The following is a 130,740-nucleotide window of genomic DNA, read 5'->3' as shown; positions in this document are numbered from 1 at the left end:
GCAGATCAAATTCCATTGCAGCACATCCAGCAGGTGACAAATCCGCTTTGTTGGCACATTTTTCCACGGCCGACTGTTCAGCAGCCATGTTTCATATTGTCCCGCAGATCAGCGAGGCCATCTTGGCATCAGGCCAAGACCTCAGTCGGAAGTTTCACATCCAGAATCAAAGCCCCCTCTTGTATGAGTGGTACGGTGAACAATACGTCGGCGCTGCCCACGGACTGGCTGGCATCTATTACTTCCTCATGCAGGTAAAGGCACCTTCGGTCTGCTGTCGGCATAGCACATCCCGTTTGAGCCGTGCCTTCTCTGACCCGGGCAGTCTGGGTTTGTCGCGGCCGAGGAGAACGTTCGCCGGGTGGTCAAACCCAGCGTTGACTACGTCCGTCACCTCAAGTTCTCCTCTGGGAACTACCCTCCTTGCGTGGGAGATGATCGTGACCTGCTGGTGCACTGGTGCCACGGATCCCCGGGCGTCATCTACATGCTCCTGCAGGCACACAAGGTGAACGCTGAGTTGGCTATATCATCAAGTACACAATGCCGCTTGGCTCGCGATCACGGGTGAATGCCGGAGGGCTGTGGAAGGAATTGCAGAGTTGAGATGTGCAATGTCGCGCTTGAAGTTGGAATGGTTTGAATGGATCAAGAAATGAGGAAGGACAAGTTGAATTCTTTGTGGCAATTTGATTCATAATTCAATACCTCAACTGAAGCGTTTCATGTTGGAATGGTATGTCAATTGTTTGAGAAATGTGCAAGAAGAAGGGAAATATTTAAATATCCCTTATTTTGGAATATTGTGAGTGTGGGAATTTTGAGAACGCTATAAATAGCTCGGTAGATGTCCTGAAGGAGTTAAAGAGTTCAACGTTGGAATTGGTTGAAAGCGTTGTGAAATATGGAAGGATGAGTTAAATTTGGAAAACGTATTCCATTCATCTCACTGGAAATTATTTTCTTCTTTTTCTGACAAATATAAGTATAAATAAAATCATTTGGGAAGTGGGAATGGTTTCATTTGAGGAATGTGGAAGGAGTTGGAGAACATAAAAGTGTCGGAATTAAAAAATAAATAAATATATATATATGGTGCATAAATATTACACGGTATGAATTTTCTTCAGCAAAATATCAAATATATGAAAATGTAATATCTTCCATGCTCTATCGCCATCTTGTGGTCAAGCTTAATGAGTTCATTTTGGACATTGTAGGTGTTTGGTGATTGTCAATATTTGGAGGATGCTCTGCAATGTGGCGAGGTCGTGTGGCGCTGGGGATTGCTGAAGAAAGGCTACGGCCTGTGTCACGGCGCGGCGGGCAACGCTTACTCCTTCCTGGCGCTGTACCGTCAAACGCAAGACCCCAAGCACCTTTACAGAGCCTGCATGGTTCGTATACGCAAATGATGGACGACGGAGCTGCTTCCACGCCGCATTTATGCTACACTGGGATCTTCTCTTTTCCTGTCCAGTTTGCAGACTGGTGCATGAACTACGGCTCGCATGGCTGCAGAACACCAGATAGACCCTTCTCACTTTTTGAAGGTACGAATGCTAAAATAATGTTCTATGGAAACGGTGGCGCCTCATTCCGCAACAACAAGTGGAGGGAGGAGAAAAAAAAGAGGCTTCGGGCTGTTTAAAGCTTCTCCGTGTTATTATTAAGCAACATAACTTTGTCTTTAGGTTTTTAAGCAATGGATGTTAGAATACAATCAATGGAACTACACACGTAGACTAACAATATACAGTAACAAGCATATATTCTTTATCTTTATATCATCTTTATCCTCTGCCAAAAACAATTTTGGAGCAGCTGACTAAGGTCACTTGAAGTCATTTTTAGGAATGAAATTCATTTCTTTTTTTCTCTTCTTTTCTTCGAGAGAGCTCAAGTTCATTCGGCAATCTTACCGATTTGACGTCATCGTCATCGCTCTCTTTTTTGTGTGTGCGTGTGTGTGTGTGCGTGTGTGTGTGTGCGTGCGTGCGTGCGTGCGTGCGTGCGTAACCCTAACCAAGTGAACTTCATTTCTGACTACATATCCTAGTTAATCACACCAAAAGGTGTCACTAATGTATAATTGATTTAATCATGTCATGACTGTATAATTGAATAAATAGGTGTAAAGTAGGGGGCTGGAATATGTTAATGACACTTGCATTCATTTTATTGGGGAAAGGTGATTTGAAATAGGAGTCGTGATTAAAGAGCGTGGTCGCAGAATGAATGGAACAGGTTCCTCGAGGCGCCACTGCGGTCAAGTAAAAGAGTCTGACTTTCCTTTACCTGCTTGCGTCTCTTCCTCTAGGCATGGCGGGTACCATCTACTTTTTGGCCGACCTCCTGCAGCCAACGCAAGCACGCTTCCCAGCCTTCGAGGTGTGATTTTCTTTTTCCCCGACCGCAAGCCAACAGGTAGATGTCCTGCTGTGACACAACCAGATCCAATGTGTCATTTCTGCATTTTCCAGCTAACTTTCCTTCCACCTCATAATAGCTTTAAAAAACATAGATTGTTCTTCATTATTTATTTTGATGTTATCCGTTTGCTATTCATGCTGTCATAAATGGATGCTTTGCACTGTCGTGAGTAATAAATAAGTGATTTCTCACAGCAACTCTTGTTGTTCTTGTGGAGTGGTACAACCCACCACCGGGTGGCAGCATTGGAAGAATTCATTTGCAGAATTCAAGTACGGAAGCATATCGCATTCACTTGGGGGGTGGGGGAACTCCTGTTTTTCTAAACTAAGTTTTCGGGGGTGTGGGGGGTCATTTTTTCTGAATATTTTTTTCAGTCATCAAAAAAAATTCCGAAAAAAGGGGGGGGGGGGGATTATTCAGAAAAACAGGAGGAAAAAAGGAAAAAGAATATTTTTAGTTTATTTATTTATTTACTTATTTATTTTACCTCTTAACTTCAAGTGACTGACTTGTTGCAGACTCGCCAATGACGGACACTTTCCCGCATGCAATTCGCTCCCGTAGAAACTTAACTGTTAGCTTACTAAAATCAAGCCGATCGATTGTCATGTTGGTATACTGAGCCAGTAAGTGATATGGTTTCAGGTATGCGGGAAAGTGTCTGCCAAGTCACTTGGAGTTCGTTTTTTAAAATTCAAAAATAATATTTATTTTTAAAAAACAGAGTACCAGCTTCTGTTTTTTAGAGTAAATGTTCCCTATTTAAAAAAAAAAAAAAATCAAATTTTTCGAAATGTTTTTTTTCTGTGACAGAATTTTTTTATGACAGAAAAAAACATTCAGTAAAACAGAAAAAATATTCCAAAAAACAGAAAATTAAAAAATAAATACAGAAAAAAAAAGAAGCTCTCCCCAACAAATGAGTAAACGAAAACAGGATTTCAACCCCCCCCCCCCCCCTAAGTGAGTGCATTACACTTCCGTATTCAAGTCATGTTAATTTGATCATTAAATGTATTGTTGATCACCCTTGACTCAAATGGGATGGTTAAATGTTCGATAATCCTGACTTTGTGTCAGAGAATGAAAGCACTTCATCCGCGACACTTCTCGGCGAGTGGCTCAGATCTTGTCTTGTATGTGTCGTTTGTCCAGCGCAACATACAGCTCTCGTTTCCAAATAAGGCTGACACTTTGGCCGCACCGCGACACAATGCCACCGCTCTTTTTTTAATCCTTGGGCCTTCTCCGTGACACATGAGGGAGGGGGGCCGTGCCGGAGAAGCAAGAAGAGAGTTTGCCCCCACCCCAATCTAAGAAACCAAACACCTCAGGCAGGAATGGTTAAAAATAGAGATCATCTGTGCATGGGGGCGTGTCCTAACTGGGTTGGCCGTTTCCTACAAACACACTTATCTTTGGTTACGCATGTATGTTAGGCGTCCGATGTCGAGGTATCGTCCACGTTACCAGTCTTACGACTATACATCACTCTGTCCGTGTCATTTGTTCTCTGGCTCAACTGTATAGCAGCTTTCAGGGCTTTTTTGAAATGCGATTTTCCCATCGGGTTTGTGCAATTACAAACCATTGCAGACATCACCCGCGGTAGCGGACGGACGCTTGCAACTGTCACGGGCTGCGACTCAGCACCATGGAGAGCGCTTGGCGGTGGTGACGGAAACGGCTGCAAGCCCTTCAACTCGCTTATTGTCGCTCCATTTTCTCTTCATGAACATGTCTCTCAAAACAAAATGGTGGCGTTTCCTGCGTAGGATCCGACTGCTAATTGTCCATAAGAAGAAGATCCATCTCCCTCAAGTTAATAAAAGGTGTAAATGATCTCTCTGGCTTTGGAGGCCTTGTGAAGAGGGTCACTAGGTTGCACACACTGAGCTTTAATCCATTTCCACCATGAAAATCTGTTTGCGTCTTTTAGATAAGGCAAAAGCCATGAAAGATTTTTGGTGGACTTTTAAAGTGTGGTTGAAAATGCTTTGAAATATTAAGGCTCAATGTCTTGATCCTAAAAATAGCCCTGCCCCCTCCTAAAGGCTGCCGCTAGCACGGCCTGGCCGCGCCGCTCGCTTCTCTGTTTGCCCTAAGAAAGTTAAAGATGTCCCAGTGTGTCATCCGAGTCGCCTCATTAGCATGTGTGACATCACGGGCCCGGAATAAATAAGAGGGCGCTCCGGCCAAGGCTCAGGACCACTCTGTCTCGGGACTTTGGCCTCTTTTTTTTCCTCTCCTCTCCTGCGTCTCCAACTCTCCAACATGGTGTGTACTCACTTGTGTGCCGAATGTTTTTGGGTGTGGCCGCGATATAATGCAGTCATGGCATATTCTGTACAAGAAAGCAGAATGCTTAATTATCATGTCAACATTGTAAATTAAGATGCGACGAATATGAGTTAATGCAATTTGTAATCGTTTCTAGTGATTGGTGATCACGTGAGCATCTGCTGTTTGGGTTCTCATGGTTACATTCTTTTGATACACGTCTGTGTCTTTTTTGTTTGTGAATTTCCGTCACAGACCGAGTTCACAGCCGATCAAATTGAGGGTAAGTGAGAAAGATTCTTCACTCTCCGTTCAATAATTAGATCTTGTCCTTCATTGTTGATGAGTTTGCGGATGGACGGCATGGTCCAAATGAACTAATCTGCCCCAGTTGCCATGGGAATGTTAGTTATGTCTATTCTGAGCGGACCCGGCCTTTCCCCGTGAGCCGCACTGTTAACACCCGGCCGGGGTCAAGGGTTAGCATCCTGACTTGATGAGCAAGGTCACCTTACAGCCAGGAATCCAAATTGTGATCCTCGCCGCCATTGAAACCTCGCCTTATGTTTCGCTTCATAACGCGATAATCATGTAGTGGAAACAAGATGGCTGCCTTTTGCGGCCTTCGATTGGGTACCAGCACCCTGAACTCCCTGGTCAGCATTTTAAGTTTACCACAGGTGTCGCCATGCCTCTATATGGCAACTGTGGAGGGGAGGGGTATCGGTTTGCACCCACCCAAGGGGGGTGGGGGTGCGCTACAGCTGTTGCGACCCCCGCTAGTTGCAAAATAACATAAAAGGGTCATCCATCTCGACGGACAAAAATAGACCACCTCCGCTTCCTCTTAGCTTGTGAGCCAGCGTGGCGCCACATAGTGCCACATGGTGGCTAACTTTGATGCCAAGGGTACAACATTTTTTTTTTTTTAACTTTTATTGGAGCTAGCGTTTATTTTATCAGTCATTTTAAAATTTTTGATCAATTTCAATCACACTTGTTAGTTGTTATCGTAGTTACTTAACCTCATCCCATTTTTATTTTGAGTCGACTATAAGTCGAGCATTTTAGTCCAAGAAAACAATTTTATTGGACTAATTGTAATCAACAGAAACTGTCGACATTTTAGTCTCGTTTTAGTCAAAACAATCATTTTACCCTTGTATATTTTATGTTAGCAGATAATATTGAACATTTCCGTCTCATCTAAAACGGCTTCACTTTAAATTTCCTTTGATCTTTCTGATTTAAAACAACTTCACACACAAATCCAGTATATCAACAAGTCCATGCTACAAGCTAGTGAGTTAGCTAGCATTAGTTAGCGTTGAGATGAACATTGTTTGAACGTAAGCCTATAGCTGTTGTATGAATGTTACGACGTTGCACTCGCTACCTGCAGATTTGAAAGGGGTCGGGGGGGGTCACTGTGTGTTAGTGACAGATTAGCAGAGACAGGATTTGACCAAATCTTCATTTTCATCTCGCCTTTGTTGGTGAACGAAAATGTCCATAGATTTTTAGTCCAGTCTTCATTAAGTTAGCCAAATGTTGGTCTTGTCTTTATTAGTCGAGGAAAATGCATACGAATTTAGTCCCAATTATTGTTTATTAATGGGGGTTTTAGTCTGGTGAAAAATGTGTGTTGAGGCGAAAGAAATGTCATTAACAAAATGACCACTCATTGGCGAGTGTAAACCCCAAAATTGCCACGTTCTCTCCTGCTCAGACTTCAAGGAGGCCTTCGGTCTCTTCGACAGAATTGGTGACAGCCAGGTGGCCTACAACCAGGTGGCCGACATTATGCGCGCTCTGGGCCAGAACCCCACCAACAAGGACGTGGTCCACATCCTGGGCAACCCCAGCGCAGAAGGTAAGACCCCCGCCGCTCAGACAAACGGCTGCGCGTACTCAATGTCCCTTGGCCTTGGCTTTGCCCGCAGAGATGGCCAACAAGAGGATCAACTTCGACGCCTTCCTGCCCATGCTGAAGCAGGTGGACGCTATGCCCAAGGGTACCTACGACGACTACGTTGAGGGTCTGCGCGTCTTCGACAAGGAGGGCAACGGCACCGTCATGGGTGCTGAGCTGCGCATCGTGCTGTCCACCCTGGGTGAGTTCCACCTCCGAGCAACACAAAAACACCGAAATAGCCGGCGGCAGCGTTTGTGACGTGGACGGCGTCGGCCAACAGGAGAGAAGATGAACGAGACCGAGATCGATGCCCTCATGGCCGGCCAGGAGGATGAGAACGGCAGTGTGCACTATGAGGGTACGTCCCCCGGGACAATGCGCCGTATTACCTGCTCCTTCTTTTTCTCGGACTCAAGCTGGCCTCCGTGTTGTTTTTGCAGCGTTCGTCAAGCACATCATGTCCGTGTAAGCAGCAAGCGCAAGCAGGAGCGTGTTCAGGACATCGGACACTGTTAGGAAGACCAACAAGAAAAGACAAGGACTTTGTTTAAGGGATGTTGAAGCGAACCCAACTTGTTTATTTTGTTTTCCTTTCCGTTTCAACCCTCCTCTCTCGGGACATCCCCTTTCCATTGTAGACCACATCGCTCACCTCCCACCGGGGGCGTGTCTCCACTCGCCGCATGAGGTGAGGAAACGGGGGATCAGGGGTGACCGCTCATCAAGTGAGGGCCGATCCCTCCCTTCCCACCGCCACCTCATTCAGTCAAGCCATCACTGGCCCAGCAGCGCCAAAGGTCCTGGAGAACGGCAGTGGACTGACCGCCAAAGTCTCCCACCTCCCTCAAAACCGTTATTTATTTTCACTCTGTTCACTGCAGAATAAACGTTTCCAAAGTACATCCCAGCTCGGTCTGTTTTTCATCTTTCATTGGCGCTTTCAGAGCAAGAAATAAGTTGCAACGCATGCATCAGCAGCATGTTATCAATCAATCGTCCTCGAGTGACGTCGTTTGGACTTGACGGCACCCGTGACTCGTCCGTCGCACCGTCTGTTTCGTCGATTCCTCATAGTTATCACGCCCTTTTCAAGTTATTTTAAGTTGTGTTGTTGTTGTCGTTAGCTCCAGCAACGGACGCTCATCGAGCAGGTGGGCTCGCCATCAGCCGCGTCACATTTTCCTCTTTAACTTTGAATTAGCTCCACTCTGCCATCCGTCAGCAATCAATATGCATGCGCAAACACCAAATATGGGTTTCGGGTTGCGCAAATCGTTTTCTATAAATGACTGTACAAAGTATTTTGATGTAAATGTACGGGGAAATCCAACTTATGTCGAAATTCGGCTTGCGTCGCCAGCGTAGGAACGGAACTCTGCAGTAACTTGAGGACTCCCTACTCTGCACAGCATGTGTGGCTTCATTATGTCGAATATTGTGGAAAAAGTTCACAAAATGTTATTATATGGAGAGAAATATTTCACTCCGTGTGTACTGAATGTATAGAATACTGCCTAGGAGTTTCACTTTTTGATATGAACTAAAATAGTTTGAGCTTCCCCTAGTATTCCGTGATCTGCACCTGTACCTTAAATGTGGTTGACTTCAAGCGACTGAAATGTCAATCAACGTGAATTTGGGCCACTCTGGTGCTTTTGAAGTTATGAAAAAATACATATCGTACCTGTGTGTTCCAAATGCCTCGGATGACGTGAAGACTAAATACAGAAGAAAAAGTTACAATGTTCCCATGTGTCACTAAAAGACAAACAGATGTAAAAGACAGACGGTGAAGAAAGTGTGGTACACGTAACACTGGCTCTTATAAGTGCTATGTGAAAAAAAATGGCTGCATTAAATACGTACATCCATTTAAAATACAAATAGAGTACTCTACAAATATGAAAATGAAAGGAAATATCTTATAAACTAAAGGAAAGAAAATGAAGGGAAATATAAATTAGGACTTAACAAGTTTACAAGTTCTTCTAAGTAAAAGTGCATGGCATTATAATAACTAAAATGATTTTTTAAAAAAAATACAAATATTTAATACATTTTGTCATTCTTTATGCAAACAACATTTTCCCAAATCCTCTCCGAGATTTGTGTCTTTCCTTCAGGAATCAAAATTAATATTCAACTCAATCAAATTAATCAACCGTAAGAAAAGCAGTACGCTTCTCTTAACTTGTTGTTTTTTCCCCCTATGAAGCTTCCGTTGTATAATATGCAGAAATGGTTGACCTGTTTTACTATCAATGTTTATTTTCTTATTTGACTTTTTGTACTGATTGTATTTTAAACAATCAGATATGTTCTGCAAAGAAATAAAGTTTTTTTTTTGTTTCTTTTTTATTTCCGTCCGTCCGTCTTCAATTCCGCTTATCCGGGGTCGGTTCGCGGGGGCAGCAGCTTTAGCAGGGAAGCCCAGACTTCCCTCTCCCCAGCCACTTCAGCCAGCTCCTCCGACGGGATCCCGAGGCGTTCCCAGGACAGCCGAGAGACGTAGTCTCTCCAGCGTGTCCTGGGTCGTCCCCGGGGCCTCCCGCCAGTAGGACATGCCCGGATCACCTCCCCGGGGAGACGTCCAGGAGGCATCCGAACCAGATGCCCGAGCCACCTCAACTGGTTCTTCTCAATTTTTATTTCTTTTTAATGAAATGGCCTAGCAAAACGTATTATTTGGCATTTTTGAACAGGTTAAGACTGCCTACACACAATTTAATTTGATGAACCTTCTTATTATTTGACCATTTTTTTACATTCCTTGATCCAAATACTGTATCTTGTTTGTGTTTTTGATCTGGTTTCAGTTAGTTTAGCTTCTATATCCATTGTAACCTCCCTGCCTGGTGTGTTTTGTGATGAATGGCCGAGCAGTGATGTAATACCGTTTTAGACCACTAGACAGGAGAGTTTAGTTTAGAACCCAAGATCTGTCCTCTTTCATCAGAAGAAGAAAATTCTCATTTTCTGTCTCAGAAATAGCATGACAGCAGTCCCACTCTGTGGTGTAAAAGACAGAACTTCCTCATTTATTTATTTTTTAATGATTTTACAAATGAGATCATAATAAATCAATTAAGCAAAAAAAATTAAGCAAAAAAAAAAAAAAAACAGATATCATTGTCTTGTCATGGCGAACACTCGGGGGTTGTAATAAAACAGAGTGATCTCCCTTACCATTATACACGATCAGATGACGAGCCAATTGCAGATGCAGACGGCAGCCCTGTCTTGACTTGTTTTAAACGTTTTCTTGTCCCGCAGCTTCTTTTTTTGAAGATGTTTGTCAAAAATGCAATCAAACTCTTTCGTACTTGTGACGTGAAGCAAATCTCCCGGACAGCGTAGATTCTGCCTTCCGGAGCAGCAAGGTAAATGTTGAATTTCTTTCGACACTTAAATGATGTAATGCGTGAGAAATGTATCCTTTGTCAACTTGTCAAGTCAAAATCCGTTACCGGGTGCAGTTGCAGTGTTTAAGAGTACATATACTTGAATATAATGTTAGTCAAACGCAAGTAGCTGAGTACTGTCCACTTTTGGTTATAGGTTTAGGTTATCTTGTAAAACATTCAATAGGGTTCTGTAGCGCTATAGTAATTTTCACATCTAAGCACTAAGCGGCAGTTTATGAGGTATTTTTTGATTATTATTTTTTTTTTTTACAGGTACAAGCTATTGATGTATGTTTACACTGGTAGGCTTCAAATCTTGAAATAAAAATCGTGACGTCAATGTGTTCAGTTTTCGTGACAATTAACAACACGAGATGAGCTAGCTAGCTAGCACATGTCAATGTGTTCAGTTTTCGTGACAATTAACAACACGAGATGAGCTAGCTAGCTAGCACCGGATTACGAGCTATGTTCGTACAATAAATCTTACCTTCATACTAAAACTTCTTTCTTTCTGCCCACTTGGAGTGCTCTGCATGTCAACCAACGTTTAAGCTGTTCCACGCGGTGTTCGTCTATTGAACCATGTTGACATTTTCACGCCTGGGACGTCCTCTTCTTCCAAAATGACGCGTTAACTGGTGTGGCTACTCTGTTTGTTTGGAATTTCGGATTTGTGCATATTAATGATAAAAAGGTGGCGTCTTTTGAGTTCAACCCACTGTCGTTCTCTCAACCAATGAGGATCCTCCAGATCCCCGCCCTCTTCTTCTACGAGTACAAATCACGGTGCTCTACAAGTACAAATCAGTGTTGCACCATTTGTAGCGAGAGGTTTGGTGCAAAAGTCACGTGACTGGACAGCAACCGAAAAAACCCTTGTGACTCCTAGTGGCGACTTCTTTGACTACAGGTTGTAATTTCTACAGATACAAATCACAACTTTTTCAGAAACAAATTTTTTTTTGTACAGGTACAAATCATGACTTTTACAGATACGAATTTAGACTTTTTTTCTACAGGTACAAAAAAATATTTTTACCGGTACAAATCCTTTTTTTTTACAGATACAATTTTTTTTTTACAAGTTACTTTTGCACCATATTTACCTCCATACCAATGTTCTTGATCTTATCTTCTATTGTGTCTGTTTTGTGGAAAACACTACTTCACCTTTATATTTTTATGCAGGATCGTGAGTGGTCGGCGGCAACAATGAATACACAGAGGCTTGATATGCTTTGCTAGAATAACTGTGCCTTTTATTCCCCGCAAACAGCAATCAACATTTTTATACTGTGCTAGAATGATTATACGTTTTATTCCCCGCAAACAGTAATCGACACCTGTGCTTTGCTAGAATGATTGTACCTTTTATTCCCCGCAAACAGCAATCAATACACTACAACGTTAAGCAGCATAATATGATCATCATCAGCCCTTACCTTGACACTAGACCGGAGAGCCCACGGTCCGGGTAGAACGAGCTGCAAAACGGCTGGGCAATCGTACGTGTTCCACAGCTGACTGTCCGGACCGTGTGCCGCTCCGTCTTTCATTCGTTAGCGTGGGAAACCGGGCTAGCCAAGCCCTTTCTCAGACACTTTCCGAAAACATGTTTTGCAAAGCAGGGAAAACTAGTAAAAACAAGGAGGAGTTCCCGGGCTGATCCCGCCCTTTATTTACAAATTGTTGGGCACCTGGATTTGTACAACAGTTCAGGACAACAACATATCCTTATATAAGAGGTTACGTGAGGACATATCAAACCATGTTTTTCTTCCCTTCAGTGTCTTTCTGATTTCATGTAGTTCACGGCGACCATTGACACACTTTCACACAAGACTTTTTATTACTACTATCATTATTATTATCATAAACAAAAACATCTATCAATATTTCATTTAGTTAATAATGATGATATGCGAACGAAAATATTCCGTCCTTATTTTATGCAGTATTTAAAAATGTGATTTGTTTGCAAGTCTATATATATAATATGTGAATCTAAGCTCCTGTACGGAGTTTGCATAAGTAGCCCAAAGTGACGTAGAAAGACATTCTTAAGGTTACTTGAAGACTCAAAATTGCCCATAGGTGTGAATACGAGTGTAACTGGTTCTTACTTACCCCGTTAGTGCTGTATGATCGCAGTCCAACTTAAGATGCGACTTACAATTAGGACAGAGTAAACACAGAGTATTGATGATGGAAAATGTACTATGGGGCACTAGTTGATTTTCTTAAAGGATGTGGCCCTGCTGTAATAATGGCCTGATTTGGCCACTAGAGGGAGCCATCCTACAACATATTCAGGTAAGTATGTGTCAAAATGAGGTATTTGTTCTTTTAAAACGATTAAACTGATGCTAGAATTCTTAATAAACTAAAAATAATATTAAAAAATGGCTAATAAACTACTAATAATATCAAAAATGACGACTCATGATCAAAATTACTCAGAATAAATTCTGATAAATTGCTCACAGCTGGCGTTTTACAACAATATCTTGAATTGGACATAAAATAAAGGAACACACCCCAGAGAATGATCGACTCTGGCGGGACCACCCTTGGGTGAGGGTGTCTAGTGATAATGACCGAAACACCCAATGATCTCAAGGTCCACTCCTGATGATGTGCTCCTACCCGAAATTACAGCAGGGATTGTTACTATAAATTTGAACTAAATTAGGAACTTGTACCCTGCTGTACTCAATATGATCATTTCCACTTTATTTTGGACCTTCATACCCTAACCCTGGTCCAAAAATCCTAACCTCAACCAATGTTGTATTTAGTACAAACTCACCCAACGCTAACCGGTAAAAACCCTACTCTAAACCTAACCATAACCGGCTTGGAGTCTTGTTTAAGTCTTATCTGGCGCAACAGAAAACAGATAATGGTTTTGTAAGTTCTTTTTTCAGATCGGAGTGAGAGACATAGCTGAAGAGTTGCAGAATGACGAGCGCCGGCCAGTGCCAGTGCACTCTTGAGCAACTGAAACTTGTACATCAAGCATAAACATTCTCAAAATGCTCACTGAGTGTTATTTGTTAAAAGCAAATGATGATGTAACACTGGCAAAGGTGCCCCTGTCCTAGCAAAATTCAAAATAAATATGAATGAAGCTACCCAGGTAGTGAGTCTGAAGCAATATGGAATCCCAGGGGGACACGATGAAATTACAGCCACAATAAAAGATTATGTGGATGCAGGGGTGTTAAAGACATGCACTACTAAATGGAACAATCCAATATGGCCGGTGCATAAATCCGATGGAAGTTGGAGAATGACAGTTGACTACAGACAACTCAACACACGCACACCTCCTCTCGCTGCAGCTGTACCTGACACGGTATCTATAGTGGAAAGAATCCAACATCATATCCAGGGACCTGGTATGGTGTTATTGACCTGGCAAATGCATTCTTCACCATTCCGATACCAGAGGATCGGATGGAGCAGTTTGCGTTTACCTGGGAAGGAAGGCAATATGCATTCACTCGTCTTCCACAGGGCTATCTACATAGTCCAACCATCTGTCACCGGACGGTGGCAGAAAATTTGGATTCATTACCATTGCCCCCAGGGGTGATGATATCACATTACATCGATGATATCATGGTACAGGCAAAAACGCAACCCGAGAATATATCTTGTACCGAGCTCGTTGATTTCCATCGATTCGAACCACTGGTGGTTCGGACCAATCACAGACGATCAACTGTGACGAAAGCAGAAAGCCAGCGCCGGCACCGGGGAAAATAAACAAGCCTAACAAGGACAAGACAAATGGACGCTGCAATTAATTCTGTTCTCGCAGAATTACTCATCGTTTCTTTGTTGAATATTGAACAGCAAGAGGAGCATATTTAGCTGGAAAGGTAAATGTGTTTGCAAACGTGAATGGGGTGGAACATTGGTCATTCTTATAGTTCCACTCGGATGTATTTTCGTGTGACACGCTTCCAAAATGGCCACCCGGCAGCAACCAGTATGCCAAATGTTCTCATGTCGACTGTAAAAGTTTGCCCGATCAGATTTTAGAACCGTTGGCGGCCTCGTGTGGGATGCCGATCGTGATCGACAACGGCTCCTTCCAGACTAGGGCCGACTGGGCGTCGGTGGACTCTCCGCGGCTGCTCTTTCTCAGCAGAGGAGCCGCCCGTGGCGAGACCCAGGTCGGGAACGACATCCCCAACCTGGAGCCTCTGCGGTGGCTGCTCAAAAGTCAGTTCGAGCGGAACGTCGTGGTCAACTTGGAGATCCAGGAGCTGATTTTCGACTATGTGTTTACTCACCTCGGAGGTTAGTGCCATGAGCACTTCGGCTGTACGTACTAGTAGTGGGTGAGTTGTTGAAATTGCTATTTGGAAAATGATGGACTTGAGCGGAAATTTGAAATACGTGATCACATTCCACACATTATGCTCCGTATCTATGCAATGCTTTAATACATTACTGTACACATACTGTACAGTGCTCGCATTGAAGGAAAAAGTGGAGTTAGAATGAAACAAACGCTCCCAATTTATTATTTGTTTCAAGCAATAGTAATCATGTCATTTTTCTCACACACACGCACATTCCAACATTGTTTTGTTGTGTAAGTGGAGTACTGTATGTCTTGGTAAATAAAGGCAAATTGCATTTCACTACTTGCATTAAGTCTTGTCTGTTGGACTTTTTAATTCTATTTAAAAGTTTAGCTTTATGCTCTAATGCTTTTCTGCTTCTTGTACTTTTGTCAATGGCAGGAAAAGCTTCACAGGGTGCAAGCCAGGAATTTGCAGCCCCATGGGGGAAATAGCAATTTGGTGGCACCAACTTGATGCCAGTAATTGAAAATACTATTTTCTATCATCCTGCAAGTCATGGGCCCGAGACTTGCTAGCAAATGCCATTGAAATGTAAATGTCATGCCATGTAAAATTTTACATTTAGAAGTAATATAGTAACCTCGTTTGTATAAAAAAAAAATGGTGAGGTAGGCTCAGGATAGTCCCAAAATCGTCACACTTAAAGTGTCATACTTATTGTTTTTCATACCCCAGAATATCTTGACTGTGCAGTATCAACTTTAGACCAATAGAGGCCGCTATTAGTCTGTGCAAAGGCCATGAGCGGCTTGATTACAGTACTTGTACAATGGCGTTTTATGGAGACTGAAAATGTCCGTCTGATGACGTCAAAGGGTGCTGGCGAAGCTTCGGGGCAAAAAATTTCTGTTGACTTATTTTTGTGCTCCAGTTATCCGACTTGGTTGACTTTTTGCCCCAGCCTTATTTGATTGTTTTATTACCCAGAAGTTGTACATACAGATTATTAGTGATTGACTACTGTGTGTTCTGACCTGGTTACAAATTTGGGTTAAGTCGCCGTCATAGGTATGGAACGCCGTAATAAAGGGAGGGAGGACCCTATGCGTGATTTTTTTATTCCATGTCCTGTCTTCCCTACTCCTTCGTGTATTTTAGGGCCGTGTGGAGCATCCCATCGTGCTGACTGAGGCCCCCTGCCAAGCCTCTGCACTGCTGCCAAATGATGTCCGAGTTGCTGTTTGAGTGCTACGATGTCCCTCACGTCTCTTACGGAGTTGACGCCTTGTACAGTTTCCATCACAGCAACAATCCGAGAACTCTGCGGCCACCACAGACCGGCATTGTTTTGTCCTCAGGGTAGCACTGCTCGCACATGCTGCCTGTTATCAACGGCAGGTGAGGCTCCGCTATCGTTATCTTCTTCTGTTTGTTGTTGAATTACCTTTAAAAAGAAAGGGTATTTTAAAAATTTGGCCTCCCCCTTAGGTTAGATGCGACGAATTGTAAGCGAGTGAACGTGGCGGGAGGCCAGGCAGCAGCCTACCTGCAGAGGCTCCTCCAGCTCAAATATCCGGGTCACTTGGCTGCCATCGCACTCAGCCGTATGGAGGAACTGCTGCATGAACATAGCTACACTGCTGTGGACTATCAAGAAGGTGCAGTGGGAGGCAACAAATTCATGAACAGAGATTGAATCTCAAGTGCAGTTAAAGCTTAATGATGCATGTTTGTTTGCATGGCTTGTATTTTCTTGTGCTTGTCTGCAGAATTGGAAAAATGGCGCAGCCCGGAGTTTTACGAGCGCGAGGTTCACCGAATGCAACTTCCCTTCTCGGGGAAGTTGCCCGGCGGCTGTGCCAAAGTGGGGGAGAGGCAAGACAGGAGAGCGCAGCAACTCAGGCGGCTCCAGGAGATCAATGCTCGACGTCGTGGCGAGAAACTGCATCAGGACCAAGAGAGGCTGGACAGACTGATGGCCGTACAGGTAAGGAACGTCTTGTCTGTCTCACTCATCCAAGTGTCCATTTTCTCTCTTGTCTTCATTAGGATCACAGCTGACTTTACAAAACATATTAAGAATGACAGCCAATATTTGTGATAAGCCTATTTATATGCCTACTGCAATTAAAGATCGCCCTCTGTTGGTAGAAGTACAAAGTACAAGAAGCAAATGTCCAATTTTTATAGCACCTTTCTAAACAGTAGCTCATCTGAAACAAATCCTCCATTTCATTAAGACGGCTATTTATGTGTGTGCAGGAGCTGCTGGAGGAAGGCTTACTGGATCAGTTCCACAAGAGTCTAGTCGCGCTCAACATGGACTCTGCCGAGGAGCTGCAGTCGTATATCAGCAAACTGCAGCTGGCCGTGGAGAAGGGCCGTCAGAAACTGCTGCACAGCGACGGCGCCGAGGGAAAGACGGAGGTGAGGCGGACGGAGATTTTCCTGCACTGTGGAGCTGACGCCAATTTGACACTTTTCTTTTCCCACCAGGTGTCCCGAGTTGGAGCCGCACATGGCCATGATGTATCCTGACTTCTCTGAGGACACGCTGCCGGAAAAACCTATTGTGAATGTGGTCCAGGTAAGATGGAACTTCCTCAATTAAGAATAAAAGCAAAAGTCATTATTCACAGAGGTCAATATTCAATTCATTGGTGAATGTAGCTTCATTGGAATTAATGAAAAATTATGGACAATTTAGACCACCAATTGATTATTTGGGTTTGTGAAAATGTATGCCAACTAATGTACATGGAAAAAAACTAATTAGATTGTGTTTTACTACAACATTAATTAATTTGTTTTATTAAGCAAAAGTAGAACTAAAAGAAATAGAAAAATAATGAATGATTATGTACATTTTTCTCTTTATTAAAATTGTATTTTCCTTCCTACTTTGAAGTAAGTAATTTTAAGTAGTGCCCAACTGATATGTATTTTTTTTAGGTCAATTATTTAAAAATATATATATAATGCATAAAATCCCCCCCCACACCCTTTTCAATGGGTGTTACTTACGCACAAACTTTTGCTATTACGATTCTCTGCTTTGAATGACAAGTCCATAGTATGACCTTCTCAAAAAAATTCATGAAATATACAAGGTTATTGTATAGATTTTTGTGTCAATAATGAAACCATTCTTACTTGTTTACAACTGGTGTGAAGCGTTAACCTTTTATTTTATATATTATATATTTTTATCTTGTGTTATTTTCACAAGTCTTGTGTATTACTGTGCTAACCTTGGAGCTCGAGGATTGCATTTTGTGCCATCGCATGTGGAAATGTGTGTTAAGACAAAAAAAATCCTTTGGACGTTTGCATCCTTGAATTTTAAGAAAGGAAAGTCTTTGAATCCTTGAAATATCAACTTTAATTATATATTGAAAGGACAATGACAAATTAAAACAATAAGAAAGTGAAATAAGAAGAGACAAAAATAAAATAATAGCAACTGAAAAAACTGTATGAACAAATACTGACTGTTGCTGATCTCCAGAAGCACGCAACAAAGTATTTTTATTTATGCAAAACATCAGTACGTGATTTCGTTTTTCGTCCAAAGACACAGTCTTGGTCTGGAAAAATTGTGCCGCTAGTTTTATGAATGTAAATGTAGTTTCAGTTGGTTAACATTATTTTATTTGATCTTTTTTTTATTTCTTTTTATTTTTTTCAATCAACCAGCGGCACACGCAGGCAGGTGAGTGGATCTGTGTGTGATGTGGGGTGAGGGTGGGGGGGCTGCGTGCGCATGTTTGTGTGTCGCATAGATGTCGAGTGTGCGCCCACAATATGGTCCAGTAAACCAAGAAACAGTTTATGAGTGTGTAGGACTGCTAGACGTTTGTACAGGTCTGCGGGGAAACCGTTTAAACTGAGCTTGGCTTTGCGGCGTAAAATAAGCACATGGCATACTCATGTCAGCTGCACACTTCAGCAAAAGTAGTGCTGTCATGGAGTGATAGACATTCCAATGCATCACACAAAAGATTATTACAAATGCAACCGGAACACACAGCGAACGGATGTGTGACCATTAACTAATATAAAGTTAAAATAAAGTTTAAAATTAGCAACGGTATTACTGTACACCCCGGTGAAATCTGGAGACGGTAAAACGGTGTCAAAATTTGAATAACGCCCAACCCTTGTCACTAGTGACCCAGGACGTGCATATAAAAGGCCATGGCACGGAAGACAGTCCCTCAGCACCAACTGGCGCCAACATGAGGGCTCCGAGTGACAAGACACTCTGGCGGTGTTGTTGCGTTATTGTTCTGTGCTTGTCATGAATTATCCATAACGCACACCATGTTCAAAGGGGTCCATATGTGCACTTGGCACCAGGACACCCTAGGCCACATGTGTTGGACACTCGGGGGGGGGGGGGGAGAGAAGGGGGAGCTGTCAACTTATCACCATCTGCTGGTGTTTCGGCTCCGATGGCGGGGGAGGATGCCGGTCCGACTTGGTAGAACCAAACGTATTGTAGGGTCTGCTGGGAACGTATGGCAAAATCCCATGTCGGTAAAAGTTTCAACGCCCTCCTGCGGCAGAACTTCTCCCTTGTCCCGGGGGAGGCGGGGGACATTGGGAGGGACTCAGTCCAGCCGCTGCTCCTCCACGTTAAGAGGAATCAGTTGAGGTGGCTCGGGCATCTGGTTCGGATGCCTCCTGCACGCCTCCCTGGAGAGGTGTTCCGGGCATGTCCCATCGGCGGGAGGCCCTTGGGACGACCCAGGACACTCCTGGCCTGGGAACGCTTGGGATCCCACCGGAGGAGCTGGTTGAAGTGGCTGGGGAGAGGGAAAGTCTGGGCTTCTCTGCTCAAGCTGCTGCCCCTGCCACCTAACCCCTGATAAGCGCTAGATAAAGGATGGATGAATATGCTTGTTCAGCTTTTTCTTGACCACCATATTGTTATTGTGCAGTGCGATGATGACACTGTCTTGGACACCACAGCACTGGTGCTGTGCTGTATGCAGAGTCCAGTAGGCTTACTCAGGGACCAGCAAGGCCGTGGCTGCCGCAGCACTCAAAGACTTGACACACTTCTGATGCTTCTCAGTGACGGTGAACAAGTAACAGGTAGGAGTTTAACTATCTTGCTTTCTGGTTGTTTCCTTATTCTTGGCAGGTGACTTCCTGCAAACTCTGAAGAGGCGTCTTTACTTAATGCTAGCGAGTGAAAGCAACTTTTCATCTGCCACAAGAGATTGGGTCATAAAGGTGGCTTCTAACATGGACGCCTTACAGGACGGTGGTACATTTTGGTGAGTGGCGTCCCTTCACAGTAAAACCTTTTTGTTTGCCTTTTAAACATTGTAACCAATATTTTGGGGCGGCACAGCCATTCTTTATACACACTTCCGCAAACGGGGAGGCTCGTTATCGGCAAAACACGCAAATATCACCCGAATGTCACAACACAACACCTGCTTTTTAAAACATTTGTATTTGCTGGCTCATTCTCCTTAATGTCTCTCTCAGATGACATTGTTGTACTAATCAGGGTTAGATTAGGGCAAGATTGACCTTTAGCCTTGAGTCAAAGACAGATACGAGCAACTCTCCCATCATGAGCTGGATACAAAATCTCAATCTGTGTGGAACAAATGATGGCTGCCAGCAATGCTGGGAAGTCGACAAGGACAAATACTTACTTGCTAATACTTTTTTTGCTATCTGTACTTGACTTAAGGCTTGCGCTAAAAGCACTTGGAGGGAGAAAAGTGTCATACAAATGAAAACCCAGTTATTATTTGCTTGACTTTATTTTTCCTGAAGACTGTTTACATTCACTCCCTACATATTTTGGGGCGGCGCAGCCATTCTTTATGGAAACGCATACAGGCTGTGGTGACCCCTGTCGTGGCTCAACTGGTTTCAGTCATTGACACTGGCAAAAACCTGCACATCTTATTGAGAGACTGCAGTCCCTCTGTGGTTACACATCTTTGCCGATGACAAGTTGCTGGGAATTCCACAGCCATTGCTTGAGTAGCTTGGAAGCACTAATGGACACAACAACCTCCAAAATGGAACACATCAGAGGTCAATCTCTGATTGAACCAATAAATCAATCAAGTATTTTGAATGATTTGAACAATAAGCAGAAGTTTTCACCATTTCATAATCCATTCGTACTCTAAATTGTGTACAAACGTTAAAGCAGACATACTACCAGTATGTGGTTTTCCCATTTCGAAACAGTCCCAAGGTGTTTTAATAACATGTTTTAGACTTGCAAAAAACTTGTAAAAATTCTGTAATGGACCCTGTTTATTGCGGGGGAACATTCCAGAACCAATTGGCAAAGCAAAGAGAACAAAATCAACATCGAGTGATCAAAATCCGACTGTTATTGGGATCTACAAATGTTTGACAGCTTTGGAGAATTAATGTTGTTTAAGTGCAGTATTTGATTTTGAACATGTCAGCAATTTTGGAACGTTCAAATCTGGCATTTCTTTTTGCACACTGCGCAAATTTCTCAGCGACTTTCTCCCTCAAACAGCTCAGAGACGAGAACAATTCTTGTACGAAAGTACTTCGCCGAAGGCAGGGACTTTACCTTCAGCATTCCTTTCAGTGGGAGCATCAAGGACTACTTAGAGGATCTCTGGGTTCATGCGCTTCGAAATGAAGGTAATGGCCTACTGCAGAAAAAATTGCTTTTCTTGGTCTTTTTACTTTAATTAACCATAGATTTGACTTGTTAGGTCATACTCAACAAAGATTCCTTGAATTCTTTTCCAAAACACCATTGGGACAGTACATGGCGAAAGACACACCAGATATGCAGTATGAGTTCTTTCATCTCTACCTGCGGGATTTTCTCTTCTTGACTATGAAGGTCAGCCGTCAAGAGGATCTGAAGGTTGATGTATTTGCAATACTGATGACATCTCCATCCATCCATCCATTTTCTTGACCGCTTTTCCTCACAAGGGTCGCGGGGGTGCTGGAGCCTATCCCAGCTGGACTGATGACATCTGTTTAGTACAAAGAGGCATCCACATGCATTCATCCTTGCTCTTTGCATGCTTGAGCTACTGCATAAAGCTTTGAGCAGCTGCGTCAATGAACTGCGCTTGCAATCCGGTGCATTGGACACGGTTCCGGCACTTCCATGGGTCTATGTGTAAACAAAGTCAAGTTTCCGATTGAGCTGATCTGCTCGGAGGACAGTGTGAGAGGTTTCCAAGACAGGAGCAAGACGATGGCCTGCGTTGTCCGCTAAGTCAACATTTAACGAAAGGAGCTTTTGAACAAAAACACCTTTTTTTTTTTACTCCTACTTCTCAGAGCTAGGTGGAATCGGATATTTTCACTGTCCTTGTTTATGGAGCACTTGCCAGAGGGAAATAACATCTTTAGTTCTGAAACACGGGCGACTTCGGAACCAGGTTGGTGAGGGTTTTGTGCCTGTTTAACAGATGACATCAGGCACCATAAAAAAAGAAATGAACTTTTCTTTCTCAGGCTCTAGAAAACAATTCTGATCTGAAAAGTCAGCAGCCGTTGTTGTGACAACACTGCCATGTTTGAATGCACACTCACAGCTAACAACAAGGCACTCTAAAGTGGCTACACCAGCAGACTAGCCAAAGAGAAGATGCATTTTCAGGATGTAGGCATAGCTAACTAGCTAAAGGTGTGCCACATTTGCGCTGGATAACTGTTCATATGAACAATGGTGCCCAAGTTCTTATAAAGTGGGGGAGGGGCATGCCAGGGCCCAAGTGTGTCACTGGCCCTGTTTTACCAATGACAACACACACACAACAAATAAAATAAATAAGGAAAGCTACAATAGTAAATAGTGACAGTTTAACACTATAGCTCAGTGACTGAGTATTCGATCATTCCAGAAAGCAGTTATTTCCAAAATGTATAGAAACCAATCTCAGGGTTTTTAAAAATTCATTTTTTTTTTTCATTGTCCCTCTTGTACATTCTGTGCAGGTATCGGCTTGAACAACACGCTTTGTTCAGGAGTCTTTCTTCATGGACTTGGCGTCCCGTGTGTGCCTCAAGGACAACTCTCCCCCCATGCCCAGCTGTCATCCATCACTTGCTTTCCTTTCTTATGGTGGAAGCCAGTGCTGCTCCTATTCTTAATGGTACCGACTTGCTTGTGCACTCTAATGCATTCAGGTTAGGGCTTTCCAAGATCCACAATCATATTTCCTCAAATAGTACAACATACTCTGTTAAATGCTGTAACCACGCTATACTGTACACGTGCATGAAAATGAACTAAATCTTATCTTATACATCTACTGATCCTCTGTAACACTTTTTCACATCCTCCGTGGACGAATCGTCGATCACGTGCAGCCTGAAACACACACACGCGCACGCGGGCGCACACACGACATGCAGATAAATGCAAATGAGGTCGTTGAGCCCAAAACAAATCAGCATGCAAAGAAACCATTTGTGACTGTTTGTGCTCAAGCAAAGAAAGGAGAGCTTTGTGCACACGCGCACGCGCGCACGCAAGCCGAGGGGCGGCCAAATCCAGCCTGGCAGGGAAAAAGCGAGCGGCACAATTGACGTCCGAGATTGATTGCTCGCAGATGACCTTTCACCCCAATGGACCCACAAAAGGAAGGATTGCTCTACAAGTGACTGAAATTGAAAAAAACGTAATAAAAAAAACAAGAATATAAAAGCTAGATGTAGTGAATAAATAAAATAGATTGAATAAATGATAAATACACAAATTAATTGCCTGAGATGAGAGAAATATTGTCAGTTTAGATTGCTAATGTGTTCCTATTATCATTAAGACAATTTTTGTGATGTATTGTGATTTGTGAACTGCAAAAAAAAGAAAGAAAAAGAAACCAAACCGAAGTGAACATGTCTGAATCGCACATTTCGTTAGCGCCGCTGTAGTGACGTTATTGGCAAACTGGAAGGCGCTTCAATCTATTTTTTTATTTCTTCAATCTTAAAGTTACCTGCTTTTATATCCTTCGGTTTATTTACGTTTTGGCAATTTCAGTCCATATATTTTGTTATTTAAAAGACATTTTTTAATATTTTCTTTTCAACGTTTTGACGTCAACCGGATTCTTTTTTCAAATAACTTTATTGAACATTTGTAAACTGATCATCTCCAGATAATCCTGTAGCGTGACGTCATCGGTAGGCGACCCCGATACAATCTGGCGGCCCGATTACATCTGGTACTGACACCGGCATCATTTCCGAGGACACGACGACCAGACTGACTCTGAAAATGAGACGGCGTGCTCGATGGAGAACTTGCCTAGTTGTTTGTTTCTGATACAGAAGATCATGAGGACTATGACAGATTTGTGGATTAGGATTGATCAAAAGCAACGTGAATACATTGTTATATACAAGTACATACATACATATATATATATATATATATATATATATATATATATATATATATATATATATATATATATATATATATATATATATATATATATATATATATACATATATATGTATATATATATATAGGGGTGTGTAGACTTTTTATAGCCACTGTAGTTACAATATGTGTTGAGCCTACAGCCACATCCTCAAAGATCACTTCACCAAAAACCCACTTTGAATGAGAAATTGCAATGTGAGGCATTCCTACTTGTTTTGCTTGCATTATCTGGTGGAATTGTCTTATTGTTTGCTTTGCAAAGCTCTAACAAATGATTCCTAATGTGGCTGTAATCCAACAACACTGATCCTGTTCTGTTAATAGATGTTTTCCCACTTGATACCGTCCTGCTTATTAAAAAGGAGAGAGAGAGAAAAAAAATAGTCATCTGCTGGGCTGAGCGATGATTCTTTACGCACTGGGGAAGTTCATTCCAATGCAGAGACTGGAAGGATTTTCCAAGATTTGGTACAGTTAAGGTTCTTTTCCATTGGCCTGTCCTGAATACACATCCTGTTTTGATTGTTCAGGTAAATGTGAAGAGAACGTTTCAGACAAAAGAGCAGTGAGGTGACGTCATGACTGTGAAACACTAGCTGATGATTTCCTCACTGACCTTGTCGCTAAATTCCTCCATGTTTTCTTTTAGAGTTAATCATCTGAAATTTCTCTGATGTCATCATTTCCCTTTCTTCCCCGATTGAACGGCCAGAAAAATGAATCCTTTCATTTTTCCTATAAGGGGAAATTCATTCCTTTTCAAGGAGAGACGTCAACGTGAGGGTTTTGTGCCTTGCTCAAGGGTTTGAGGGCTGGTCTGCAGCAATCAGTCCCAATTTTGCCCTTACAAGGTCGCAATGTAGTTTGTCATGTGCAGTACAGTATTACGCCCTCTTGTGGATGCTGCTGTTCACTGCAAAAGAGAGGGCAGCATCTTTTCTGTTTGGTTTGAAATACTGCTATTAGGTTTCATGGGTCATAACACCTAAAAGCTGATTTTGAATGTATGTGAGGTACACTGAGGAAATATTAGATGTTGTTCTGAGGTGTCTTTCTGTTATAGTGGCCATTTTAGAAGCATAAGGCAGAGCGGAACCATTAAGAGCTTTCAAAACAAAATCTTCAAATGGATTCCGTACTTAACCGGAAACCCAAAGGAGAGACTTTATAACAGTTGTGATGTGCTTGTGCTGGTTCGTTTTGGATACAAATCTAGCTGCAGTGTTTTTGAATAAATGGGAGTTTGTTCAGAGCTGGATTTGTTATGATGGGGGGGCATTCCAGAAATGAAATGACTAAAGATGAATGCATCAGCCATTTTTTCAGTCATCTATCTTTAGATATGCTCCTTATTTTCTTCTGAAACGAGACGGGGTAGCGCACACACAAAAAAAGATGACTTAAATGTGAAGCAGCTGTTCCGAGTGGGAATAGACACTTTGAAATAAGCAGAAGTTGAGCAAAAGTTCAAACCCTCGTAACAATTGCACAAGGATGCAAAAGTGAGTCATGAGAATACATCTGGCGTTTGATGTCCTGTTTCATTACCGTTTGTTAGTTTTCACTGCTGTTCCATTCAAATGCATCAAAGCCAATTCACGAGGCAGGCCTTTATTGTGTCTAGGCAGAGATTTGCATCTGCAGCGGCCGGAGATTGTGCAAGAATCAACAACTCGATGGCAAGTTGATCGAAATTGAGGCGGAGCAAAGTATGATTGCCTTTCTTTCCGCAGTTGGCCGCCGTCTGTGCTTTCTTCCTTGAGCAAATCCTGTGGTTCTTTTGGTACAGAACGTAGGCTCCGCCCTCCGCTTGTGTGGCTCCTCCCTCTCTCGCATAAAAGCTTGGCCACTGTCAAAGTTGTGTGCTACATCCGCCCTGCGGGATAGCAGCAACACATCAAGGTAAGAGGTGCCTTCAGATTGCTTTTGTTTGCTGCCCGTTGCTTGGCATGTCTGGCCGCAGCATCCCATTTTGGGCATTTCTGTCTGCTGGCAGCAAAATGGGAATTTCCAAACGGCAAGAAAAGAGACCGACTGGCGCACTCAAAAGTGTCTTGTCAAGAATTGTTTGATGGCTTCCTGGTGCATGAGAAGAATTCTTTCTGAATCCAGAATGTGAAGTGATCATCTGAGCTGCCAAAGTCAGCAGCGCTTGCGTCCGTCTGCCTGTCTGCCTGTCTGCCTGTCTGCCTGTCTGCCTGTCTGCCTGTCTGCCTGTCTGCCTGCCTGCCTGTCTGTCTGTCTGTGCACCTGCCAGCTTATTGTCCAAACTTGACATGAGCGTATGCATGAATTGTTTGTGATGAATTGTTAGGATCGGTGACGTACTTGCATGCAAGAATATGCAAAGAAAGCTGATGATCATCCTGGAGGTTGGCTGCCGCCATGTTTTTGTTGGAGCATGCCGGGCCTGTTGTCGCGGACGGGTGCGAGCAAGCGGGACCAGACGCTTCCCCGAGCAGGCCCAGACTTTGCTGACTTGTTAATGTCTTTGCGCTCGGTGCCCCACACCGGCTCCGGCCTGCTGGACAGGAAGTGTTGATGTAGCATGGAGAGAATGTGCTTCTTGATCCCGGCTCATGCGCGCCTCTGCTGCTGCCTACTTTCACAAATTGTCCTCTCCTCTTGAAAATATGTTTTCGTCATCATCTCAGGCTTGGATGTTGCAGATATCACTCTCTAATTGAAGTATTGTATTGTAGGAACATCCGGCCTTTAAAAGCACACAGCATTGGCGTGTCTCGTGCTCAAGCAAAGCTCAAAGAAATCTGAGCTCCCCCACAATATGAAAATGTGCTTCCTTTTTTAATAAGCTAGACAAGGCTTAAAAACGTACAGTACTTGGTCCAAATGTAACATTTTTTTTGCCTGAAAAATAGTTTGATCCGTACGACTCCACCCACCTCTTCTCACTGAGGCGAGCCCAGCACAAGTGAGTAGCTTTATCTTACTTTCAACAAGAATATGTGGCATATTTCTTCACTTGTACCACAATTCGTTTTTTTTTAATCCAGTGGCTGATCCTGCATTACATATCTGAGCATCACAACAATCGTGTCGCAATTGTAGAAAGCATTGATAGTATACAAATTGCAACGTATTATTAACATGCAAAAAAACATGCCAAAAAAAAAACCAGCAGCAAGTTAATCATTTAAATAAAATATATCATTACTCACTATGCTGATATTTAAATGCATTCATGTCTGCAGACACATTTTGACAGTCGAAGCTAAATCTTACAAGTTGCGCTCTGACCAAGCAAGAAAACTGTTGTCATCGCAGGCCATCTTGCTTGAAGTTGGATAAAAAAACATTCTCATTTCGAATAAAGTACAAGTTACATGGGGAAGCACTCGAGATTCTAAAGGCCCTGGGCAGATTACATTGATTGACATGGCAACACATACAGACTGAAATCTGATTGGACAAAAAAAAAAAAATCCAACATTCACATCCACATATTGGAAACAGAGCCGCTAAGACAAATGGAGAGAATAAAGTCATTCATACATTTTCATGAAACAAACATTAGAGTTTAGTTTGTAAATGTGGATGATTGCTTCTGGTGGTGTTGAGGTCAGCAGAGAAGGCCTTGCTGGCCCTCTACTGGTTGATTGTGATCATTGAATTGCCGTCTCTTCTTTTGGCAACCGCTAAGATGTCGCTAATTGGACGTCTCAGGAAATGTTCTCTTTTTTAAAAAGCACTTGCAGCGTTCACATCTGGAGTCACTCGACACGCAGTAGAAAAACAAATAAACACAAAACGGTGGGTGGTGTCTGGTCGGTGCTGGGCTTCGCTTTTCTTTCTTTTCTTTGGTCCCCTTTCGGGTCTCCTGGCGGCCCCACGACTCTGGCTGGATTTTGAAGTGTTCGGTTTAGGTGAACGTTAAGGGAATTCTTTTTTTTTTTTTTTTTCTTTCTCACGCACGCACGCACAAACACACATTAAAAAAAAAAAGGGAGAACAATGATGATGACATTTCAAATGATCAATACTGAGATCTCCCAGAAAAAAACAAACACACTTTCTCCAAATATTCTTAGTTGATGGATAAAATGAAAAGATTGAAATTAGCGTCAAAACTCGGCACTCCTGTGCTAGTCAATTTGTCTTTCTCCATTTTTGCATTTCTTTTTTGCATGACAAGTACGGTGACCAGTTGTGTGTGGGAAAGGATCAGTGACTTCTGGACAATGGCTCCTTTGTACAGTAGATTGGAATCACCTTTGACGATCTTGAATGAAATGATTGCAGCTGTAAACCTGCGAATTTCCCATCGTCTCACTGATCGCATGTTATTCTTGGCCCATCAAATCCATAAAAGACGGCGGCGGAGTGCCTTTGGGAGCCAACGTCAACATGAGACAAAGCAACCACATGAGGTTCTGGCAATAAATTAGGGGTGCCAAACCTGCAGTGAAATGAATCCGCTTGTTGACATTTGTCTGAAATCAAAACTGTGGCGAGACGTGAGGTGACCTGCGTTTCCTGGCACTTCCAGCACATTCTCTTCACGTGTGTCTATTGGAGTGCAATTATCTGCATGTGCGTATATTTACACACCGAAGGTTGAAGGAGCTGGCGTAAGACGCATGCTATAGAGGAGACCGCGCGGCTACTTGTATCACTTTTGATACTTTTATCCATTTCTTGGAATCAATACATCATATATCAACAAAATGCATACCAGATGAAAGACCAACGTGTTAGGTCTATTTTTCATACTTTGCGTCATTGCAGAGTTATAAGCCATCAAATACAATGAGTGAACATGTGACATGTTGCCCCACCAATGGATAAGTTGTCACACTATATGGGGTAGGATGTCACACTGTTTTTTTAATAAAAAAAAAAAAAAGGGACCAAATTATCCCTTGTGTTTTTTTACAGCCAGAGAAAATTGTTTGTCATTGATCTTGAAAATGTACTTTAATCATTGAGCAAACTTTAACATAAAAATTAAATCGATTAAAGTCCTTAGGAATGCTGTCATGTAGGTCATAGCTCTTAGACTCAAATGCCCGTTTTGCTTCCCTTAAACTGGAAATGAGGTGATTCAATTGAATAAAAATAAATAAATAAAGCATTTCGGTGAATGGATTGAAGGTTTATCATGAAACTTAAACCACTCCTGACATGTGAGCATACTGTAGTTTCAACAACTGCAAAATCCATTTTTAAACAATGAAACTAATTTCCTCACTCTTCAAACTCATCATCTGAAGAACAATTCTGGCATACGTAAAGCAAGTTGCCAGAGGTGCAATTTTTCATTGGCCCATTCTTTGCATATGTGACAACAAAACCCAAAATGACTGAGACAAGTTGCCCCAAACTAGCATGTTGGCTAATACTTGCTCTAGTTTAACGTTAGCTTAAAACAGAGCAGTGACTGAGACATGACAAGATGCCTGAATCTCTCTACTAACGACGCCACATGATTTGCTGCTAGAATTTGTTTATCTACGACACCTGTTTCAAAATATATGAATTTGAATTTTTTTTACGTTGCGTTGTGCAAAAACAAATAACTGGCACTCATCTCAGCTCACAATGTGTTCAAATCTTCTCAGATCAGTACACAACCTCTGACCATTTATACAAAGAAAATTACTATTGCACTTTTTTGTTGTGCCCTGCAATGTGACAACTTGCCCGTGATGCAAGTAGCCCCGGTCTCTCCTACTTGGATCGTCAATTTGGAAAACCATCACTATTGAAGTGAGCCATTTAGCATAATATTACAGGCTGTGACTGCTTTCAGTATGCTACGGTTTTGAATGCAATTCGTGAGAGTCACATTAAGTACTGCTCCAATACAAGATCTATCAGTGGTTTCCACATGGAATGCTCTTGTATCATAAAAGATGTGTATTATTAGGTGAAATGCTGATTGGAATTTCCTTAGGTTTTTTCACTCAAATGTACCACACTCGTGCAAGCACGCACAGGTGCACATCCCAGATGTCTTGGCCTGGCTTCTTGTTGGCATCAGCCGAGTGCCGCATGTCAAACATCGTCCGAGCGCTTCAAAGAATGTGCCGTGAAAGTCGGCCCATGTGGAAGCGCTCAGGAGCGTCGTATCAAGTGCGGCGGCTTACAAAAGGCATCTGCAAGTTCTTTGTCAAATGTGACAGCACGTCAACATCATGCAAGCAAATGCAAGGCGCTGGCACATTCATGTTGGACTCTGGCACGACAAATGAGCAAATGTCTTGATGTACTGTCGTCACGCATCGAAACACTTTTCCTGAAGCCTAAAACGATGTTGTGACAAGATTACGGTTCTGGACTTGTGTCCATGGCGCTCGATCTTTACGTTCCAAATCAGAGATTCCTCAAATGCTCGTGACAATGTTAGACATTCCACACATGTCAAATGGTTAAGCCAACATCCACATCCAAAACATTGACAGGCTGCAACATAAAACATTTGCACAACCCACAAATGGGAGCCAATATGAGAAATTGCAAGAAAATTGTGCAAAGACGCTCATTACATGGCTCATCATTTGACGTGAAGTGTTTATCGTTGAGGTATTATTATATCGCAGTGTTGTGCACTCACTAGAAAGGACTTTTTTTTCTTTTTTTTAACAGGTGTTGGTATTTCTGCCTTTCTTTCTGCTATGTAAGGTAAAGAAGGTACGAGTTGATCCTGAACTTGCCTTTCATTTTCTGGCTGACTGACTGGAGTCCATACATGGCCCTTTTTTCACTCAAAGCTTGGAAACAAAGCCGAGAAGCAACCTGATGTAAGGCGAGGCAGTGGACGAAGACGTTTACTTGGCAAGAGCGACTCTGAAAGTAAGCAAAGGTGGCACTCGTAGCTGCTCATTGATCAATGTTAGGTTTATTTTTGGATCAATGTTCACCTATTGTATCATCAAAAAAAAGGAGGGGGGGATACAGTTAGTATTCACAGCACTTAATTTCTTCACGTTATGTTTCAGCCTTCTTTCTAAATGGAATCAATGATTTTCCACCTGAAAATTTGACACACCGCATCCCTCATTTCCTTCAATGTCAACTTGTCTCCCATTTCCTGTCGCTGGAAAACAAACCCACAGCATGATGATGTTTTGGCCAGTCAAACTAAACAAAGTTTCATCTCTGACTCCTCAGACTAGAGATTTTTGTCTGGCGGGTGCCATGTTCCTTTTACTAAGGAGTTGTCTTCGGTCTGGCAACTCTACCGGAGTGGCTTGACTGTTGGCTGATGCAGAGATGGCTGTCCTTCTAGAACAGAGGTGGGCATCGAGGGCCGCAGTCCTGCAGGTTTTGCGTGTTGCCCTTCTCCAACACAGCTGATATATGATCAGCTCATCAGCAAGCTCTGCATAAGCCTGATAACGATCTTGTTGATTGGAATCAGCTTGTGTTGGAAGTGAGAAACCTCCAAAACCTGCAGGACTCCGGCCCTCGAGGACCGAGATTGCCCACCTCTGTTCTAGAAGGTTGTCCTCCTTCCACAGAGGAATGCCGAAGCTGTAAAATGTTAAGGAAAAAATACATTTCAGCCATTTTGGAAGAAGGCTATGACAAAATGTGTCAAATGAGATGCACTTTCCGGTTGCACGTTGCTTGTTTTGTTTTCCTCCCACAGTAGAAAATGCTTCCTACAATCCTCCATCACATCCACATGCTCGCGGCTGTGTTCCATCTGGCCTGCGCTGGCTCATTCTCTCAAAGTAAAACAACGTCGCAGCGATACAACGATGGCCCTCCGCAACAGCCCTTCTTAGGGAATGAGATGCCGTTGCAGGCTCAGTACGGTATGGACTTCCCTCAGCTCCCATTTGAGTTGGGCAAAGAGCGGCTGTTGACAGAAAGCAAAGGTCTCCGTTTTTTTGGGGTATTTTAAAAGGAAATAAATAACTGGGGACTCTTTATTCATCTGTATTGAATCTTCACCTCTCACAACCAAATGTTCATTTGTTTATAGGACCAACATTCAGAGGAGCCAAAGGTCCACCTCCCCCTGGTTCTAGTGGAGAAGGTTTCCGCATTGGACCTCCTGGAGTTCAGGGCCCACCGGGACCTCAAGGACCACCAGGGCTGCCAGGACAGGGATTGCAAGGAATTCCAGGAAAATCAGGTGCTCCTGGTCCTCAAGGGTACCCGGGAATAGGTAAACCAGGACTGCCAGGTTTGCCTGGAAAACCAGGAGGACCTGGATTGCCTGGGCCACAAGGTGAGCCAGGACTTAGTGGCCGTGAGGGACCAAATGGACTTCCTGGTCCTCAAGGACTTCCAGGTCCACCTGGCCTCCCTGGAATTTCAAAGGTAGGAGGTCAAGGTCTGCCTGGACAAGTGGGTCTTCAAGGAGAGCCAGGCCAAAGAGGTTATCCAGGCCTTCCTGGCCAACCAGGCACCAGAGGGGTAAAAGGACTTGGTATACCTGGTTTGCCCGGGTTGAAAGGACCTAGTGGACCACCGGGTACACCTGGACATAGTGGGATGCCTGGGATTGGTAAACCCGGTGTGAATGGTCTTCCTGGGCAGCCAGGAATGCCAGGAAAAGCTGGCCCCCGTGGTGAACCAGGACAATCAGGATCACCTGGTGATAGAGGCCAACCAGGACCACCAGGTACATCTGGAATGGGAAAACCAGGGAAAAATGGCCTTACAGGCCAACCAGGTCTTCCTGGAGGCAAGGGTGAACCAGGCTCTCCAGGATTACTAGGAGGTCCAGGTTTGCCTGGTTATGGCAAACAAGGCTTTCCAGGACCCAAGGGTCACAAAGGACACAACGGTTTTCCTGGATCACCGGGTCCAAAAGGAGAAAAGGGTCATGAAGGCCTTCCAGGTGTTATTGGGGGTACGGGTCATGGTGGTATACCTGGTCCACCAGGACCAATGGGGCCCTCGGGTAGCATTGGCTTCCCAGGGCAAAAGGGCGAATATGGTGATAGTGGGCCAAAAGGAAATCCAGGACTAAAAGGGGATATAGGGTTACCAGGCCTTCCGGGACAGCCAGGATTCATAGGCGGGGTAGGGCAACCTGGACTGAGAGGATTTCAAGGACCTACAGGCCCCAAAGGGGAACCAGGTAACAAGGGTTTAACTGGTTTCCCCGGTACAGCGGGATTACCTGGGCTGAGAGGAGAGGTAGGCCAAGCTGGTGATAAAGGCCATCAGGGACCACAGGGGATCCCGGGACTTTCTGGACCAGGTGGGCCAATTGGACCGCCTGGAATGCCTGGTCAAAAAGGACAAACAGGCCCTCCTGGGCTACCTGGCTATCCTGGTGAGGGAATAACTGGACCGGGTGGTCTGATTGGTCCTAAGGGTAACTCTGGCCCTAGTGGACCTCAAGGACTTCCTGGTCAACCGGGGAAACCTGGACCCCCCGGTCTTCCAGGACTCCCTGCGACAAATCCTGATCTTGGACAAACCCTCCCAGCGTCAGGTCCATACAGTGGTCAAAAACATGCTTACAAAAAGCCAAGGAATGGTGGCTACATTGGTGGAAATGCCTTGGAGCTGCCAGCGTTCACGGCAAAGCTCACCGATCCGTTTCCTCCTGTCGGTTCTCCCGTGATTTTCGACAAAGTTCTCCAGAACAGCAATCAGGACTACGGGCCTCAAAATGGTGTTTTTACATGCAGTGTACCGGGGGTTTACTATTTTGCTTACCATGTCCACTGCAAAGGGGGCAACGTGTGGGTGGCGCTGATGAAGAACAACCGGGCGGTGCTGTACACGTACGACGAGTGCACCAAGGGCTTGCTGGATCAGGCATCGGGTAGCGCTGTGCTCCCTTTGCAGCAGGCCGACACTGTGCATGTGCAGCTGCCATCTGAGCAGGCCGCGGGACTTTATGCGAGTCAGTACGTCCACGCCACCTTTTCCGGATACTTATTGTACCCAATCTAAGGGAAAACTTTTGTATTTAGAAATGCAATGATTGAAGCAGGAAATGTCCAAATGAAGTCAAGTTTGGATGTCCTCGGGCAACATAGTCACAAATTGTCTGATATTTCATTCAAATCATTATGTCTGTATTTGCACATGAGCGAAACGTGTCATTTACGTAAATGTGCTGATTGGTCTTATGTCGAAACATTTCCCTTTTTCGGAATATTATACTTGATGGCTTCGAGGCAGCATATGTATCTCTGTCACATAACAGAGAGGACGGATGAAATGCCAATCGCTTAGCTTTTTTTTCCCTTTTTCTGCCAATCACTTAGCTTTTTTTTCCCTTTTTCTGCCAATCACTTAGCTTTTTTTTCCCTTTTTCTTGCAGCTGCTCATAATGACATAATACGCAGAAACATTTGAATTCATGCTGCAGACTCAATTACTTTTTTTTTGTATACAAATATATCGTTTATAGGACATATACTATAAATGCATACACAACGTACAGTATATGCCAAGTGTTAAATTGCTGCAATTTTGTTACATAGCACTGTTTGAGTCTTCACCTTCCACACACCAGTGTGAGTAGCAACACATTGGTGTGTCAAGTGCCTTGCCCAAGGACACAACGACACGGGAAGAGTGGGGATCGAACAGCCGACCTTCTGGTTGCTGGACGGCCGTCTCTACACCCTGAGCCACGGCCTTGTATGTACAAATGATTGAACTGAATCATTATTTGGACCCACTTTTCCTATATTTGAGCAGAGTTCAAGCTGTGTATGATGTTACAGTGGCATGCAATAATATATACGTTCTTTGGGGGGAGCTTCTGCCTGTTCTTTCTTTCTTTCTTTTTTTTGGGTTGGGGGTCCTGGTTCATTATTATTATTATTACTATTATTATTATTATTGCTCAATTGTGGTGGTTGCACAAATGAGTTTTCGTTTGTTTTTGTAGCAGTTGGTGTCTGTAATGCAGTAAACCTTCCAGATCACTAGATGTCAGTAATTCGCTATTATAGTTAGAAACCGCCATTAAAAACTACGAAGAAGTCTGTTTGGCCAATCATCGTTGGAAATGTCAACCGACTTCCGCAGTCCGCACACCGACGACGTTGGTGTGTTCAGTCCTTCACACACCGACCAACTACTGAGCAACTGAGCAACATCTGCAGATAACATGTAAGTCGTATATCATCTTATCGAAACGTTGGGATCATTTTCACAGCACATTCTACTCCAGGCTAAGCTAGATGTTAGCTAGTCAGCTCCGTTGCAGGTGATGCATGTGCCTGCTGTGGCTAGGTCAGATGCACAAGATCATAAATGAACCCGTTTATTAAAAGTCACGCTTGTTTAACAGCACGCGCGATGACACGATGACCTTCAAAACACGATCTCTGTGGACTCATTTGATGACGTTGCGGATTGCTGAGATTTTCTCTAAGAATACCAGGTATTCTACCGAAGTACAGTAATTGTAGTTTCGCGTGCTTTACTACGGAAGCAATTGATCGGACACTTTTGTAAACAATTTTTCACATTTGTAGTATGAGTATGAGGTTACAGCAAGGCATTGTATTAAAATGATAACGAAAAATGATCTCATTGTATCCCAAATAAAAAAGGGCAAAGTGACACGATTCCGTCAAAACGATACCACATGCTTGCGTCCTCTAAAAGGAATTTTGAAAGGCTTTAAGGTTCACCCCAAAAGGATCGATCAACTTGAAAGGCACGTAATGTGGCAAGATATGTATCATGTCAACGTGAAGTTCATATCATATGAAAAGATAGTTATAATAATAAACTTTTCAATCATGTCATTGGCCAAATTAATGCTGAGCCTGTTTGTGTGTGGCAGCAATATGCTTCCATTCCTGTCATTTGGTTAATTATGCACTATGTGTTCATTTTATAAACCATTTTGAAATTTTGTCTCAGTTTTTAGTCTAGTTACACTCACATTTGTTAGTTTTTATCATAGTTGGTCAACCACATGCCCTTTTTATTTAGTCGACTAGCATTTTAGTCTAAGAAAACATTTTTATTCTAGTTTTAATTAACAAACGTGTCAACATTTTAGTCTACGAAGCCAATTCCCAAAAAGTTGGGACACTCTACAAATTGTGAATATAAACTGAATGCAATCACATGGAAGTGACACATTTTCATATTTTATTTAGAATAGAACATAACAGGTCAAAAGTTTAAACTGAGAAAATGTATCATTTGAAGGGCAAACGATGTTGATTTTAAATTCCGAGGTGTCGTCATTTTCAGCATTGTGAGGCATCCCCTCTTCTTCTTACACCCGTCTGCAAACGTCTGGGGATGGAGGAGACGCGTTTGGAAATAGGAATGCTGTCCCATTCTTGTCTAACACGGGGCTTTCTTTGTTGCACCTTCCTTCCCCTTGATGATGCGCCAGATGTGCTCTGGAAGTGAAAGAAGTGGACTTTAGGCCGGCCATTTCCGTACCCGGACGCAGCCGTGATGTTGTCATTGGTGCTGCACGTGGTCGTGTTGAGAAATGCAAGATCTTGTCTGAAAGTGCTGATGCCCGGATGGGAGCAGATGTTGTTCTCCAATCGGAATATACCTTTGTGCATTGACCATGCCTTTCCAGATGTGGTTGCTGCCCGTGCCACACCCACTCATGCAACCCTCTACGGAGTCTACGCTCACAGAGGCAGGCTTAGAAAGTGTTGAGTGCTGATAACAACTTGGCTTGTCCTTGTCCTCTTTAGTCAGTATGATTTCGCGCCCCAGTTTTCCACACAAATGGTTTTCCCAATCGTGACGCAAAACAGGTTTCCACTTTGCCTCACTCCATTTGAAATGAGCCCTGGCCCAGAAAAAATGGCTTCTTCTTTGTCCTGTGGCGTCTCACGTGGCCTTTCTGATATGTCTCCATGATCTTTCTGTGCAACATTGGAGATCAATTGCTGATTCTCTCCCCATCTTGGCTTCTGAGAGACACTGCCACTCCGAGAAGCTTTTCGTATGCGCCAATCAAGTTGCCAATGGACCTCATTCGTGGGAACTGGTCTTCCAGATGTGCAATTGACTTTTCCAGCCTCTTATTGTTGCTACCTGTCCCAACTTTTTTGTTGGCACCATGACAGTTACAATCAACGCATTTTTCCCTTTAAATGATCAATTTTCTCAGTTAAATCTTTTGACCTGTTCTCTATGTTCTATTCTGAACAAAATATTGAAATTTGGCACTTCCACATCATTGCATTCAATTTTTATTCACAATTTGTAGAGTGTCCCGACTATTTTGGAATTGGGTTGGTAGTTTTAGTCAGGACAATCTTTTTTTTTGTATTTTTTTTTTACCCTTTTACGTTTATTTGTCAACACATAATATTAAACATTTCCATCTAATCTAAAACTACTTTACATAAAATGTTCTCTCATCTTTTGATGACACGCAATTGCAGTAAGACACAAGTCGCTATGTCGCTACAAGATACATTTGTAAATTAGCCAGCATTAGTTAGCGGCTGGATCAACGTTATTGTCGGAACATTGTAGTTGTTGGATTAAAAACTTCAATCTTATAGTTAATTTATCGCGATGCATTTGTGGTGAATTGTGACGTGTCTAATTAGGTTTGTCATGTTCTTTTGTCCACATTTCTTCCCTTCGACTAAAATCGGAGTGGGGGGGGGGGGGCAGTTTCATTTTGGACTGGTGAAAATTGTGTGTTGACGAAAATGTTTTTATTTTGTTTTCATTGACAAAATAAACACATTTTGATATTTTAGAGAATGTGTGTATATTTTCCTGTACTTGATCAAGCATGTGCAAGCAGAAAATGTCCCATTTTTTCCCCTCTTCTTTTTATTAAATATCTGTTGTTTCTCAACACTTGAGCCTATTTATCATTGGAGTGAAAGAATGAAATGAAGAACTGAACTGTGGTCTGCTTTGTTTTGTGGCGGAGAAGCAAGCGAGCCGCGTGAGCCACGTGAGCCATGGCTTCCCGAGCAGGACCGCGTGCGACGGGTACGGACGGCAGCGACTTTGAACACAGGGAGCGAGTGGCCTCACACTACCAAATGAGGTAGGAAGCGCTATCGGTCGTTCTCAATGCCAGCGGGAATTCACTGTCAAGAATTGATAGAAATGAAAGTCATCTACTGTCAAACACTTAAACAGCAAATGAAAAGTATACTAGTGTCATGTTGACCTGATGACAAATTGTGTCAACTTCTTGTTTTGGGGAGAGTGGGCTAATTTGTGCCAAAGAGAAAGTAGTTCCAACCCCTGTTATTTAGAAAACCATAGAAGAAGTTGGTCATGTGACCACATATTTTTCAAGAGACGTCCATTTGGCTCATCCGGTAAAAAAAAAAATGTAGACACATGGCTTGAGAGGTAAGCACATATACAATCAAAAAACATGTTTTTGCCCTCCAAAGTACGTAAAATGTCTTATAATTAAGCTTCTTTGATGGCTGCGTTTGAACAATTATTGGCAACTTTGAAAACAGTTCACACGTGTTTTAGTGCTTTAGTAAGCTACATCATGAGTTTGTATGGTTAGCATGATGCTGGCTCAAAACAGCCTCATGGGGGACGCATTTTTATTTTCCAAAATGGTGGGCTCGGGGTCATTTGTGCCAAAGGACCTGGGTTCCCCTAAATTATGATTATTATGGGACTGCTGAGCGGAGCAAGAAGGCACATATTACTATCCTAGAAAAAGGGAAAAAGGGTTTATTATTTTCCGCAAAAATGCGGCCCGTACCGTAGAGCTCACCGACACAAATGAGGTATCAAACGATGCGGCTCGATCGGACTCGCTGCGGCATTTTTTTCCTAAGAATTCCGAGTTACCATGGCGACGCTATTCCCAAAAAAGTTCCATTGAAATGAATGGGAAGAGGAAAGACAAAATCACACATCAAGCACCTTTCTTTATCCAAGACACGCTGCGCGCGCATACGTTACCTCTTTGACTGCCAGACGGTTTCAGAAAAGGGATGCCGTTGGCGCCAGCCGATTTAAGCATTTTGACAGATCTTTCAAGGTCCACAGACAATTATGTGTTTGGACTATGGAAACACACATACTACCAAATGAAAGATTGGACTCTCATCTTTCATCAGAAAAAAAAGTTTGTTTCTACCTTATTCCATTTTTCAGTAATCAACAATAGAAAATGGTTAGTTTCACCTCTGTTTTGAAACAAACGTCTTTTAACGTCTTTGGCACTCCTCCATAGGATTTTACTAAACGTTATTTAACGTTTTTGACAGTCAAAGAGTTAACCGACCGATATGAATTTTAGCTCATTTTGTAGCAATTTTTCCCATCTTTATTTCAGTGTCAAAAAAAATTAAGGAATGAAACCCCTGTGCGGGTTCAAAGACAGTGAGTGAAAGGGAAACAAATAGCCTTTAAACATTGGTGTGTATTGCGTGTGCCAGGGTGGAGCAATTAGCCCCAGAGTGGCGGGAACCAAACAATCTATTTCCAAAAGTTTCACTTCAACTCGTCACCATGGCCACAATCTTTGCTCACTAGACATGAAATTCTCACATTTTGTAGTGACGAGGGTCTTCTTTCAGACCAACCCACTTTTATTTGACTAAGGTGTCATTTAGTACCTTTATTTTCACTTTAAGCGAGGAGAAGTCGGACTTTCTCGCCTATCTTTTCCATGTTCATTTCGGCGCCTTTTTCTCTTAATTTTTAATAAATCACAAGTTTTCAACCTGCTTTCATTTGGTCATTTTTCATCCAATTCAAAAAAATGAGAGCATGCTCGTGTTCCCCAAACCCTTGCCGTTCTAACGAACCATTTCTGGAATCTGCATCTTGAAGCGTTAAGTCATAAGAGGCTTTTGTTCGAGGTGTGCGTAGCTCAGTTGAATGTGTGTGCGTGACGTCTCCAAGTCAAACGTGTCCAACACGTTAAAATCAAATGCGTGTGCGTGAATGTGAATGTTTCTTAAAGGGACAGTAAGATACTTTTAGTTTATGTTGATTATGTTCCACATTTCTTGACCGATTTCAATCGTTTAAATTTTGAACTGTTCAGCTCATTTACATTTTTTTTAATACATAAAAATACAAAAATAACACATTATTATTATTATTATTATTATTATTTTAATGCAATGGAATCCACTGCTATTTAAATTGTGCTTTTTTAGCTATACTGCCTGGTCTCTCACTTCTGCACAGCAACTGCCTCAGCCAATCATCTCTCTTACTGTGGAGCTCAACTCACCCCCCTTTTGTCTTGGTGTACTCAAGGCTTGGCCTATGTATGGGCGGCCATCTTGGCCAATTGATTAGGTACGCACAGAGCTGAACAGGAAAAGAAAAAGCCTCTGAAACCTGCAACTCAAAGTTTTGTATTTAATTTGTCTTGCTTTTATCTAACATTATAGTTTGTGAGATGAAAATGATCTTTTTGATTTCAATTATCAAGTCAAGTTGATTTCTATCGCCCTTAATCACACAAGAGCCTCAAAGGGCGTGACATGCCCGCAGTTGACAAATCTCGACGACATCCCCTCATGGAACCACAAGAGGGCAAGAAAAAACTCCAAAAACCTCGACAGGCAAAACATGAGAAACCTTAAGAAAGGAGCGCAAATCCAGGACGATCAGGCTGCAAAAATGTTCATAGTTTGTGATCCTAAACATTATGAACTAAAAAAGTGCATTGAAGAAATTGAAGCACAGCAAGAAGACGTGAGGGAGGGAAGTAGGTCCTCGTCAAGGGCACAATTTGGCCCCCTCAATTCTGACTAATGGCACAACCTAACCCGCGCTGGGGGCAAGTTGTGCCACAAAAACACTTTTTCGTTCCTTCTCTAAAGCTATCGTTCTCCGCCAGTTGATTGAAAATCCAAAGTGATTGCGCAACATCCTAATCGATATGCACATGTTTTAGTTGGAGGCATTCCTGTCATCTAAACCTTGCGTAAAAGACACTTGAGGTGAAAATTGGCGCTAATTAGCCCACTCTCGCCAACACGTCGGTATCTAAACTCCTGATTGTGTCATATGATTTCTTGTTGTGTCCAGCGTGGCCCTTAAGTCTGAAATCCGTAAACTCAACATGGTCCACTTGCTGGTGTGGATGCTGATGGCGGCTCAGGTCAAGCTTGATCGGCTTGTTATTTTCTCCATGTCACAACGCCAACGGTGCTCTTCTTCACGTGTCTGCTTGTGCTTCTGCAGGTGACGGTGAGCCAGCTGAGTCTGGTGTCCCACAAAACGGTGGCGTCGCCGTACCAGTGGGAGTACCCGTACCTCCTGAGTGTTCTCCCCACGCTTTTTAGCTTCCTGGCTCTGCCGCGTAACAACATCAGCTACCTGGTCATCTCCATGATCAGCGCCGGCCTTTTCTCGGTGGCGCCGCTCATCTACGGCAGCATGGAGATGTTCCCCCTCGCTCAGCAGCTCTATCGCCACGGCAAAGCGTACCGTTTCCTTTTTGGCTTCTCGGCCGTCACCGTCATGTACCTGGTGATCGTGATTTGCGTGCAGGTGCACGGCTGGCAGATCTACTACAGCAAGAAGCTGCTGGACCAGTGGTTCACCAGCACGCAGGACAAGAAGAAGAAATGAGCCCAGCCCAGCCAAAAATAAACTGCGGCCGGGCCAAAGATGGGGTCGACTGACGCAGCCCAAATCCGCGGGCCGGACGCCGCAAAACATTTTTCTGCCTTCCTATTTGAGTATTTTGCACCGTTTTCATTCCCTCAAGTCTGCGTCCGTCGCTGCGTACTTTACACGAAAGGCATTTCTCTTTTAAACTGCAAACATTTGGGTCAATAAAAACTGCTTTTTTCCCCCATTCAATGCAATACAGTATATTATTTTCAAACAAAATATACCATTTTCAGTACAAGTATCATCCGAAGTTTGCCTATCTGGACATTCTTCCGTTTTCGTGTCCCATCAACTGGTCAGCTGGAACCGTTGCATCCTGCTCACGTGTACGAAAACTCACCAAATCTTGCGCACTCTTCAGGCCCGGCAAAAAATGTCATATTAAGTTGCCATAAACAACATAGCGCCCCCTAGCATGGACAAATGTCAAGCAATCACAGCACGTTGTTTGACCGGGCTGCGGTTTTTCAAAAATAAAATGGAATTGATGAGCAGTTTAAAAGATGCTTCAGTATAATACTGCACCAATTCACCTTTCACTCCAAAATAAAATAAAATAAATCATTAAAAGAAACTAATATTAAAAGGAAAAAATACAAAAAATTTGTTGAGGCGTGTGTCATCCAGCCAACATGCCACTACGAGCCAGCCTTGATTTGGGGTCACATGACCTGGAAACTATTAGGCAAAAAGTGCTCATATTTACTGGATTTTTAAAAATGAATAAGTGGAGTGGTAAAATGAAAAGATAAAAGGTGTGCGTCAGTTAATTGATTAGCCGAGGCTTAAAAATATTTTCTTTTGAAAAGTAACCAAGCTAAAATGGAAAAAGAGGTGTGTCATCGAGCTCACATCGGGGGTCAATAGGTCACATGACCTGGAAGCTAAAAAAATGCTAATATGAAAAAAGTAAGGTGTGCACCATTGATTTGAATTTTTTTCCCTGTAAATATTATCATTTTTGCTCAATAGCTTCCAGGTCATGTGACCTATTGACCCCAAAACAGTGCTGGCTCTAAAATGGCCTTATCGTTAAGCTTTGGGTGAATAAAAACATTTTTACATTGAATACAATATATTATTTTTAAACAAAATCTAGAATATTTAAATACAGGAGAAACAAGTATCATGCGAAGTTGAACATTCTTAATAAGTAGCAGTCATGTCAGCATCACTGCTGGGCTATTTTTGTGTCCACGGGCTTCTCATGCTGTTCTTAGGGCTAATTGTTGCAACGATTTCAATTCAAAAATGTGTGGGCTCTAAAAAATAAAAAAGTTCTGTCTTCCAATTAGGCTATGATATGACATCATTTTGTAGGTCAGCATCCAGCAAATACACAAAAAGTGAAGGCGTGTATGCGGGATTTCTGCTGTCCAAACACATCCTAATGGCGAAAAGCCACGTCCACCATCAAGCACATTCAAACCCGAGCGTATTCTGATTCCACCGTGGAGTGCTGATTGTCCGCCCGTCTTTTTGTGGCCCCCGTCGGCACCGCCCGCGCTTTGTAGTTGAGGCCAATGACGCAATCGCAGAAGTGGGCGACGTCAACAAAGTCGCCGCAGATGATGTTGACGCCGGCCACCTGCGGTCCCGGCCGTTGCTCTCGCACCCAGCCGAGCAGCACGGCCAGCGCTTTGGTGGTGATGCTCCTCATGTTTTGGAAGGGATGGAGGAGGACAAAGGCAACGTTTTCCGTCAGGTTCAGGCCACTGACGTAAAAAGCAGCTGCAAAATACACAATAATGAAAAGTCGTGATTTGTGATTGGCGACGCATTTTTTGTTGTGCTCGTCAATAGATCCAAATTACCTGGTCTTCCTTTTTTCTTCTGAGCCTCCAAGTAGGAAAGGACCTTGTTTGGATCGGGGCTGTCGGCGTACCTACGGGAAAAACATCAACACGTGATGCGACACACTTGTGCTTGAGTGTCAACTTGTGAGCAAACGGTTTCAAACTACTGTGGCAAGTCTTTTGATATTTTCAGAGGTTGAAGTTGACACCAGTCGAGATTGCCATGTGAATTTTGGTGTCGATTCATCCCATTTTTGAGTCATTAAGTGACCTTGATCTTTAGTAAGCGTTCATGTTGGTGGCGGCTTGACATGCGCCGTCCATAGAAGTCTGCATTTTTATACCAGTAAGGAATTCCCGTCCACAGTTCCGGATGATGCCGGCTAACCTCCCGGTCGTCATAGGAAACAATCACCTGCTGACGCTTGGCCCAACACGATCGCAAAGTGGGACAATCCTGCGGGAGAAGACCACAAGCACTCAGCATTTTGGTCGTCGCCCTTCTAGTTTGTTCAGACAAATGACATTTTAAGATGTGATGTTGATTTGGCTTCTTTAATTGACATCAATTCTTGGCATTAGTATAAAATATGCATTTGTTTGTATTTTTTAAGCGCCAATGCGTAGGTTGAACCCGTAGCCAAATCAATTCTGATTTTTCCTCTTATGATTGCTAAAAGTGCCGTTTATCTTCAGCCAACAGAGGAAGCTTGCAGCTCAAATGTAGATGTTAAGGAGCGCGTATCCCCACTTCATTCAAAAGGACGTCCTTCACTTGCGTTGGTGGAACAATCAAAGTAAAACCTTGATGTCAAATTGCTCCTTCGTGGATGATGCACTCTGGCAGGAAATATGAAAGCAACAAACAAACAAACGTTCAAGCATTGAGTCTAGAATGAAATGATTGATTTCGCTCAAATTGTTGGATTCAATGCAGTAAATGACAAGAAAAGTATTTCATTTACTGTTTGTTTTTGTTTTTTGGGGGGGGATGCGGCAATGTTTTTTGAAGAATTCTGTGGGTTTAAAGAATGCATTCATTATTTATTTGCTGCTAATCACAGGCCGTCGGAGTCCCTATCACCTCCAGATAGCAGAGGTCAACGGTATTTAAAGGGCTTCACATTCCTAAGGTCATTAGAATGTCATTTGTAATTTAGAAATGACATTCTCAGACCAAAGTCCACAGAAATCTTGTGAAGTTGGATTAACCACAGATGAAATGTTGTTTTTTTGGACACAAATGACCAGCATAGAGGTGTAAATGAGCATCTTACCTGTGCGGAGCAGAGTTTTGGTCCAAAGCGTGATATGATGTCGTCCACCAGCTGCCTGTGGTCACTCCGGGTCAGACCAGTGAAATGTGAGCAGCAAACGATAAGAACCTCTTTAGGATGTTGATCCAGCCAGGTGGCCACTTCATCCAGCGCCTCCTGCAGACACGCACGCACGCACGCACGCACACAGGACCGGTTTGATTGACATCCACTGCATCCTGAATATTAAAAGCACATCATCGATGACAAATGTGACACGTGTGACCACAAAACAGAACCATGACACATGTTGCACATGTTGCACATGCTCTGGAGATTTTGTTGTGGTACGACGACGACAAGATTGAACGTTTTGGCCGTAATTCCAAAAGCTAGCACCGCTCATCACCAGAACGGCACCATAGCCCAAGTGAAGTAAGATGACGGCCGCATCCTGCTTTGTGGCTTCAGTTGGCCTCACACAAATTGGATGGCATAATGAACCCAATCGACAAACTTCATTTGAGGTTCATCAGAGGTAGACGTGTGCTGACTTCTCGTTGACAATTTTACTGACAAAAACCTGCCCTTTGAACAGGGGTGTGTAGACTTTTTACACCGGAAGCATTTCAGCAAATTTGCACAGTTCAATGAGAAGTCGTGAAAACGTACAGTTCGAACCTGCAACTTGATGTTTTCCGATGTGTTTCATTTGCCTATGAACGCACAGTACCTTGACAGAAATCCAAGTGTAGATACCATGAGCAAAGAATAATTTGCTGCCCTCTTTTGGCTTCCTGGCAATCCGCAGGTCCAAAAAGCGAATGCCAAGGTCACACTGATGACTCAGGACAGCTTGCTGTGCGACAAGAGGAAGAAGCCACGAAACATTAAGTACCATATGCACAGTCCATGTCATCCATTCGAGAGTCGTCACATCGCTTTTTCAGGACCAAATATTTACCACTGATATTCGACAGCAGTATTGATCGTTGTGTACCTGCGTGGTGGCCCAACGGAACACGCAGGGCCGTATCAAAGAAGGCGCAAGTCTGTCCATCGCTTTGAGGAACCACGACTCGGATTCCACGACAGGAGAGGACAAGTCCAAACAGAAAGACATGCTGTCATGGCTCCCTGGAAGACAAATGCACACAAATTGATGGATGACGACGACGACGAAGTGAAGATAATCATTTGCATTCATCCGATCCCATCCTCAGCAATAGAACATACTTAGTGCCCGAATGGTTTATGTTTACCAGGGATGGCCAAATTCCACAGCGACACATCAAGCAGCTCATCGGGTAAATGTGACATCCAATCCCGGTTTCCGTGTAGTTTGTAAGCCATGCTATTTTCAACACGTTATTCAGTTTGAGTGGAACTACATCGTTGGGTTTTGTAATGTTTACATATGCAACTACGGTCACATGAAACTACTTCACCCGTTCTTCTTCTATGATGTTTGCAGTGTAGAGTGAGCGCATTCTTTACTTTTACTGCCCTCTGTCGGTCAAAATTAACGTTGTTTGGGTTTTGCTCTTTGTGCAACGAGGACGACCGAGCTTTTTTTATTTTTATTTTTTTTTATTAATTTTCCGTTTTATTCCATTTTCGACACATAGAAACTTACTGGTCAACTTGAGCCTTGCCAAGAATATCCTCATAATTCTCCATCAAATTATGAATTTCATATACCCGTCCCTTTCATTATGTTTCAGTCGTGACATAAAAAAATAAAATAAAATAAAAATAAAGCTAATCAGAGAAATGGGAGAAGTGTATTTTTTTTACACCACTTTTTTGGGGTGTAAAAACATAAATAAAAAAAGTGACGTCAAATTTATGTACTATAACGCACTTCCGTTTCACTGTTATGAAATTCCTGTCGAAGGGAAACCTGACCACGTCCATTAAAATATAGAGTTGAGTTCCAGCATGAGCCCTGATTTAACAAACACTGCCAAATCGAACATCTATTTCAGTAGACATTGGTTTAATTTGACCCAGAATAGCCTCAGCATACACAGAAATAAAAGAAAGACAAAACATTTCATTCATTTTTTTGGTGTATTTTGGACCATTTGGAAAAAGGAAAAACATTTCAGGCTGACATTTAGAGATTATCATTATTATTATTATTATTTGGCTGCAGGGTTAAAACCAAATCAAGAAGTTTGACATTCACGTTGAAATTTCACCATTAAAAATATGAAGTCATGAATTGTGATCAGTGTATTTTATTAAAAGTATTTGCTCATTTAGTACAGTATCAAATTAAACATTCCACCACAACAACACACATGAAAAACAAAGGGTGCTACTTTGTGCATTAAATATGACATTTGGGGTGAAAAACAAATCACAACAATATCTGAATTCTTCCTTCGTGTGAACAAATAAAGTTTGCATTTGTGTGCGTCTTTTGTCTCTAATAATACCACACTGAGACAAATATATTAAAAGACCGGTTAAATAAACTAACACCACTAATCGTTGCAATTAAGTGAACAATAATACATCTTAAATATATAAAAAGTGCATGAATGGCATATGTTGCCCAATTGATTAATGATCACACTTTTAAATAGCTTAAGTAATGTAAGAGGGTGTTTTTTTGCGCAGAAGCCGCAGTGGCAGAAATTTGATTCAAATAGATACAACATACAATTTTAAAAAAGACGGCTTAGCCTTAGCTAACCTGAAGCGAACCCTTTGGAAGCGTCATCAAACTGAAAGCAGGACAACAACTGCGGTGACAAGGAACACAAGAACTGCACCTCCAACGTCGCATGGAAAACAACCGCACAGTATTTCGGAACCTGTGCCCTGGCTGGGCTACCTGACCACAGCTTGTGGTATCATTGAGGCGGGCCATGGCAGGCTTGGACTCCGCACAGCGCGACCGGGGGACGAGCATTTACTGAGCATTGGGATCCGACCGCCGCCGTCGCTGCCCGGGGACCGTGAGGAAAGCGCGCGGACCGAGTCGCCGATGGCAGGGCTGACATTGGCGGTGGCCTTTAGTGGTTGCCATGACGGCGAAGAGATGCTCCCATTATTCTGGACTTGGCCGTGACGCAGGCTGGGGGAGGCCACTGCGGTAGATTTATTTGTCACATCAGCAATAGTCACACACGCTGATGTATAATATGGTGGGGAAAAGAAGTAAAAAGTCATATTTAATCATTCAGAAAGCTTAAAGAAGTGTTCTTTAGTGTTGCCGACTAGAATTGCTCAACTTGACATTGCAAATCAGACATTCGAATCAACTCTATTTTTACAGTGCACTTTCAAGCAAGCACTGCTGTTTTCTTAAGATGGAAGCCCCTGGGTTAGACAGATAGAATGAAAACAGCAGAGGCCCCAGAATTGAACCCTGTGGAACACCATACCTTCCATTATACATGTGTGCTCATATTGCACGTGTCCCACCACTTTGCTTTTATTTTTTGCTCGACATCATATGAAATTGATCAATAATAATCATTATTAACGACAACAATAAAGACAGTGACTCGCCATCGAACCCAGGTTAAGAACCACTGATATCGAGTGTATGACACATACAAGCACGAAGGAAATGCACCGAGTTGAGAATTGGATGAAAAGCTCAGATAAGATAACTCACTGGAGGAGTGCAGGCGAGTCGTCAAGCAGTCTGGAGAGTCAAAGGTGCGACAGTTGGGAAGTAAAGAAGTCATGGGAACGCCGGGAGCTCGCAGAAGGTTGGCCAAACTCCTCTGCATCTTATCTGAAAGAAATAAAAAGAGAACGCCGCATCCAGAACTTTTGAATAGGACTTCTCCCAACATTCTCTTTCATGCCGTTACATCTGAAGGTCACAGAAAACACGCCTTCATTTGGCAAGAACGGCCCAAAGCTCCTTTAACAGTTGCCGGCACTTCCCGTGGGATGAATCCAATCCCATCAGACTGGAATCGGAAGCGCGCGGCTTCAAGAGGCTTACAATGTTACTATTAAGCGATCGGGCCGACGAAAGAAGAGCGGCTGACTCGGGTGCGGCCACAGTTGCTCACCTGCTCCTGCTTTGAAAGGCGCTTGCAACGGGCGAGCCGGGGCGGACGGACGCACGGACAGGAAGCTGCTGCTTGGCCAGTCTCGGGCGCTGGAGAAGGTGCGAGCGCGGGGCAGCGGGCAGAGGCTGCGCTGCGGCCGCGCAGGGACGTAGTCTTCGCCGCCCCCCTCGTCTCCCCGCTCCGGGTCGGGGCGGGCGCTGAGCGGGAAGGTGACGCTCTGGCTGCGTCGCTTGGCCGGGCCGGATGAAGTTCTGGCGTAATCCTGCCTGAGTTCTAAGCAAGCCGGTCATGAGGAATGACGTGCCAACCACAAGCGCACGCACCAGAGGCGGCAGAAATGCTCACTGTCACAAATTTTGACTTGTTTGTGAACAATATTTGAGAGAAATGCTGATATTGCGTATGTGGAACAAGTTTTACATCTTTGACTTCAACTCATAAAAAATGGGAGTGTTGCGTTCATAGTCATAAGTCAGTCTCAAAGTTACAGAGAGACTGGAGGTGTCACAGAAAGGCAAGTATTTTTGGAAGAAAAAAAACGTGTTTAACTCTTTGCTTGACAACAGTAATGTAGGCAAATGGTGCTAACATAATCGAAATCTGAATTCAAAAGCTGTAGACATCAAATGAGATTCACCTGAAAAAGTCAAAAGTGCATTTTAGACTTCTGCTGCAGACAAATTCCCTTTGCGAGAATGTCAGAAGTCTAAAAGGCACAAGTTACTGCGGCAAAAATTAAGTCCAAGTCCGGTCCCAAAAAATGCAGACTTAAGTAGAACTCAAGTCACGTGACACGAGTTCCCACCTCTGACACACACACACACACACACACACACACACACACACACACACACACACACACACACACACACACACGCACACACACGCACACACACACACACACACACACACACACACACGCACACACACACACACACACACACACACACACACACACACACACACACACACACACCTGGCGGGGTTAATGAAGCTAAAGTAGCGATGAGCTCTGAGGTCTACAGTTAGTGGAGACGAGGCATGAAGGCGATTAGACATCAACCCCGAGTGGGAAAAAAAAAGAGAGGCAATTGTTGACTTTGCTTTTGAACTTACGCTCCTCCTGCAGCCGCGCCATCACTTGCACATCCGTCAAATCCTGCAGTTTGTAGCTATGAGGGATCAAATCATCCTCGTCCCACACAGCAGAGAAGACGACACGGTCCACCAGCGGCCCAAGGTTACACCGCCGCTCTCGGCTGCCTGGAAAACCGTCCGTGGCAGCCAGTTCCAAAAAGAAAAAAGAAAAAAGTACAATACTTCATTATTGTCTTCAAGTAGTTTCCCTTTTTTGACTTTTTAATTTATTCATTTATTTGACCTTGGGTCAGATGGGGAATGAAGGTGGGAGTCCTTGCCCTCTTACTGGGACTCTCAGAGTGAGGTCGGGAGGACACTAAAGGAAGATAAAAAAAAATAGGTAATCATATAAAAAAAAAAGACAATAAACAAGCTAGCAAATTCAAGTTCTTCACCGTATTTTGGTGGCGTGTGAGCACCGTGCGTCTCAGGTGAGCAAGTTGTACCTGATGTGCCGATGGGGGACACGACAGCAACTTGGCTTGGAGGTGATGGGCTGGAGGCGGGCCGGGGGCTGGAGGCGGGCCGGGGGCTGGAGGCGGGCCGGGGGCTGGAGGCGGGCCGGGGGCTGGACAGTAGTCGACGCCAGCAGGAGGCTGAAAATGTTAAAAGCAAATCTTCAGAGTGATGACAAAACATCTCAAAGAAGACAAAGAAGCTGAGAAAAAAAAGACGTCTCCATGATAGTCTTTAAAGTGTGATAGCGCCCTCTAGGGGTACACAAATATAATCATTGCTAATGTAATGTTCAGTTATGTTTAACTTATGTTCAATACATTTGCATTTCATCCTAACAAACACGTTCCATTTAACTTCTGTGCAATACCTTTTAAGCAAGTAGTTTTATAAGATAGTTTTTAAATGAATTTTAATGCAACACAAGCTTACAATAATATTACATTTACTTGACTCTTGGTTTTGACCAACCGCTGCATTAGTGTATTTTCATATTGGCGCTAGTTGGAGAAAGAAGTATTTTTTGATGTCAAAAGTTGAACAACAACTTGAATAGACTATGATGTGACAAAAGCAGCCGTTGGCTCATCTGCGCTGCCTGTCACTGAATCAACAAAATGCCATTGTCTGGAAATGAGCCGGGAAACAAAGAGATTCATTCTCATCAATTCCTTTTAAACTCACAACCGTTTTGCAATCATTGTGGGAACACGTCGCATTGGTGATGTATATACATTTTTAATTCCAAAAAAAAATGAAAACAAGCAATCTCCCACTTGATTGAAGTTGGAGGAACATGGAGCGCCTCGCTGGCTTCCACTCGGGATCCTCCAGAACGTGCCGGCACCATTGCAAGGGCGTTACAGACTTCTCCCAATTCTTCTTTTTGAGTGGCATGTACAACCTGTCAAAGAAACACACACACAGCCTGTCAACACAAAAGTGTGTGATCACAGAATGTGCAGCTTTAGCCAATCTGGCCAATCTTTTGGCACACGGCCTTTTGTACGGAACCAACACTCATATTTGACATGTTTTGCTTGTCACCATGTGGTGAAAAGTGTAAAGCCCACGATAAAACATTTTTTTAAAAAAACATGGCGACATTTAGCATTGTTTTTTTTTCCACCTGGATGTTGTATCCAATTGTTAAAAACAGCATCCTATATTTAGCTGGAACAGACAAACGAAGATGCGTTCAATTGGATAATGGCGTTATGTCAGATCCCAGCAGGACGAATTAACAAAGCACGTGACATTTGCTTGTACACCATTTCAAGAAAACAACATGACACGCACCACGTTTCATCATCAGAGAATCCAATCCCGTCCAGGTCCAAAAGTTGCACCTCGTCCATACCTAGCGGTTCGTGCGTCTGGAAATACAGGAGCGGGTCGTCAGGTGGTCCCCGCTGACACGAAGGGTCGCGAGTGCGACCCCGACCCGGGGTTCGAGGCGGCTGCTTGTTTTGGAGCTCCAGCTTGCCTACGAGCTCCTGCGGCCTCCTCAACTGCAGCTCTGCGCTCGCAAGGGTTCTCGTGCGCTCTCCGACGTCGACGGGCTTCTCAACTGCAACCTCCATCTGAGCTTCACGTGGGACCACACAAGCGCCCGTGACCCGGTCCTACTTACTTGTTGCCTCTTCTCGGTCCTCCTCCCACTTTAAGCTCCACCCGGCCGCCTCATCAGCGCACCTGCCACTGTCTGTAATCATATTTGATAACTGTTTCGACTGCATCTCTCTCTTTGATCACAAATGAGCGCATCATTTGACTTTTGCTGGCAGAGGATGAAAATTGGGCTTGTTCTTTTGTCACCATCTAGTGGTTGCAGTGCACTATTGCAAATACTATTTCAATCAGGCCGCGATGAATGAAAAAGGTTCACTAAGTGACTTGGAGCTCAAGCTGAATCTTTTTCATGTGGCACAAGAGCTGGAATTAAGTGAAAAGCCCAATATTGCTTTTCAAAAATGATTAACAGTTATGGAGGTTTATTCATATTATGTTAATGAATAGAATACAACTTGTTCAATGGCAGCCGAGTGCCAAATGTCTCATGTTGAGGCGTGGGGTTTTTCATCCACCCATTGTTGGAATTTTCAAGAAATGCGAAAATAAAACTAAATGGAAAATGCTAGAAATTCGAAAAAGGGTTCAAAATTTGCACTCCCCAAAGAGTTTATACGCTTCGAGGGGGTAGATTTTGAAGCGTATCCAAAAAAGGAAAAGCAAATTTTGGCTATGAAAAAGATTTTACGAATAAACACCGACAAGACCGGATACATGACACACATTTACGACGTACGTTTGTAGTCACAAAGCAATGGCAGACGATAACGTTTTTTTTTTTTAATGGCGGACGATAAAGTAAGGTATGTTTGGTGTGGGGCGAGGAAAGAGAAATCTGGTTGGAGTTAATTAAAGAAGCGAATAACAGCAAAGAAACGCTTCGCACGGCGCAGTCGCTTCCTGGTCTTCTTCTTCTTCTTTTCAATTACTGTTGGATCACATCTCTATGGTGTATAGCGCCACCTACAGCAGCGGAGTGCCCTCTCAAAATTCAAAAAAGAACAACAGATGGAAACAGGCAGACGTCGCATGCCCGTTTTGCGCATTTTCAGTCAATTGAAACCATTGAATGCAAAAGCATGATCATTAACTGCCAAATGTGCATCTGAGACAATCTCCGTTCCATATGAAAAGAGGTTATCGTTTCATGAGTTCTGATGTTCATCCTCAACGTTTCTTCCAGGTGAACTTCTTCCTGGCACCTTCCTGACCTGGCTTCTTTCTCTCCCTCACCCTTGGATCAGGAGTGAGAAGGCCGGCTGGAAAACAGAAAGAAAAAAAAAATTCCCAGCATTTGAGGGCAATTTGAGGTCAATTGGTAATTGCGAAAAAGCATCTGCCTGACCTTGCCTCATGACCTCCACGTCTCTCTCGGAGAGAAAGCTGCACAAGGCGCATGAGATGGCGAGTCGCAGCGCCCCCGCCTGGCTGGAGCGCCCACCGCCGCTCACGCTGCTCTCCACGTCAAAGCGTCCCAGCATGCCCATGAACTGCAGCGGGAACATGAGCTGCTCTCTGCTCACGCAACAAGCACAGGTGACCGACGGGAGGAGGCAGAATACAAGTTCGGGTCAAGCAGGGTTAGTATCGTTTGGGAATTTTCATTTCAGTTTGAGATTTCTTTTTTAATTTTTCTGTTTAAAAAAAAAGAAGTCTTTTTTTTTTTAAGGCTTGGTTTTAGTTGGTTTCAGTATTCGTTAAAAAAAAAAGTGTATTACTTGTGCGCAATATTTAGTAAACACCATAATAAAATTTCCTCCGAGTTAAATGAAAAAGCAGGCGAGATTTGTCGCCTGGGATCTGAAGGTCCTTTTCTATTGGCTGCTGCTAGAAATGACATCATTTTTGTGTGACACACTTTCATCCGTCTGTATTCTCGTTAAGATGGAAATAAATATACTTAAAATCACATTTAAAATCCTCCCAAAAGGCTCATGTATTAAATGAATTAGTAAAACGGAGGACATTTTTGCTATAATTATAGTTTTGTAATCATAAAATGTAGTTTCAGTTAAAAAGCATTTTTGTTATTTTATTTAGTTAATGAAATCGTTTTTAGAATTTTTGTTTTTTCCTTTGTTTGCATGAACTAAAAAAACCTTGATGTGAATACATGAAGTTTCCCAAAAGGAGTGTCAAATTTCCTGGTTTGGGGGAATTTCTAAACCAATAAATTGACATTGATCCATTTGGACAGTTTCCAAGTTTGAAAATGGACAAAATGTTGCATCGCTAGCGAAGTGCTTGGCTGATTCCGCTTGCCACGACATATTGACTCAAACGTCCGACTCAGCGAGCGCGTGAGAATGCGAGCGTGCGCGGCTGCTGACGCGCTCGCTCTCTCAACTGTGTCATTAATTCACAAGCGGGAGATAAAGACGCAGCAACGTGTGCTGAGAGCAGAAAAGGCTTGAAGAAGAAAAACAAATAAGGCACTCGCCAACCTGTCTTGTAGCACAGAGAAGTACTGGAGGTAGTTGTGTCCGTTGATGTCCACACTTCCAGAGCCGCCGTCTCTCAGAACCACGGAGGCGTTTGAAGACTTCCTTCGTCCTGTGCGTCAACACGCAGGACACATTTTTCTTGGTAAAAGCAACAAGAGAAAACAAATCCCCATCAAAAGGCACATCTACCTTGAGAGGTGCTGAAAGGCCGGCCCTTCTCATCCTTCTCCAGGGACACGAATGTCTGCTTCATGGACTGAGCCTGAAGTTGCTGGCGGTAGCCGAGGACAAACGTCTCCTCCATTGCGCAATACGGAAGCGACAGCAGCCGCTCCATTAGCTGGAGAAAGCGAGTGTACTGAAACGACACACACGGCACACATGAGCTTTGGGATCTCCGACAACATTCGGAACATCCGTTGCCCATCACAAGTTTTGAAAGGAAAAAAGTTGCATTTGCTGAAAAACGTTCCCATCCGCCGTTATTGTGCGGAGGCCAAAGCGAGAAAAAGTACAGCTTTTTTTCCCCCCGTAAACGTTTGTGAGGTCCTGTTTTGTTAAAACAATCAAACTTGAAAGTGAAAGCTCGGGTTTGCTTCTCTGCCGCTACTAATAGACCCTACTTTGCCATCACAATTCTCGTCCAGCCCCAAACATCAAATTGTTTGCCTGTTTGACAAATCGGCGTTTGCGTGCAATGGCTTACATCGTGATGGGAAACGGGCTCGACCAGCACCTCCTCCAGTTGCTCCTTCGGGAGCCACCTGCTCGTGCTGAGGGCGCTGAGGACAGGCAGAGGTGGAGGTCAGTGCTGTGAGATTCATGACAGACCTCCAAAACATCTGGAGCACGCACATGCCCTTGACGTCCTGGGAAAAGAGTCCTTTGGCTCGCAGGCCATCCTGATGCTTGCCGATGTTGACAATCTTGCTCTGCGTGTCCTGAAAGCAGACAGAAACGGAAACAAGAGTTTCCATCAACATGACTCCAGTCTTGTTTGCCACGATGATGTGCAAAGTAGAGAGAAGAAAAAAAGAAGGCAATTCAATCCATTTTGCTTCTTTTTGCTGTGATGATGTCACACGACAGTTAAATCGTCATCCAGTCACAAGAAAGCCTCATTTTATCAAACGATAGAATTAGCAGCGTCCTCATGAAATGCGCCAACTTAACAAGGCATCGCACAACCAATAGAAAGTCACGACAAAGTCATCGTGACGCTAAATCAAGAGCCGCTGGCAGCAGAGCAGGACTCGTACGTGAGAATCAGTTGGCACCGTAAATCCGTATTTTGAGCTGGTCTGTGAATGCACCTTCCTTTTTTCTTTTTTTTCTTCTTGGTCACAGGCTCTCGTGTTGTCTCATCATTGGGCCTTTTCTCGTTGCTAAGAAACTTTCCATATATTTTACTCATTTTGCTAGCTTGTGGAATTAGCATCTGTGCTGCGCAAACAAGATAATTGGCATCCTGATATGTATCAAGATTGTGTCATAGACAAGTTGTGACACACAATAAAATAACATCTTTTTTTAGTCTCGGATAATACATCAACTGGAAGTAGAGTACGTTTTTTATTCTTTCAACTGTGCAGTGGCCTGCGGACCGCTACCCGGTGGTTGAGTACCAGGCTGTAGAGCATTTGACCTCCATTTGTAAAAAAATCTTAACCATATTGTTGACTAGCCAATAATCAATCATTGTGCAGCAAAGCAGGCCCGATCAGGATTTCTGAATGGTACCAAACGCTGGAAGGAAACGCAACTTGTTCCGATCACTGTAAAGCACTTTGTGTTCAGCTGCTGTTGTTTTTAAAGTGCTTTATAAATAAAGTTGAGTTGAGTTACGATAAACTCACGTGCATCAAGTTGTAGTAAGCCTGTTTTCCCGTGTAAAACAGGAAGTGGAATGGCCGTCCGTCCTCGCCCCATTGGACAGCTGCCGAGAGAGAAATGACAACGTTAATTCCAGAGAGCAATCGGCAAAAAAAATGTAAATGTTCACGTCAACGTTACGTACCTCGCTGCTTTGGGAAGATTTCCTCGGGATGCTGACCGCAAAAGGACAATGTAACCAGCCCAAAATGTATTTTCAATATGCACACTACATATGTTCAGTCACGGTCTTTACCTTCATGAGGGGTCGTGCCTTCTTCACAAACAAGCCGGAGGGGAAGAGGTAGGCGATGCTTTTCTACAGCGTGGCAGGAGGGCGGGGAAAAAAAAGAAGCAATTTAGAAGAAAATAAAAATGACAGCAAATGACAATGATGACACCTGAGAATAGCAGAGGTCATGCCAACAGATGGCGTTTCGTGTTCAAGGAACACGCTTCGGTTCAAGGAAAGGTGAGCTTCTACTTGGCAACGCTGACGGCGAGCAGAGGCCGGCCGACCTGTCCGACAATTTACCCAAAGTTCAGCATGAGTGCATGCTTGGCCACGAAACACATGGCGTCGCAAAAAATCTGCTTTTCTGGCTGCAGGGATGAGCGAACAGGTGGTGCGCGGGCGGGCGGGCGGGCGGGCGGCCGGTTGGCACGTTTGACATTTCAGCCTGTCAACGCCGGTAGTCAAACAACCGCTCGCAAAGCAAAGGGAGGTCGAGCTGGGCGGGAGGGATGAAGTCACACCTGCGTCCCCTCGGCAAAACGGCAGCGACGCCCAAGAGAGCAACCTCAACAATTGAGGGCCATCACGTGGCTTTCAAATGACACAAGTTACAGAAGGCCACAAAAATGAGCGCCCGCTGCGGCACACCTGAAGAGCTTGGACACTTTGCCGCTTTCTACCGTGAAAAGGTGGGCTACAGTCACCGTCTCACTTTTTACAGCGTAGCTCTTCTTTATGAATGGATGGCGACATTGATTGAGGAAACGTTGGAATCAAATGCGCAAACTCAAGTCTTCTGCTGCAAGACATCAGCTGGCGACATTCATTACTCAAAATACGCTCATGATTGCCAAACAAATGATTTATTTCAGGCTAGGGATCCTCCATTATGAAGAAAATATTAATCACAATTAACTTGTTAATAATTGAAATCATGATTAGGGCGATCATTGTTTTTTTTTGGGTACAAAACAAGAACATTTTTAAACGTAAAAACTAATAAGACAAATAAACGTCTGTAATTATGCAAGTTTCTTTTGCAACAAACAAGACTTATTAAATTAGTTATTTTACAATTAAAGAAAAGGTGTACATATATGCATTTTAACAAGTGCCAATTTTGTAATTGTGGAGTGTAATAATTGAAATGGTAATTGAATTTCAACTGATTGCACAGGCCCTATTCCAGGCTGTGTTGGACAGTTGTCAATAGTGTAACCGCTAAGTAGACAATTTATCATCTAAAACAGAGAAAGTGCTTTTTGATGGGCTACTTTGTGTAAAAGTTTGGAAAACCGCTCATCTAAAAGAGAAATCCCCTCAAATGGATGCTCCAATGTGCCCCAAAGCTTCAATTCTTACATCGATGTCCTCCTGAGTGAAATTTTCGGGGTCCTCTCCCATCATGTTGGCCAGGTGCCGTTTGCCGATATGGAATTCCTCCACCTGTTTCTCGATAAATTCCAAGGTGAACTTTTCAGGGCCAGCAGCAGCCAGGTTCTTCCTGTGCATGACAACACCTGTGCAGATTTGCCTCCCGACTACCTAGAGGAGGAGACAGCAGCAACACACTGAGGTTTAGTTTGACGATGTTCTCACACAAATATTGATTTGGCAGGAGAAAAAAAAATACCTGTAGAAGCACCTGCTCAAGACAAAATGTATAGAAGAGTTCGATTTATTCATTTGACTGATAAGAACACGCACAGGCCAACCAAATTAATACTACAGAGCTTGACTGTAATTCTGTGTAACAGGTGTGCAAAAACAACAACAACAACACAAATCTTGAACTTTCAAATTGCTAATGTATTTTGCTTTGGTTTCAGGTGCAAACGTACAATGACATTTCTGAAGAAATAAACTTTGTCTAAGGGAAGTATAAACATGTCACGAAGGTGCGTAGGCAACTATTGACGACTATTTCACAGCGATCCATGAATGTGATGTTTCATTGATCGTTTAAAGCAGACGGAACTTTTTAGGACGTCCATTAGGAACGTTCTCGAAGACCTTGGACCATCCCCACAAGAAAAGAAAATATTGGACAACTGGTCAAGAGATAGGAATCCCAAATTGAGCATGGTGAAGCACTTCCAGCGTGATGTAGAATAGCAACATCTTTTAAAAATACGATTTTCTTTCACGCAACTTGCTACACTTGCATGTATGTCAATAAAAAAGATTGACGCAATTTCCGAATCCGTAAAGAACTACGCAGGGATTTTATACAGTGGACTACAAAATTCGCTGAGAACAGCCAATCCTATGTCCGTATCGGAGCAATGCATCATGGGATACGTTAGCATTTTAGTGAGCCGTGTATTTTTCGATATGTATTACGATAACGTGTGTTCACTACACAATCAAGCAGCATAGGCAACTGACACACTCACTACATGGGACGGGGCGTTGTGTTGAGTACAAGGAGATAATTCAAACACAGCAACTATGACACATGTTTAGATAGCAAGCAGCTGCTAGCTGAAGGGCATCTCCCTTCTAATGTCGTTTCTATCTGTTTAAATTTGCTCAAGTATGGATATATCATAGCCGGACTCACCTTCCCACTCGCATGTGATGAGACTGCATGTATTCTTGAACAGGATGACCGACATTTTGTGGCAAAATACCCGAGTGTTCGCGTACACGGCGCCGCCATGATGGCTGGCTAACAATGACGTCACCGCGGAAGTTGTCAAGTGCTGTATTCGGGGAAAGTCGGACATATTCCACTTGGAACCTCCCAGTTCCTCTTGCCCAGTTCCGTCCTCTGTGTGTCGAAATCACGTTAGATTACGTCGAATGAATACATAAATTCATGTTATAAAAAAGAACTAGATATGCATGTTTATAACCGTGTAAATTATGTTTTGCCATTCACGGTCTTTGTCTCTATGAGGTTCGCCATGTCTAATAAAGTGACGTCCGATTTGAACCGGCCGATTAAGTCGGGGTCCTGTTTTTTTTGGTTTCCGACTTCGCAACTCGGATTTGGGAGTTTATAAATGTTCAAACGGGTGTTCCCGTGCATACTTCCTGGTATGTAGTTGGAGAATTCAAATTTCCCAACTTCCACGAATGCAGCATTGTTGACCACAGATGAAATATTCCTATGTGGCGGCCACATTGGTGGGGGCAACGTTCCCCTCAAAAGCAACACTTATACTTGGAAAATAAATCATAACTTCCTCATTTGTACAGCAATTTTGATAAGGCTTATTTTATTATCAATGTTAAAATATGTGTTATTATTAAAGAACAATTTGATTTAAAAACAGCAACAACAAACAAATGCAAAAATAGCCAGCAAATGTAGAGCTATTTTGTTCTTTAGGTCCAGAGGCTAAGGGTAGCCTCAGACATTTAGCCATAAATTTACATACTCAGATATATAGTTACTGAATATGTATATAAAAAATGCAAAGACATACATATATGTATTATGTATCTAACGTTCACGCCTTCCACAAATATGGAATGGCTGACACTTTGCCCACACTAGCTTAGCCTCATCATAGGCATGCAGCACAAAGGGTCATGTTGTAGCTGCTGTACCTGTTCATATCTATGGTTACAATTGAACAATAACAACACATTGGCCTCTATCATGGTTTGAAAACATTTAATACAATCTTTAATGAAGAGGTATTAGAAAGTTATAGTTTGATGTTGTTTGTTGACAACGTTTGATATGTGTCAAAAGTTCATTCTACCAACAATCACCTCCATGTGGCTGCCATTCAACGTCCCATCAAAGTAATCACATCTATTTTGTGTTTATCTATAACAAGATGTCAAGATGTCAGTCTGGAGGAAAGCAAAGGGACATTTGTATCATTTATTCGTTAGATTAGAAGGAAAAGTGTTGCAGATGTTGATGGAAAATGTTTGAGGGTCACATGTAATAAGATCCCGCCAAACAAAAAGACAGAACAAGTATTGCACTGTAAATTGGACATCAACAGGCACATGATGGTATGCGGAGCACAATACAAAACTGCCAGAAATGACAAATGTAGTCATTTGTATAGAAACAAAACATTTTTCAACACTAGCGTACTGTAAGGCCACTTCAATATTGCCACTTTTTGAAGTTGTTGAGCTCTCCAGTCCACATCAGAGCATGACCGCTTGTTAAAAAACAAATAAAACAAAAAACAAGATATGATCACGGTGATACAAAGCAAAGCGGCCACATAATGCAGCAGAAAAAGGAAAAAGGTCGCTGCTTTATTTCAATCAATTCCAGCCATCATTCTAGTCTGTCATGCAAATGGTAAACTTCAAACTTTCCTCATAACCGAACCACTAGAAATCCGATGAAAAGATCTCTAACACATTGAAGCAGAATGTTCCATGTTATGCAGCTCTGATACACATCATCTTTCTGTCACTTGCACCGACTGCAGCCTCGTCGTGTATGTGCAAAAGCATGTGTATTGTTTGTGTGCACGCTACACAGCACTACGTCTACAGATCAATGTTGTGAGTCTTCACTTAGATTACTTTGATAGAGTTGGAACAGGAACATGGGAAGATTAATCAAAGTGACTCGGGGCCGGTGCCAGTCGATTTGGCGGTGTGTTTAAATTGCCTGGAGGAGGCCTGTCGTCAGTGGGATGATAAACGGTGTTTGCCCCCTTCTTTTGCCACCAGCGTCCTCCTGCCCGGCGAGAAAAATGGTTTCCACCCGTCTTCTCTAATTCACAGTGCGGCCAAGGGTCGGGACATTAATCATCCCTCCTCATCTGACACAAGACTTGTCGTGGCTGGACCGGAAGGAGAGCTTCACCTTTCACTTTTTGTTAATGACAAGATACACCTCGTTAGCGGTGAGTGAAGGCTGCCGTGGCCAATGAAAATAACGCCACACGTCCAAGATTTGCAGCTGATTTCCGCATGGAAAGGCGGCATTTCACCATAGGCCGCACTAGTCTCACTTTCGCCACCAAAACCAAACCAAAATCAGTTCCTCAGTTTCCACTGGACTAGAAACAGACTAGACTAGATTAGACTAAAACTCTCATTAATCAACAATAACAGGGACTAAATCAGTATGCATTTTCGTCATCTAATTAAGACCAGGCAAAAATGTACTTCACTCAATAAAAACTGAGCTCACTGGCTAACTTTATAGCACGTAGCCGTAGTAGCCACTTGTTGATATACTCTAATTGTGCATCAAGTTGTTTTTCATCAAAAAGATGAAATGAAAATTTGATGTGAAATCGTTTTAGATCCAAAATGTTCAACATAAACTGCTGCCCAAAAAAATACAGGAGTTAAATGATTGTCTTGACTAAAAGTTTTTGTTGACTAAAACAATGGTGTTTTCTTGGACTAAAATGCTCGATTTTTAGACGACTAAAAAGGGACGAAATAAAAAGGGGATGATGAAACTCGGCCACCCTGACCGCCGTCTCTCTTAAATTTCGCGGCAGCCTTTTTAATTGCGTGCCTCTAAAAACAGCAACGGAACATATGACAACGGAGGAGATCACACGGTGGAGCTGAGCAGAGCGCTCCCTCCCCCACTTTCCCGAGGATGGCGGCTTTAATATCGGCGAGCCGAGGCTTTGCTCCCGTCATCATTTCCATGCCGCTTTACGCCGATTCCCTAATATCCTTAGCGCCTTGCGTAAGGATAAGCCCATCATGCTGAAACATGACTATAAACCGTTCACGGCTCTAAAGAATCCATTATGGTTCCTCCACAAACACGGAGACTCAAATGGCCACTTTGCTCATGCTCATTTATTTACTAGCCTCGGTGCTGCGGCGCGGCCGATTCGCCGCACGCCGATGCCGGATTCAATTACGAGTGGTCATTTATACCACAAATCACTTAGCAGACATCTTTAACACACTTAGCTATGTATACATTTGAAGTACTGTACAAAGTTAAGAGCTCAGCAAAAGACTCCAATTGCAGCAGGTGCGTGTGAACAAAGCCTCATCCGCTGAAATATCAATATCAGTGCACGCACACACACGTATGTGGAGATTACAGGCAAGTGTCCCCGAGTGGAAATTAATTTGCCATCAGTAATAGATAAAGACGTTTACTGAGATGCGTGAAGGCAGCTGAAGCGCCAGCTGAAGCGCCGGCATTGACCTGCAGGAATCGGTCCTCGTCCATATCAGGATAATTACAAAGCACTCGTGGCAGCGCGTGAAATGAACAGATTGGGCGCTGGCCACGCACGTCTGCAGGTATTAGAGCGCCTTCTCCTCACAGCGCCTCCACGGGGGCGCGTGAGGCCCGAGTGGAACGGAACTCTTGCTCCGTTTGGGTCCGCCGTGTCTGCAGCTTAATGGCCCTTGACAGTTTGGGGGGAAAAAGAGCAAACGTGGAGGGACAGTGTTCTTTTTCTTTTGGCAAATTGTTAAGAAATGCACTTTGCTCCAGAAGTATTGGAACAGTGAGGTCAATCATGTCATCCTTGCTGACGACTGAAAACGATCAAGATCAAGAGTTTTGCTTTTATTTCAAGGTATTTTCCATGGACCAGATAGACAACTTGTAGAAAACATTGCATTTTAAGATAAGCAAAAGTATGGGAACAAACTGACGTGAATGATAGCTAATATGCGGCATGCGTCCCAAACCCCCGATGCCAGTCAAATAATGATCATTTTCAAGAAAAAGAAAGAAACAAGCTCATCAGTCCACAAGAAACAGAACATTTGTAACAAATCTGGACAATTACTGTAAAAATGATCACGTTTTTTAAAAATAAATAAATAAATATATATATAAAATCATTTAAACTCAGCATTCGTCACAGCTATGAAAAATTATAATAATAATAATGATTTGAGTTGACATATTCACGTATAATTTGTTGGGCTCCAAACTTTTCTCGCACCCATGAGTAGCACAGCCAAAGCGTGCACCCACGTGACCTTTCACCCGAGCGTTTCCCAACATTCACATCCATCTCTCACCTGGAAGCACTTTGTTGCCCTCTCACACGCACACAGTATTGAGTTTGCCCCAACAGCTGAAAGGTTACTTCAGGCCGTCTCTGGCTTGGAGAGATGACATGACTACTTTCCTTCCTCGTCTTCTCTCACAGTGTTTTGTTCATTTGAAGGCCTGGAGAGGAAGGAAACCATTTGAGACTGGCTTGAAGTGGGGCCGGGCCGGGAGACGGGGAGAAACCCGACACTTGCACAAATGTCTGGGAATGACTGAAGAAAAACATCCGGAACGAACCCCAGTTCCCTCCTCATCCCCTCCACCTTTTGCCCATAATGGGCCCGGTCTGCTGCAAAGTCAAGTCCCCAGGGGCCCAAACACTCAAACATTTCCACACATTCTCATTCCTATTTGAGTTTATAGAAGAACAAAAGGGTTCAACTGGAAGACCTCAATAAAAGGGCAAAGGGTGTCTTTTTTTTTTTTTTTAAAAAAAGTCTTTTTTGGAGGGGAATGCAATTCAGCGAATTAGGGCATCAAGTCTGACGTCTTTTGTACATACAAAAAACATGCATGCTAGGAGAGGCTCCAGCTCACCTGTGACCTTAAACGGAATCAACCGTAGAAAATGCATCAAGGGAAGGAATCTAGGAAATGACACTCTTCAAGCAACATTTCACTTTTCTTCTTCCACATCAATCACCAACGTAGAGAAAGATCTGCTAAAAAAGCAATCAAAAAGCCATCAAAAGTTGAGTTCAGAATCATAATTACTGGATACAAATTCAAGTTTTCATATTTGCCCCCACCCTCATCCGTTTTTTCAAATATTTCTGTTCCAATATATATTCAAAATGAAAGACAAAAGTCAAGAAGTGAAGAAGAAAGTTGCAGTTTGCAGCATCAGACACTCCTGTGGCGCCAGAGAAATTGCATTTTCATTTCAAAATGGATGACTTTTTTGCTTTTTTATATTTGTATGACTACTAAGGATGTTAATAAGAATCCCTGTGCAGTTAAAAAACAAAAAAACAACTTATTATGGCAATAGTTTTGTTTCTAGAAAATAATATTTCTACAGTATTTCTGTTACTTCACATAGGAATAAAATTGTTGAAAAAAATATCAACAATCCAAGGCCTTACCATGTCCAAGAAAAGACGATATATATATATATATATATATATATATATATATATATATATATATATATATTAGGCTGATGCCAATGCCTGGTCTCTATTGCCCACGAATAGCTCAACTGTTACTGTTATAAAAAATAACTTTCCTTTTCAGTTACAAGAATGCTTTGCGCGATGCAAAGTTCTTTATATATATATATATTTAAGGATATGACGTCATGGTATGGATTTATATGTAATGTAATATTAATAATTAGACCAGTAATAGTTGTGTACAAGTGGCATAAAGTTAAAAAGGTGGCCACTTCCGGCACTCTGTCAGCTTCGCAGAATGATGACGGAATGAAGCCGGTTGTTGTCCGTCAAAGCGGCTCAATAAAGAAGACGGTCGAGCGGTGCATTTTGTGGAAGCTTTGCGTCCTGAGCATCCGTCAATGTCGGGCCAACTGACAGGCCAAATTATTTTGGCCGATGTTTGAATGGTCAAATTCCTTTAACTTGCGTAGAATGAAGCGAAGAATCGCTGGCGTGGAGTCGCACTTCAACAGCTGACAAATTGCAGCGCTAATTGGAAGGAGCGAGCCGACCAGCGAGTGTTTGCAGGGTTAATAAGCGCGGTTGATCTCGCCATTGATCTTGCGAGCACAGCTAATGACGGCAGCAATTTGAAATGATGCGCCCGGCTGGCATCGGGTGACGGACGGGACAAGAACTTCTTCGAAATCAGCAGCGCCGACGCTAACAGGAAAATCTGCACGCTTTTTCTCCCCGCTGGTCAGAAGGCCGAGGACTCCTCAACATCTGGCCGTGCAATTTGACAACGTGGAAAGGTTAAAGCCCTCAAATGAAATATTTGTCCCGAGGGAGGGGGTCAAGCTGCCGCAATTACAATCAGCCAATCAGCTAATAGCGCGTAGCTTGCAGGGGCCGGCTTGGCCCAGTAAACCTCCGCTGTTGACTTATGAAACCTCGTTCCCATGTTTCAGGGCGCCTTTGCAGCCTGTGGCCCCGCACGCCCCCAGGCGACGTGCGACGCCATTTTGAAACGGGACCACACGGCAGCGGTTGACTTAATCAGTATCCGAGACCTTTGTTGCGGAATCTCTTCTCAAATGACTTTCTCCCCAATCTGGCAGGCATTAACACCTGGGGAGGCAGAGGGAGGAATTTGCACCCGAGGTGGCAAACGCGCTACAGATGTGCGCCACAAAAGGCCTGCTTGCCGTCTCTGATGATGTGTATGTTGTCAAAGTCACAAATTTGTATCAAGTGCAGGATTAGCGCGCGGCGTCTGGTGTGCAACACTTTTCAACGATGCTCGGGGAACAATTAGCGCTAATGAAATATGTAGCAGTTACTGGAACAAGATAATGACGTCCTCGGTGTATCGCCGCAATTAATTACTTTTATTTCAGTGAGCAAAGCCTCGGAATGGAAGCGGAAGTCGCTTGCGCAGCGTCGTCTGTGTTTGAGTGCAAGCAACCTCCATGTTTGCTTTTCCACATTTTTGATGCTAAAAGTGCACGTCTGCTTCCTCTTAAGCAGGAAACGTTGACGCTTGAGAGGAGCTGCGTTTTTCGTTAAGAGGATTGGTCAGATTGGAGGAATGGCGGGGAGCAGGTTTCATCCTCGCCGCTCGCTCCTCGCCGGCAGGCCCAGATTACCTGCAAACTCTTCCCGCATCACAGCGCCATCCGCATGCTGGCATCTTGCCGGAAACGGCGTGCGGGGATTATGGCGCTCATTTGTGGCTGGCGAGGGTCTCTAACGTCTAACCCGCAAGTACCTGCGGCCCATCATTAGTCATCGATGCAATCCGCCGGCTAGGAACGGTTACGGCAGCAGATGTTTTCCAATCCGACTTTGACTTTTGGCTAATGAGATACGGAGCGAGACGGCCCTTCGCCTCCGCTGGCTTTTCTCACCGGCGTGTGTTTAATCCACGCGCACACACCTCAGCCTGTCACAAATGTTTTGTGTGCGTGGAAATGTGGCCGTCGTTCGTGTCATTTAGGAGCTTGCACGCGTGGAAGGCCGCAACAAAACATTTCCTGCCTGCCTCAAATGTTTGTGAGCTCTGTTGTTTGTTTTTTAAGCATGCACACCTTCTTACTGCCTACGCAGGTTTGCACATGCGGATGGGAAACAATACAAAATACATCAACAATAGGTTACAACTGGGAAGAATATTTGTTGCTTTGCGTCCTGCAAAGATTTTACAAAGTGTTTGAAAAGAATTGGATTGATCAATTTAACTGCTCACTACTTTGCTGGTCGACTTTTTTTTGTATTGTGATAATGGTATGAATTATTTCAGGGGTGGCCATAAGTCCGGTCCTCGGGAGGCGCCATCCAGCCTGTTTTGTCTCCCTACGCCAGCGCAGCTGAATCTAATGATCAGCTCATCAGCAAGCTTTGCAGAAGCCCGATAAGCAATCAGGTGTGTTAGTGGAGAGAAACATGGAAAACAGGGGCTCTCCAGGACCCAACTTGGCCACCCCTGAATTATTATCTGTGAAGTGACTTAACTGATGCTTTGGAGGAAAACAACAAATACAGCCTGCAAGCAGTCCAGGGTGGATGCCCACATATGAACTCATTTGGCCCCCAAAACGTATAAAAACGTTCTATTTTAAATATTGCCACGGTCCCAAAAAGGTATTTATACGTTTTTTTTAAATGTTTTTTTTAAATGTTTTTTTTTTTTTTTAATGCTAAAACATCAAAAGGCTTTGATGCAGCCTTTGAACTGAAGAGAACGCTTAAAGCAATGGTAGTTATTACAAAAACGGACAGCAGGTGGCAGCAGAGTATAAGAGATCAACCAGGGCCATGTTGCAAAAAAAGCTCTTTCCCCAGTGTTTTAAGCAGATTTGCGAATAATGATTAAACTTAGCTATATGCTAATGCTAACTGCTGCAAAACGGAAACAGATACAAAGAGACTAATCTTTCTTTTGGTCTGTTCCATGTTTTCATAGCAATAGAACACATAATGCTGTGGGCCTTGCAAAATCAGTCCAAATGCAGTCAAACAGCCGGGAGCGAAGGGGGTTGCTTCAGTCAAAATGGCTGCCAGTCAAAGAGTTAGGCAAAGTCAACTAATCAGAATAAGAAATGAATGGTTGGAATAACTGGTTCTAAAGAACTTCATCATATGATATCTTGCGTCGCCAATTGAAGTGTGCGGTGTGTGTGTGTGTGTGTGTGTGTGGGTGGGGGGGGGGGGGGGGGGGTCGCAGCAGATTGCCGTGGCTCCTGATCTAAGCAGTATTGACAAAGCCATCAGGTCACGGTGATGTATCAGCCTCTCTGCTCACTCCCCAATGACTCACCCTCCCTTCTGCCGTCACCAAGGTAACTGCCGTCTGGGCCGACAGGCTGCCGGGACAGTCCGTAGTCAGCCAGCTGGAGCATACATGTCACTTTCAGAGCCCCCATCTATGTCCCGCAAAAAACAAACAAACAACAACAACAACAACAACAAAAAACGGATGAGAAGAAAAGCTTGGAAATGTATACTTGCTCTGCTGGCATTCCACAACTCGATCCAACGTTCACTCACACTGCATGGGGTGTCGAAGTGTTTTTTTTTTTTGTAAGTATTGTATATTGTAAAATAATAATAATAATACATTGAAAAAATGTCAATTGAATGAAAATAAATAAAAAATACGTTGAGTGAACTGATAAACGCATCACACCGATCAACTTTGAATTTGGCCAATTCAACTAAATGTTTGAAGTTTTTCTGTTGTGACGGTTGGCCGTCGCACATTTCACAACAAATGAACACGAGTTTACACAAGCGCTGGCCCTTGTGGTATCAAACACCAAATTCAAGATTGAAGTACAAGCAACGCAGCAAATTGTTGTGGAGCAACAAAAAAGTCTTGCTTTGTTGTGCTAACGAGAACAACATTGTCACACATGTTAATAATGGAAAGATATTCAAACTTACTGTTTTGGTCCCAAAAATACACGTTTCATTTTTTTTTTATAGTGGAGCTACGGTTTCTTTCATTGTGACTGAAGTCACATACCACTGGTGTGGGTGGAACCCTCGTACCTCTAAAATAGTCACTTTTAAGGGGACCCCCAAAATTTGTCCAACACATTAACATTGCATCGGCAACACAACAGGTCATTCATTTTCAATTCTTTAAATTGGTCAATAATTTGCAAAAATATGAAATGTAATAATATTAGTAAATAATAAATCGAAATAGCCCATTTGTGAAAAAATACGGAATTTGCAAAATTGTGACATAAGATTTTGGTCCAAACCAGCAATATACAGTACATGACAGATTGCTGGATTACTACTTTTGAAACGGATATTTTGGAGCTTCAAATCCGGGCTGCGGCATCCAACCCGACATCTTCAGGTACCCTGTCATCCTAATTGCCCCCCCCCACCCAAAAAAAACAAAACAACACACACACACACACACACAAACAATCCCTGATATCTTTTGAATTTGAGCGCGAGTGGTTTGTCCTTCTGTATGTGAAATGCAGTGTAAAAGTTTCCCAAAATCACATGTGATAGATGACAGTTGAGCCATGCAGCTCACCTGGCTGGCACCCCAATGAGGAGTCGTGGTATTAAAACAAAATAATAATCATCATTTAAAAAAAAAAACAAGGATGTATGCTGGGGTTTTTTCTTTATTGGCTAAATTGTTGAATTGGAGGGAAAATATTAGAAAGGGCTATCAAGATTATAAAAAGTAGACGTCTATGTTTCAATTGTGCATCTTTGTAGCCGACATGTGACGCATGCAGAGCTCGTTATAGATTGTGTGTGTCTCTGTGCTCCAAATTGCAAATGCTGCTTCCAAAAGTTGCACGCACACCCTTATTGTGCCAGCGAAGGAACAAAACACAACTTACCTCAATGAACAATAGTCATTGGAATTGGCCACGTGAGCACGTTTCTTATTTCTTTAGGTGCTCTTGGTCTGGGTGGGAAATTCGACTTTGTTTTTAAACGATAAACCATAAGTTGCAATTTTGTGGCGGAGATGTAGCAGCAATATACGAGAATCACATCATCATTAGCCGTGAAAACGACGTAGCAGCTTTCCAATAATGCGTGTGAGGAGTCACGCACGTGTCGACTGTCGATGTGAAAGATCACTAACTAGCTTCCTGGTTCCCTTGGCAACGGCCAAACCACGTCGATATCTTTTGTGGGGATCATCAGGCGCTTATTGAACCCCTCGAATTGACTGCAAAGCTGCTTGAAAAAAGCAAACGTTTACATAGGAAATAAATGAAACCAAGATTATTTTAAATTTATTTTATTTATTTATTTTTTTAAACAAAAGCTCATCTAAGAGCGTGCAACATATCTTGTAATAAAAATAACGGGAGCTGGAAAAACAAAACACTCGTCATCTAATTTATTTAAAGTTATACTGTACGTGAATATGCTTTTCAAGTTCAAGAGTCGGTGAAGTGGCCACTGGGCGGCGCTGCAGGGTCAAATATTTTATGTGCTACGGTTTCTTCCTAATTCAATCGTTTTCTTGATGGATGATCTTTATTGACATACAGTATATTAATTGCATTGGTGAATGATATTTATATTATTGTTTTAATTCATTAAATATATGACATAATAAATATTACATTGAGACAAAGCCTGAACTATAGAAAAGAAATAGCATCACGCGCCACAACTGCAGCAAATAAATTAAATACGATTATGGGAGTTTCACTCAGGGTAAAGTAAATGTCCATTATTTAAAATTTCCATTTAAATCCAATCCTCCAAAAGCATTTGCTGTTCGGTGAATTATTTTACTGCGACAAGTTTTATATTTGCAAAAAACGGCAGATCAGACTTTTTGTTTCCTTGTTCAATAACATTAAGGCGCAGAGTGGATAGAAAGATAGATAGATAGATAGATAGATAGATAGATAGATAGATAGATAGATAGATAGATAGATAGATAGATAGATAGATGGATGGATGGATGGATGGATGGATGGATGGATGGATGGATGGATGGATGGATGGATGGATGGATGGATGGATGGATGGATGGATGGATGGATGGATGGATGGATGGATAGATAGATAGATAGATAGATAGATAGATAGATAGATAGATAGATAGATAGATAGATAGATAGATAGATGGATGGATGGATGGATGGATGGATGGATGGATGGATGGATGGATAGATAGATAGATAGATAGATAGATAGATAGATAGATAGATAGATAGATAGATAGAAAGATAGATAGAAAGATAGATAGATAGATAGATAGATACATAGAGAGATAGATAATGATGATATGAATGATGTATTAAAATGAACGCAGTATATTTATTATTTATATTTTATTAATTTATTTAATTAAAAAAAAAAAATTGCAGGTAATCAGGTAGGCCAAGCGCGTTTTGGTAAATGAAAGCGCGGCAAATGAGATGACGCGCTCCTCTGCCTGCTCCTCAGCAGTCAGCACAACTCGCTGCCGGCTCGCAACAGCGCGACCCTCACAATTTATGGAGACGAACCCCCGAGAATCGCGTCGTCGTTTCGGCAACATCCTGAAATTGCACCTGAGAAGATGCTCGTTTGTCCTTCTGCTTGGATGTAGGCCGAAACTTCAATAAACGCAACGTTCATACGTCGACAATAATAATTGTTTCATGTGTTCATTATTTGTGGCAATTAAGTCTCTGATGTCGTTTATTGAAGACCAATATTTTATGGTAAATTAACTTTTAATCGGTTAACAATTCGAACATCGCAGGCAACATTACCGGCCATTTAAATGAATCGTTAATGTTGGTTTAATGTGAAACAATTTGGCAAGAGGTGAGTGTTTATGCATCTGCGTGCAATGATGCTGATAAATAAACAACTATATGGCACAGTAAAATAAATACGAACAGTCTTCATTATTTGTTCCTTTCATTTAGAAAACTTGGAATACAGTAACTAGCCTATAATCATTTTGCACGCGTGGATTAAATACAGACGTCAAATTTCCCCAAAAAAGAGAAGTGCTGACGTCGTGTTAACCCATTTTATTGCATTTAATAAGCGTGCGGCCAAATCAAGCTTATCAGTCAGGACCTAATCATTAATTAGTCCTACACATTCACGTCATGTCGTGTGACATCCTCTTTATTGGACGTGTTTGCTTAAGAGCATAGATAAAATATTAATCGGGGGTCATTATTTCTTATGACAAGCGCAGCAGCGGCTTCCTGTCGGAGCCTGATTGAAATGAGCGACAATGAAGTGTTTCAAAGTTTGCTTTTGTGCGAGAAATCCCGCCAGATCGCGGACCGAGTGGATTTAGGAGCACATAGTGGTGCATGTGACTTGCACGAGCCACTTCCATTCTATAGTTTTGGGCTCCCCCGTGCACGCATGCACGCGCGCACGCATGCACGCACGCAGGGCCTCACGATGGAGCACGCACGCACGCACCCACGCCGACGCACACACCGCTGCCAACATATAGGTTTGCTTCAGGAGCCGTGAAAAAAAAGCCAAGGCTGTTGCAGAATAGGCGGATCAAAACCCATTATGAGATTTGAAGCTGCTTTTGTGTTTTGGGCCCGCTTGAATCTCTCAGCAGATTGGGCACCAGCAAGGCGTGTCACGTGTCAGCGAGTTGGCTAACTTTGTTCAAGTATAGACAAAAAGCACAAGCAACAATTATTTGGATTTTCACTTGAAATGAAACAACTCGTTGAACATAAACGATCACAATGTAGTGGTTAGAAGGCGGTTGATGGAAAATAAAGTTTGGAATGACTTTTCACCAAGCAGTGCCATCTCCAGTAACGGAGACAAAGAAGTGCTGCTACGTGATCATTCAATTCAGTTGCTAAGCAACTAGTGCGGGAATTCATCCGCCAAATTCAAAACGTGCGTCGCAAGGACACGTTCTGTGAGTTCTGGTGAGTGGCGGGAAAGAAAAGTTGAATAACAAAATGAAATAGCCACCAAGACGACACGTGACTCACACGCACGAATATGTTTTGCAATCGGAATTTTGCATAAAGCTCTTGAAGTTGATCAATGACCAGAAATATAAACTGATCACATCTCCACACTAATGCCAGTGGGGGGGAAGCACCCCAAAACAATTACATCAAATAACTCATACATTTGAAATATATGAAAAACTAAAATAATAATTACAAATCGAAAATAAAAATACGGTGATTAAGCAAGTCCACGCACATTCTATTATTTCATCCAAGTGAATTGTGCCTGCAGTTTCCTCTGCATGATGCAAAGATCACGTGTAAACACCAAATGGGCCACATGAACAATGAAGTTAGGATGTTCTGGCTGGGGCCTGACAACACACATGTAAACAAACGACTGCTTTCTTCGTTTCAACGCTGCATAAACGCCGACATTCGTGAAATTGTTCGACTGTTTTTAAATCCACCGTTTTAGACTCCAAAATGTTCAACATTGCATTCGACGTGTGTGCATTAAAAAAGACCACACAGCCTTAATATAATAATAATAATAATAATAATAATAATAATAATAATAATAATAATAATAATAATAATAATAATAATAATAATAATAATAATAATAATAACGTAAATTTAACACACAAGATATCTGCATTTCATTCTAACAAATTTATTGTGTCTCAATCAGCTCATACGAAACCACTACTGAAATTAAATTACAATCAAATGATCACATCAAAATATACCAACAACGGCAGCTTGTGATGATTTGTGCTCCTCCAGAATAAAAAAAGAAGGAAAAAAGAAGAAGAAATAGAAGGAGAAAATATAACAAGAAAACATCTCACACAAGTCCATGGGGGGCGGGGCGGGGTGGGGGTGGGGGGAAATAAATTACCGTTTGGAATAAATCATAGGTATTCCCAATAAAATATGAAAACAAATCATTCTGATGAAAAATATAAAGTAAATAATTGTGATCAGCATCTGATCTAGTGATCTCTATTGCCGGCTTTACGGAGTTGTTTTTTCAAACCTACCAAAGAATACTGCTTAGAAAGGGCAGCATTAATAATAATATGTCCACAGCACCCACTCAGTCACACTTGGCAAAACATTTGGAGATTTTATTCCCCGTCGACAAATAAGTGCAGCTGAAGTCGTTGTCAAATGTCTCAATTTGTTGAAATATAAACGGGGAGAAGAAGAATCCACACCACGTCAGCGTCCATTAAATAAGAAAATAAATGCCACGCGAAAGCAAAAATGATCTTTGAGATCTTGGCGGGTTTTGGGGAGCAGTCCACTTCCGGTCTTTTTTTTTTTGTCGTGGAAAAAAAACATCCCTGATCCTTCGAATGTGAGTGAGAAATAGAAGAAGAAAGCTTCGTGGATGTCGTTCTAGTCACGGGGACAGTCCAGTCCTCCGTCCGAACGTGTACAAAAAGCTTGGCCCTTTGTCTCCATCACACAGGACAGTGGTCGTTGTTTTGGAGGGGGGCGACAATGGGGGGGGGGGGGGGGGGGGTCAAAACAACACTTGGTGATGGAGGGATGAGATGTGAGTGTGTGGGGGGGTCTCGGTGTGTTCTCAATGCGCCAAAATTACCTGGTGGAATGAACTTGTGGTTGTCACCCTCTGGTCGCTCGCCTCACTCGCATCTTTTAAGTAATCTACTAAAAAATGCCCCTGAAAGAAACAAGCAGAAGGAACCTTTTAGGTTAAGACATTTCAGGGCCCTAAAGAAGATGCGTTTGTTTTGAAGGGGGTTGGGAGGGAAAGCGGTTCAAGGTTCTCTTTGTTTTCTTTCTCTCTCTCGCTCTCTTTCTGTGTGTGCTAAAAAATAGATTAGACATTTTTTGTTTTGTTTTCTGCAGTCATTCACATTCCCTGACAATCACAGTATCAAAACGCCGCTATCCCGCGTGGCCATCGTCTGTGCGTGTGTGTTTGCTGTTTAGTCTAACGGAATATGACATATTGTGCTCTACGTTTCACTGAACATTGGTTTGCAGTCCGTGGAGGGGGGGCGGCGTTTGTGCACTCACATTGCCGACCTGAGAGTACACATCCTCCGGCGTCTGCGCCACTCCCGGCGGCGTCATCCGCTTTTCCTTCTGTCTCCGATTGCAAAACCACACTCGGACCACCTCCTTCTCCAGCTGCAGGTTGTCCGCCAGGCTGCTGATTTCCTGGGCCGAGGGCTTGGGGCACTTGAGGAAGTGGCTCTCCAGGGCCCCCTTGACGCTCACCTCGATGGACGTGCGCTTCTTCCGCTTCCTGCCCTGCGCAGCGATCTTGTCGATGCTGGTGGGGCTGCCGGTGGTCGAGTCGGCCTCCTCCAGCCACTTGTTCAGCAGCGGCTTCAGCTTGCACATGTTCTTGAAACTGAGCTGCAGAGCCTCGAACCTGCAGATGGTGGTCTGCGAGAAGACGTTGCCGTAGAGCGTGCCCAGCGCCAGGCCCACGTCCGCCTGCGTGAAGCCCAGTTTGATCCTCCGCTGCTTGAACTGCTTGGCGAACTGCTCCAGGTCGTCCGAGGTCGGCGTGTCGTCGTCCGAGTGCGGGTCGTGGCTGTTGACACCGGCGTGGTGCTGGTGGTGCGAATGATGCTGGTGATGGTGGTGGTGGTGGCCGGCGTGGTCCAAATCCGGGGTGTCGCCCCTCACCAGGGCCGGGTGCACCAGGCTCTGGCTGCCGGGGCTCAGCATGCCGTTGACGGTGAAGCCCCCCGGCTGGGAGTAGATGAGCGACTGCTGCTGCTGCTGCTGCTGCTGCTGCTGCTGCTGCCCCGCCGAGATGGAGTTGATGTGCGCCGCCGTGCTGCTGCCCCAAGCCCCCGCGTGAGTCTGGTGGGCCGCTAAGTGAGGCGGCACCGGCGGCCGGTGGTGCAGCGCGGTGCCCGTGTGCAGGTCGTCCCTGGCCGAGTTTTTCACATCTTGCTGCTGCGGACTGGCGCTCATACCGACCGGGCTCGACGACCAGGGCGAGCCGGCTTCGGCCGCGGCCACCGCGGCGGCGGCGGCTGCGGCGGCGGCGGCGGCGGCGTGCGGGAGGGAGGTCACCCACTGGTGGGCATGGCTCAGCATGTGCCCCCCGTTGCTCGCTGCCATGGCGCCTTGCATGAAGTCACTTTGCACCATCTTAATGGAGGGGTCCCCCCTGTAGCCCCCCGAGCCCGCGGTAACAGCAGTGCCGCCCGGCTGCATGCCACCGCCTCCAGAGTCAGAGTGCACGATGGAGCCGGACGATAAGATGCTATTGCTGCCCAGATAAGGATTGGAAGCCGCGGTGGCCATTCCGTCAAGCCTTATGAATATGTTTGGTGGGTAGCCCCCTCCCTCCCTTTTTACAGTCACTTCGTTCGTGTGGGCAAATTATAGCTCATGAATTATTCAAACTTCCAAAAGTATGGCTTGCCGCGCACCATACGTGCGTGCATGCGTAAAAAAAACAAAAACAAAAACAAAAAAAACCCGGATGGATCGGAGACTGAATAAAATCCGCATGCATTTACAGCATTCGGGCAGATGGGCCGATACAAACTCCTGCTTCTCAAAAGTCCAACATGTGCAGTCCGTAAACAAAGTTCGGCGGCTGGAAATTCGCACATGAAAATTCAATTATGAATGGAAAAAGCGTCGTCCCAAACAAACTTTTGGTAGTCAGGAAAAAGTCAAGAAAAAAGCTTGCAAATTGTCCACACACTCCCAATTTGCGTTCCCTTTGGATGTGAAAAAACATGAGCGCAGTCCTTTTGTAATTCAGTCCGATTTCTCCTTGGCTTTATTCTTCTTTTTATAGCAGTGAGGAGTCTTTGTCTTCGTTCCGTTTTGATATATTTAAAGGTGGCAAAGCGGAAACTCCAGTTGAAGTAGAATCCGTCGGAACAGTGGAAGGCGCTGCTCAGCACGCAGCCTCATCTCTCATTCGCTTGTTCTCCCTCTCCTCCTCTCTCTCCCTGACGGGCCGTCAAGTCCCGCCCCGCACCCGCGCCCCCTCCCGAACCCCCCTCCAGCACGATGACTCGCGGATGTTTACCCCGTTCCTCTCCGCTGATTGGCTGCCCGGGCAATGATTGGCAGGCACGAGCCGCTTCGCCGCGGGCGGGCGCACGGAAACTCCTTCCGGCGGTTCCGATTGGCTTATTCTTAATTGCAGCCCAAACAAAACCAGAGTAGTAAATAAAGTGGAAGCTCATAAAGTGGGACCTCTTCTTGTGTTTGTCCAAAAATGCGATTTCCAACCAACCTGCTCGGGAGCTGTTTGGAAGCGCCCTAAAAAACATTCATTCGGTCGTGCAGGAACCAACACAAGAACATTAATTTAAAAGACATTTTGCAAAGATAATGCTCAATTTTCAAAACAATCATTTATCAATATGCTTATACATTTATGTAACTGATATCAAGATTTTTTAAAGTTATGTAATCTGTTGACATATAAAACAAAATGTGCACGCAAAAAAGGATGTAATACGCCACCCATGATTTGGTCAATAAAACAGATTTTAATCCATCAATAATCAATCCATTTTAATCCATCAATGTTTAGAAAAAGGAATCAACATGGGCTTTAATTCTCTAGGCAAGGCATAATGAAGACATTTTTGATGGCTTCATCCAAACAGCAGTTTTTTTTTTATAATTTTGTGGAGAAAACAGTTTAAATGTGCAACTGAATATTGTGCAAATAAACAATTACATTTGTTCCTTTTAGCATATATAGCAAAAATAATTCAAAGGCTTCACTTAGGCCAAACCTTTAACAAGCCTGCAGGGTTAAACAATAATATTTAAAAACACAAAGCCAAAACTGGTCTTTAAAACGGGGGCTTTTTTCTTTCAATGCAGATTATCGAAGGATGCAAGGGCAGTTTTGATATTCTTTTACCTTCAATTTAATAAGCATGCACAAAAAAAATTTTTTTCTCTATATGTATTTTAAAAAATGCTCAGTCAAAGCTTTCTTCAAGGTGATGAAGCAAATAGTTAAATTAATAAATTAATTAAATTAATAAATCCGCCTCTGCACTGAGCAGATCTTCACTTTCAGGACCAAAGTGATGTGTCCATTTTTTATTTTTTTATTGAATTTTTGAATTCAAAGTTGCCATTTTTGCTTGTGAAATGAAATTGTGATGAGAAAGTGGTTATTATTTTAGTTTTAAAAAGCGGCCACTTTTTCATTTGTGCAAAAGCACGCACACGTTAAATAACCCATTACTAATTAATATATCTATAGCTATATATATATATATATAAAGAGAGAGAGAGGGATACGGAGGGCCGCTAAAAATGTCCAACGGACCGAAAATGTCCCCCAGGCTTTAGTTTGTGCACCCCTTCTTTAACGGCTACAATTCTCAAGGCCACCGAACGACACCCCCGATTCCCTCAAATAACACCATCCTCGGGATGGGTGTCTGCATCCCACTGTGCCCATTTTGCCCACCTGCCAGGTGAAGTCCAGCACCCCGCCCACCCGGATTTGTGGAACATGTCACGCATTAACCCCGAACATTGTCTCCAAAGCTCTGCGAATCAATGATGACGCAACGAGGGACGCTAAAGGGATTTACGGGGCAAATGGAAGACTGCAAGGGCCTGTGTACTCCATGCCAGTGACACCCCCCGCTCTCATCCCAGTAGATTTCATTTGGAGCGGGCTCAAAAACCAAGGGCGCCTCGTGCATTTGTTTATATTGAATAGGCTGGCTCGGGGGCAGAGCCGCGGCTCCCGCGCTATTCATTAATATACAGTGAGGATTTCTGATGTGAAAAATGACGATGTTTTGTCCACACGACGCCTTTAAAGTGCGTCTAGGACAGCCCAGCGTGCACCAGCGTGCCCCCCACTTGCAAAATACAACTAAAAACACAGCAGTCAGAGGGCCACTGTCTGATGCTATGATGCATGTTTATTTATTTGTTGATAATAAAAAGCCCCCCCCCCCCAAGATCCCTGCTGGGGGACTCGATTTTATTATGCATAAAAAAAAAAAGAAAGGCAGGGGAGTGGGGAAAAAAAAAATCATCCCCAAGTATAACAAGAGACGAACAGTTAGTGCTGATTTTCATTTGCATAAATTTTCATATATTTTAGCGAAAATAATAGCGGGAGCAGAGCAGAGCTGCTGCTCAGTTGAGGCAGAGGAAAGAAAATCTTCGGCAGCGGCGAGCACTCGCAGGAGGAAGGAGATAAAGAAGCATTTGCACAAGTCCACAAGCTTTCCTGGACACGAGGTAAGCACAGCTCGCCGCATGTCTTTTTTTTATTTATTTTTTAACAGTTCCTTCTTTCCTAGATTTGCTGCTTGAAAGCAGATTTGAGCCGATTCGGCAACAATCCCAAGCACTCGTTGGCTCGCATGTTTCCAAAAAGGAGCTTCCAAATCAATATGTAGCTTTCGCGCCTCGGACCCATTCGTGCTTTTATACAACGAGAAGGCAGATGGATAAGCTGCACAGTTTTGTGTCGAACCCGGAGCGGAGGAAGGGGGCCATCAATCACATTTTAAGCATGGGGGGGGGGGGGGGGGGGGCACATCCTCGGACGCGGGAGCAAGCAAGTACCGTGTTTGTGTTTGGCACTCATGGATGAAGTTTGTTGAGATATTGATTTTTTTTATGGGAAGACTCTTGTCCTTAATGCTTGCGAATAGAAAGATGTCGGATTCCGATTCCCGCGTGGACACTTTGAGCCCGATTGTGAGCAGAAGTCTTGGCTCTTCTTTCTCACGGGTTAACGAACTCCTCTTCCTCTCGCTCCATTGATGCAGGAGCGCATTTCTGAGCCCCGCGCTCGGTCGTCATGGTGAGCCCAATAAAAAGGGGAACAGTGGTCGCATTAAGCTGTATGTTTGTGCACTGGAGTCGACAAGAAAAATGTCTCGGGGTCCTGACGCGTCAAGAACTGTGCAGTGGCAGCGCGTTAAGGTTAAGGTTGAGGCGAGGTCAAATAAATGCAACATCAAATCAATTATTATACCGTTAACTGTTGAAAGACTTTTTTCAATATAGGCCGCACGACCTAGAAAACCGCGTTTGCTGTCAGATGATTCAAACAATTCTCACTTTAAGGACGGCTATTTTGTAATTGTTGAAGGCAAAGTACAGTTTCAAAGTGTCATTATTGACTCAGGCAATGTTCTGACAATGAGCTGCACCACGTCGGGGGTCATTTATTTGCGGACACAAAAAATGTAGGCCTATCGGCTATCGAAAATAGAATGATTTGGAAATAAATAATTAATATTTGCCGCCAGGTGTCGCGCTGACTCGTGCTACGTCACTGTGCAAACGCTATCAATGATTTAACATCAGCCTATAGCCTTTCTTGTTGACTTTAACAATTTAGATGGCCAAGGGAATACAGCGACAGCCTCTCTTAGTAGTTTGCTTGCGAGTTTTAAACTTCTTTGAATAACATTATTTTTGTTACTGAAACATACAAATCGTGACGTTGAATTATTCTGCTTCACGATTGGTGCTGAATAATAATAATAATAATAAAAAGGTCGTGCGCTAGAACCCATTTTGTAGCGCAAAAAGTTCAGTGAGAGGTAAAATGATTTTCTAAGTGTGACATGGCCCCACATGATGTGTGTGTGTGTGTGTGTGTATATTGGCCTGCATGAAGCTAAATGACAGTTGAAATGCAAATGTTCAGTAATGAGATCCTGGCAGGCCTCTGCAGCCAACAGCTCTTTGTACGGAGCATATGTAAGCGTTGACGTTAAGAATGAGTGGCAAGCGCGACCCGGGCACGACTCATGAATCATCCCGGAAATGAGTGGCTTGCAATTTGCCTCCACGCACCAGCGGCTACTTTGCAAGCTTTTGCAGCACTTCGGGCTTTGCAACCATGCAGCCAAGTGCTACTGTAAACACATTATTATTATTATTATTATTATTTTAATTGATTAACTACCGCACGAGGTTCCAGCCTCCACGAAAGCCTGCAGGGAGGAGGACACGTGGAGCGACATTTCAGAGCAATTTCTATTCCACGAATCGTATTGACATATAAAGCATCGTTTAAGACCTAAAAAACATCAACGGGCAAAACTCAATTTAGTCACAATATGAAACTGCTCCTGCACAAAACGTCTCCTTGTTGTCATTTTTGCCATAAATATGCGATAGAAAGATTTATTGCCACCTCAAAAGGGGAGTAAACGCATCCCCTGCCTCCAATATTCAGATTGAATGGATGCAATTCCGCTATTTTAATTATAGCCCACTTAAGTTGCCTATGGGCTGCATCATTTATTTCCATCCCCGCCGGTCCAATGTGGAACGACATGCACTGAGTGTGTCTCACGTCAGGCCAAACGTTGATTTAGAGCTGAATTCAACTCGGAGCACTTAAACCATAATGTGGCCACTATACCGTTAATTAAATGGCCTCAGCACAATATCGGAGCAAGCATTTAACATGTCTTCAGTTTCAGACACCAAGAGGATTTCCCTCCTTCAAGCTCAACCGTTATTGATATTCTATTAATAAATGCAAGGAAAGTGTGCAATGTACACTTCACGTTCCAACACGGCTGCTTGTTAGTGATAGGCTGACATGTTTATCATGTTTATTTAGTTAAAAGATGACATCAATATCCATGTGATCGTTTGGCCCCAACAGGTGCAGCGGCATCATAATCATTAGGAATTAAAAATAGCCGATATGATATAAAAATTGTGACCTTTAATTGTGATGACAGCAAAATTAATTCAAAGCGTTTAAGGGGCTTAACTTGACACGCACGCGCACGCGCACGCGCACACGCACACAGGTGAGTGACAGGAGGGCGATGGGCAATGATAAGAGAAGCTTTTGTGTAAGTTTAGGGTGCTTGTGGTAGGTTGGTGTGATTGTCGCAGTTCTGCTCACCGAGAACTGACCCCTGACCCCCCCCCACCCCCCCCCCACACACACACATACGAGACAATTTATGGTTGTGAATGCAAATCAGCACAAATGGACACAATGTCGATTTTTTAAAAATGAATTTGACTTGTATTACACATGCTAATCAAGAATGATATGTTGCTTATCAAGCAACATATTTAATCAAGTCAACCCACAGGAAACGTATACTGCTTGTTTGTGTCAATATGCATTGCGACAGTGGCAGCTTTTTGTTTTTGTTTGTTAAACAGCGCCTGCAGTCCCTGAGCATGTCGTCCGACCGTTTGTGGCACCTCCCCTAGCAGGATTACATTAATCAAAGTATTTATTTCCCTTGGGGAGCCAAGCGTAAATCACTCCAAATCCCAGTAAAATTGGATAACAGAGGAGTCGGCACCCGGGCTAAACCTCTCGCACACTTTGTTGTTGGTGTTTTTTTTTTTGTGCTCATTTCACCAACTTAATGGATCGACTTCTATCTAAGTTGTGTAGCATGTGCAGGCAGAAAGGATCCCCGATAGACGTATTGAGGCCCGAGAGAAGACAAACAACATAATTGGATGGAAGCGGGAGCTCAGATGGAGAAAAAACAACAACAGCAACACCGACGCAATAGAAAAGGAGTGCGCAATGTGGAGCTGCACAAATAAGTTGTTGTCTGCGACTGCCGGCCTGCCTGGGTCAGAAGCAAAAAAAAGAGAAAAAGAAAACAAAAAAACAACCAAAAAGCGCAAAATATACCAAGCGATAAAACCTAGCATGAAACTGCTACAGTATATCTATTATTTAGTCAGTAATGACTTGCGCTGTCTGGTCAACAACACTAAAGCTAACACATCTGGAAAAGGCAATCTTTGACATCTCAGACTGTAAATAATCCGAAATTCAAGATGCTATAGAAGTAATGCAAACGTAACAATATGTCCGTCATTTTTCCTTTTGTGTTGTTGGCATCCACGACGGGAGCAAATCTGTCTTGTTTAAGCATCTTTAAATGTTGCGCCCCCTTTGCTAGCTTACTCACCGCCGCTAACACTTTGTCAACCTGCGTGCGCATGCGAGCAAGGTGCCGAATCACGAGACGTTTCGGGCCAGCCGGAATGTTTGAAAGGCTACGCGGCCCGGGCAAGCTGGCTCCGATGATCGACGGCACGCGAGCTATTCACGCGCGAGCTTGTGTGGTCGGGTTCGAGCTGCCGAGGGGAGCCTTGATTCATGCGGGCGTTCTGCACGCCGGACGCTTACGGTGCAGTCGGGCCCATTTGCCGGGAAAGGGCTTGACATACGTCTTGTGCTCGATGACTCCGAGCGGAACCCGGGCCGCGTGCCAGTGTTTGCAGCCTGCCGCTGTTGACGGAGAACTCGATTGATAGCAGGAGACGCACGTTCGACTGAAGTTGAATAGACTTGATACTTGTGGGGGGAAAATGACTTACCTTTTGTTTTCATTCCTAAAAGAAGGTTAGGGTTAAAAGAAAAGAAAGAAAAGGAAAGAGAGAAAGAAAGAAAAAAATAGGACACTGAAATGTGCTCATGTGTAAGAGGAAACATAATATTGGCTTTGCCGTTTTGACAACTTTGCACAAGAGCAATAAAAACCTCTTCTTGCTTCTTCAACTCAAGTGCTAGCTTAATTGTGTCGGCTGCACGTTTATACTATTTTATATTTCTAATATTTGTGAAGGCCAAAAGCTGACGGCTTTCAGACGGGCACATGATAACGTTTGCTTCTGTTGCTCACTTTTCTATTCTTTCCACCGCATTGTATAAAATGCCAACGTTTCATTCAAACAAGATGTCGGCTGCCTCGCTCTATTTACGTCGTTTGCGCTTTCTTGTCATCCATTGACGTTGAAAAGAGAGCAAACTAAGGAGTGAAAAGTGAAGAAAAAAGTATAAAAATATGGACTCAAATAAAGTAGAATTGCCAGACAAACCTAACAAAGAAGCACTTGTTGATTGTGAGGATGCAACATTGACTTTTTAGTGAGTGAATGGCTACAAAATGGCTTTCCTGAGTTGATTGATTTCAAGAGCAAGCTGGTTTTTCTTCCCATGTTTGTAAATGATCCAATTGTGCGTAACTCATTTGTGGTCACTTGTAGCGGGTTGCTGGCACACGGACCAAGCTCAAGAGTTGCTGTGTGTCAAGATGAAGGTGCAAATCCAGGATTTGCCGACACATTGCTACGTTTACTTGCGAGCTTGATTGGTTCCATGGCCAGGGCTGGACTGGACATCTGGCATTCAGGGCGGATGCCCAGTGGGCCACTGTCCTTTGGGGCTGACGTGGTGCTTTTCAATTCTTATTTGACTCCATTTTACCCCGAGAGCCCGGCCCACAATTTAGAAGGAGCAGCCCATTGGTCCATTTACAATATAGAGGTCAAAGTGAACCAATAAACATCCGCGGTAGAGCTACGTGGTAGCCAAGGACGGTCAGGAATCGGCTTGAAGTCAAAATGCTGATGATTTGTGCCAGTCCAGTCCAGTCCATGGCCAAGCTTCTGACTTGATATTGTAATGTCGTATATCAAATCAATAAGCAGATTGAAATGAATGAACATTCCATTCATCCATACCAGCCCCCCCACCCCCCAAAAAACCAAAATGTTTTGTTACGTTTAAACAAAACAAAACATGGTAATAACATATCAAAACACAATAAAGCATAGTCAAAGAGAAAGTTATGAAATGACTGTACATTGCGACAAGCTGTTTGGCAGAACAAAAACTTTGTGACTAAGATGGAGGCAAACCCAAATGATGCACTCGTAAGATTATTTGGCCACAGAAGAGACCGCGTGCTTTACTGAATTTCTCAAACAAAGTTTGCCAATCCACTTTTAGTCCAATCCCCAAAGTAGGCCCTCCACCGCTTCCTTTACATCCGACATTACGAGCTGTTCCCCAATCTGCAGCCTTGAGCATGTTCCGACAAATAGGATCCTATTTCCATTGTACACTTTTTATGTTTCACAAGTGCAGTACGTACAGTAGCTGTCCCAATCATTTAAATACGGTGGGGAAAATGTGGGACCTTAAGATGTCATGAATAAATTGTGTAGCCACAAAGTGTCATGACAAAAGGCTAATGTTGGTTATGCAAATGTTCCTGAAAATTCCTGGCAAATTTCCATTGGAAGCCAACGGAAGATGGGGAATTTTCAATGCTTTCAACTTTCGGTCCTTTTGGTCAAAAGTCAACTATATTTAAGTTGCCGTTATTTTTCTACCTTTCGGTTTTATTTCCATATCTTCCAAACAAAACGCCATCAATTCACATGGAACATTTCCACCTCTCAGAATGTTGCAGATGTTTGTGGATGGTCCCCTTTAAGAGGCGTTCTGAAGGTGTGGGCTCGGTTCTCCAAAGAGAGAGCAGCTCTTTCATTGGCCCAAAGCTACAGCAAAGTTGTCCAATTGGGAAATGCAGTTTTCCGGCACACCCGCGACCCTTGCGAGGTTATGCAAGCGTCTTTAGAACTTGCTAACTGAACCCACTTTGGAAAACGACGCAAGTTCAACCGGCTCGGCAGCTGACGGCGCAGCTGCTGGCCCGCTTCCCCGTTTCCCCGTCCCCTGCCCTCGCCGTCTTTCGGTCCAAGCCTGTAAGCCTTGCAGCCAGCAGCGGCACAAAAGCGCCTTTGAGGCCGGGGGGGGGGGGGGGGGGGGGGGGGGGGTCACACACGGCCGCAGATCCTGGGGGCAAACACCCACCGCGCATGACTCACCAACGGGCCTGGATAAAGACGGAGTGAGGGGCAGTCGGTGGACGGACACTGCGCGGGTGAGACGCTTCACTTTGGACAAGCAAGAATTGTGTCTAAGAAGTGAAGCGTCACGTCAAATATGCGTGTGTGTGTTTGTCTTCTTTTGGTCATGATGACTGTGTGTGAACATGTTGCAAATGTTGAGCGTGTCTCGGCGAGAGGCGGCTGCAAACCGGGATCACGTTACATCTGTGCTGACAATTTGACGCTTTTTCCGTTCTCAGTCTTGATATCGACGGTTTGCACATTTCCAAGCAAATGCGTCACATCGCCTGAAAGGTAAACGGCGGTCGGCAACGCGTCTGCAATTTGGGCTCCACATTTGCGTTCACTTCCCAGGTGACGTCGCTTCGCAGAACAGCAGAGAAGACGCTTCGCAAGCTCTCAAACGTGCGACTCCCGCTCCCGCCGTGATCAAATCAAATCTTTTTCTGCTATTGCCGCGTCAGAATCAAACATGCCTCGAAGCGACGTGATGTCAAACGAAGCCCAGCTTAGCCAAGCCGATTGTTGGCGCTTGTGCTTGGCGACGGGCGCCATTGACGGGCGTGTTCGGCGACTGCGTGTCGAGGACCAATTGGATTAAGATGATGCAAATCTTCCCCCCCAAAATGCATCCGGCGCGGCGTGGCGCCCGTTTCCACCTGCCTTACATAACGCAGCGTTGTGGTGCGAGTCATCAGCTCATGTTCCAATCTCGTACGCATTTAAGGACGGACGGATGCGTGGGACGGTGCGGATCCCACACTTAGTCACGCAAGCCATCATCTGTCACTCAAACGCGCCTGTTACGTTTGTATCCAGCTGTTGATCTGTTTGCCAATCGCGTTCAAGTTTGGTGCGTCGATATCTGCCATTTTGACACACATTCATAACTAGCGCTAGTCAAAATTACAATCACAATCATCTTCATTGGCTAAATGTGTCAGAAGGCACAGGGAATTTGGCTCAGGTAGTTTTTGTCCCAAAAAAATATGGATATGGCGATATTACAGCGCACAATTCTCGTAAGTATTGCCGAACCATTGTTTAAACATCAATTTTTGATGGAAGAATGTTATTAATGGAACATTAAGTCAATTTTGTTCAAACATGAAACCGATTTTGCAAGCTGTTTGTTAAATGCAGTGGCTCAGAAGTTTCAGATCAATAAATACATTTTCATACAAATCTTACAGTGTAGAAGTTTACTGATTTGTATTTTCTAAATTTGAGTAAATTGGCTTGTTTTTTGCAATAATTGACTTATAGATTTGTATCGGGATTAATTGGTATGGAATCAAATTGTGGCCTATGAATCGTGATACAGATCGAATTGCCAGGTAGGCCTACTAGGCAATAAACACCGCTAGGCCTACAGCAAAAAAAAAAATATATAAAAAGACACGATAACAAAGTAGGCCTCGATACGTCAATCCAACGTCGGAAGTCAGGAAGTGTCCGGTCGTCGCTACGTACCGACGGATTAATGTTAGCTAGCGAACGAGTGCACGGGGCAAGAACAAGAAGTAAGGAATGCGGATAAACAGTAAGCGACGTCAAATCTTGGCAATTGCGCTCATTTGGCACATCATCAGCTTTTGCATTTGGGCATGATTTTAATGTGTGTCTGACGAGCGCAAAGATGAGAGCGGCATTGTATGACATTAGCGTTCATTTCATGTTGATCGGGTGATGAAAGCCAAACTATGGCAAGACATGGAGACGCAATTGGACGTTTCAGGTCGGATTGACGTTTATATGATTCTGTAAAGAGTCTGAGGGTGCACTTTGTGTGGGAATACATGATGAGCAGGCATTGTTGAGGTTTTTATAGCATCTCTCGTCCCTGCAAGAGCTTTCCGGTAGCGCCGCTGAAGGTCCGGAGCGGTATTACTTGTCACGCAAGCACAGAAGCGACTTGGTAGTTGGTGTCGGCCTGTCACGGTGGGTTTCCGGCGTGACGTGCCAGCGGTCTGGACCGCAGCTTTCCATCAAATTTGGCTGACGTCACATTGGTTCAGAGAGGACGTTTATCGAGGCCTTGGTTTATGGAACTTGTCTTTGCCTTACAGTTCTGAGGTTGAGTGTTTCAAACTCAGGGCCTCTTCTGATTGCGCTTTTTGCTATCCAGACAAGATGACGTGGTTGAGCTGCAAGCGCTTAAGCTCACCTTTAGCATAAGCGCTATTATGGAAATATGGGAGCCATCATCCCTCACGGCAACAATATTCAAAGCAACAAGCCACTAACAGTTTAGCGCCTCCACGCAACGACGTTGGACAACACACAAGTGTCACTTTGAGAGTAAGCTAACGTTATGTTACAAAACAATAATTCGTGACAATACGGCTTCATTTATGCCGTAAGGAAATAAAACTTCACATTTATGCTCAAAAGAAAGTGAAGTAATGACCTTGAAAGTCAGTGACACAAAGTTTTGGAGATTTGACTGGAATGCAAGTTGTTGGGTATTTGTGCTCTGCACCTGCCGGGCGCACGACGGCGCTCGCCCAAAGTCAGCTAGGATTGGCTACAGCTCACATGTGACCTTCGTGTGGATATGCGCTGGACAAGATGGACGGACGGACGGCAACGTGCTATCAATGACCGAAAGTCTGTTTGGTTTTGGTGCGCATTGCTCAATAGCACCAAAAATAAAATGCTGCCTGTGGCCATGTGGACTTCCTGTTGCCGTCTGCCCATGTGACTCTAATATCCCTTTGTCTCTTCCTCTTCCAGGAGAGCCGCCCCAGCACTCGCCCGGCTCCGCATGCACACACGCACACACACTCAACTTTGCTCATCCTGTCCCTCTCCAACATTGAGCGACTTCTGGAGGTAAGGGCCCAAGCGTGCGTGAGCGCGAGTGCACGCCGACCCCCACCAAGCCCAAGTGAAAGCGGACGCGTCGTCTCCCCGCCATGCGCTTCCATCCGCACGCCGACTGCTGGAGTATTCACGCTTCGGGCTGTTTTCTTTGACAGAGAGTATAAAAATATGCAAATGCTATTGTTGGAGCGCAAAGATAGGAGGAGGAAAGGTGGTGGTGGTGGTGGGGGTGGGGGTGGGGGTGGGGGTGGGGGTGGGGCTTCTCCTTTTACACCCTGTCACCTCCTCCATCCGGAATGGAGAGAGAGAGATGAAGTCACACGTACTCTCACAGGAAAAGAAAGTGTGTTTTTGTTAACCCCATGCACACGCGCACACACACACACACACACACACACACACACACACACACACACACACACACACACACACACACACACAAATTTCTATTAAATTGAAGCCAGACTTCTTCCCCGTCAACTTTATGTCCATTTAAGTGACGATGAATCAACTCAATCATCTTTATATGACAACAGCACGTTGCGATACTGCAGGGGCTTCGTAGGAAAGGTTGCACCCTTGACGAGGATCAATCGGCATTTTGAGAAAGCTTCCATTTGAACCCAAAAGTCACAAACATAAATGCTCAATCCTCATAGTTGACACTCACTGTCACCCGGGTCCGACTGATTAACTGACCGTCAGATATGACCTATTTTAAATCGGGGGAAAAAATCGGGCTTTTTAACACATAGCAACATAAGACAGAGATCGTGACATTAAGACAATTTGTTTGGGTGATTAATCCGTTATTTAAATTGTATTCTGTCAAATATTACAAATGGCATCGGCCTAAAAAAAGGCAAATCAGTGTTAGCATTTTCATGGACGTCTTCTCACACCTAATTATTTAAGCAAAATATTTCACTGCTTCCTGATACAAATTGGCATTTGTGCGCTATACAAGACAAACTGGGCTTGTCGAATGATGTCCAGAGATATGACAGCTGAAAAAATATATATTTTTAATCAATATTTGTATTTTCTATGTTTTACAACAAATACTTTATATAAAAACAACAACACTTCCCTAATGACTTTTATGTGACAGCTTTAGGAACAGAAATACAAATTTCACTGCCATATTATAAGTGTCATATTTTCAAATATTTGGTGGACTTTTCTGGAAATGTAAACATTCCAGAAATAAAGGATTGGACCAATCGAATCTTTGGCATGCAAATAGCTAACGGTGTGCACAAAATATGAATGAACAACAAAAGCATTGTGTTGATATTTTACATTTCAAAAGACATATTTAATAATTTCATGGCATTTTTTCCACCAAATTTTGAGGGGAGAGAGATGTTGTTATAGTCATCTTAACAACTTCCGTAAACATCACGAGCACCTCCTGCAGAACGGCGAGATCTCGCCAGACGGGACGAGAATTACGCCTCACAAGCCAAATGCTCTTAAATGGAAACTCCGGCAAGTGGAAATTGTACTTTATCCAAATAGTACAGCGTCACTTTTATTCTTGTGGAAAAACTGTCATGGAAACGCGGCTCGACGCGAAGAAGACGTGAACATGATTTGTTTTTCGCAGCGCGCAAGGAACGTGCCTGGGAGTTTTTGTGTTTCTGCATTCAAATATCAGTTGTTTAAAGATTTATAATCAATGAGATAATGAACCTTGTTCCGATCTAGTTGCATTTTGTAAGTCATGTGGTTGGATGAAATATGCGGTGTCAGTTTAGTTACAAATTGCTTGATGTAAGAACACTTGAGCTCTTTTCTGAAGAACAGTTTGCGAAACTGCACAAAGCTCGCTCAAGGCCAAATCAGACATCGTGTTTAAAAGTCCAAAGTTTGTGCGCAACCCCAAACAGCAACAAACATGGCATCTCGTAAGAACTCCAAAAAGCTTGGCTACTCGGAAGTCAAGGTAGTACAGGTGTGACGGTCTCACAAGCGGGTCACCAAATGGGAAGATACAAAAGTGTGCCAACGGAACCCAAGGACCGGCGCTGATCCGCCCGTGAAAGTGAAGCTCTCAGCAAGACTTTTACAAGTGATTACGGAGATGCTTCAGATCAAAGGATTTGACAAGTGTGCGCCAAATAGGAGACACTGGAGGCCCTCCATACAAGATGGCAGCATATGCTGACATGTGCCCCCCCCCCCCCCCCCCCCGCAACACCCTCCCCCCCTCTAGCCGCTCCATCCCCACAGCTTCTTTGCAAATGTAATGCGACACTAACGGATAAACAGATTATGAAGAAATGGTGGCTTCGGGTGAGGGGGACCAAAGTGGATAAAACGCAGAAGGAGAAAAAAAGCTTGTATTTATATTTGCTTTATTTAATGAAGTGTGGGGGGTGAGCAGCGTGGGAGAAATTAATTAGCCGTCTCCAGTGTAGGTCTAAACGATATCATTAGGGAATATTAGCGGCAATGTGAGATGATGAGGAAGTTTTGCTTTGTCATTTTCGATCCCTCCGTAATCCGCCTCAAGACGTTTTTGTCAGCGTAGTTTAGCAATCCAGATCAACTTTGTCCTTTTTTTACCCACTTGTGTTCACGTCGCGGCTCAAAACTCTCCTCACCTCTCGGCTCTGCAACCGACACAATTAAAAATGGACTCCTGAACGGAATCAAAACATCTTTCTGATTTGCCTGTTCTGCATACGTTGTTTGAACCTTGAACAAAACATGCGCACCTTCTGAAATGCACATGAAGCTGTTTTCAATAAAGTCAGCACAGCAGATGATTTGTTCTGTTTGTTGCATCCTCCAAATTATGAAGCATATTGGCGCCGTCGGGCAGAACCCTCACGTCTCCAAAACGGTCACTTTTAGGAAAAAAACAAAACACGGCATGTTTACTGACTGCGCATTATGGAAAAGAGCAGGGATGAGTGGATTGTAAAAATAACAGATCCACTTTGGCACTGACCAAGAAGATGGATTTGAGAAACAACTTTGGACATGAGAGGATTCTGCCCAAAAATGGCAAGATGATGTTTTTTTTGTTGACTGCATGTGCCGTGTGATTGGCTAGCAATCAGTCCAAGATATACACAAACTCGGGCTCAATATTAGATGAGAACACTAATGACAACAAATGCTTTAGAAAACATATGGATGAGTCCTAATTGGTGTTGTGGATGTCAACAATAAAATGGAAAAAAAAAATGGATGGATGTTTTTGTTCCATTTCCTAAATAGTCTTTTGGTGTGTGCAAAATAACTCTAAATCTAGGATTCCAAATGATAACGAACAGTTCTTTAAAAAATACAAATAGCCTGCGAAGAATTCACAAATGTGCGGTATTTCTTGCATGACCTAAAAATCATCAAAAGAATTTTTTTCATCACCACCATCACGGATCTTCCATTTTCCGATGCCTCCCAGGTTCTCAATAGAGTTGAGGTCAGGGGATCTCACCTCAAGTTTTGATACTCAAGAGCATCACAGTTCTCATTCTTTGCATGCGATATCGCCTTCCCGCGCATTGACAATGATTTGACTATGAAAGGCACACTTCTTCCTTTTATACCATGGCAGGAAATTATTAGAGAAACTCCTCTTATTTTGCACAGGTCATTGACTGTACTTCTTTGGAGGATCCAGCATCAAAAAGTTCTCGAGATTCCAGAGACACAAGCACTTTGAAATACTTTTGAAGAACTCTTCTCATAATATAATGCTTCTGAAAATTGGCTTAATACAAATTGTTTGTCAACAGTACGATGATCTCGTTGCTTAACTCCTACGTTTATTTTCAAACTTGTCTAGGGGTCATGACATCTAAAAAAAAAGAGAGACTTAAAATCGATATTTAATGTATTTTCATTTACAAAAAAACAAAACTTATTGAGTGGCTCATGAGAGTGCACATCCTGAACAACTGCTCGTGTGGAATAAACATCCCTTTGAAGGAGAACGGACGCAGATGGAGGGATGGAGTGAGGCGGCGACAGACACAGAAGACTGAGGCTCCAGTGTCGCCGCCGCCGCCGCCGCCGCCGCCGCCGCCATCGTGGGCCTGCACAGCCTTGCATCCGCTTTGATACTTTTCCTGTCCCATCACAGAACTCGTGATGCAGCAGTAGAAGAATGAGGGGGGGGGGGGTCGGCGGGGGTTGGGGGGTCGGCGGGGGTTGCGCCACACGAGGCAGCTGCTGCCCTTGTTTAATCACAAATAACATTTGGTTGGGATGATAGAAACACACAAAAAGTGACAAGAGTGGAGATGAAGGCAACTGACAGACAGATAAGAGCCAGAGAAACCCCGAGGAGCAGATAAAAAGATCTCAAAAGGGCAAAGCAAGTTCATTTCCAGGTCACAGGTGACTCCAGCGCCAGAAGTCATTGTAGGATCAGAACCCCAAAAAAGTAGTGAAGTAGCGCATGCACTTCAAATCTTTCAATCGGAACATTCCATCGCAAGATGAATGAAACCAGAAATCAACATCGGCCAATCATTGTAACAGGAAGACTTCAAACGGATTCAAGAAAATGTGACGTCATGCAGTATTTTGTTCCAAAGACAAATAACTTCATCAAATCTATACATTCTGATGGGATTCTTTTTTTTCCCAGGCTTTCACTGCAGCCGCTTTCAAGTGGCCAAGAGGCCACTAAATGGAGTCATTCATGCATTTGAACTTAAAATGCATGTTCTGTATGCTTTAAGTCTGGAGATGAATTTGACCAGTAGAAAACCTTCTATCTCTCCCATCATTCCTTTTGTTTTATTTGTGCGTCGTTGATCATCATTTTGTTGCATTATGAAGGAACTCTCAAATACAGCAATACTTTTTGCGCTTTTTAAATTGGCAGACCAAATATGTCTGTTGCCGTTTGAACTCATTTTGCTGCTTCCATCATGAGCAAGTCCACCCCAGAAGAAGGCATGCAAGGCCAAGTCCTAATATTTCCTGCACGGAGTTTGATCGATCATTCTGGGATCACGGCAAGATCATTTGACAAGTTCTTTGTCTCGCCGGTTCATAAAAAGTTTGCGTTGAAACCTTTCAGGCTCACGTCTGTGGCCTGGAAGCGAACCTTCAACCTTCCTCATCTTACTGCTAATGAATGTTTAGCATCTTCTTGTGTAGCTTCTGTACTTTTGTGCATGACTTTTTGTTGCTAACAATTGTTTAGGTTTTGTCATTACAGTTCCCAAAATGTTTACGTCCGCTGTTGTTTCGTAACCATCTGTTACTTCGTGAACCGTTTGTGTTCTTTTTTTCTTCTTCGTATGATCTCAAACATTCAAGTTCATAATTGAAAAGCGTGGAGGTCGTATCCTGGTTTGAGTTTGCATGGCTTCTTTCGCTTTGGGCTTGTCCATCCTTGATGAACAACGTGGCGGAATTTGATAAAACAAACTCCAACTTTCTTACGGAAACATGTAGTCGGCCAAATTTGGGAAAGCCTTCATCAAGCAGCTAACACACTACCAAAACAACAAAGGAGTTCTTAACTGCTGTTGAAATAAAAACGGAGAAACTCGTTTGGGCTGCAAATCAACTCCCATTTTTTTTTCCCAATAATATGTTCGATGCAGTCCCACTGGTCTAAATTCTGCTTAATATTGTGTTAGTGGAATAGGAGTTAAGCAGCAAAATCCAGCTGTTTTGATCTATCTTAGGCGGCGGCCATTTTGCCACTTTCTGCCAACTGAAGATGACATCAATGTTGCTCAGGTGTCAGGTAACAACCAATAACAACAGATGAGCTGAGCCCTGCGCAACAGTTATCCATCTCAGGAGGCGGCCATTTTGCCACTTGCAGTACTATCGACCGAAGATGACATCGATGTTGCTCAAGTCTCAGGTAACGACCAATCACAGCTCACTGAGACCTGAGCAACGTTGATGTCATCTTCAGTCGACAGCAAGTGGCAAAATGGACGCCCCCTGAGATGGACACAAATGGCGGGATTTTGCTGCATAAGTCATATTCCGCAAATGTAATAATCATCAGAATGTCATGTTTAGACGAGTGAGGTCACATAAAACATATTATTGTCAAGAAATGTTTAAAAGGTTGACTTCCACTTGAAACCACAACAGTGGCATAGCGATTTTAATGTACATTTTTGAAAAGGTCTCAGTGGTTTTTTTTTGGCGTTGCCATTCAATTAAATATCTTAAAAAAAATGCACAATTGTGATGACGCCAGGGTTGTTGTTGCATTGTGCCACTCGAGATAACGACTTTGAAAATCCTTCTCCTTCTAAGCGTCGCCACATTTCACGTGGACTGCGGAGACTTGCTACTTCCATCACGGGGAGAACATTAAAGCGCTCGCCGACAGTGTTCAAGTCACATTTTCGTATGAAAAGGCATGAAGATGAAACGGCAAAATGCATGAGGAAAAGATGTTGAGAAAAAACACGGTCCGTGTTAATGTGGACATGCTCTAATTAAGTTTGTTGAGGTTTGGGATCAACGTGTCACTTTGATTGGTTGCTATCAAGAGCAGTGAGCTATCGATTGGCTGCTCGTTAGGAGAGCGCGCCAGTCACTTGGGAGCGCTGACACTGTTAACACGGAGCGAGTAGGAGCCGCCATTGAGCTGCCGGCCGCCATTGACCTGCCGGCCGCCATTGACCTGCCGGCCTCCTGCCCTCCCTCTGCGCCGTACCCGAGTGTGAGTAAAGGGCTGTGGCGTGCGATGGTATCGATCCGTGGGCCCGCTGTGGGCAAGTGTATCGCAGACAAGTTTACTATTGGAGTGTTGGCATTTTACAGCCACGATAGGAGCAGCTAGTGCCGAAAACGCAACGACAAGCCAAAACTAATGACATGGATTCATAAGAGATTAACAAAATACAATTCAGGCACATCACCTTCTGATTGCTATCACTGGAAACAACATAAGATCAACTAAGGTCAATCTATCAAAATTTAATACAAGAGCTGGATCAAATCTTTCAAAGATAAGACCAGTATTGCTCAATTCTGACTTCTTCCCAATAAATGTTTTCTTTTTTAAATTGCATCCTTTTTAAGATTTTTTTTTAAAATTAAAGTTAATATACAGAAATAAATGGGTTTTTATTAAAGTGTAATAACTGTACATTGGAACAAGTTAAGTCAAAGCCGATGTGCCTCAAGGGTCCGTACTTGACAATTTTATCAATGATTTATATTCAATATTGCAATTTCTTTGTGTTACGTTTTATTTTGCGGGTAATGCTAATCTTTACGGTTATTTTCGTCATCATGATGATGTCAGCAACTTCATTCAATCTGATTTGGACGCAGTTTATCCGTAGTCTCGTAACAAGCAGTTGAAAACTCCCAATGATCCTAGGAGCTGTGTTGACTGGGGCTTTTTGCCCCTGGCAGGGTCACCCATGGCAAACAGGTCCTAGTTGAGGGGTCAGACAAAGCACGGCTGCAAGACCCCTTACGATGAATACAGTATATGGAAGGACGTTTCCCTTGCCCGGACGCAGGTCACCGGGGCCCTTCTCTGGAGGGCCCGGCCGGGCACATCCCGAAGAGGCAAGGTGGGCCCTTCTTCCTATGGGCATCGGTGGGAGGGGCCAAAGGGGTCAGTACATAGTGGGCTGGGCGGCAGCCAAGGGCGGGGACCTTGACGGTCTGATCCCCGGCTACAAAAGCTAGCTCTTGGGACTTGGAATGTCACCTTTTTGGCAGGGAAGGAGCCCGAGCTCGTGTGTGAGGCAGAGAAATTCCGACTAGATATAGTTGGACTCTCTTCCACACACAGCCTGGGCTCTGGTACCAATACTCTCGAGAGGGGTTGGACTCTTTTCCACTCTGGAGTTGCCCACGCTGAGAGGCGCAGAGCAGGTGTGGGCATATTTATTGCCCCCCGGCTTGGCGCCTGTACGTTAGGGTTCACCACGGTCGACGAGAGGATAGCCTCCCTCCGCCTTTGGGTGGAGGGAGGCTACCGACCCAGTGGAGGAGTTTGGTGAGGCCATGGAAAATGACTTCCGGACGGCTTTGAGGAAATTCTGGTCCACCATCCGGTATTTCAGGAGAGTAAAGCCACCATCAACACTGTGTATAGTGCAGATGGGTTGCTGCTGAACTCGACCTCCTGAAACGTCTGGGGACTCTCTCTCCTATCTCTGGGAACGAAATCACTGAGGTATTTGGAAAGCTCCTCGGTGGCAAGGCCCCGGGGGTGGATGAGATCCGCCCAGAGTTCCTAAAGGCTCTGGATGTTGTGGGGCTGTCGTGGTTGACACGCCTCTACAACACCGCGTGGACATCGAGTGCCCCTGGATTGGAAGACCGGGGTGGTGGGGGACAGGAGGGTGTGCTCCAACTATGGGATCACATTCCTCAGCATCCCTGGTAAAGTCTATTCAGGGGTGCTGGAGAGGAGGGTCCGTTGGGAAGTTGAATCTTGGATTCAGGAGGAGCAGTGTAGTTTTCGTCCCGGCCGTGGAACAGTGGACCAGCTCTACACCCTCGGCAGGGTCCTCAAGGGTGCATGGGAGTTCGCCCAATGGATGTGCATGTGTTTTGTGGACTTGGAGAAGGCGTTTGACTGTGGGGCATGCTTCCGGAGTACGGGGTACAGAGCCCCTTAATACAGACCCTGTATGGCCAATGTCAGAGTTTGGTTTGCATTGCCGGCAGTAAGTCGATTCATTCCCAGTAAGGGTTTAACTTCGCCAGGGCTGGCCTTTATCACCCATTCTGTTCACAACTTTTATGGACAGAATTTTTAGGCGCAGCAGAGGCATTGATGGGGTCCAATTTGGTGGCCTTAGCATCTCCAACTCTCGCTTGAGCGGTTCGCAGCAGAATGTGAAGCGGTCGGAATGAAAATCAGCACATCCGAATCTGTGCCTTCTCCGGGTCGGGCACGATCCTGTCCCAAGTGGAGGAGTTCAAGTATCTTGGGGTCTTGTTCACGAGTGAGGGCACGATGGAGCAGGAGATCGACAGGCGGATCGGGGCAGCGTCTGCAGTGATGCGGGCTCTGTATTGGTCGATGGTGGTGAAAAGGCAAAGCTCTTGATTCACCGGTCCATCGACGTTCCTACCCTCACCTACGGTCACCAGCTGTGGGTTGTGACCGAAAGAAAAAGAACCTGGATACAAGCAGCCGAAAGGAGTTTCCTCCATAGGGTGTCCGGGCTCTCTCTTAGAGATGATAGGGTGAGAAGCCGCTACTCCTCCGCGTGGAGAGGAGCCAATTGAGGTGGCTCAGGCATTTGGTTCGGATGCCTCCTGGAAGCCTCCCTGGAGAGGTGTTCCGGGCATGTCCCAGCGACGACCCGGGTCACGCTGGAGAGACTATGTCTCTCGGCTGGCTTGGGAACGCCGTCGGAGGAGCTGGTTGAAGTGGCTGGGTATAGGGAAGTCTGGGCTTCCCTCCTAAAGCTGCTGCCCTGTGACCCGACCCTGGATAAGCGGTAGTAAAGGGATGGCTTTGTCTAATTAAATGTTTTTATTTAAATGCGAATAGGTCATTCTGTTTGATGTTTTTGGTAGTTTGTAATGTTTGTTACCGGACTAACAACAAGCAACAACACAACAGTGACGACTGTGTGCCTTCAAGAAGCGGAATTAGAACTTGGAAATCTCTGGAGTTGGGGCACTCTTAAGTCAAGGTTTGTAGTTCTGTGGAATTGGATCACACTAGATCGTGCAAGTGTACCTAATGTTGCGTCAGGGATTTCATTCATTCATTTGTTCATTTCACCAAAACGTTTCTAGCATGTGACACCTATAGAGCATCATGGTTGTAATATATTGAAACATATTATTGTCAAGTATTGCGTGTGTGTGTGGTTGTAAAACTGCTATTAAAAAAACATGCTTTTTTTTTTTGAAGAAGAAGAAATCTGGCTAGTCTGGTAAGTGTCGGTGAACACAATGTGAGCTGTCAGAGCTGAGGAAATATTTCATGACATCCGAGGAAGGGAGGATGAAAACAGCCTGGGATGTGTGTGTGTGTGTTTGAGTGTGTGTGCGTGTGTGTGCAGGGCTGTGATCAGAGAGTGAATGAGCCGTTTCACAGGCTGCTCTTCTCCTGGGGGGGGGGCCTTCGCTACAGAGCTGGAAATGAGCTCGGCTGTGCAGTAAGTGCGGCGACCTCGCGACTGACCCGATGCTGCTTCACCGCCCTCGTCACTACGCGCCGCCTACCGTTTCCTGCACACACCGCGAGGATCGGGTGGCGCTTGACGGACTGGCTTAGGCCGTCTCCCGTGTTGACGCCACACGCCAGTCTGGAGAAGCAAGGACGTGCTAATTCTGACTCGGAGGGAATGTTCATTTGTGACAGGATTGGCAGCGGCAGTGTCAAAGTTGTACTTGTAAACAATGCCATCAAACACGCACGCACACTCACACGGTTCACTGTGTGAGGATTGCACATGGAGGTGCAGAAGAAGAAAGTCTGCCCTTCCCCAAAGCATTGAGACGGCCCTTTATTTATTGAGGACAGATGTATGATAGGAGGAAATGGAGCGCCGGAGACAGGAAGTGAAGGTGCGGCTAGGGAACGCTTAGAGCTCCGCCCTCCTCGCTGTACACACCGCAGGTTAATACCACAACGCCCTCTCCGGTTCTTGCTTTTCTCTGCGGAACGGCAGTGCGAGCACAGGTGGTAATGCTCACTCCAATTTCAGCTCAAACTTGAAATAACGCTGCTGTCGAGGCCAATCTGTGCTGTGAGATGGACGGACTGCCGCCTCTGCTTGCCAGGGAGTGCAGGCAACATGCAAACTTAAACGCTGCCGACTCAGCGAGTCCGCATTCAAGCAAAGTCCAATCAGTTCATTGCAACATACTTTGACAAAGGTCAAAAGGGACAAATTGACACATGCAAAATGAATTATAGAGACGTTTGCTTGTTCACACGGTTCTGAAAGTTTATAGTCGTTTTCATCGTTTCGTTTTTTTTGGTTTTCAAGTTCATTCATTCCAGCTTTGTTCATTTTGCTTCGTTTCAAAGGAGTTTTTATGAAATATTTGTTAGCTACCAGATAAAAATAGTTCCCAAAATGTTTGAAATTAAAGGGACACTTGACTCATGAAGTCATTTTTCAGCAATAAAAAGTTAATATTTTGTTCAGAATGTATTTGTGAACTTTGTTATTTTTCTTGTACAATGAATACTTTAAAAAGCAATTTTTCCACTAGTCGACTGAAGATGACCTCACCTGTGCCGAGGAAGTAGGTAACGACCCATCATGGCTCCGTTTGCTGACCAAAACATAGAAAAGAGCCGTGATGGGTCGTTACATTACCTGCTTCCTCAGCACAGGTGAGGTCATCTTTAGTTTAGGGCCGAGCACAGACCCTTGGGGAACTCCATGAGTGATCTTCAAGCGTTTTGGTTGTTTATTGTTAAACTGTAAGTACTGATATCGACTGTCCAAATAACTTTTCATCCATTTATATGCCATATCTCTCTAATGTATTCATTAATATAGAATGATCTATGGTATCAAATCTATCAAATGCCAACAGAATTTTTTTCATTATCCATGTTAGTAGATATTGCTTCTACGAGATCCATGACTGCCATTGAGGTGGTCCGTTTTTCTCAAAACCTACATTGATTTTCACTTAAAAGCTTATGTTTTTCAATCAAATTGTCCAGTCGTATGAAAATATTTTTTCTCAAATTTTGGAGAACTGTGGCCGCAGTGATATTGGCCTACCGCATAATTAGTGAAAATGTGTGTTTCTCCACTTTTGCTATTTTCATTTTTGATGGAAATGTACTGACTTTAAACGACAAATTACATATATATAAGGTGAAAGGTTGCACAACAAATTCTATCATACTTTTTACGAATGTCATATCAGTGTTGAAACAGTCAGACTTTTTATTATTATTATTTAAAAAAAAAACGTTTTTACACTTCTGTATCATTAACAGCATCAAGCAAAATAGTGGATGAATTATTTTCAATGTCTATTTGATGTTTGTTTCTCGGCTCAGGGATTGGACTCGTTGTGGCACAGTTGCGAGCCTGTCGGTAGCCTACTAATGTCAGCTGTGGACTTTCTGTGCTTGCCGTTTTCTGCGGCTTCCTCCCACATTCCAAAAACATTCATCTTCATTGAAGACTATAACTTAGTTAGATTGTGTCTAATTCGCAATTCAAGTGCAGATGAGTAGTGAGTGTGGCTTTAATTTAGGTTGTAACTGACGATGCTGTTTTAGAAGACAAAGTTGGTTATTGGGTTTTTGCTCTTTGATGTCACATTTGGAGTTTAAAAAAATCACAACATTTTCATGAAGATCAAACGTGTATTTTGTGTTTAAAGAAATGGTCAGGACAGTTTTTCTGTTTTCAAAGAAGCAGCAAAGTATTGATGGCCAGTCAAGGTGTGTGTGTGTGTGTGCACGTGCTCATGCACAGCTTTGTAGTTCAAACTGTTCCATTGTGAGGCCCTGTAAATAAACCTGAAACGTTTTGAACACTCAAGACTAGAGCGGCAAAGTCTTACTTCAGCTCACAAAATGTTGCATTTTTGCGGCGTCTTTGTCGCTATCACACGGAAACACACGAGTACACGCGCGTGTGTCATAATTGTCTTAAGTGCACTTGCTCTCTGCAGAGGTGCATTCAGTGCTAATGCCTGCTTGTGAGGATCCCGCCCGCCCGCTATCCAGCGAGCAGACGGCACAGAGTTCCCTGGCAGGCAGCACGGCAAGGCTGCGACACTGAAGGATTTACACAAACACGCGTACACGCGAGGCAACAAAGACGGGAAGCACAACATTTGAAGGAGCTACGAGCGACTGAAGGCGTTTCTTCTTTGACAGCGTGCGTTTAAAAGCCTTGTTGTTTTGGCTCGCAGCACCAGCCGGCTCCAATGATGCCGAGCTCCTCTGGGGCTAAAGCGGGATTCTGTGGCTGCATGCAAATGTGCACTACACACGTCAGGAAAAACACAAAAACTAAACATGCAAGCTCACTTTACCCACCGCTTTGGTTAAATCAGCTCATTTGGCTGCACTGCTGGGAAACAGGATGCAGGTAAAGTAACAAGGAAAGTCAAGTCATTTTCATTTCCAGGCATGGCTGTATGCTAAATTGAATGTACCTGGCTTGCAGAATATGGCTTTTGCTTCTCGATGGCCAGCTCGTGTATATTTGCTTTTTAAGTAAATGTCACCTCGTTCACACTGGGGAACACCATTTTTGTTGAGTTAGGTCTGACACCTGTTTTGAACAAATTCTGGGGTGCCGAATCCAAAAGCAAACTATGCTAGCTTTCTGTGTGCAGCTATTTTTCCATGCAATTGTTTCAATTTTTTTCAAGGGAATTGACTGGAAATGCGCAACACAACTTCTGCCCGTTTCCATCTGTTCTTCTTCTACTCCGCCGCTGTAGGTGGCGCTATACATGATTCAACAGTCATTTAAAAGAAGAAGAAGAAGAACAGGAAGCGACTGCGCCGTGCGATGACGTCGTGTGAGTTTGCTTTTGTACTTCTTGATAAACTGTAGCCTTTCTTTGCTTTTATCTAAACGATGCTGATACCGGACGACTGCTTTGTGACTATTCGCATCTGAACACTGTGCCCGCTTCACACTGTGCCCGCTTCACACTGTGCCCGCTTCACACTGTGCCCGCTTCACACTGTCACCTCTCACACGAGCTGCTGTTAATTCATGTTGCTTAGGTGGGCAATTTTCTGCCAAGACATGGTTTCGATGACATCACTCCTTCCTTGTCTTGTCTTGCCTTCATGTGACACTAACGTTCATCTTTACGTGTCCAGATCTCCATTAGGTTAGCAGTCTTTCAACTGGAGGTGCGGCGGGCTTGTGTTGGGACAGAAGTGGCCGGCCACTAAATTGGCGAGAGAGCGAGCGAATGTGAAAGACTTTAATCCCCAGTCTTCAAACGTTCTAGTGAAAACGGCCTTTCAGGTGTACGGCCCTGCGCATGACGGCGCGCACAGAGTCAGCGGGGCGCCTGCTCAAAGGCAGCGCATGTTCTCAAAAATGAAACAACAATGAAATGGAACTTCATAAAGTGTATTGAAGCACACACATAAGCAGCACTGAAAGAAATCACTCGTTGGAATAACTTAAATTACTCTAATTTGTGATTATATTATGATTATAGTTATGATTTAGTTCAGGGCTAAATTTTGATTTGCTCTCAATTACATGTAAGTAAGTAAAGTATTACCTTCACTAAGTCATATATTTACATAAGTACACAAAGTAAAACTACAATTTCTTTTAGCAATCATAGACTGTTTTGACCATTGTTTCATGTTTCATGATTTCATGATACAGGACCCGCATAATCACTTTTTTTTAATTAAATAAAAAATATATTAAAAAAAAAAAAATGTTTCTTTTACATTGCTTGCTCTTTAAAGTGACAGTGTGTCAAAGTTCACCACTTGATGTCGCTAGCACACTCACAAGCCTGCCACCGATTCTTATTTTGAGCGAACGAGCATCTTGGCGAACGACGGCAGTTTGGCAGCCGGTGTCAACCCGGGCGAGCGACACTGAAATACTGAGCAAGCCTGATTTAGTCAGTGCGGCTATCAACGGCGGCTAGCGGGAGTTAGGCCGGAGTGGCTAACCAGAGCGGCTAGCGGGAGTAGCTAGTAAAAAAAAAAAAAAAAGCTAGTAAAAGCTTGTGAGGGCAAAGCAGAAGGCGACAAGCTGCGGGAGCCCGAATCACGGGACCCATTGACGACCGACAACTCGCCTCAGTACCGTCTAAATTTCTCATAAGCCATTACGGAAACCCACCGCATTTCCCCGTTTTTCACGGAGAATGCAATTTGAATGTAATTCTCGAGCCGGGATTCAAACCGAGAACATGGAACTGTTAGGCAGAAGTGCTAACCAATCAATCAAGTAAACAAAAGGTATTTGAACCGGAAACCACAACCAAATGTAAAAATGCACGGTAAATGAATGGCGCCCTTTTTTTCCCAGTGAAGGGCGAGCGAAGCCGCCGGTCGGGAAGCTGCACGAGTGTAATTTCTGCTTCTGAGCGAGCAGAACATCGCTTTCCTGGAACAGAGCCACGGGACGCGAGCAGTCGGGGATGCAGATAACTTTGGAGAGCTCGGACTCATCTTTGACGATGTCGGTAACTGCCTCGTACAAAGATGACATGAGACCATGTGCAGCGCGTCTACTTACAAACTGATATCCCACCAACAAACTCTTATCTGTGCGTAGTTGACAAATGAGAAAGTGGCAGGCAGTGACAGAGTTGAGAATAAATGGCCCAAAAATGCATTCATACCGACTGTGCACTGAGGAGCAGAATATGCGTTTCACGCTGGATCACGTGTCAATTGACGGTCAAATCTGTTCAAGTAAGAACCTCCCTTTGCCACGTCAGGCCTTCCAACGTGAAGGCTAAAGCATTTTGACGCTGCTGCGTGGAGATCTGATGAGAGTTTTTGGCGTCATCATCAAACGTGATAAGCAACAAACAACACGTCAATGAACAAACTCCGATGCAGCATGTCGGTGGCTTCAAGTGTTTGTTTAGCCTCGACATGCCGCGTGCATAAATGAAACCTTCGCCTTCCCCCTGCCGTAGCCCGCCTGCCTGCTCTGCTCTCCAGGGGTTCCCGCTTTCCTTTATTTTCACAAATGCAAATGCGCTTTTCCTTCATAACGGCACAAAGACTTCATTTGGAAGCTATCGATCGGGAGGGCGTCATCACTGGGTGGCAGCGGCGTCATCAGTCGCTCACGTGCATTGCTCGCCTCCCCTTGTGAGAAGTGTTAATGCTGCCCCGCGACATCAATCGCGCGCCAGGAGACGGGTCGGCAGCCCGAGACCAACCGCAGCAAAAAGACGAAGACAGAGACAAGCACACACGGAATCACATTCATACTCGGGCATCACTGCCATGAGATGCAAACCATTTGCTCGACACATTTATTAGATTTTAATTGATTTGTTGGATTTAAAAAAAAAAAAAAGGAGAGCAATGATGATGTCAAATCGAATGAACAATACTGAGCTCTCCCGAAAAAAAAAAAAATAAAAAAATTATTAGACAATCATCCAATATGTCTCATTTGTAGATGAGCAACATTGCTAATTATTGTATGGTTGATGTGAGGTTCGAAGGAGACAAAAGGGCAAATCAATTGTATTTATGTACAAACGGGGCAAAGAAGGGGAACATGTAAGAAAAAGTCAAGGAACGAGACTCAACACGACACGAAACATGACGAAGGAAACCTAATTGATGAGGTTACAGTTATCTCATTTGGGAAAAGTTAGATACTCTAAGCAGTGCACCCAAAATATTGAGTTTATGTTGAGTTATCAAAATCATGATAAAAATAATAAAGTCAAGAAGAAAACTGATAATGTTTGATTTTATGATACTATTTGATTGTATGTATTTAGGGTCACCTTGTCATAAAAGCAACTGATTGATGGGATTGGCAATTAAGAGGGGTTCGAAAACAATCCATCAACAATTGGACTCTGTAGGCTTATTTGATTTTCATAAGACAGCAGCGACACATTTCTCACTGCACAAACAAGCGGACTGTTTCAAATTACCTGTGGTTTTATCTCCTAAGGGGATTCGTGTCCACATATAGTCACCATCAACAACACTCACAACCCGCAACTTTATGCATATCTAATGACATCCAGTGATTCCAATTTTCTGCTCAGAACAAGAAAAAAGTGTGTTCTTGTGGTTGAAAATGTACCATATTGAGAGGAATTTGCTATTTCTATTTCATTTAGAAATGACAAAACGTTAACACTAGCTTGTTCATTAGCAACAATCTAATTAAGAGCAAGAAAATGAAAAATATTTCAAAGAGGAAGTGAGATAACATTTTTGTCAGGGGAGGTTTGAGGGCAGGTGTTGAGGATGACGATTCAGATGCAGCTGAGATTTATGTTATCCCACAACAGCAGATCAACACCGAGATTTTGCAAAAGATATGGGGCGGGGGGGGGGGGGTTCCAGGAGGGAGAGTAAAGCGAGTTGGCTCAAAGACAAGAGAACAAACCCCTCAAAGTCATGCGGCTAATCCATCCCGACAACACTGAAGCCTCATCATATCGACGCCTCCCTCAGCTGTACACACAAACACACTTTTCACTCCTTGCCTGACAGGACGCCGCCAGAACCCCCCCCCCGACCCCCCCCCCCCATCTCGCCCAACTGTTACCAGCTCCACTCTGACGGACAGATGAAACAAACAGGAAGGCAGAAGGTCAGGAGGAAAGATGGAAGAACATCTGAGGTTTAGATATGCACGGCAGAGACTTGCGCTGTGAAGACCACGCCCCTTTTGCACCTGACCACTCATGATGCCTTCACTTACTGCCTGCTATCTGACCGCAGTTGACACAATATTGAAGGGCACCAATTCCCTAATGGTTCCGTTTTTTTGGTGCAATTCTACAAGATGCATTTGTCCAATCATTTATTGTTTCATTATGTCAAAATTACTGATGCAAAAGTGGTCATTAAAATAACTACACAACAAAATTGCCAGAAAAGCGTTTATATGTGCATAAATCTGACACTTTTTAAAGAGTTACTTTTTTCACACTTAATCAGTGTTACTCCAACACCGTATAGTGTTAAAAATCGACACAGGTAAACACTGAGTAGTGTTGAACTCTACACTGGTGTCAGTGTTAAACATTTAATTCTGCCAAACTACACTTAACTCTGGTATTCAAACACGTCTGAGTGCATTGTTAAAAATTCAACTCAAACTTCACATCACTTCTCAAAGTGCTTTCGATTTTGACTACTGATGACTCAGCATCAGGAGCAACTGGGGGTTCAGTATCTTGCTCAAGGACACTTTGGCATAGTCACACCAGCCTGGGCTCGAACCCACGCCCCCAGGGTAGCGAGACGACCACTCGACCACTGATCCGCGCCATTCTAACAACAACAACTCGATGGATCGTATTGAAATGTCAACAGCGCGCTGGAGAATTGGGAACATTTCTCCTTCACCTGAAATGAGGGTGTGGGCAATTTCAGGGTACACCCAACATCCACCCTAACACTCAAGAAGGAAATTGTAACTTTTTATCATAACACTGCTTATTGTATATTTGGTCAAACAGTGGGAATTTAACACTGACTCATGCGCTGTGCACAAGTAGCTCAAAACGTTTGCATCGCGCTGGCAGTGAAAGCTCGGCACATTGTTGATCAAAATCAACATGGCAACCAGGAAGTAGCAGGCCATTGGGATCTTCAGCCGAGCACATGTCCCCGATTGTCCCATCGCTCCAAAGGACGCAAATGGTGAAATGGCGGCCAAAGCCACGTGACCTCACTACACACGTTCACATCATAAGATCGGTCGCAAGCACAAGTTGAAATGCTTTGAAAGTGGAGTGAGAGATGCCATCTGCCTCTAAACTGAAGAGGTGGTTTACGACACCAACGATTCCCAACAATTCTGTCCTCTCAAAAGTCAATCATTTCAACAAAAACACAATTCCCGAGACGGCAGAGGTCGCTTGTCACATCAACTGATGACGCCTTCACGGACAAGAGGAGAAACGCATTGGAAGACAAACCAAGCAGACCACTTTTTGTAATTGCGATTCAATGTCCTGGGAAAGAAATGAGCAGGATCAATTCAAGCTCTCATTAACGCCTGTGGGACAATTTAGAGTTTGCGACATTAACCTTTGACTTATGTGCTAATATTAGCGACTGCAGGGAAAGGGACGGCGGTGTACGTAGCAGACGTATCATCGCCGTCACCATGGGACGATTACTGTGGTGGATGCGGCTGTCGTTGTGCCCATTGCTCTCTCGTCCCACCACTGTTTGATCTTGAATCGAGCAAAGGATGGACAAGGTTTTGCGAGAAACTGGAGCATACCACCAGAAGGAAGTCAAGTTGTGCAACCAGTGAAAATCAAGGGCGGGAAGGAGGGAGAAGGTGGGTGGGGCCAAACCAGGGTCCAAGTCCAGGAGCTCCACAGCAGTCGATTTCCATTTCAATTTCTGCTGCAGCTTGTGCCGAGAAGTCGGACCCCGAGGTGAGCCTTAAGGACGAGCTGTCCCTCACACACTTGCTCTTTTTCCTGGATGACACACGCTCTCTCTTGCCTTCTGCTCTCTCACGCACAGCCAATTTTTGCTCTTTTGCCATTGCAACTCATGCGCCATCCTTCTCCAATAGGCTCGAACCCTGTTGTTCCCGCATCCAATGGTGTGGCTATATCCCAGGGAACCCTGCTGTGGGACCACATGGGCCACGGCCTCAATGTGCCCAAAGTCGCTGCCTTCGTTATGCTCTCATGCCAGAAAGGACAACGTCAACTCACTTGGACACAAAGCTGAAAATCAAAATCCAAAAAAACCACGAGATGACCTGACTTGATCCAGCATATGAAAAAAGGAGCTGAAGCACATTAAGGGTTTGTAGAAAGATGACTTAAGTGGACTGCTCATTCCAAGAGACACCCACGGTTCTGAATGCGACAGCACTACGCATTTGCACCGGCTGTCACAATCCGCCATGTTCCTCGGCCATCAGTCAGTTTGCACACACGTGCTGTTAAAACACCAGAGTGGGCCAGAGACAAGTCGGTACACTCCAAGGGAGATCTTCTGTCACATCCACATTTGTACACAACAAAATCCTGTGGAGAAAATGTGACTCTATTTAGAGTGGGACCAAATAGACTCGATTTTAGAGTCATATTTGCACTTGGAAGAGCGTCAAATTGAAAAAGAATTGAAATGAACAAAAGTCACCCAATGGTTGAGGAATGAATTCACCACCTTCATCTTAGGAGATCTACTCATCTCATGCTGCTCCTGCTGTGTCTTAGTACATTGTACATAGTACATCATATCAGCGAGAATCTTCCTAATTCCAAGACGGGAAATGATGTTTTTGCTCTTCTCCTGGAGATAAGCAAATAGTAGGAGGGGCTTAGCTCAGGTGGTAGTGTAGCAGTTTTCCAAGCTGAAGGTGCTGAGTTTGTTCCCCAACCCTTGAGTGACTTTTATTTTTCAATTCTTTGACTCTCTTCCAAGTGTAAATATTAGCCTACTCTAAAACCGAGTCTATTTGGTCCCACTCTAGAGTGGAATTGATGTGTACTTAAATGCTGACAATACAGCACATTTTCTTGTCAGGCATTTGGTTTTCCACACCTGAGCTGGAAGATGCTAACAGATTAACAGGAAAACATTTGATTGCACGAGTTGTGTGCTATCAAAAAGAATAATCTGGTCCAGATGCTTGCGGATGGTGAAGATTATAAAACTCAACACAACAAAACATATCGGCTGCAATGTTGTCTTCTGCATGTTGCATCATCTGGCGGCCGCTTGCACATCAGCAGAGGTCTTATAGCCAGGCGTTGCTTGCTGATCAGCTGCAGGTGCACTTCCGGAACCACCCGCCCAACCTGAAAAGGTAAAGTCTCCCACAAACAAGGCCACAGGAAATGTGGTTAGCAAAGTAAAAGCAGAGGTGAAGGGCCAGTGCGCAACCACCACAGGATGAGTCGAATCAAACACAACATATGACATTGCTGGCTTCCCTCAAATGATCACAACCATTGACAGTATTTATTTCTGTAATTCAGGCATGTCGAGTTGCCCATTTCACGAACACCTCCAATTGCATCACTTCATGCCAAATTTTATGCTTGCAGTGCTCTCTCAAATTTGGTGACAATCAACAGAGCTACCTGAAGCGCAAAAGCTGCTCTTTCATACGCTGGCGTCCACCACTTGCGCATTTTGCCGAAGCTTGCTCGGCAAGATGAATTCTCATGCTCGCTATTTGGGAGTTTACAAACTCCGGGAATACATCTTGTACCGAGCCCCTTGATTTTTACCGACTTGTTGGGCCCAATCACAGAGCGTGTGTTTAGGGCGGGATATACAGCTGCGACCAAACCAGGAAGCGCCAACGTCGGGAGGGAAACAAACAAACCCAACATGGACGAATGGACGCTGCAATAAATTCTGTTCTTGCAGATTTACTCACCGCTTCTTGCATTTTTATCTGGTAAATATGTTCGTGCGTGCCCCCCCCCCCACACACACATGACACGACATTGGCATCCGATTGGTCAAAACAAACATGTGGAAGATGCGGCATCGTCCAATCAGCTGCAAGTATTGCCCAGAATGTGCCGCCTTTCCCGAGCAAATCAGCGTGCAGCAGCCCTAGATCGATATTGTGGACAACTGCCTTGAGTGTATCACAATATCAATCTGGCTTTTGCCAACAGCGCATGCAATCTGCTCCAAAAAAGTGAACACCCAATTTAGCATCTTATATTTGGCATATTAGTAAATCGGGCCCATGCGTCGAAATGCTCCAGCGATCGTCCTCAGCCTGACACGACTTGCGGTGAAAAGAACAGCAAAAATCATACAGCAGTGCTTATTAGAAATGTGCCTAAATTCCTCTGTCGTCAACTTTCTATCCCCGTTTTGTTTCTCCTGTTGGAGCGCTTTGCAAACAGATCGAGGGTGACCGATTGTCCTGCAGGGGGTCGAGGGCCAATGGCAGACTGTGTGTGCGTGTGCAAGATAAGGCAGAGGTCCAGATGGTCGGGGGGGGAGAGTGACAAGTGGCTGTCAAGGGGATTCGGACAGCATGGCCCGCTGCTGCTTTGCACGCACTACAGTGAAGGCACCAAAAGGGAACGCTGGCTGCGGTGATGGTTTGGGACGGCAACAGATGCCGGTTTCTTCATCATCCCATTGTTACTCCATGCTGGCACCGTTCGCTCCACGCAGCAACTGTTTTCCAATTTGAAACTCACGACCAGAATTACGTGCGTAAGAATCTAGCTTCTGTAATGCTGTGCATCTGCATGAACTTCGTTGAGGTATAAAAGGTTTCATTTGCATATAACAGTTATTCTGTCACGAGGTGCAGAATTTAGACCCAAATGCAGACAAGACACGGACGGCAGTTGGGAAAAAGAGAGCCTTTCAAGTAGTGCTGTCAAAGTCACATTAATCAGGAGTTAACACAGATTAATCGCACTATTAATTTTGATCATAGATGATGCTTTAGCGTGACAGCGGACGGCTACGTTGAAGCTAGCACAGGTTGTGTTTGAACAATAAACATAATGACATGCATTCCCGTCGAGCATTTCAGAAATGTTTGCGTATCACATTTTGAATATTTGTTTATGTCAAAATATTAGGCTCATGTTTTTTCCATTTCAAACTATGCAAGTAACTAAATGATAAGAAAAAGAGGAGGATCCCAAAATGTTAAAGGCGTCCACACAACATTAAATGTCAAAAGAATCAACACATAACCGGTGCTCTTCAAATTTGGCGGGGAAAAAATGTTGATGAAAAAGCCTTTTTTTTACTAAGCGATTAATCGTGACGAATCTAAATTCTAAGATGTGAAAAAGTGAATTCTTTGACAGTTATAGACAAAAAGCAACAAGAGAGAGCAAGGCTGGATGCAGATGGCCTCGAAGAAAACACTTTTGACGGAGAAACATTGACTAATAAATCTTGAGCTGGCTGGATGCAAAAAACAAACAAACGCTTAATGACGTACTGACAAAAGTGACAAAAAATTTGGTCACTTCTGCTCGGGCGATGCACGATTCGATATGGCAGAATCAAAGCTTACATGACAAACTAAGAGTCACGTCTACAGAAGCTAAATATCAGTAAACGTTGCAAGGAACGCAGCAACTGCATCGCACCTGATCATCGTACCCCGATGACGCAACGACCCCCTGAACTAATCACACAATTGTAACACCCAATTGTGACCCAAAGAAAATCTTCAAAGTAAAATCGGTCAGATCATTACTGCTGGACTATCAGAATCCGAGTTGTTCCCAGAACATCTGCACTGCATAAAATTGAAAATCAAAACAATCGGCTTGCCGGCACCCACAACGTATTGACGTGATAGCTGAAAAGTAGCAGCAAACCTGAGTTGCGTGGCTCTCCGCACATAAGCGGTCCCGTCCACGAGCCTCAAACACACACGCAAGCAGACGCATATGACTGCGGATCCATCACATTTACATTTCAAACTGCCTGTGCTCCCTCCAACGCATCCATTATTGAGCAGCCTCTGGCCAAAGAGCGCAGCGAGCGCAGCGAGCGCAGCGAGCGCAGCGAGCGCAGGGAGCGCAGCGAGCGCCGCTCACACGCTTGCCAGCGAGCACGCGCTCAACTCACTCAGCAAACTGCAAGCCGTGTTTGCTACATTTCATTGAAATGCTGCCGTTTCTCTTTTACGACTGCATCGTTCCGTTGCGTACGATACGGGACTAACAAGCGTTGAGGTTGGAAACACAGCGCAAAAGAGTGAATCGTTCAAGGCCTCGCTTCACACGGAATCTTAATTATTAACCGGGAGTTCAGCCTCCGGTCCAACGTCAGTGACCTGTGACTTTACAATTGTTCTTCTGGATGAATAGACACAAATTGCCACAGACACACTCCCAAAGTTGTGGAAAGAGTTTGGAACTAATAGGTTTTATGCAATTAGCATGTTCTTACATACATGAAAATGTAGTCCGTTGCTGTGCAGCTGCGACGTGCCGATCTTAGTTTGTCCAGACATTCTTATTTCAAGCTATAGGCCTTTATTATGTCATATAGAATCATGCATTGCCCGAGCAAAAGTCACAGTACGTGGAGGTTTTAAAGTGGATCCAACCAGCTCATGATTTAATAGTCAAGGTTTCATCTCCCGCCTGTTATTTTGTATTTTTGGCCTATAAAGTGACAGCATTGTTTTTTTCTGACCGTAGTTATTGTCTTCACAATTGCACACTCTCCTGTGGAGGTAACCCAAATGGGAAACAAATGAACAACCTCTTTCTATACTAGCATCAATTCGACCTGCGGGGGCCGCAGCGACTTATGGAAGTGCACACGGATCGCAATTTAATAAGCAATTACCTTGTTGTGCTGCTTGGAAATATTTGGCCTTATGGACAACGTTAAATCAACAATTTGGAATCAGACCAAATTGTTTTTCTCGAAAAACAAATATACGTTCAAACCTCTCCCATTAATGATGTCAAGTGTGAGAACGAGGACGAGCCATGAGAAAATAAGCCTTCCAATGCGAGATGGTGGAACCCTCTGCCCTGAATTGGGAAGAGTCCAAACACTATGCAGTGATGGCTTCTCTCGCCTAATCAGTAACACTTAGCAACGGACTGTGGGATGGCCGGCCAAAGGTTTTGGCACGGCCCACTGTGATTGGCTGCTACTTCGGCACAGTTCAGTGTGATGTCAACTCCGATGCACAGGCACAATCGATGCACTGGAAGACCAAAGCACCTTGGCTACCTTTGCCGTTTGCTGAGGTTCGAGCAGCCAAACCATGAGCTTTTCCTCTACCTTCCTTCCCATCCTGGAGGCGAGCAGCATATTCTTACAAAACATCACGAGTGGCAGTCGTCGTACTGTACGTTGGCCATCATCTATCCCTCCGTCTGTTCGTTCACACCACTGCAGGTGTGATTGTGTTTCCATGTCTGGTCCTGGTTGCCTTTCCAGCTCGCTGCTTAGCACCGCACGCACGCACGCACGCACGCACGCACACACACACACACGCACGCACACACAAATGTGAATAAAACAAATGTTGATGTCAGCCATCTCCAATCTCAAACATCTGGCTGCAGTCAAGCAGCAAGGAAGGCACTTTGGCCTCACCCACTGTCATTGAAGACAAATTATCAGCAAGAATAGAAAGAAATAGACACACAGAGTCAATTCGGATCCACTTGGATTGTATGCAAGCAACATGTGTGGGCCATACGCCTGTTTGGGTTGTGGTTCTGGCACAGCTCCAGTCAGCCAGTGGTTTGCTCAACACCTGCGCACTCCAATGTGAGTGTGAGCACAGCAAAGGAACAGCGTGCGCGCCGACACTCGGGTCGTTGCTGGGCTGGTGCGTGATGACGTAATCAGCAATAGTCTCCAGAGCAGCGTTTGCCAACTTTGGTGAGACAAAATAGAAGAATCTCACAGCGACCACCAAATGAAGAGCATTTCATTGTTCTGCCCGTCACTACATAAAGCTGACAGATACATGAACAAAGATACATTATTTGTAGGACCGGTTTAAGGTGCACTTACAAGTCTTGAATTTTCTTGAAAAAAATGGACAGTGCGCCTAATAGTGAGGCGTGCCTTTTGTGTGCAGTTGTGTAAGTGCTCCGCTTGACTGTCTGTGTGGGAGCATTTCTGCCGACATATTGCTTATATACAGGAAATCCGGCCAAGGTGGAGGACTGGCAGGCATGAGAAGCTGAAAGACTAAACTGAAAGGTGACCTGAGTTTTTCGCTTTCTCATGCCTGCCAGTCTTCAAGCAGGGATGGTTTCCTGTATAGAAGATACCGTTGGACGGACGTCGACGTTGGCTTTATGGAACTGCTAGAGCGAGTTACGCCACCATTTGTGAATGGATTGCGCATGCTTGGTGTCTGCTTGCACGAATGTTGGCGCTTTCGCAAAAGCCAGCATTATTTCACACGAGACCGACTCTGACAATACTACAATGACGAGCGGGAACCTGCCGTGTTTGGTGGAGAACATGCCCAGTTGTTTGTTTGTGATGGAGAAAATGAGGACTTTGAGGCATTTGTGGATGAGCTTTGAGCAAAAGTAACGTGAGTACTCACTGTTTACATTGTTAAATACTTCAATAAAGTACAACCGAACTCAGTTTTGCTCTGCTGCCTCTTTAAAAACATACGCTAGCATTTTTAGCATGCTACCATATGTTTGGAGCTATGGTATGTTTAACCGTGCCTGCGCCTTCTGTGTATGTTCAATACAGAGATAGCACCCGTAACGGAGACTGCGCCCTTTAATGTGTTGCGCTTTATGCTCGTGAATAAATAAATCATTTCTGGAGCAACTCAATGAAATGACATCCTTTCCACGGCACGCCTGACACTGATGCGCAGCGGCACAGTGTTTGGGAATGACTGCCCTCGTGCCATACAACTGGTTCGCATGTTCCCTTTTGATGCTTGGGATGCACGTTACATCTTTGTTTACCAGAATCTCTGACCCGACACCGGTTCTTTGTCAGCCGCTTTGAGTTCCGCACTCTTTTGAGATGTGTGAACTCCAACGAGTCGTAAACTTTCCCTGTGAAATTCACACCAAAGTCTGCAGGTGTGCTGGCGCCTCCTTTCAAACGTAATCCCATTTCCTGGAATCTGCATTTCGTGATGAAAATCCACTTCATGTCCTCAACTCACAGAGCTTTTATCATTTTAGTCAACAAGGCCGCCCGCGCCACTGAAGGCTGTTTACCGAGCAACGCCTCCCTCCTTTCTGTCACGTTATGCCACGACTGCAGGGTAGCACGCAATCAAAGCTCGCCGAACGCGCGTCATCCTTTGAGGGTGTCTTTGAAACGCACCCCTCATCCGCGCACAGAAGCGCATCATGCCGCATTAGACAGTTTGCAGAAGAAATATTTGACGGACGGCAATATCACAAGACGCAGAGAAACCTCCGAGCAAGCAGCTGTTCAAGAAGCCACCCCCAACAACCCCCCCCCCCGCACCCTTTACCCCTGCGTCGCCCTTACCCCTCCTCAACCGCTTGGTTCCTGCAGACAGAGGGCTGGTTTAAAGCTCAATTGTGCATTTTGCAGATAAAGTAGCAAAACTACTAGAGGCGGTGTTGTGAGTTCTTGTTGCCAGGGCAACACTGTTACAGAGTCCTGCTCTTCCAATACTACTTCATTTAGTCTCTCTAATTGCATTTTCCACAATATGTAGCCACAATCTGATGCAGAGGAGAGAAAAAATTAGGGTGGGGGCCAGTTTTGGGGGCAGATGGGGCTTGGTAAATCCTTTGGCTTGGAGGGAAAATAAAATGTTTCACCAAGCAAATGGTGCTTTGAAATTGTTGTGACAAAATGGTTTGCTTCAAGAACAACCAAAAGCTAACATTTTGCAGGTCTCTTCAGTGTGTGCAAAGGAACAAAGGATACATTCACAACTAACGCATATCGCGCTTGGGTTGAAGCAACGGCGAGTCTTTGTTTGGAGACGCGCACAAGCGCACACTCGACTGTCCTTTTGAAGTCCCACAGGCCGTGATGGCGCTTGCTTCACGAGAAGGAGTTTGAAATGATTGAAGTGGTGAAGTACTCTTAACCTTGCCAGCAAGCTGAATTCTCGCGGTATTTGTTCACAAACACTACCAGAATCCATCTAGTACTGCTCCCGCGGATCCGTTTCGCAGCCGACCTTTTTTAGGTGGGACCAATCAGGGATTGCTTAGGGCGGCGCACGCAGCTGTACGAAATCAGGGAGGGATGACGCTGGAGGAAACAAACAAACCGAACATGGACGAATGGACGCCCCAACTAAATCTGTTTCCTTTTTGAAAACAGCAAGAGGCGCTTTGTGCATTTTTATCTGGTCTAAGACCAGACCAAAGACGGCATTGTCATCCCTTGCCGGGATTGGTCAAAACAAACGAGCACAAGATGCTGCATCGTCCAATCAGCTGGAAGCATTGTACAGAATGTCCCGCCTTACCCGAGCAAATCTCGGTGGAGCAGTCCCAGATTGAACTCCCATGGGAATCACAATGATCAATTTGGCTATTGAGACGGGCAGCAACATACTGAGTCATCGGGCACCATCCAGGTCCACTTGGCCGACCCAGCAGACGCAAGGGATGAAAATTTAAATGACACGCCACGCAAGAGCTTGACTCCAAGAAACTGGAATGTCCCTCGGAGAAGAGATGATGACGTATACACCAAATGGAGAAAATAAAAGAATAGACTCTCCTCTTTCACGAGGAAAGAAGTTGGATTTTGCCCTTTTCTGTTCTTTTCTAATCAGCGGTAGGAAAAAAAAAAGGTACAAATGAACAAAATGCAGCCGTTTCTTTGAACTCAAACGGTGCTGATCGATCTCACACCTAAGGTGGGGAACTGATGCCATCTACTGGTGGCTGTGCATAAGTGCAGTTGTTTCCAAGTTTGAAATTTACAGTGGAGTAGCATCAGACGCTCCCCCACCCAACCCCGTTGAAAAACTTTATCATCCAATCCAAAATTAATCTCAACTTTTTGAGTTATTGGATCCCCGTTTTCTTAAAAATATGAAACAATTATGAATGTATATAAATCAAACACTAAATTGGAATAGTTAGCAGCTTTGAAGAAAAAACTGCATAAAACGCAAAAGAATTGCCAGCGGTTTGCCCACGTTGACAAGGTTGAGAGAAAAGACGACAATAATCCTCTTAAGTGCAACGATGCTGCTTTTGTGTTTGCAGATTGATATTATTGACCTGTTGGGAGCTGCACATCTGCACAAATCGGTTGCCACGGAGCTAACAATCGGAATCAGCTCTTCTTACTACATTCTTACTACAGCCTAGCAGTGACTTTTTGCCTATCTGAGAAAAAAACTGGTCATGCTGTACAAAAATCACAGCAATTTTGGAAACAGCAAATTTGAGTTTGAATCAGTCTAAAAATCCAACAACAGATGTTTTCCTACACTAAGTACACTTATCAATGGCAGTTTAGATCAGCACCAAATTACTCTTGCATGAGCATGAAATAAAAAGACCCGATAAACGTAATCTTTCCAAAGCTGTGCTGAAATTTGTCCCATTTCCCAAGTTGTAAAAGTGTTTGTGAGCGTGCGTGTGTGAACGAGCGCGCATGCATCCTCGTTTGATGGTGATGATGTGGGGTGGATGTTTGGAGGGGGGGGCCGGCGGTTTGACCCCTGTCACTTTCTCCGACCTGCCCTTTGTGGTTTCTCACCCTGGACCGCCCCCAACCCTACCAAGCCTGTCCCTTCTAACCTAGCAACAAAAGAAGCTTTTGGCTAAGGGAGGGGCACTGGTGAGGTGGCGTGGGGGCTACCTCTTTTATGACTTGTATGCCATACCCCCCCTGCTACTGGGTTTTCAGGCTCATTGGTTCCTAGCCCGTCTTCGAGAGTCGCGGCGGCCATTTATATCGTTGCCTGGGAATGAAGGCGTCGTGGCCCCTTTTGTTCTGAGATGGGCTCGGGCAGTGGCGGCTGGGTAGGGGGCTCGGTGTGTAGGGGAGGGCTGTCTTTTGTCCCAGCCAGAGGAGTGGGCTTCAGTTCCCACAGAATGGGGGCGAGCGGGGCCCGCAACCATTTGGCTTGTGTTTACAGAGATCAGGACCTTTGGAAAAATGCACACAGGTACGAAAGGCTGATTTTCTTTTACAATCTCCACCGAGGCGCTCAATTGTGCATTTACAATGGCTCCATATTCCTCTGAGGATGCGCCCCAATGAAAAATGCCCGACATTGCATTTTGATCAGATGCTGATGATGATCAAATTCAGATGATCAGATGATGATCAAATTGCATCCAATCAGATTTCTGGTTTGAGTCCGCCTTTTGCCCACAGTCTCCCCAGATCCTCGTTACCCTGAACAGGCACCGTTCACAAAATGGAGAGATGGATCTTTAAGTTCAGTATTTACTCACGCTTCCCATCCAGAAAGGAGCGACATCTGTTTGTTGCTGGTCGGGATTCACATCGATGTGCCGACTCAAGCGATTAAGCCTCTTTTGCTGTTGTGTTTTGGTTTGCTTTTCCTGACATCCTTATCTGACTGTCGTGCCATGTCATGCCTTTTGAATGCACAACGAGGCGCAAGGATGGAGCAATGAAGAGGTTCCACAGCTAAAATTGAGGAACCACTGATCACAAAGTCTGTTGGAATCTTATTTTGCCCAAACATTTGTCTCTTCTGTTCTTCTCCTTTTCTCCTCAATGGCGTCTCTGGTAGGCGTCGCGATCGTAGAAACTGAAGATTGAGGGCTAGGGAAGTTGCAAAAACACAAATGAGAGACTTGGCCGTTGTCCGCAGCAGCTCTTGTCAGCCCCGTTCTCCTTGTGTCAGCCAATCAGCTTTCTCCAGCCACTCGTGTCTTGCCAGTTTGCGTAGCCCGTCGTCTCGTCAATCACAATTTCTGTAGTGGCGAGTCTGTCCTCTGTGTCTCGAAGTATTTCTTTTTTCCGCACTTTGACTGTTTTATGCTTATTTGTATTCTGCTTTTCATGAACTCTATTTGTCTTTTTTCAAATAATAACAATAGATACCTTTTTTTTTTTTTTTGGATTAGCCCCGCCTGCTTCCCTGTGATTCCACCTGTCTTTGGCGTGCACGCCACCAAAATGACGCCCCCCACACACGACACAAAGCCTTCTACAAGTTCTCCTCGCGTGTGCGTGTGTGTGTGTGTGTGTGTGTGTGTGATCCGGCTGCCGTTGCTTTGTTAGAGGGGGGTCAGGGGTGGGCTATTAATTTTCCAAAGGGGCCATGTGAGAAACTGGAACGGTTGTTGAGGGCGACACCACGCTAAGCTCAATTGTCTTCAATACGAATTTAATGTCTTTTTATAAAGCAGTCAATTGTGCTATTTGAATGCTAGCTGTGCAAAGAAGGCAACAGTGATACCTTGGTTCTTAATGTTCCCAGGATCCCCCCCCCCCGCCCCCTTTTTTTTGTGTTGGGAGTCCAAATGTAAGTTATCAGGGAGCTTCATAATATTTGACAGCTTGAGATAAGCCAGGGAATGCTAACCCACTAATATCATGTTAACAATGTAGCATGCATGCGATTGGAAGGGTGAAGATGAATCGCGCTTGGCTTTCAAGTCTAGTGTGGACACGGAGCCTATCAAACTTACTTGGTGAAAATGAAAATGAGGCATGCCAGCAAATTGCTTGGCGTTATAAAGATCTGACACAAGAAGTAAAACTCTGTTCTCCAGCAACTCCACTGGTTAGCGGTTAACAATTTACAATTGAAGCTGCTTCTCATGACCTTCAAAGCCATTCAAAGGCTGGCTTCCTCCATACCCGTCGGACCTCCTCCACATTACCACTCCAGTTCGCACCTTCAGATCGGACTGCCTGTCCGCCTCAGTACTATGGGGGGCCTTCAGCCGCTCTGCTACTCAGCTTTGGAAATCTCGGCTTCCTGATCTCCGCAATTCACCCTCATTGAGCATTTTCAAATCCAAACTCAAAAGCCGCCTCTTCAAGATTGCCTACACACTTTAAACTACACTGCTTCTTTATTTTGTAGCTTTTTTTTTTTTCAATTTTTGTTTTAAATGGAGTTTTTAACTGTTGCACAGCATCCTTGAGGGTCTTGAAAGGCGCTTTTAAGTGAAATGAATTATTATTATTATTATAAAATCAAATTTAAAAAATAAAGAAGAAATCATTCTGAGCCTGCAAGTTGTAAGAAATAACACGGACTGAAAACATGTGGTGCGACTCAGCGTTGCTAATGAGGCAGACACGCAATTGTTAGCGGGGCACAATTGCAGCCATTTCCACGTTCCCGTATTAATCACCTCCTTTTTATGATAAGCGTGTAACTGACTGCAGAGGTGACGTTACATTGTAATGAAGTCATCTGGCTAATTATGTAATCTTAAATTCCCGCATAATTACCGCCTCTTAGCCACTGAGGGACGTTCACTAATTCAATCACTGGCCCCTGCGATACTGTACAACAAACACGGCACATTATCTTGGCCATTTCAGCGCGGAAGCCAATGGCTTGACACGCTTGCGCTCGGGGTCCTTTGACAGGAGAGACTCGGCTATCAGCCAAGACGCTCTTATCTATCTCCGCAAGTGTGCATGCGTGTGTGCGTGCGTGCCTGTTCATTTGTCATCGTAGGGTGCCAGCATGTGGTGGCACACTTTAGGTCACAAGTGGTCCAGAAGTTCATCTTAAGACACAAGAAATGTCCACAATCAGGGCACTTCTTTTTGCTTACGAGCTATTTGGGAAAAATTGGACGCATTTGACAACACTAGTAATGCCATAAATGTCATTTTTGTGTCATTGTGTTTGAAATCAATACAAAACTACAGAACAGTTCCACGGATTCCTGCAAACGTTGGCCCAAGAATGCTCATACAGTACATATGAAACTTTAGGTACACAAGTCATTCAGAGGTCAGAGGTTGCCTTGCCATACAATTGCCCTTTTCTTGTAAACAACATTGAATGATTAATCACCTATTTAGGTCAGACAGGCTATTAATAGCCGCCATTTTTGAGAAAGGCAAATATGAGAATATTCTTGCTGTGTGTCAAAATGAAGCAGGCAAATGTTATTTGAAGGCTTGGGATGACTAACGTGCTTGCCGTTGTTTCATCGACAGATTGACAATTGAATGAAATGTTCTCTAGAATTCTACTGTCAAGCATTTGTTGGATCAGCACCACATCATCGCACACGCACAGTAAACCCAATTTGCCATTTATTTTGTAGAGAGTGATTTCTTTAGAGACACGCTTGCCGTATATGATGTGGCAGGCAAAAAGAAGAAATTCAATTAGAGAAGTGGGAACTTCATTTTGCAGGGAGGAACCGGTGTGGAAATCCAGACCGGCGTGCTGAGTCAGCAGCCGATCCCCTCACTGTTGTTGAGAAGAGGACATCGTTGTCACCTGGGGAAGACAGCCCCGCCCCCCTCCCCAGCCCCGCCCCCCTCCCCAGCCCCGCCCCCCTCCCCAGCCCCGCCCCCCTCCCCAGCTGACGTAAATAAAGTTGCACAGGGAACAGCAGTGGGCGCAAATGGGCTGCTGTCCAAAGTGGAGGGAAACAACAAGGTGCGGCCACACACTCTGCACCCTTTGACCCCACCCATGCTGCCCGCCCCGCACACGCACGCACACGCACGGACTAAGACTGTAAAGAAGAGATGAAATGGACGACTGCAGAGTCGGCAGTGGGCTGAGGTGCGAGGTCAGGTTATGGAGAGGAGGAGGAGGAGGCGGTGGGGTGCGCTTTCCAATTTGTTGGGGGTACGAGTGGCTGGAGATGCGCTTTGGATGGAGTTGAGGGGTTCCAGGGGTCGCCTCCGCCCACTTCACCCCCAGCAGCCTCTTTGCAGCACATACAAATAAATCCATTTCCATGTCCTGCTGTCAGCCTGTTGACAAGAACATCCCTTTTGCCCTAACGCACGGTGCGCCGCGCACGGCGTGCGGGTCGCCATGGCAGCGAGCAACGGGCCTGATCAATTTCATTCCCATTTTCGAGTGTGACAGCCAACAGTGGGCCGCGTGTCAGATGGATGGAGCGGCACGCCGGTCGGCTGCATGCGGGTGTCATCACGTGGGAGCGCCCGCATGCCGAACCGTCAACCTGATGGTGGCCGTATGCTAATTGCATAGCACACTCAGGGATTATAGAAATACAGCACATACCACCACACATTGTTTCATAAATACGTCTCGTATGGTGTCAAGCAATGGAAATGTTTTAATCGTAATGAATTGCATGACGTCGATAGACAACTCACGATGAATCATACATTTGACGTACGCATGTTCTAAATGTTGAACTCATAGCAAGATGGTGCCATCTTTTAGTCATTGATACAATCATTTCATAATAGTTCAAATGAAAAAATATGTGCTGTATTGTAAAAAAACGAGTGTGATATTGATTTGTGTTGAGGTCATTTTTATACCACGGATGGCTTAACTGCATAAGTGCATTTTTCTTTTCATATTAAGAGCGATGTCATCTTTAAGATAAAGTCACTTGTGAGAAATTCTGCACATTTTTCAAAATTGTAAAATACAACTTGACCTCAATCCCCACAAATATGTGCATTGACGTGAAATGTATAACTGCTAAATGTTGCTGCGTTGGGACTGGAATTCTCCGGCACAGGCTTTCCAAGTATTCAAATAATTAGTGGCGTTAACGGAACTCACTCAAAATTAACGCGCACATTTTCTAATATTCATATTTCAATAAGAAAACGATGAGAGCGCAGACTTTTGCTGGGCTTGAGATTTGCAGCCAATACTTGAGAGTTCTACTTCATGTTATTGTTTTACTTTTGCAAATTATGGAACAAAGGGAATATCTTTCAATGATCACTTTTGATTGTGTCATCAATGTAAGAAATTTGTATTTATTTAGTATCCAATTACTAGATTTCTAAATTTCTTAGCATATTCATATGCAAGCTGACTTTCAGCAATATTGCTTAATTCAAACTGAATCTGGGTAAAGTTGATCCCAATAACTTCACTTTGAGCGTTTTTTTTAAACTTATGACATGGATCTGTTAAAAAAAAAAAAAAAAAATGTGTGTGGGCTGACTGTCAAGAGTTTAATCGGAAACCTTCCACATCAATGCAGTATTTCCTTGACAGCAGCGGCGGCCACAGCGGGTCCAAAACTCCTGCGTCTCGTACTTGTGCTGTTTTGGTTGCACGCTCAACTGAACAGAACATTCGGACCCGCTGGTCCTGGCACAATTTGGAACCTTTTCCATGCTCCCCAATCGCTTGCTGTGTTTGCTCGGTGGGCAGCAGGAGGTCCGCCGTCCTGCCTGTTTGGATTGGACCTTACAAGTCGGTCTGGGCTTTCACAATCCCGCCGCAGCTTCGTCATTGGCCAAAACTCGCATTTTGCTTCGCTCCTCTCAAAACAGCCGCAACGCAGATGATATGTGATGGAATAAAGCTGCGTTTTTCTTCTCACTCTGCTTCACATGTAACCACTTTTGGCCAGGTCAACGTTTCAGTAGCTTTGAAATAGAAAGCACAAACTCAACAATGCCGTCATAGAAAACCGGATCGGCGGCACTGCTTGAAAATGCCGCACTTTATGGCCAGCGCTCAACATGGCGCAGTCCAAATTGCGGCTCCGTCCTCCACACGGGCAGCTCTAATGCCACAAACGCGTCCTCAAGCTTCCAAATCAATTTGCTTTCAAAATATGCTTCTTGCTGCCATGCTGGGTGGCTTGAGAGAAATAGAACGAAGCTTAAACAGCAATAAAAAATGGCTGGTGCTCAGCTAAGCCGTTTGTCCGGCTTGAAGATGTTCTAGATTCTGTCACTGTCTCCGTAATCAGAAAAAGTAGGGGGAGGTTCCCTTTACATTTCAACAGCCCAACGGTCCGCTGGCCACCTGCCACACGCGGCGCCGTGTGCCGAGGGCATGAATCAAGATCATTCTCGGCAAGCCTTGAACTCTAACCCCGCTACAATTCATAGCAACATGTAGAAGGCTCGTGGAGGAAGAGGCGCATGTGATGGGAAAACCAAGCAGTTGGGGGGTTGGTGAGCCGAGATGGAAAAGAGTCACGTCGAGTCAAATCCTCATTATTTATCAAGCGCTTTCAAACAGCCTTAGCGGTCACATTGCGCTTTGCAGAAACACAACCTAAAACATGAACAGCAATACAACAAACCGACATTATTTCAGGAAACGCGTGCGGTAACAGAAGCGCCGCGTTGGGATGTTTGCACTTGAGCGCGGCGATTAGTCAGCGCCGTCGTCCGATGCAAACGCTAGAGACATTAATCTTGCGTTTTCATTCGAGTCAAACGTTGCTCAGGAGCAACCGTCTGCTGCAAAAAGGAATAAGCGGCCCATTTCTGCCTTACGGTGACCTTTGACATGCAAGGCCCTTTATCTCCTGTTTGCCGTGCAATGCTCCTCCTCCGCTTCCTACAACCTGTTTAGGTTTGCCTTGAAAGGTTCTTGTTGGTCTAGTGGTCTTGGTACGCATTACAGCCATACTATCCCGGTGTCAACTATTACAAATAAAAACATAAGATAACCCCCCCCCCCCCCCCAAATTTTTATTCTGACGGGGTTAAAATTCCATTTTTGTCATACATCTGTTTATGAACTGCGTGATCGAAGTGCTGAAAAATGGTGCCCCTTTATTTTTGGGTTGCTCATCCCCGACTTAGTGGGTCTTCGAGGACCACCGACAAAGTCAGCTTCGTCGTAATTGAGAATTGTATTTTTTGCTTTTAGTGACACTCTGGCAAAATTGAAAAGATGGCAATTGCTTGTTTCCCCACGAGGAGTGCGGCTCTCTCATTTCCTGTGCACCGTCGGCAAAAACAGTGGCTGATTTGTTCTATGGCGGCCGCAGGTCATCCATCATCACCCCATGCAGACAAAGACACTTTTTGCCAACTAAGTTTGGCTGCGCCGCATCTTTTTCCAACCTCTCAGCTTGCTCTCAGCTTGCATGTAATTATGGTGCATGCTAAATGATGATATGCGGTCAAGTGTGTGTTCCTCTCCGTAAGGAGCATTTCTCTTGTCAGAAATAAAGAATGTCAAGTTGTCAAGAGCGCCACCACCGAGCCGTGTTTGGTGCTGAACCTTCAAATCCATATTCGGCAGGAACGCTGCATCATTCAGCCGCACCGAAGAACGACTGAAATGCTGTAAAACATGCACCGGTTCGACTCGCCTCCCGTTTGCACCCGTCGGAGTGGATAGACCGACTGGCCCCAGCGGACACCGGCGTGCGCCACTTCTCTGAAATATGCGTGGCCGATTGAATTGGACGGCGGGACAGAAGAGGGCAGATCGATCCAAAACGGCATCGGAGCTGAATCCGCTCGCTTGTTACCGAAAACATGTTGGACTTTCACCGTCAGTGCTTAAGAGTCCAGATGCGCTCATTCTTGCGGCTACTGCTGCTTAGATGAGTTGCAATCAACACTCAGTGGCGCACACACACACACACACACCCCTCATGCCCATACAGGAACTCGACTGAATTGATCGTTGGTTTTAACAATATGATTTTTTTTGCTGAATCAATTTGATCTGATCGGAATCTTTGGTTATATCGCCCACTCAACGCCATCTCTCTGCATTGAAGTACATGAGCCTTCATGCGTCCTTATATGGGCAACGGGAGGGCGTTGACCTATGCTAATTAGCATCTGTTGGCAGTATAAGAGGACATGGAATGGAAATACAGGTGAAAGAACTTTTCATGCATCCAGTGTAGAATTGTGAACGTGTTGCTGAATAAGGTCCAATGTCAGTAAAAAAACACACACAAAAAGGAAGAGCAATGACTCATTTATGCAAAGAAGGCCTTTGCGCGGTGTTTTGGCTCCCGCTTCTCTCGACACGAGTGATTATGCTGTTCATGAACTCCCCCAGACGGCGGTCTCATAAAGCAAGCAGGCAGGCGGCCGTCTCCCACTGATGATGTCATCCACCTCCACCACGTTGACCTTGAAGGCACCCGCTGCAATGACATCACGCACGCACGCACGCACGCACGCACGCACGCACGCACGCACGCACGTCCTTGCCAATTCTCGTCTTGGTGCTCATGAATCAGTAGAAGCAGACAAATGTCATCGCTGCGCCAAATTGGCAGCTCCGGGTTAAGTTCACACTCTGAAGAAGTACATGACTGGACACGTCCGGGCTAGTGGTGGGCGGATCGATCCAAATATGGATCTTATCGATAGCAAGTCGCTATAATATCGGTATAATAGTTTTGCTGTTTTGTTTCAGTTTGTCTCGTTTATGCACTTTTGCGGTCAAAACAGATAACATTCCACATCTGTCTGTCAGAGCAAGCGCAGGCTGACTTGCTCCCGCTCTCGCCCCTCCCCTCCTGTGTCGTCACGTCACGTAGCATCTCAGCTTATGGTACGTGGAAAAGATGGATGTTGTTTTTATCGTTTTATAGTTAGTGTTGCACGATCATCTTTAACATTTTGATTGAAAAAAAAGAAATGCAATGAAGGCAGAATTTTTTGTATTTTTTTTTGTATTTGTAGTTTCTGAACAGTATATGATAAAGAATTCTTTTTCCAATGATCATTTTGTGCACCTCGTTTAAGAAAGTAAAAACAATATTTTGTTATTGCTGTCATGTTTCTAGGGGAGGAAGTAAAGTATTTTCTATTTAACACAAAAACACTTCAAGGTTGAAAATGGATTGTTTGCAGTAGTACAAGACTACTTTGGGCTTGAGTGTATTTCCAAGTGAACTGCTGACCTTTAGGCTCTGGCCATTCCAAGCCAAACGGTACTGTTACAAATGTGGTTGAAAGTTTTTAGTTTTGTTTTTTAATGTCAAATGTGATCAAATAAAATGTGATGCTTTAATGTCCATTTCCTCTTTTGCGATTGAAGGCAAAGTTGCACAATCCTCACCGATGTGACAATGAGATGCTATTCCTGTGCCGACTCTTTGCTTGGTTTCCAATACGGTTGCCGTTACTGCGCTTCATCTTCATGGCCTCACAGGTGCACGAGAGCGAGCGTGAGGTAGAACGATGCAAAGAAAGAGAGAAGAAAATGGCAAAAGATGGCTTTAATGGATTTATGCAAATGATGGCAGTGGCGTAATCCTCAGGCTAAGTATTCCACCAGAGATGTGAAGCTCACAGCTGCGTTCGACAGACTTCCAAAGCACGATTTCCTTCTTTTCTGCCTGCACGCACAAAGCTGTGAAAGCTCTACATTGCAATCCAGCCGGTGTGAATGAAGTTCATCCGCCACACCGCTCAACCCGAACCCTGATTCCCGAACCCTGATTCCGAACCCTGATTCCCGAACCCTGATTCCCGAACCCTGATTCCCTCTCGGGAGATTCCCTCTCGGGAGATTCCCTCTCGGGTTTCTCACCTTCTGGCCGGTTGCTACCCACAACCCCCTGCTGCTTGTTGACTGCAACAACAGAGGGCGAATAGTGGGCTAGCTGACAGAGTGGCTCGCAATCGGGTCAAACAGTGGGACCGAGAAAAGAAGACGGCACCGAGAAAAGAAGATGGGCCATGTGTGTTTGATTGCCGCAATTTCAAATTCAAGCAAACAAAATACAGAAATGAATCTTGACACGATATGATCTTCAGTCCAATCTAAAAGCACATTGTCACTAGCACTGCTTGACCCGCTCACCTGGCTGGCAACCTCCGTGAACCAGCACATTGCAAAACAGAAAGCAGGAGAAGACTCAACGCTGTTATCCATCCAAGCGAGCGTACCAACGAGGACGCGGGTCAAAAAGCACGTTCAACATCCGCTCAAACAAATCGGCGACGGTCACTTTTGAATGCAACAAACTGTACGCGCACCAGATCTCGAACGCCAACACAAATCGCGCACACTTGCACAAACCACACTCCTACCAATTCAATGAAAACGTACCTAAGGCCGCCTAATGGAAATTGATCAGTGATTTAGATCATCTGACTTGAATCCAATCAATCAATGCCTGCTGATTAGGATGGTGGCAGATGGAAGAAAAAATAAAGAAATGGCTTCAATCATTTGGCAGCACCGGAGAAGCTGGCAAAGGAATTCTAAACAGTGGAGTCACCTTCAGGTGCGCATGCTCTCAAACGAGGACCAATGAGGTGCGCAAATACATGTGAAGATCAATTAGATGGATCAAATGTTATTGGCCGCTTCCTCATAAAGCCTGATGACAGTGAGTGGAGCGAAGCAAAGTGGACAACCCGAGGTGTAAAAGAATTTACAGAGCAATTGATGCGATGCGTTTATCGCAGTCTCACGTCGTAAACTCGTTGACTCCGGAGCAAAAATCCAGTCGCTCTCACTCAAGTGGAGGAAGTTGGCCTTGTGCTGCCTCACATGATCTGCCACCAAGCATCCGTACAGGAGTTTGAAAACAAGAGTGGATTCATATTTTCTTCATCTTATGGCCAAATTAGGTCGGATTGAAGGATCTTTGTCAGAACATACACGAGAATGCTTTTGCCGCTGACAACGCGACATCCAGCTCATTGCCGGGGGGGCCTCAAGTGATTACAAGCACTCTCAAAAATTGGTTTTACTGTCAAAAAAATATCTAGACAAGTGCTAAAAGCATACAGTAGGCCTAACAAAAGTATTGTAGCCTGTCCAGGAGTTCAAGTATGTTGGGGTCTTGTTCACCAGTGAGGGTAGGACGGAGCGGGAGATGGACAGGCGGATGGCGGCAGCGTCTGCAGTGATGCGGGACTTTGTGTCGGTCCGTTGTGGTGAAGACGGAGCTCGAAAGGCAAAGCTCTCGATTTACCGGTCCATCTACGTTCCTAGCCTCACCTACAGTCACCAGCTGCGGGTCGTGACCAAAAGAATTAGACCTCGGAACCAAATGAGTTTCCTCCACAGGGTGTCCGGGCTCTTCCTTAGGGATAGGGTGAGAAGCTCCGTCATGCGGGACTGACTCAGTGTCGAGCCGCTACTCCTCCGCGTTGAGAGGAACCAATTGGTGGCTCGGGCATCTGGCGATCCCGTTGGAGGAGCTGGTTGAAGTGGCTGGGGAGAGGGAAGTCTGGGCTTCCCTGCCAAAGCTGCTGCCCCCGGCTAAGCGGTAGATGATGGATGGATGGAAGTGCCAGCATTACTTATATTACTCATGACAATTTTGTTCTGGTTCTGAAAGGAGCACCAGAGGTTGTTGTTTGGTACTCATTCTTTTCCCTCCTCACTGACCTTACTGGATGAACTTGCATGGGACTTTGGGCACGGTTCTTTAGGCCACTGGATGACGTTCGAGTTTCTCGCGCATCCCTCACTCGCAGCTGCGCTCAACTGAAGTGAGAGAGGAAACAAAATCACTTCATGAAGTGATTCTATTCCTTACATTCACTCAAAGGATTGGTTTGTATGAATGACTTTGTTTGTGAGCAACATACTTGAGCCTCATCTACCACTCAGCTCCATCAAAATGAAAAGGCTTGGTACGCAAATGCGCAGCGACTCACTTCAATCTGGCAAGCTTTTCATATTTCCAGTGTGCATATGCAACTGGGCACCACTTAAGCCCACCCCTGATGATGGGTGGGCTTCCAATCAAATCATTATCATGCATCATTCAACAAATCAATCACAAACACCCATTATCAAAAACAACTTGATGTTTTGAAACGACACATTCCCGAATGTGAGAAAGCACCTCTAATGAACAATTCTGGGTTTCTACATTGGTTTTGGCTCCTCGTGGAGTTGGACAGATTTAGTCAAGCAGAAGAACGTACGGCCAAGACCGACAGAAAGGAACGTCCACGGTTGGAATGTAAAACGCCGAGGTCAGGAAGAACAGGAAACGAGGTAGGAAATGAGAAGCGTCACATGAAAGCGCAGCCTTTTGTGGCTAATTAAGCAAACAATGTGACCTTTCTGGATCACAAAGTGGTGCTCCATCTCCGCTCATCTGATTGAGTTACAAATCTCTGTCAGTCTTCGGACCTGCTTGATGCAGAATACAAATACGCGGCATACGTGTTCAGAGATGGAAGACACATTTGGATTTGGATCACAGATGTGCATCCTTGTCATTTTCATCCCTGCGCATTCAATTCAGAAAAGCTGTGAATTCATGAACCCATCAGGTGTTGAATTCCATGACGTGATTCTTATTTGTAAAATGAAATATGCTTTCAACGGAGTTGGCGGCTCTTGGATGAAGGCTGTTTGCGTTACAGCTCGATTCTGCAACAGTGAAAGAACCTGACCTCGACCCAGTCAAACAACTTGGAGATGAACCCCAACAGGGATTACGAGCAATCATCGTGACTGCTGACTTTCCCAAAACACACGTCAGACTTTGATTTCGTCTTCCGTCGGTGTGATGGCCGCGTATCGGAGTACGTTTAAAAGGGCTGCGTCCCGCATTTAGACGTAGAAGGCTTTGCTCAAACTGTTCCGGGACCAAAAACTTTTACTGCTGCAGCTAAAAATTTTCCCCACAACAGCCCAACTTCAATTCATGCCAGCGGCACAAAGTGGCATGGAGAAATGCCAGAGGGGGTCTGAGAGATGAAATCCATCGGACTTCATCAAGTCGTCTCCTTCTCATTTGATTTGGCAGGCAAACTCAATTATTCCCTCTTCCGGCTTGAGTCAGTTGTCAAATGAAGCCACCCTAGAAAGTGCAAGCGTGCACCGGATGAAATATGGATGAGGCTGTGTCGGCGCTGCAGGTGTGTCAAGTGGGATTTCATACGAGGAAGGGGACAACGCAGGCTAAGATAAAGATTTGACCTCCCGGTCAAGTGCAGTCGGACGGCTAATGTTGCTGAGCAAAACCAGACAAAAGATGATACCTTCATCGGAGCCGATTTAGAAAAGACATATGGACATCTATTGCACACTTAAGGTTAAAAGTGCATTCATTCAGAGGGAAGAGTTTTCATAGTTAGCTTCCACTTTGGGTTCTTTTAAGATGACAAATGAAAGGCAATCAAATCACTTGGAGTCGCGTGTTGTCAAAACTTTCACATCTCTGTTCTGGTCAAATCGGAATCTTGTCATTAGAACAACATCGAGCAATGCAAAAAGCAAGTCAAACTTTGCTCAAAATCAAAAATGTGAACATGATGCAAGAACATTTGCGTTTGTCTGTCCATGTTGGTAAGCAGGCGGCATTCTGGTTCAAGAAGTAAAACAATGCAAAGCATTAAACAGCAAAGAAAATGGCTTGCCCAATCTGACAGTCGATACAATTGGAAAGCGCTTTTGAGTGGCACATTTTCCAGATTTCCTGAGTAATCCTGATATCTAACTAGCTACATACGGTAACTAACCAGCCAATACATTCATCTAACAACATGCGGTTTTCGGCAAAAGTGAGGAATTGGATTTGATTCCACTTCAAGCTGACGGAGCGTGAAAGCTGTCGTAAAAGGCATCAAGCGTGCCGGACAGCGAGCTAATCATTACAAAGCGTCTTGCTTCATCCTCCCCCACACTTCCCCAACGCTGACGACAGTAACCCCAACCACATCACTCCTTTTTATGTCTACGTATGCATGTGATCAGCGCTAGTAGTGTAACGAAGCACAAATACATGTTTTTAGTACTTCATTGGAGTTTTCAGGCGTCTGCGTAATCCATCCTGTTAACCTTCCAGCGTAGCGCTAGCAGGAGAGTCGCTATGTTTACAACAAGACTGGGATTGACATCCTTTTAGTCACGTAACGAGGATTTACACACATTTACGATTTACAACAAAATGAGTTCCTGGAGATCTTGAATAATGCCCAACATTTTAAATTAAGATACAATCGAATCTGCAGGCTCAGCGAGCACTTAAGCCAGACAGCTACAAACACACACAAAATATGCAACTCACCATTTCAGCCTCATACATTTGCAAGAAGATGTCAAAATCGGCCAAAAATGGTCCTATTACATGGACCAGTAAAAGTCTTCCAGTAAAATTGTTAGTCCACACTATATGCAACATATCCTCACGTTCTAGCTTTAGTTAGCATGCACGG

At 44.2% G+C, this 130,740-nt stretch overlaps 8 protein-coding genes across 22 annotated transcripts in view; 4 read left to right on the top strand and 4 right to left on the bottom strand.

The window, feature by feature from the left end:
* The window catches only part of lancl1 (LanC antibiotic synthetase component C-like 1 (bacterial)), a 4,271-nt gene extending 1,641 nt beyond the window's left edge, over positions 1-2,630 (top strand). The window contains exons 4-9 of the mRNA XM_077572537.1: positions 1-33; positions 108-254; positions 326-508; positions 1,221-1,397; positions 1,481-1,553; positions 2,321-2,630. The exon at positions 1-33 is cut by the window's left edge and continues 115 nt beyond it. Coding sequence (XP_077428663.1) covers positions 1-33; positions 108-254; positions 326-508; positions 1,221-1,397; positions 1,481-1,553; positions 2,321-2,397 — 690 coding nt within the window. The 3' untranslated portion in view covers positions 2,398-2,630. The remainder of the gene's footprint in view (positions 34-107; positions 255-325; positions 509-1,220; positions 1,398-1,480; positions 1,554-2,320) is intronic.
* A 1,995-nt stretch (positions 2,631-4,625) lies between these two features.
* On the top strand, positions 4,626-7,531 carry mylz3 (myosin, light polypeptide 3, skeletal muscle). Its single transcript, XM_077545599.1, has 6 exons — positions 4,626-4,713; positions 4,972-4,999; positions 6,446-6,589; positions 6,660-6,830; positions 6,912-6,989; positions 7,072-7,531. Exons 1-6 carry the CDS (start codon positions 4,711-4,713, stop codon positions 7,098-7,100), a joined length of 453 nt encoding a protein of 150 aa, XP_077401725.1. The 5' UTR covers positions 4,626-4,710; the 3' UTR covers positions 7,101-7,531.
* Positions 7,532-9,865: 2,334 nt separating this feature from the next.
* On the top strand, positions 9,866-34,497 carry LOC144052079 (actin-related protein 5-like). Of its 11 annotated transcripts, XR_013294158.1 has the most exons (11): positions 9,866-10,011; positions 15,519-15,758; positions 15,849-16,018; positions 16,130-16,347; positions 16,623-16,787; positions 16,857-16,947; positions 18,057-18,072; positions 19,304-19,645; positions 20,890-21,020; positions 21,095-21,781; positions 22,341-23,797. XR_013294158.1 is itself a non-coding variant. In XM_077565926.1 (9 exons), the coding sequence occupies exons 2-8, from the start codon at positions 16,879-16,881 to the stop codon at positions 25,681-25,683; spliced, it is 834 nt and encodes a 277-aa protein (XP_077422052.1). In that variant the 5' UTR covers positions 16,640-16,787; positions 16,857-16,878; the 3' UTR covers positions 25,684-25,698; positions 30,439-30,603. The 11 variants fall into 11 exon arrangements, 9 of the variants coding, with proteins under 9 accessions (XP_077422084.1, XP_077422052.1, XP_077422059.1 ...); XR_013294156.1 differs by lacking the exon at positions 18,057-18,072; XM_077565926.1 differs by lacking the exons at positions 9,866-10,011; positions 15,519-15,758; positions 15,849-16,018; ... (1 more) ...; positions 18,057-18,072; positions 21,095-21,781 and adding exons at positions 25,421-25,505; positions 25,586-25,698; positions 30,439-30,603 and having other exon boundaries at positions 16,640-16,787; positions 19,304-19,460; positions 19,510-19,645; positions 22,341-22,498.
* A 147-nt stretch (positions 34,498-34,644) lies between these two features.
* Positions 34,645-41,503, top strand: LOC144052143 (protein jagunal homolog 1-B). Its single transcript, XM_077565997.1, has 4 exons — positions 34,645-34,854; positions 37,631-37,747; positions 40,729-40,801; positions 40,885-41,503. Exons 2-4 carry the CDS (start codon positions 37,659-37,661, stop codon positions 41,272-41,274), a joined length of 552 nt encoding a protein of 183 aa, XP_077422123.1. The 5' UTR covers positions 34,645-34,854; positions 37,631-37,658; the 3' UTR covers positions 41,275-41,503.
* On the bottom strand, positions 41,504-45,833 carry LOC144052123 (PI-PLC X domain-containing protein 1-like). 3 transcript variants are annotated; one of them, XM_077565970.1, is made up of 7 exons: positions 45,634-45,833; positions 45,372-45,508; positions 45,105-45,230; positions 44,393-44,548; positions 43,460-43,572; positions 43,134-43,204; positions 41,504-43,050 (listed from the first exon to the last, which is right to left on the bottom strand). In XM_077565970.1, the coding sequence occupies exons 1-7, from the start codon at positions 45,722-45,724 to the stop codon at positions 42,743-42,745; spliced, it is 1,002 nt and encodes a 333-aa protein (XP_077422096.1). In that variant the 5' UTR covers positions 45,725-45,833; the 3' UTR covers positions 41,504-42,742. The 3 variants fall into 3 exon arrangements, with proteins under 3 accessions (XP_077422096.1, XP_077422110.1, XP_077422103.1); XM_077565984.1 differs by having other exon boundaries at positions 43,531-43,572; XM_077565977.1 differs by having other exon boundaries at positions 45,608-45,785.
* A 765-nt stretch (positions 45,834-46,598) lies between these two features.
* LOC144035246 (SLAIN motif-containing protein 1-like) lies at positions 46,599-52,202 on the bottom strand. 3 transcript variants are annotated; one of them, XM_077544797.1, is made up of 8 exons: positions 51,310-52,202; positions 50,787-50,914; positions 49,950-50,150; positions 49,796-49,870; positions 49,531-49,677; positions 48,415-48,687; positions 48,006-48,128; positions 46,599-47,514 (listed from the first exon to the last, which is right to left on the bottom strand). In XM_077544797.1, exons 1-8 carry the CDS (start codon positions 51,591-51,593, stop codon positions 47,213-47,215), a joined length of 1,533 nt encoding a protein of 510 aa, XP_077400923.1. In that variant the 5' UTR covers positions 51,594-52,202; the 3' UTR covers positions 46,599-47,212. The 3 variants fall into 3 exon arrangements, with proteins under 3 accessions (XP_077400923.1, XP_077400932.1, XP_077400941.1); XM_077544806.1 differs by having other exon boundaries at positions 46,599-47,472; XM_077544815.1 differs by having other exon boundaries at positions 50,001-50,150.
* A 145-nt stretch (positions 52,203-52,347) lies between these two features.
* On the bottom strand, positions 52,348-58,891 carry mrps9 (mitochondrial ribosomal protein S9). The gene is made up of 11 exons (XM_077544828.1): positions 58,697-58,891; positions 57,496-57,678; positions 56,155-56,217; positions 56,044-56,074; positions 55,883-55,962; positions 54,882-54,967; positions 54,733-54,808; positions 54,216-54,384; positions 54,027-54,135; positions 52,928-53,097; positions 52,348-52,841 (listed from the first exon to the last, which is right to left on the bottom strand). Exons 1-11 carry the CDS (start codon positions 58,793-58,795, stop codon positions 52,750-52,752), a joined length of 1,158 nt encoding a protein of 385 aa, XP_077400954.1. The 5' UTR covers positions 58,796-58,891; the 3' UTR covers positions 52,348-52,749.
* Positions 58,892-62,063: 3,172 nt separating this feature from the next.
* LOC144038631 (POU domain, class 3, transcription factor 3-B-like) lies at positions 62,064-76,091 on the bottom strand. Its single transcript, XM_077551251.1, has 5 exons — positions 74,220-76,091; positions 73,780-73,860; positions 67,535-67,640; positions 63,656-63,780; positions 62,064-63,235 (listed from the first exon to the last, which is right to left on the bottom strand). Exons 1-4 carry the CDS (start codon positions 75,468-75,470, stop codon positions 63,758-63,760), a joined length of 1,461 nt encoding a protein of 486 aa, XP_077407377.1. The 5' UTR covers positions 75,471-76,091; the 3' UTR covers positions 62,064-63,235; positions 63,656-63,757.
* Positions 76,092-130,740: the final 54,649 nt, after the last annotated feature.

Source organism: Vanacampus margaritifer, chromosome 1, assembly GCF_051991255.1.
Source record: "Vanacampus margaritifer isolate UIUO_Vmar chromosome 1, RoL_Vmar_1.0, whole genome shotgun sequence".
NCBI lineage: Eukaryota > Metazoa > Chordata > Actinopteri > Syngnathiformes > Syngnathidae > Vanacampus > Vanacampus margaritifer.
Note: the sequence above shows the minus strand (reverse complement) of the source record. Positions and strands in the feature narration are given on the sequence as shown.

Coding starts and splice junctions, on each gene's coding strand:
- LOC144052079 (XM_077565899.1), top strand. CDS start 31,415: ATGCTTCCTACAATCCTCCATCACATCCACATGCTCGCGGCTGTGTTC. Junction 31,641..31,747: donor GCTGTTGACAGAAAGCAAAG/GTCTCCGTTTTT, acceptor ATTTGTTTATAG/GACCAACATTCAGAGGAGCC.
- mrps9 (XM_077544828.1), bottom strand. CDS start 58,795: ATGGCGGCGCCGTGTACGCGAACACTCGGGTATTTTGCCACAAAATGT. Junction 54,809..54,881: donor TCCCAGGACGTCAAGGGCAT/GTGCGTGCTCCA, acceptor GCCTGTCCTCAG/CGCCCTCAGCACGAGCAGGT. Junction 54,385..54,732: donor AGCCCGTTTCCCATCACGAT/GTAAGCCATTGC, acceptor GTGTCGTTTCAG/TACACTCGCTTTCTCCAGCT.
- mylz3 (XM_077545599.1), top strand. Junction 6,590..6,659: donor GGGCAACCCCAGCGCAGAAG/GTAAGACCCCCG, acceptor CTTTGCCCGCAG/AGATGGCCAACAAGAGGATC. Junction 6,990..7,071: donor CGGCAGTGTGCACTATGAGG/GTACGTCCCCCG, acceptor TTGTTTTTGCAG/CGTTCGTCAAGCACATCATG.
- LOC144035246 (XM_077544797.1), bottom strand. CDS start 51,593: ATGGAGGTTGCAGTTGAGAAGCCCGTCGACGTCGGAGAGCGCACGAGA. Junction 48,688..49,530: donor GGCGCGGCTGCAGGAGGAGC/GTAAGTTCAAAA, acceptor CGGCTTGCTTAG/AACTCAGGCAGGATTACGCC. Junction 48,129..48,414: donor GCCTTTCAAAGCAGGAGCAG/GTGAGCAACTGT, acceptor TATTTCTTTCAG/ATAAGATGCAGAGGAGTTTG.
- LOC144052123 (XM_077565970.1), bottom strand. CDS start 45,724: ATGGCTTACAAACTACACGGAAACCGGGATTGGATGTCACATTTACCC. Junction 43,573..44,392: donor CAAAACTCTGCTCCGCACAG/GTAAGATGCTCA, acceptor CTTCTCCCGCAG/GATTGTCCCACTTTGCGATC. Junction 43,051..43,133: donor GAAGAAAAAAGGAAGACCAG/GTAATTTGGATC, acceptor TGTATTTTGCAG/CTGCTTTTTACGTCAGTGGC.
- LOC144052143 (XM_077565997.1), top strand. CDS start 37,659: ATGGCTTCCCGAGCAGGACCGCGTGCGACGGGTACGGACGGCAGCGAC. Junction 37,748..40,728: donor GCCTCACACTACCAAATGAG/GTAGGAAGCGCT, acceptor TGTTGTGTCCAG/CGTGGCCCTTAAGTCTGAAA. Junction 40,802..40,884: donor GGATGCTGATGGCGGCTCAG/GTCAAGCTTGAT, acceptor GTGCTTCTGCAG/GTGACGGTGAGCCAGCTGAG.
- LOC144038631 (XM_077551251.1), bottom strand. CDS start 75,470: ATGGCCACCGCGGCTTCCAATCCTTATCTGGGCAGCAATAGCATCTTA. Junction 73,861..74,219: donor TGTACTCTCAGGTCGGCAAT/GTGAGTGCACAA, acceptor TGTTTCTTTCAG/GGGCATTTTTTAGTAGATTA. Junction 67,641..73,779: donor CCACAAGTTCATTCCACCAG/GTAATTTTGGCG, acceptor TGCGGGACATAG/ATGGGGGCTCTGAAAGTGAC.